The sequence below is a fragment of the Acipenser ruthenus genome, chromosome 41, assembly GCF_902713425.1.
Source record: "Acipenser ruthenus chromosome 41, fAciRut3.2 maternal haplotype, whole genome shotgun sequence".
Taxonomy (NCBI): domain Eukaryota; kingdom Metazoa; phylum Chordata; class Actinopteri; order Acipenseriformes; family Acipenseridae; genus Acipenser; species Acipenser ruthenus.
Window position 1 is genome coordinate 3,080,436 of NC_081229.1, and position 143,714 is coordinate 3,224,149.

General features: G+C 38.9%; 8 protein-coding genes across 13 annotated transcripts in view; 2 read left to right on the top strand and 6 right to left on the bottom strand.

Annotated features, from left to right (window-relative positions):
* The first annotated feature begins 4,182 nt into the window (after positions 1–4,182).
* On the top strand, positions 4,183–45,539 carry LOC117433590 (rho GTPase-activating protein 33-like). 5 transcript variants are annotated; one of them, XM_059010725.1, is made up of 24 exons: positions 4,200–4,257; positions 14,935–15,003; positions 17,675–17,709; positions 18,022–18,113; positions 22,437–22,521; positions 24,913–24,999; positions 25,439–25,576; positions 25,768–25,854; positions 26,509–26,631; positions 27,052–27,129; positions 27,627–27,708; positions 28,535–28,600; positions 29,450–29,599; positions 30,122–30,224; positions 31,080–31,224; positions 31,572–31,654; positions 32,180–32,287; positions 32,786–32,931; positions 37,727–37,922; positions 38,801–38,940; positions 39,434–39,508; positions 40,112–40,930; positions 41,125–41,465; positions 41,693–45,539. In XM_059010725.1, exons 1-24 carry the CDS (start codon positions 4,239–4,241, stop codon positions 44,114–44,116), a joined length of 5,691 nt encoding a protein of 1,896 aa, XP_058866708.1. In that variant the 5' UTR covers positions 4,200–4,238; the 3' UTR covers positions 44,117–45,539. The 5 variants fall into 5 exon arrangements, with proteins under 5 accessions (XP_058866712.1, XP_058866708.1, XP_058866711.1 ...); XM_059010728.1 differs by lacking the exon at positions 17,675–17,709 and having other exon boundaries at positions 4,240–4,257; XM_059010729.1 differs by lacking the exons at positions 14,935–15,003; positions 17,675–17,709 and having other exon boundaries at positions 4,183–4,257.
* Positions 45,540–52,012: 6,473 nt separating this feature from the next.
* On the bottom strand, positions 52,013–61,738 carry LOC131709058 (uroplakin-1a-like). The gene is made up of 8 exons (XM_059010731.1): positions 61,654–61,738; positions 58,334–58,434; positions 57,105–57,305; positions 56,247–56,321; positions 55,920–56,027; positions 54,827–55,006; positions 53,962–54,045; positions 52,013–53,012 (listed from the first exon to the last, which is right to left on the bottom strand). Exons 2-8 carry the CDS (start codon positions 58,397–58,399, stop codon positions 52,965–52,967), a joined length of 762 nt encoding a protein of 253 aa, XP_058866714.1. The 5' UTR covers positions 58,400–58,434; positions 61,654–61,738; the 3' UTR covers positions 52,013–52,964.
* Positions 61,739–64,089: 2,351 nt separating this feature from the next.
* On the bottom strand, positions 64,090–76,293 carry LOC117433587 (sialic acid-binding Ig-like lectin 5). Of its 2 annotated transcripts, none has more exons than XM_034917404.2 (9): positions 76,035–76,293; positions 70,845–70,901; positions 69,025–69,408; positions 68,292–68,573; positions 67,722–67,985; positions 67,093–67,359; positions 65,577–65,670; positions 65,002–65,278; positions 64,090–64,420 (listed from the first exon to the last, which is right to left on the bottom strand). In XM_034917404.2, exons 2-9 carry the CDS (start codon positions 70,888–70,890, stop codon positions 64,376–64,378), a joined length of 1,659 nt encoding a protein of 552 aa, XP_034773295.2. In that variant the 5' UTR covers positions 70,891–70,901; positions 76,035–76,293; the 3' UTR covers positions 64,090–64,375. The 2 variants fall into 2 exon arrangements, with proteins under 2 accessions (XP_034773295.2, XP_034773293.2); XM_034917402.2 differs by having other exon boundaries at positions 67,042–67,359; positions 76,035–76,290.
* Positions 76,294–76,592: 299 nt separating this feature from the next.
* On the bottom strand, positions 76,593–84,765 carry LOC117433551 (NLR family CARD domain-containing protein 3-like). The gene is made up of 7 exons (XM_059010618.1): positions 84,393–84,765; positions 83,547–83,633; positions 82,102–82,137; positions 79,737–81,501; positions 78,982–79,068; positions 77,745–77,912; positions 76,593–77,486 (listed from the first exon to the last, which is right to left on the bottom strand). The coding sequence occupies exons 1-7, from the start codon at positions 84,763–84,765 to the stop codon at positions 77,168–77,170; spliced, it is 2,835 nt and encodes a 944-aa protein (XP_058866601.1). The 3' UTR covers positions 76,593–77,167.
* A 2,445-nt stretch (positions 84,766–87,210) lies between these two features.
* Positions 87,211–90,294, top strand: LOC131709059 (sialoadhesin-like). Its single transcript, XM_059010732.1, has 3 exons — positions 87,211–87,326; positions 88,431–88,805; positions 89,751–90,294. Exons 1-3 carry the CDS (start codon positions 87,281–87,283, stop codon positions 90,044–90,046), a joined length of 717 nt encoding a protein of 238 aa, XP_058866715.1. The 5' UTR covers positions 87,211–87,280; the 3' UTR covers positions 90,047–90,294.
* Positions 90,295–95,001: 4,707 nt separating this feature from the next.
* Positions 95,002–118,239, bottom strand: LOC117969539 (sialoadhesin-like). The gene is made up of 27 exons (XM_059010619.1): positions 117,592–118,239; positions 116,497–116,799; positions 115,158–115,430; positions 114,401–114,673; positions 113,346–113,618; positions 112,607–112,879; positions 111,716–111,988; positions 111,037–111,309; positions 110,151–110,423; positions 109,469–109,741; positions 107,827–108,099; positions 107,061–107,412; positions 106,824–106,945; positions 105,991–106,263; positions 105,237–105,509; positions 104,164–104,436; positions 103,478–103,750; positions 102,572–102,844; positions 101,895–102,167; positions 100,755–101,027; positions 100,076–100,348; positions 98,997–99,269; positions 98,311–98,583; positions 97,485–97,760; positions 96,611–96,719; positions 95,720–95,807; positions 95,002–95,464 (listed from the first exon to the last, which is right to left on the bottom strand). Exons 1-26 carry the CDS (start codon positions 118,061–118,063, stop codon positions 95,738–95,740), a joined length of 6,891 nt encoding a protein of 2,296 aa, XP_058866602.1. The 5' UTR covers positions 118,064–118,239; the 3' UTR covers positions 95,002–95,464; positions 95,720–95,737.
* Positions 118,240–119,390: 1,151 nt separating this feature from the next.
* LOC117964778 (alpha-tubulin N-acetyltransferase 1-like) lies at positions 119,391–132,672 on the bottom strand. Its single transcript, XM_034909463.2, has 12 exons — positions 132,282–132,672; positions 130,759–130,819; positions 130,281–130,372; positions 129,573–129,630; positions 129,102–129,215; positions 128,840–128,941; positions 128,174–128,219; positions 126,809–126,880; positions 125,800–126,013; positions 122,743–122,846; positions 121,476–121,641; positions 119,391–120,299 (listed from the first exon to the last, which is right to left on the bottom strand). Exons 1-12 carry the CDS (start codon positions 132,371–132,373, stop codon positions 119,972–119,974), a joined length of 1,449 nt encoding a protein of 482 aa, XP_034765354.2. The 5' UTR covers positions 132,374–132,672; the 3' UTR covers positions 119,391–119,971.
* Positions 132,673–134,416: 1,744 nt separating this feature from the next.
* LOC117433583 (serine/threonine-protein phosphatase 1 regulatory subunit 10-like) overlaps positions 134,417–143,714 on the bottom strand; it is a 19,776-nt gene continuing 10,478 nt past the window's right edge. Inside the window, exons 5-18 of the mRNA XM_059011288.1 lie at positions 143,599–143,647; positions 143,174–143,269; positions 142,654–142,818; positions 142,455–142,560; positions 142,144–142,250; positions 141,873–141,973; positions 141,416–141,569; positions 141,000–141,164; positions 140,356–140,602; positions 140,162–140,237; positions 139,389–139,589; positions 138,800–139,007; positions 137,953–138,306; positions 134,417–137,563 (exon numbers count right to left, since the gene is read on the bottom strand). Coding sequence (XP_058867271.1) covers positions 137,454–137,563; positions 137,953–138,306; positions 138,800–139,007; positions 139,389–139,589; positions 140,162–140,237; positions 140,356–140,602; positions 141,000–141,164; positions 141,416–141,569; positions 141,873–141,973; positions 142,144–142,250; positions 142,455–142,560; positions 142,654–142,818; positions 143,174–143,269; positions 143,599–143,647 — 2,139 coding nt within the window. The 3' untranslated portion in view covers positions 134,417–137,453. The remainder of the gene's footprint in view (positions 137,564–137,952; positions 138,307–138,799; positions 139,008–139,388; positions 139,590–140,161; positions 140,238–140,355; positions 140,603–140,999; positions 141,165–141,415; positions 141,570–141,872; positions 141,974–142,143; positions 142,251–142,454; positions 142,561–142,653; positions 142,819–143,173; positions 143,270–143,598; positions 143,648–143,714) is intronic.

The following is a 143,714-nucleotide window of genomic DNA, read 5'->3' on the forward strand; positions in this document are numbered from 1 at the left end:
CACAGAAATGAGCGGGAAAACTTCTCTTCCTTCTCGTATAGCTACAAAGGTCAATGTCCTGTGCGCAAACTAACTGAGTTTCCCTGTTTCACATTCCAGTGTAGCAGGAGAACTGTGTAGCAGTTGAAAACACGGTAAAGCATGGGTAAAGAATATAAAAAGAATATGTGAAAACCCAAACCGGTATGCTGAAATGACAAAACACAGTGCAAAATGACAGTAACAAGTGCCACTGCCCGTCACCCTTCACCGGCACTAAGATTTAAAAAAAAATCGTGAGAAGCAACATAGAAACCGTAAACTGACTTCAGATGTGTTCTTATTAAAACAGAAGTCCAAATGCTTACTAAACTCACTAAAGTATAATGTACAAAACTCACCATAGCCACAATCAAAAAAAAAAAAAAAAAGTGAGATGTATTAATGATCCTTTCTTACCATTGAACTCTCTAGAAAGTTCCTCCACTTTTGTCTTAGACGAACAGATAAGCCAGTGAAACAACACTGTCTGAGTAAAGACACAGTTTTCTGCTGTACAGAAATTCTTGTCACATTGAGAGGAAACACTTTAGTCCCAGAGTACAAGGCAATTTAAGTGCATCATGTGATTCTAACTTTCACTTTCACGTTCATTCTTACAGTAAAAGACTGAAGTGAAGTTCTCTTAGTCTGAGGTACTGTGTGTGTACGTGCGGGTGAAAAGGAAATCAGTTTGTTCTGAAGTGTAAGCTCTACCGCCTACATTCTTCTGCCTCCTCTGTTGTCTAAGTAGTTAATTTTTTAGGGGAATACAATTGACAAGCTTACAAAGGTGAAGCTACAGGTAGTGGACAAAAAAATGGAAACACCTGGGTAAATGAGGGACACCAAGTTTATTGAAAGCAAGGACTTCCACACAGGTGTGGCTCATGCGTTAATTAAGCAAATAACATCCCAGCATGCTTAGGGTTGTGTATAAAAATGCTGGACAGGCCTGGTTGCCTATAATTATGGCTAGCATGGCTGCAAGGGGAGACCTCAGTGACTTTGAAAGAGGGGTGATTTTTGGGGCGCGTTTGGCAGGTGACCAAGGCAGCTCAACTTGTTGATGTTTCACGAGCAACGGTGTCTAAGGTGATGTCGGCGTGGAACTCCGAGGGGAAGACATCATCAGCAAAGGGCAACAGTGGGCGGAAGCGCTTACTCCAGCATCATGATATCCGTGCATGAATTCGAAGTGCAAGGCAAAACAGGCAAGCAACTGCAGATCAAGTGACTGCAAATTTCAACCTGGGGTGCAAGCAGCCAGTTTCATCAAAAACGGTCCGCCCAGAACTCCACAGAGTGGGATACCATAGTTGCCTCAACGCCTTATTAAGTGACTTTACATTGGGGTTTCCTGTACATGTGCATATGTCGTGATGCCAGTAGATGGCAGTAACATTACAATGTTATTCAGGGAGTGACAGTTCTTTTCTTTGAGCGGCGTGTGCCTTGTCTCTTACCTGTCAAGTTTCAGTGTACAGTAGGTCATAAAAATAAGAAGCAAGATCAGGCTTTAGTTCTGAGAATAATGAGAATCGAAATGTGTCAATGTTGAGAGTTTTGAACATGACCCTGGAAATACCCTTGCATTTTGAATGTAAGTCTTGTGACTAAATACACCATCTGTAAGTATCAGTTCTGCACTAAGAATGATTGTAGTGGATTTTGAAAAAAAAACTCTTGTTCCTTATTGTTTGAGCTTTTATAAAAACTCAAAACAAGAACAATGTACAGCTATGACCAAAAGTTTTGCATCACCTACAATTTTAGGACTGAGACATTATTAAAACAAAACTAAACTAAACATTCTGCACATAATTTAGATCTTTTATTTAACATCATGTAATCAAAGAAACTGAACATTATATTGCAAAAGTCTATTGGAAGACATGATAGTAGTGCAGTATTTCATGTTAGATTTCGAAATGTCACATTATAAGTATAAGGAAAACTACAAAGTTGTTAAGTGTGTTAACGCAACATCATTTTGCAGGTTTCATTGGACTTTATGAAGTGAGTTCATTCTATGGAGTAATTAGGAACAAAAACACACTTATAGACAAAAGAGAAAGCGATCTAGGGAATTTAAACCATTTTGGTCACACAGATAAACTAGGCCACTTGCAGTGGTGAGAAACCGCTGACCTTTTAGGTCATGGAATACAAGGCCAGCCCTCTGTTTTTTATGTTCTCGTGATAGAGTAGAACCAATATTTAAAAAAGCCCTTATAGACAGATAGAAGTAGTTTGAATCAGGCCCATATGACCACAGTTCTCAAAGTAGGAGTAGCCAATGATCAGGGTTAGGTACAAACTTGGATCCTGTGAATTTTGAAGGAAATAGAAGTTGTTACATGGGTAATGCAACCCATTTCCCACACGGCAGTTACTATGAGGATTGTACTGAGTGACTCTCCCAGCATGGTGAGGATAGAGATGCCCATGTAGAGCCATAACTAGAGCTGGCATTCTACCGAGGTCAAACTGAGGTTTCAAGCTCTAGCTGGCAGTATTTATATGACTGTTTGGTATTTACTATTCAACTTCCAAATCTATGTTACACGGCAAACCAACAAAATGAAGGAGTCTTTACCAGAATTTTTACATGAGCATCAGCATTGATAATGCAATAAAACAACTGAGGGCACGACCTCTGTGTCCTCATAGCTAGTTAGGGCCATGCCCCCATGCCATGCTCCCAACAGCGATAGTCAGCTTTCTTCTTATTATTTATTTCTTAGCAGACGCCCTTATCCAGGGCGACTTACAATTGTTACAAGATATCACATTATTTTTACATACAATTACCCATTTATACAGTTGGGTTTTTACTGGAGCAATCTAGGTAAAGTACCTTGCTCAAGGGTACAGCAGCAGTGTCCCCCACCTAGGATTGAACCCACAACCCATCGGGTTACTAGTACTGAACCCCTGCCCTGTGTAAAATGGAACCCATTTTCCACAAGGCAGTTACTATGAGGATGTTTGTTTCAGATTTAAGATTTAATTCGATGGTGCAGCAGGATAATTGGAAGTGGAAACATCGCATCTGTGGCAGTGTGTCTTACTGCAGCCAGAACCATTGTCCCGCGCTGCTAGAAATGTATAAAAAGATTTGTTGCATTCCACTTCTATTGAATTTCTTAGTCATGCCAGCTGCTTCAAGAATGCTTCCCTAGTCCTGTTGCTTTCTGAATACCGGCCAGTTTTGACAGCTGGACATTTTTGATTGTTAACGTACACGTTCTTAACATGCCTTGGTTCACTTGTAGCTCCATTTCAGACGAGACCAAGAAACGAATGTCTTGCCATATAAACTGAACTGATGTTTAATACTTTCAGTCATGCAGCATTAGTTGTGCTATTAACATACAGCTATGGACAAAAGTTGCATCACCTAGAATTTTAGGATTGAGACATGAATTAAAAAATATATATATATATATACATAGAACATAATTTAATAACATGTAATCAAAGAAACTACAAAATGATGTCTCAAAAGTCTACCGGAAGCCATAATAGTAGTACGGTATTTCATGTTAGATTTGAAAAATGTCACATTTTTTAAATTTTGTTGACGTAACATTATTCAGCAGGTGTCATTCGACTTTATGAAGCAAAGTTAGTTAATTCTTTAGGACAGTTCAAAAAGTTTGGCCGCAGCTGTAGACAGTGTTGAGTTGTGTGCAGCACGTTGCAGTGGTATGTAAGAAAGCATGACTGCTTAGTAGCTGCACATTCCTCTACATGGAATGAAGCCATCGCTGTAAGACCTTGTTTAATTAAAGGAAAGGAAACTTACATTTAGACTACAAAGCGATTTTCACATAAAACAGGAACCTCTGAAAGGAGGCTCAATCCAAGGCTAACCAGAGCAAACCTGCTTCTCATATCTAACAGAATCTTGTCCCACGGTAGTTATACCAAACCCCTGCCTTCATGAAACAGGTCGAATGTACAATTATACACTTCACTTACTTGCACCACACCATTGTATGTTGGCCTTTGAATACCTTGCATGACTTTGTCTGCGGTTTAATGTTGCCTGCCTCTTTAAAAAAAGGGCCACGTGTGACACCACAGTATGGTACTGCACTTCCTATTTTCAAGCAGCAATATAGTTCAAGCCAATCATCTATCAAGACAGAAAGGGAAGTTTGATTAAGGCCACCAGGAAACAAGCATAACGAGTTGCTGATCATATAACAGCCATGCAAAGAAGAGGCTCAGGTAAGCAGCTGGATTCATTTGAAACATATTATTCGAATGTCTGCTATCAGTAATGTATGTTTTATGCATGCACTTCTTACAAGACAGGTGCTGATAACAGCAGTAGCTTTATACCTGTATCTATCCCACTGCATAGTCACTGTAGTCAAATACTTTGTAGTCATTCTTAAAGTTGGCCACAGAGACTGTGCTGGTAACTGCAGTGAAAATCCAATTCTTTTTAAGGGTGGGCAGAGTGTGGTACACACTTGTTGGCTTAAGATATCCAGATTCTGTGAAAGCACAAGCAGACACAGGGTTTTGAGTTTCTGGGACCAATATTCCCCATGCTTCATACAGCGTTCGGTACCACCAAATAAAGGGGCTTGTTTTTTCAGAAGTGTGAATTATCTGACGTCCTCAAGGTCACTTTAGGTTATTTACCTGATTTTTTTGTCTTGGTTTTGTCTGGTGAAAAAGAAATATGTAAATGTTATTGGTCTTCAGTTTAGGGGAAGTATATGGGGGTAGTTGCATTGAGAATTAGTGTCACACTGAGCCTTTTTTTATGCAATGGGGGTCAAGTGTCCATAGCTCCTGGACTGAGAAAACTGATAACTGGACTGGTCAGATCAGTCAGTGAAACAAGAATGTGTACGACGTTTGGGTGAATTTTGAGTGCTAAATATCGGTCTGAAATTATTAAACATGTATACAGTCGTGTGCAAATGTATTAGAACACCTCAAGATTTGTCATTTATATCCTTTATATACCTGTCTGCATGAAAACCTCTGGGTGTGAGAATTTCAATTTCCGGTCAGTAATTGGTGATAGAGAAACAACAGTGCGAAAATGTTAGGACACTTTGGGTTTTAATTAGGCATCTTAAACAACTTCTAAAAAGTCTCATGCATTTTACCATTTGTTGCTATTTTAAATTAATTGCCTGTGTGGCCTATTAAAGTCATCAATTAAATTAGACAAGCACTAATTTGCCCATTCTGACGATTGTCCAAGATTTTCCGTTGCAGTGGTTTGATTTCATCTGCACAACAAATCACAACAACAGAAGCAATGGGATAAACTAATGCATGTGTACACTACTGTATTTCAAAGTCATCTAACAGAACTTAGTCAGTTTTCATGTGAAATTGAAATATATACGATAGTGACTGGGTTGGAAGAACCCAATGCAGGTCAGACTCTCAGTATCAGGGTCATAAATGTCATAAAGTGAACAAACTTTAAATCTTTTTATAGGTCATAAAAGTTATTCTACCTTTAAGGTACACATTAAAAATGAAACCACAGTCTCAAAATAAAATTCGCTTACAGCTGAACAGGTCTCTTACTTGGTAAGGAAACGAGACTTGTGATCAGTTCTCTAAATAAGCTCCTTTTGCAGGGACTTGATAGAAAACTGTCCAGTTCTGGTTACTGATATAGAAAAAAAAAGATCTCATGTCCGTAGATTTAGAGAAAGCTGATCACAGGTTTAAAAAGTATAAGCTGTGATGGCATGTGTATCAGATCTGTGGTTTCCAGAGGAGTCACTAAAAGGCTGCAAAAATAGGACCAAAATGTGGCTCTTAATTTAGATGAATTTGGAATAACCAGGACACCCTTGCATTTTCTAATTTCAATTTCATAATAAGCATCTTATAACGCGAAAAGAAACTTTCAGATGATATGCAAAACCGAGGTCCTGTTATAAGTGACTCTGCAGCAGCAGTTGTTGATGCATAGTTCACCCCCTAGTCTCTGTAAGTCGCTTTGGATAAAAGCGTCTGCTAATTGACTCATTAGTAATACATGAAATAGGGACTGCATTTGAGGGTGCATTGTTTTCCTTAGAAATGCTGGAGAGCACTGGTGCAGACTCAGCACTGGAGATGTGTTGCTGATAGCTTGTAATGCAACATAAAAAAGAAATACGTTCAGAGGAAGACCACAGGAGGAAGTGTGAAAAACTGTCTTGCTCTCTTGCTAAATCTGTAAGTGAACTTCCGGAAAGAACATGATATCACCCTATCTGAATAGATAAGACACTTTTCAGCAGAAATGCATCACAAGAGCACTATAAATACAACTGTTGCCAATTAACTGTAAACCGTGATAAATTAACTGTTTTAGAAAGCATTTCCTACACGTGTAGCTTCTCTCTCTCATTTTACAAGGAGGTCCTGGCAAGAGAAGGCAGCAAGAAACGACATTATAAAATCAATGGCAAAAAGAGACCAGTCATTCAAACAGGACAAAAACAGATACAACAATCATAAAAAACACTAATACAAAATAAAAGCATAGAAAAGTAAACACGTGTACAAATCCTAATAAAGTGGCCAGTATGCGTACAGTATGGCAACAACTTTTAGGGTTATACACTTACACACCACTAGAGGGCGTTAGGCACAGAGGCCTACAAATGACCATTTATTTTGAATATTTTACAACAAATACAATATTAGGTATGTGGCCCGTGTATTTTTTTTCAGATTGTTTATATTTTTATCTTTCTTTTCTTTTCTTTTTTTTTGATCCATACTTTAATATACAGGGTGTTTAATTATAAAGTCACCTGGGGCCCAAATATAACAAGTGGAGAAAATTCATCGGTGAGAATTAGCATGTTGTGCATCACAGATCCTGACCCATAGAGGGCGCTGTCTTCCATGATTCCAAGGCTTCAATCCATATGCTGTTCAATCCCATGTGCTAAAACTGACCGTTTTTCTAATACTGTCAGGATTGTTCCCCGAGCCGGTTCTGCAGAGTTGAAGCCAGCGCGAGGCAGGGTTTTTGTGGAGCAGGCTAGTCTCAATCAAAGATCCCTCTTCCTTAAAATCTCACAGTTTAAACAGCTCTCTATGTTAGTGGTATACACCCTTGTGGACTTTTCAGCCCATTCCAAGCCAGGACCTTCTTTCAACTAACTTCTTAATTAATCATTTGGGCCCCTAGGTTCAACTGAACTATTAAATACCTGATAATATGACCCTGGGCTGCTCAATACAATAAGGACATCATTGGAAAGCAAGCAATCATGAAGCATAATGCAAGATGGTTTTTTTTTTGTTTTTTTTTTAAGGTCAGTTGTTTTACCTGCTCCTGACCACGCATATAAAAGAAATATTAAACTGTCCAAAAACGGTTTCTTGCATACTATACACTATATAACAAGCTTCTGCTCACAAAAGCCAACTTTTCGTTATGTTTTAGATACCTTTGTCAAAGGGAAAGTGTGTTTGAAAACAAAAAGTGGAGGTACTTATAGGCTTTTGATGCCAAGATAACTACAGGCACACTTATTTCTATTTAAATCTATTCGTGTGTTTGTGATGTCATTTATTAGATAGTAAATGGTGTAACAATCTACTATGCCTTTCTATTTAAATCTTCAGGCATTCCGGTATTGAGTCTATTTATCTTTCATTTTTTTAGGTTTGACTATATATATATATATATATGTGTGTGTGTGTGTGTGTGTGTGTGTGTGTGTGTGTGTGTGTGTGTGTGTATGTATATTGTCATATGCATATAATGCACTCTCATTAACACATGGTAGGCTTTTTCATTGGTGCTGTTCTTTTTTTGAGGTTCTTAAAGGTTTGGTACCTCCTTATCTGGATGTCATGGTGGAGAGGATTAACACTGGCTATAGTTTACACTCTCGGGATTCTGTTAGCTTGGCAGTCCCGAGGATCCGCACACGTTTGGGAGAACTATCTTTCACCTCTCGGATCCCCAAAAAAACATGGCACTCGTTTACTTATAGTATGAAGATGGAATTTGACAATCTCTCCTTCTCTGGCTGTAACGATCGCATTTGGGAATTGATTAGAGCCTCTTGCTGCTGTGGTTTTTTCTTTAGTCCACATTAACGTATAGATGTGTCTTTTTTTTTTTTTTTTTGATGTAGGCTGCTGACTAAGTTTGAACCACACCTGTATTTATTGTGTTGCTTGTATTGAAACAGGGTAAATATTTTATATAAATCAATTAATGAATTATATATATATATATATATATATATATATATATATATATATATATATATATATATATATATCGTCCTACCATATCCATAGGGGGCCGGGGTAGAGGTATATAAAATATTTTAATAAAATAAAATAGATAACCAAAAAAAAAAAATCCATTATGATCCCAACTCAAAAGCGGGTGAAACACTTAGCCCGTAGATTATCAATCTTTCTGAGAAAGATGTCCGGTCAGTGCAAGACGCCATAAAGCACAGTCACTGATTCGAGACAGTGTGCATTTGTGCTCGCAGTCAGCTGTTGGAATATCAGGCTGCTTGAGCCTGTCTCCCTGCCTCCCAATGCACAATACCTTTTGTCTAGGGGCACCTCAATGGAACGTTCCATTCTGGTGTTAAGGGGGGGGGGCGGCGGAGATGAGAAATCAAAGACTGATGCTCCAGGGGTGGGTATTTCAATACTTCCCACGTAGTAGGCTTCTCAGTTATTTTGGTTAGCAAATGAAAAATCAACCGAGACCATCCGTGGAAGTCTTAAATCATAGAGACGTTTTTTTTTAAGACAATCTCCCCTTCGAGTAGTTTGGTAGGGTCGAAATGATTCACAAGACGCTTATCTTGTTTGCATGAGGAGACCCGAATACATTGTTCGGAGGTAGTTAGGCACATGGACCGAGGGGATTAGAAGAAGCGTGCTTTTAAAATGGATCGTAAATCGTACTTAAAATTTGCAGTAACAATCGTGTTACCCGTGCTGGTTTGAAAGGAGAGGCTTTGAAGGTGAACTGAACGCGTATGCCATAAATGCAACCCAGGGGTTACAACATAGCTCCGTTTTTTATTCTTTTTTAAAAAAAATTATATTTCTGGAAAGGAGCCGTCGCTGTGTTAGAAAAATGTAAGGCAATGGATTGACCGTGTGGATTCAAAGATCAAATCTGGATCCGGAATGGTGGTGAGTAGTCAGGAGTATTAGCTACAGAAGTATTGATGCTAAGTTCTCAACTCTTTGTCTATTATGAGGGATGGGTGTGCAGTAAAGCGCGAGACGACAGTACTGATGTTGAGTAGTTACGTCGTTAATCTGATTACAATTTGCATGCGTTTAAACTTGATTGATTAAGGAACAACATCTGGTTAGTCCGGTTTATTTTGGGTGTGTTTGTTTTTTTATAATTCTAAAGCCATCGACCCGCCTCAATTTGAAAGGACAGAAATAATATGTGTCAACTCAGGCGGCTCTAACACAGACCAGCAGCTGTACTGTGTCATGTGGAAACTAAGAAGGACCACTGGTAAAATGAATATGTTGTACTATGCGATTTCAAAACCAGTGGAATCGGTGAAGGGTAGGTGGACGTAATTGCAACGGAATATATGGACATATATTGTAATTGTAATTAGAATTGATGAAAAGACGATTTATTTCATTGCAACAAATTATTTTACCCATGGAAAATAGGACTCCACTAATGTTGCATTTTGTCTAGGCTAGGATTCGACAAATCTGGGTCGACGGAACGCGGATGTCTTGCGTAATGTTAAATAGTTCGTGTATACGATAAGTAGCGGTATCATAGATCTGCTAGGAGCAATTATACAACCCGTTTTCAGTCATTCCAACAAGCCTTTATTTGTGTTGACATTTGAGAAAACGTGACGAGTTTCCGATGCGTTACCCTGTCTAACGAAAGAAAAGAAACGGATAATTTTTTTTTGTAAAAAAAAACCCCGTAATACTACAAATCAGATCTAATGGCACCAAAATGGTGGCTGTATAAAAAACTCTTGCATTAAAAAGAATACTGTCAGAATTCTCCAAATGCATCAAAACATGAACATTGCTCGTAGTTCTGGGTCAACGTATCCTGAATTTGTTGCATTCTGAATTCTAAACCTATGGGGATATACTGAACGTTTGAAAATTGTGCAATTCATGATCAGACTGTGGCCATTGGATAGCTTTCATTTCTCCCGGGTATGTTTGGTATTCAAGCTATTTAGAAGCATCCTCCTCATTATGTATGCCCTGTTTATATAAATCCTAACTTTCATCTTGACCTTATTTTGGCACACAGGAGATCCAGTTGGGTTAATCTGAGTGTAAAACTGGTACTAAAACAGGGGGAAAGGCCGTAAGAAAATCTTCATATTCCATAGTCAAATAAGAACAATAGTTTCCTTTTTATTATATTACACAGCTTTTGTTTGTTTGTTTGTTATTGTAGTATGGGGATTCATTCATAAATCTAGAGAGCTGCTTATCGGATTGAGATGAAACTGGTGATCTTTTAGTACAAAATCATAAAATTTTGGGGGTGGGGGATATGAAGAAAGTCTGTGTCTATCGCACTTAAATATTTGTTGCATCTGGAAGTTTTAATTGTGATTTCAGCTTGCTTGACGTTGTTTAGCACAGTAGACCCTCGGAAGTATATGGAGGCACCTGCTTGTATGTCTATATTGATAAGAACAGGTGTGTAGTGTTTCTGCTGAGACCAGCAGCAAACTAATTTCATGGCTGATTACCAGCATGAGAAACTAATGATTAGCCCCATACCATATATATTGAGAGTCAGAGCTGCTGCCTGTCTCTTTATACAACGTGTTTTAAGTGGTGAGAGGGCTCGTTTAACCAGAATCTGGGGATGTGTAAAAAAAAAAAAAAAAAAATGACACCAATCTGCTTTTTCTCTCTCTAATTTTGTATTTACTGAGGCGTGGGATGCATCTTGCTGATCTGCTTCATTATGCTTCCTTATAGTTTGTCCTCCTGCCTCATTTCCACTATAAGGCAGCTGCCAGAGTACAATAATGCAGGATTGTGCAAGACTCAAACCCGCAGGCGTTCAGTATGCATTCTGCCCTGTCTCTTTTCATACAGCCTGTGAAAGTTACTGGGAAAGCATTCGCTGCTTGTTTCCATGGGGATGCTCCTGGGATGCAGATACGACTGACCTTTGTTTTACATAATCTGACCCAAAACATTTCAGATGCACAAAAAGATCCGAGTTAGAAAAGGAAGAAAAAGAGGGTCAGCTTTTATAACTGTGATGTAATTCAAAAAGAGCCCAGTGAAAAAAAAAAAAAAAAGAACCGTTTGGGGCTAATTTGCACCTCCCTTCCCCAACCCCAAATAAATGGCCAAGTTCATAATATGAGGGCCCCTCATTTTAGGTAGAAAAGGTCAAGTTTCGGTTTGTGAATGGGCAGGCACCAGGGTGGTTCAGCCCCAGTTGTGCCTTGTTTAACGTGGTTATGTAAACCACATCTGTATTGGAATCGCAAGTAGTCATCCTCTTTCTCTAACAGTGTCTTGCAGCTGTGTGAGTTGACAGGCTCTTAGTAAATGTCTTACATTCTCAAAACAGCGTCCGTGAGAGATATGTCATTACAATGTTTTTGTTGCTGCTGCAGTGTTTCATCTCGTGGTGTATTTTAATTTGGTCTAAGTATTTTAAATGACTGATGAGGGGGGTTAGAGGGTAAATGTCTTTAACACGACATATCTCAGCCCTCAAACCTTGAACTTGCTGTCTAATACGGCAGAGCAGACAGGCGCGTCTGTCTGTTACTCAATTCTGTTACACGAGAGACTTGCTTAAACTGCACTGGCCTACGTATTTATCTGGAAAGTGGAGCAGCAGTGTAGCTTTACTAAACCACATGACCAGAATGAGAGGGCGACACTTGCTTGTAATGAAATATTATACAAGAAACTCCCTGCTTCTAAATAAGACCATTGCCAAACAAGACCCCATTAAAACCATTCTCCGTCAGTCCCTTTCAAATTTGGATACAATTCTCTCTCTATCAGAACCACTATTAGGAGCCTGTTTTACTCTATGCTTCTAGGATTCCATTGTCCTGGATTTAGCACACAAGATATTGAAAGGTTTGTTTCAATGTGCATTTGAAATCAACAGCGCCATATCAAAACTCCACCCTTCAGAACTGATCAGGACTTGTTCTTTTCTGAACTATACAGTGTCTGTCTCCCTGGTGATCTATAGAGGCAGACAGCGCTGAACTGCAGACCCTGGTGAAAAGACCTCCCCAGAACAGAGTGCGCTGCTTGGCTGTGACACGCTGCTGTGGTGCCCTGGAGATGCCTCCTATTCTCACTTACTCCAGATAAAAGAACAATGGCCCTTCATTCAAGGGGTAGTCTGAGTGTCGATTCTGGGGGTCAGAGCCCGGGCACCTGCTGTGTACATGTCCTGAGTTTGGGGTAGGGGGATGGGAGGGTAGGATTGGGAGGCTTTGAGATTTATGCAGTGTCTTGGACCGTTGCCGTAGCAACCGGCCTAGCTACAAGAAAATGTCTTCTGTGAACTTGCTAGGGAATTTTAAATGGGGGTCTTGGGAGAATATGACGGCCTTGTTGTGACCCAGTTTCCTCCCAGATGAGTGTGTTTGCAGTAATGGGTGTTTGGTTCTCATGAGAGTTTGTTTATTTTGATAGTACGTTGTAAGAGTTGATAGTTTTATTAGATGAACAGTGCTTTACAAACACTAGCTTTCACCTCAAAAAAGTGTCTCTTCAGGTGAAAGTGGAGGTTTAAGGAGACAGGTTATATAGTATATACTGTATATGCTTACAGAATGACTTGGAAATATTCTGTATTCTGATTGGCTGCTGACATTTCAAAGCCATGTGGTTCAAACAGTCCAACCAATGGTTCAGACCTAATTTAATGACGTGCATTACAACTAAAGTGCATCTGAGTCAATAGCTTTTTAAAGTTGAAATTCACCGCCATTATAACTGCTGGATAGCACTAGCAGGCTACTTGGAGAGCTTACAGGCCACTTCAATATTTTTGCTTTTTTTCCCATAAGTATTCATTAATCTAAACATGTCAAAGTAAAGGGAATCGTACAAATTTACAAAGTCAGCCTCCTTTGTGTGTCTTTGAAATGTAAAGGTACAGAGCATGGGTATTGTAGGGGAATAGTAATTTCAAGCATCAAGTTTACATCCAAATGTGTATGAAATATGCAAGTAGGCAGTTTTTTTTATATAGAAAATTAATCTCTTCAAACCGCAGTGAATTAAACGTTTCTTGTGTGTTACTGCTTACAGAGCAGAAGTAGTTCATACATATATTTTGTGAGTTCAGATTACTGACTGAATAAAGCGAAATTGATAAGAAACCTCTGTGTTACGTTTTGTAATTCCGGGTAAGATCAAAGAAAAGTAGACATTTTGACAAATGCTATTTAAAAACAGTTCAAATGACTGCGAATGCGAGTTTCAAACTGAAGACATCTCAGGTTTGAAAACAACATACACGTTGTTTTGTTTTTAATGTGATTGTCATTGAGCCAGCTATCTATTCAGGTGAATACAATCTGTCTGGGCGATGTGTGAAAGCATTCCTTCTGCCAGAGCTGACCGGGCAGCCTTTAAATGTGACCATGCAGGTCAATGGATCTTGCCTAATTCATTTAGATCGCTCTACAGTACATACTGTAATTGTACACCCTGTGGGTAAGCCTGCCTCCCTCACATTGCTGTTTTACAAAGGAAAAAAAATCACAAAATTAACAATTCAATTGTTGAGTATCCTACAAGCGATGGGTAAAACATACCGAGGTTAGTCTCCAGGGTGTCTCTTGAATCGTGCTGCCTGCATGCTTTAATCTATATTCAGAGATAATACTGTAGGCCCAAACTTAATCCTGTACACTGTTTATTTGTGTTTGTTGTTACTTGGACAGTTATTTGAGTTCTGTTTTGCTTAGTAAATCGAGAGCTCTCTTTGAGCGCTGTGGAGTAGGGGTAGCCCCGAATAGTTGACTAACAAAGTGATAGTCGCCCTCAGAAACTGGTATTTGACTAATCACGGCCTTCATCTCCAAAGCGGTGGCAGAGCAGCACTTTATTACCAGCAAAATAGTCAAATTTTTGTGTGTTTGAAGCATATAGTAGTAAACTAAAGCTGAGGGAACACAAAGTCACTTTTTCAGGAACAGTATCTTGTGAAACCTGGTTCCAGGAGACCTAGTTTGAGGCATCTTTTTTGCTGTCTCAAACTCCCAAGTCTCCCCTGGTGTGCCGTGCAGCGGGCTGAAACCTAGTCTCCTGAAACCAAGTTCCAAGCCACAAAGTGGCTTTGTGTTCCTTCAGCTTAACGTCGTCAATTTGTGACGCAGGGGTTTATGATTTTCCTGAAATCGAAAGGGAACCATAAGCCGACGTTTTTGTAAAATTCCAAACCGAAAGATACCGGCAACAAAAACGAAAATTTTTGTACAATGAAAAAGTGTGGGCAGTATCAGGCCGGCGGCTTTTTCGGAAGCTCATCTCACACTTTTCTGATTTGAATTGAAGTAAGAGCTTTAATCCTAGGGTCATATGTATTATTTACTTGCATTATATTGCCGTGGGGGAAAAAACCTGAAATGAGGTACCTGTTCAGATCATCTCAAGTTCACATTTGAGACTAGCGTAGTGTTTTTTTTCAATGTCAATTTATGGACTGCTTTTATTGTGACTTACTACAATAAAAATATACAGTTAAAAGACTTTAGGTTCAATTTTTTTTAGAGCCACTGCTGTTTATTTAACTGAAATAGACTCTGTTTATGTAAAGTGGAAAGAAGCTGGTAGTTTAAACCTGGTACTAATGTGAAATGAATGTTTAAAGTCTGGGCTAAGTTTTTATTCAGAACCATTTTCTCTTCTGGTTTCAAGTCTCAATGCCCCAATGGGTTCAGCAGTGCACAAAGGTTATGCGTGCAATGAGTCTGTCTGAAATGGGAGGTAAGTTACATTTTTACTCTCTCTTCTTTTTCTTGTATTGTATTTCAATCAAAGAAACAATGTGCACAAACCGTTTCACCCAGCACGGTTTTCAATAAGCTGATTTCTCAATGAACTAATGTTTCAGCCTCATTAACTAGCCCGCGTTCAAGCACAGTGTTGCACAAGATTTGTAGGCCCCGTATCAATTGATTATTTTTTTGTGAAGGGCCTAAAGCCAGCTATCAGTTTTGAGATATGTATTTCCACCTTTCCAGAGCTTTCCATTTTCACACCCAACATGGGCTAGAAACAAGTATTGTGAGCATGGTTTGTTTATTCAGCTATTTTATTCATTTGGGTCCTACAATGGGTAGCAGAGGTTAAGTAGAGCCGTGGCCGAAAGTTTTGCATCAACTGGAATTTTAGGATTGAGACATTTATTTAAAACAAACTCTAAGAACAGAATTGAGATATTGTATTTAACATCGTGCAATCTAAGAAACTGCAAAATGAGATTGCAAGTGTTGTATATAGCTGCTGTAATAGCAGTACAGTATTTCATGTTTTGAAATGTCACATTTCTTCAATTTGTATACGGAAAACCTACAATGCGTTATTCAATATCTTAACGTAACATTTATTCAACAGCAAACAAAATCAGTTTATTCTATAGGGTGATGCAAAACTTTTGGCCTTAGCTGTAGTTCTAAAAGCCATCTTGCATACAAGCATTCCTAAGGATGTATGACCATGTTTCTTTTTTTTTTTTTTTTTAACCACTTGTTTAATCAGCTGAGAGGCTTTCATTGCAGTTCTCGTTTTTCATTTCCTCTTCCTGTAGCAAAGGGCATACAGTACGTTTTTAGTGTGCAGGTTAGTAAGAAAGCATTGAGGAGAGAATTTCAAACCAAGACCAACTTTAGTTGATTTAACTGTTCATACCAAAAAAAGAGGCAGATTTCTTAAAAAATGGTGGTAAAAACTAAATGATGGAAGAACATGTCCTTCACCAAGATGGCCGCCAGCCATTAACCTCACCCCCACTCCCCACACACACACACCCCCATGTGCAGAGCCTACGCTCTGTCACACATATCCGTAGATATTTTTTTGTAAGCCCTTGCTTTCATCCCAGATAAACAAGTAGAAACCTCTGTCAGTTGTGGATAGAAAGCTGTTCGATGTGCGTTGATTTTGTCTCTACGTCCTTCTGTTTGCTTTTGCTGCTGTGTCTGTGTTTTTATTTATTTACTTTCTTAAACTTCATACGAAATAACAGAACAGTCCGGTTTCCCAAGGCGAAACAATTCCATGTACTGTAGGCTGACCTACTTGCATTGCCCTTTTTATGGAGTTCGGTCAACAATCCTCTACTAAAATATTCATAGCTGATTAACAGTGTGTGGCGTTCTGGTTACCCTGCTATTGTCAGATAGAACAGAAGACTGCGTTGAAGGAAGGCAGCATATGATTGTCAAGCCCAGCTCCGGTGAAGAGCCTGTAATGTTTCCATGGATCCCATTACATGAACCTTTTATTGGAGACCAGCGAGTGATTTGAATAGGAGATGGGTCAGGTGTATGATTACAGTCTTGGTTTCTGTTTGTAGATATCAACGTGCTCGCTTGCTTCCCTGCTTTGCATTTCTCCTGCTAGTGAATTTTATGAGGTACAAAGGAAAGTATTATCATGTTTTTAAACCAAGCGACCTACTGCTATTAAGTATAGTTTTTTTTTGTGTGTGTGTTTATTTTTGCAATTCACTGAAGCCTTATGTTTTTTTTTAATATTACAATATTTATTTAAAGAGTAATTAAGTCTTATAAACATCAGATAAATATTGATTTTATATTCATATTTCAAATATACCGTAAAAAACAGTGTATAAGTCGCACCAGTGTGTAAGTGCCCCCCCCCCCCCCCCCTTTTTTTTGAGACAACAATTTTAGGAAAAAGCCTATAGGTCACACTGGTGTATAAGTCGCTCCCCCCTTTTTAGGACCTCCTACAAATACCTAGAAAATAGACTTATACAAAGGTTTTTACAGTATTTGATACGATTTCTAAATAATTATTTCAAATAATGTTGTTGTGAATGTTTGTTTATAAATATTTTGATTTCTGTTTCAAATATATTTATAAATGTGTTTACAATGACGTTTTGATATCTGTTTTAGTTTTATAAAATATTTTCTAATAAATATTTGACTGCGGACAAAATCTTGAAATATTTGATATTTATAAATTTAAATCTCAAATATAAATGTATTTGTCCCAGGCCTGATAAACATACAAACCTTCCCATAAGCCCCATTGCTATGGTTATTTTTGTTATGGTTGTAAATCTGTGTTTAATGAGTTAATCCCATTAGGATAACATAAATTGATAAAAAATGAGATCAAATTGTATGCCAGGCTAAAATTTGATAACCATAAATGAAAAATGATGAACCCGGTTATTTAATAAAAAAAAAAAAAATTACTTGGGGTTATTGGATCTTATTCAGTTTAACTTATGAGTTATTAAAATAATATTAAGTTATATTTAATTCTTAAAAACAGACAAGCAAAAAATATTTTTAAATTCATTTGTGAATCTATCCCATAATGAATGATGTACGTTGAACTTTCTTGTAAAAAAAACATCCCTTTTATGTTCCAACACTACTCCTTTTGAAAATTTTTAAAGGTAATTTGCCGTATTCAGTAAAACGGAAATTATGGGTAAGTATATTCTTTTTTTTTTTTTGCACACCGCTAATAATCCCAATCAAATAAACCGAAATTAGAAGATTTTTCCTGCCTGGATCTCAAATCTTTATTGTGAAAAAAAAAAAAAAGTGTATGCCAAATGCACTTAAAAAAAATATATGTAATGTATATTTTTTTTGCCCCGTGACTTAACCGTGTCCTGCTCTGTGTGTAAGAGATTATCGTCACACGTCTTCGCTGATCACTAACTCTGCTGCTCTTCTGTCTCTCTCTGCCTGTCTTTTTTTAAAGAATGTGTTTTTTTCTTCTTCTTCTGTATTTCAGGCAAGGAGTTCAGATAATCTTTCCAGCACGGGGGACCCCCTGTCTCAATCCGTGGGGACAATCGCCACCCTTAAAGGGAAAATGAGCAAAAGGTGAGGATCTTCCAAGTCTATTACTGTTGATGCATTGTGTGCAATTAGTGTCTTGCACTCACAACTTCATCATAGCTTCTGTCTGTGTAAAAGAAGACGGGCAGTTTCTATCTCTTATTAGGTACCACTGTCCCCTTACTGTGTTTTATAAAATGTTGTCTCTATTTCATGAATTCATTAACATGATAAGCAATGGTATATATCAATACATGATAATGCTACTTAGCTCTCCTTTCTGCAGTAAGTAGTGACATACTATTACTACAGTACACCCTCGCTATGAGGCCCTTCGGCTATAACGAACCTGGCCCCAGGACCCCAAATAAAGAAACAAAGATACTATTGTAACGTGCGTGGGGTATGTAGCGCAGGAACGCTTGGAGTAGGATCGGTCAAACAGCCTATGGGCGACAGGCACGGACCACAGGAGCTGCTGGTGATTGGCCGTGGAGCGGGACGAGGCGGGACTAACTGGGGCTAAATACCAGTGACAGGAGTTGTGTTATTGTGAAGCAGAGAGAATCGAATGAACAGAGACAGAATAGTTCCACCCTGAGATTCCTTAAAAAAATGAATTAGTTTTATCGGCGTAGGTAGTTTCCCACAGCGACCTGTTAATTGTTAGTTAACAATTGGTGGTTTGTGTTTGATCATTTATTAGTGTAATAAGATTGAGCTTGGCTCTGAATCGACTGAAGGGTCATTCATAATATGGCGTTAAGGTTTTTTGTTATAATATACACATACTGTCAACATCCCGGTCTGTATGCACGGGATGCCACCTCACAGTGAAGTCAATAAGAAATAAGAAACACGTACTGTGTAACTTCCTCAAAAACGAAAGTCATTTTATGTTGCAACAAAACTGCAAACTATATTGATTGTTTGAAAAAAGGAGTAACGAATTGGATAAAGCAAAGGCAGAATACTGCATACATGAAACGAACAGGTGCATGTAATTCGACTTGTATTCATCTGATTAATTTACTCCAACAGATTATCCTTCATTTTTATTATCATTTCGCTATAACGAACCCCTCTATATAACGAACAAAAGGCGAGGGTGTACATTATTATTATTATTATTATTATTATTATTATTATTATTATTATTATTATTATTATTATTCTTTATTCTAAGACAGTCCAATAGTTATATATTTTTTATGTTTTAGGTTGTTTTTTAATATTTTTTTATTGACATTGGGGAGCTTCTGCAGGCCCTGTTTGATGGTCAGATATATTACCTACTTTTCACATATTTTGTAAATACTGTACTGTACTGTACACCCCTAAATGGAATGTCTTTCAATGCAGTGTTGACCACAGAAGCGTATTGTTTTACTGCTTTGGGCTCTGCCAGCTGTTACTGGTTGGCTGAGATGTGGATTATCATAACACTTTCTTGGCTTGGCGAAAGTGACTACAGAATTTGGAAACAGCTGTTTGTGTCAGCTACTATCATGTACAGCTGTGGCCAAAATCGCCTAGAGTTTTAGTATTAAAACATCATAAAAAAAACATATGAACATAATTTAGATCATTTATTGAACATCATGCAATCAAATAAACTACAAGATGATACCGTAAAAAGTCTGCCGGAAGCCATAATAGTAGTACAGTATTTCATGTTGGATTTCGAATTTGAAATGCCATTAAGAAATAAGACAAACATGTCAGTAACACACCCGCCCCGTTGCCACGGCTGCAAATTCAATATCAGAGCTATCGCTGTGATGAAAAAGTAGATGACGTGATATATATTAACATAATAATTGCCAAGCTTCGTGACAATTTAATAAGCGATTCTTTTGATATATGCAAAAATGTGTGCCAGTGGAGAAGGGGTATATTTTCACTATCAAATCTGTAAACTCCCCACTTTATCATCAAGCAGGACTCTTAAGAAACAGCAAAACCACATATGCCTGCATGCAAGATTGCAGCCACGGTTATGCAAATCACAATATCGGAGCAACAGAACTTGGGATCACTTGGAAAAAAAAATGTGAAGGAGGGTTGTTTAAAACTGTGCTCTTCTTATGCACTAGGCTGCAATTGCAGACTGACGTTTTATTTTGTGACATTTCTTCTCTTTCGTGTCCTGATTTCAACGATACTGAATCACTTCACTTGGGGCAGCAGTGTGGAGTAGTGGTTAGGGGTTAGGGCTCTGGACTCTTGACCGGAGGGTCGTGGGTTCAATCCCAGGTGGGGGACACTGCTGCCGTACCCTTGAGCAAGGTACTTTACCTAGATTGCTCCAGTAAAAAAACCCAACTGTATGGGTAATTGTATGTAAAAATAATGTGATATCTTGTAACAATTGTAAGTCGCCCTGGATAAGGGCTTCTGCTAAGAAATTAATAATAATAATAATAATAATAATAATAATAATAATAATAATAATAATAACAACAACATTCATTTGCTTTAGTTGTATTTGTGTCATTGTGATTTTTTACTATCCTAAGCAATACGGATCATGGAGGAGTGTCTACATATCCCACACTTACATTTTTAGGCGCATGTATTTTGAGACTCGCTCGAGAATTGTGATGAAAATTGATATAGACTTTATTTCTCACAGGGCCATGAGGGGTTTATAATGTAGGTCATGCTAACCTTTAAATGCATGAGTTACTGTATGGCATTGGTGGGGCTGTCTGGACTCGCATGTTAGAGAGCTGTTATAGTGCTGTACATTCAGAGATTTAAACAATGCATTTTCACCTGCTGGGGATGCATTTCCCTGACAGGTGAGGCGGCCGTACCTACTTGGGTATGGTACGTCTTCCTAGAGAACTGCTTCTCCAATTGTCGTGAAGCTGGCTTGGGATATTCTTTTGGGCAAGTTATTGGGAGTATCTCAATCTGGTAGTACTGTATATAGAGGCAGTAAAGGGCCATGACCTATGTGATCATAAAAAGCAAGCCAGAATTAGAAACCACATGACACACAGAGCAATTCATAGTTGTAAACCCTAGCAATTTTCCCTTTTTAAGATAGCATTGCCCTGTTCAAAGCCTTTTTCCGCCCACGAATGACCTCCCATTTCTCCTTTGAATATATGCAAATGTTTTTTTAGCAGAAGAGAAACCTGTAAGGTACACAGCTTAAGCTTTATAAAGAGCATTCAGCAAAGGCAGTTTAGTTACTCCCCCTTGGGTATTAAGACCCATGTAGGTAATAATTGGCACGTACACCAGTTAGCACTGTAAAACCAGTCCTCTGAACAGCGATTTGGGGTTTTCTGTCAGAAGATGTATTGTACTGCACAGCACAAAATGCAAAGCGATTTTTAAACATTCTAATGTGGCTTGAGGCAGAAACAGGTTTTATTAATCTAGTTATAGTGGAAGCGCAAGGAAAGGCACCACAAGGATTCAGCAGGGACTCAAACTTAATATTGTAATCCCAGTTTTATTTATAGTGGGCTTGAACCATTTTTGTGCCACGTGGTAAGCTAATTTACAAAGGCAAAACAAAATAATGTTAGAGTACACAGCTATATGTGGGAAATGATAATGATCTAGTTAAATGTCATGCTTCCATCTGCCCAAAGTCGCATGCAAGTAAAACTCTATTCAGTTCCATCAGCACTCTATTATTATTATTATTATTATTATTATTATTATTATTATTATTATTATTTATTTCTTAGCAGACGCCCTTATCCAGGGCGACTTACAATTGTTACAAGATATCACATACAATTACCTTTTTATACAGTTGGGCTTTTACTGGAGCAATCTAGGTAAAGTACCTTGCTCAAGGGTACAGCAGCAGTGTCCCCCACCTGGGATTGAACCCACGACCCTCCGGTCAAGAGTCCAGAGCCCTAACCACTACTCCACACTACTCTACAATCCATTCTGAAACTAGATGTTATCCAGGGATCAAAAATACCCTATTCTAACGGATCATGTTGAATTCATTCCTGTTTGTGAACTCATCAATGTTTAATTGATGCTAAAATTAACTGATAACTAATGTTTTAAAATCGAACCTCCTTTTAATTGTTATGAAGTAACTTCCTCCATCGGATCTAGTTTGGTTTCTGCCAGGCCAAATCCTAACTGGTGTCAATTCAAAAGCGGTTTATTGATCCTGGTGTTTTGATGAGTGAAAGCAGTACTGAATGCCTGGTCTTTACCACAGGCTGCAAATTCAGGTTTCACCCTTAATGTTCAAAGAGGAAACGGTGATACTTTTGAAAACAAAGTTGTAGATTATGAACTTTTTTTTGCAACAACAACAAAACTGTACTGTTCATAATAAAGATTCAAATGACTAACCCTCTGGTGTTTGTTCCTTTTCAGACTATCCATTGTGAAAGGACACTTCCCCAAACTGATAGACTGTGCTCACTTCCACTATGAGAATGTGGATTTCGGGCCTATCCAGGTAGGCGATCCTCCTTGATTTTGTAAACATCTTTTCCTTCATGTTTGTGGTTTTCTCTTGTAAGCGTTAAAGGTATTGTAACCAGCCCTTTGAACATTTTCCCCACAACTTATCTGCAAAGGAACCGTCTTGCAAGTCCTTAGTGTTTTTATGTTCACTATTAATTTTGTTTTCTGTACTTTTTTATTTTGGACGAGGTCCGTTTGCTCTGCAGTGGTGTTTGACGGACAAATGGAATGCTCTCAGCTTGCTCAGGAATGTGGACTAAGGCATTTAAAGAAGTGACATTTACAGTCAAATAAGATTTAAAAATCAAAGCACCTTTGCACTTGTATTCAGAGCTTGAAAACTGACCTTAATATCAGTGAAATCTGCAAAAAAAATCAAAATGTGTTTTTTAGACGTCCAAGTCAGTCATTACTAGTAGGGTTCATAAATTCATCAGAAATTATTATTTATTTCTTAGCAGGCGCCCTGGGCGACTTACAATTGCTACAAGATATCACATTATTTCACATTCTACAGATCTCACTTTATTTTTTACATACAATTACCCATTTATACAGTTGGGTTTTTACTGGAGCAATCTAGGTAAAGTACCTTGCTCAAGGGTACAGCAGTGTCTCCCACCGGGGATTGAACCCACAACCCTCCGGTCAAGAGTCCAGAGCCCTAACCACTACTCCACATTGCTGCCCCATGTTAACTTTAATTTCCCCAGTTTGTCAAACACTTCCCTTTTTAAATATGAGGATTTATAATTATTGTATTGGGTTTTGATGCTGTCCAATACTATGTACACAGGTATAGTCCTAAGTCTTACAGGTTCTTTGGAATAATAAAGGGTTGGTATACTGGTACTGTATGTGTATCATCTTCATGCATCAGTAAATGTGATATTTCTATAATGTGTGGAAGAGAGCATTGATGAGACACTGGCATTCTTAACTGTAGTGGGGTTATAGTACAGCGGGATAATAATGCAGAACTGAGAATGAAGTGTTTAGTTTTGGGCAACAGCGTAAGTAGCTGGGAGTTAATTGTTTTACTGAAGTAAATTACAGTGGTGTCAGATAAAGACAATGAAGTTTGTATTGATGTAGCAAGCCCCTGTTTTAAATGCATGTTAATGAGCTTTAACCAGTGGTTTCCAACCCTGGTCCTGGGGGACCCCCTGTGTCTGCTGGTTTTCATGCCAACTGAGCTCTCAATTACTTAACTAAACCTTCAAGTTATAACTTTTATAGTTGAAATCTCCAACTGTTTAACAGCAAGAAACAATTAAAAAGGCCTAATTAAGCGTTTTGAGAGGTTGAATTTTACCACTTAGTTGTTTTGGTTCTGGTGTTGTAAAAAGAACAGGTGTTTTTACTTTGTGAAAAACAAATAGGAGTTTTTGAAGGACTGGAGTAAATGCTTTGAAAATTTGGCTCATGATACGTTCTGGTCATGATATGAAGAAAATGAACACTAGGCCAGTTTTGACCAGTAGTAGCACTGGTCTGTTCATGTTACGTTTGAAATATGCCTGCTTTTGATATAAAGCTATAGATGAGGGTTAATGGAACCTCTTCCAAAATCTGGCGACAGAGAACAAGGTCTCACTCTACCAGCATATCTTCAGAACTATTCAAAGAAGACACGTCTTCTCTTTCAAACTAAAACAGCCTCATTCAGATTGAGTAAGGGCTCTTTTCCACTGTGCTTTCTGGGGTCTTTTTCTGAACAAGAAACATTCCCCACAATTCCTTGTTTCGGAGACTGATTCTAGCAATTGTAGCCAAGTGTACTGTTTTGTAGATATCTGCTCTTAGAAATGGACATTTGGTTTGACTGATGCTTGTTTGAGGCCACTGGAACAGTGAAACGGATGGACACAGAATAATTTCTTCCAAAATAATCTGAGCTATATGAGAAAGGCCATCAAGACTACAAGAGCATTTATCAAGTTTGTTTTTGAACTAGGAATTGTTGTTGATTTGAGTATTTAAAATGATGGATTACAAGAGACAAAATATTCAGAAACATGTGACTTCTTAAGTGCTGAAAGCCACACATGCATGAAGTCAACTGGTATTTTTATCTTGTGTATTTCTGTTCATGAAGAGAAAGAGAAAGGCCAGGACACTACTCATTTGCTGTCTACTGCCACCTACTGATGGTTCAAGAGCATAGCGCCGCTCTCCACAAAACTGAATGTTATGTTAAAAGTCTTGCTGTGTAACTAAAATGAAATGCAATACAGATACTTTTTACCTGCAAAATATTTGGCCGGTATTTAAAAGGTGCGTCATTGGGGAGAATTGAATAGCAAATGAAAGCAAAACAATCTGGCCAGGCATCAGGGTTTTCATTTTAAAAAGGTTTTGTGTTATTTTATTTTTTTCCCAGTTGCAGTTTGCGAACGATCCAAGCAATGACTGTTGGACGTTGTCTCCTGCCAAGGATGCTGTCTTTCTGGTGCAGGTCTCATGCCAGGTAAATGGGTTCTATTACTAACATTTAAGTCATAAGCTGCAACACGCTAGCATTACAACCGCGGGTATCTACAATGACATCGTGATATTGCATCAGCTGATCAACATCGCAGTGTACCCAGGGAGACAGAAAACCAGCATTGTTGCAGGAGGGAGCGTGATCTGGATGCACTTGTGATCCTTGGACTCTTTTTTTTCTCTCGAGGAGGAATGCATTGACCTGTTGCGTGTTTAGAGCCAGCAGCGTGTTTAAAATTATAACGCTGCGAGACGGACAACGCAGAACACAGCAAAGGCAACCTAAGGAGTTTCTTGTAAACTTTGCAGGGTGATCTTTGACCCCATGTTTCATGTGGAAGGCTGTGCATAGGCTTTACGTACTCATCACCCCACCTGTTTTTTTTTTCCCCTTCTCTTTCACTGTCTTGGCTCCTGCCCAGGGTAAGACCTGGCTGGTCAGGAGAACCTACGAGGAGTTCCGAACGTTGGACAGCCACCTCCACCAGTGTATCTACGATCGCAGATACTCCCAGCTGGACCAACTGCCTCCCATTGAAGACATTGATGAAACAGTGGATGTAAGTATTGCTGGATTCATAGAACCCCCTCACACCCTTTCTTGAAAAAAATCAGTTAAGTAAAGGAGGGGATGGGGAGGAGTGGGGAGGGGCACAGATCTCGATAGTGGGACCAGTAGTTGCTAAAGAGAATTTAAGGAATAACTGTTTTTTTTGTTTTCATTACTACTGTATTTGTTGTGTATTTCTAGATTCCACGGCTTTCTGAGTATCTTGGACGTCTCTCCATGATTGTGGACAATAAACTAAATTGTGGACCCGTGCTTACATGGATGGAGGTAGTATTTCCTTGCTGGTTTTATTTTGTGAATTTAGTGTTCATGGAGCGAAAATAGCTGTGTGCCAACAAGCCCTACTAAAGTATGTACAGATAGGACTTGGGTTAGTTTTTTTTTAAAGCAAGCTTTTGTACATAGTGTTCTAACTGTAAACTCAAAGGCTCTGGCTTTTTTTTTTTGTTTGTTTTATTCTTTTAAAAAAATTACAAAAATAAAACAGGAAAAAAAATCATTGAGTCTGCAGGATCTCTCTTGGAAGCTGTTAAGACAGTTAATTGAAAAATGATTCGAAAAATTGTGTTTCCTTTGCATTTTATATCAAAATATAAAATGCAAAGGAGATTAAAAAAAATATGAAACATGTTAATGTTACAAAATGAAAAAGAAGGACTTGAAATCTAGAACACAGTTGTTTTGGTTCTATCGCTTTCCCTCTTTCAAAACATAAGAGCTCATTAAAGACTGGAGTACAGTAATCCCTTTGTAAATATGACCCATCATATTTAAAAATGAAAATAGGTTTGCTACAGCATTTCTGCACATTTTAGACTCATTTTAAACATTTCTGGAAACCATTTTGTGCGCTACAATCACTTTTTAAAACCTAAAATAAGAAACCTAGGTGTAAATCTGAGTTTTTTTTTAATTCCCCAGATTGACAACAGAGGGAACCAATTCCTGCTGAAAGAAGAGGCTTCCCTCAACGTCCCTGCCATTGGAGCTGCACACGTCACCAAGAGATACACAGCTCAAGCGAATGATGAGATCTCCATTGAGGTAGACCCGTTGCACAGGCGTGCTGTCCTTTTGAGATCCAAGCCCACTGATCGTACACGCACACACTCCTATTGCATTCAAACCTCGCTGGCAAACGTCTCACCCTTTTCCGGGAGTAGTTTGTGCAGTTGTGTTACACATCGTCAAGACTGGGTGGAAGCGAGTTGTGAGATTTAATAGCGGAGGTTGTGTTTTATACAATATATTGTTTGACTTGATCCCTTGATTGTGAATTGAGCGGCACCAATATGTGTCTGCATGTAAACAATTATTTTACTGCAGGTTACTAATATATGTTAGCATGGAAACCCTGCAAGAAACTCAACTTCGTTTCAATGAATGCCTTTTGTTGTTTTCTGATTGACGATTCGAATTGGATATTCTTTATCAGTGACTGACCCGTTTTGTACACCGTTACAGGTTGGCGATATCTTATCTGTGATTGACATGCCACCGAAGGAGGAAACTAGCTGGTGGAGAGGGAAACACGGCTTCCAGGTACCTGCTTGTTTGCAGGACGCTCTGCCTTGGTATCCTGTCCCAATGGCAGAGATGGGAGTCCGCTGCCTAGGATTCATTCAGTACTGGGAAAATATACCCCTTTCCCACTGGCACGTCACAGATCTCTCCTCCTGGCTAGAACAGCTTTTATCCATCATGAAACTGTGTATTGACATTATTTAGCATGATATGGGGATGAGGGGGTGTCTGTCCATTTATCCATCTGCCTGTTACATTTTTGCAGATGAAACTTGTTAAGTTAGTAGGTGTCATGGTCATCACATTTTGTCATCGTACCAGTATCTCCCGATATTGAATTTACAGGCATGGTGGGGGTTGTGTGTCACTGACATACTTTGTTTTATTTCTTAATGGCTTTAATAATATAATGCCATTAATAATAATGCAGTGGCCGTTTTGTTATCGGATGCTTTTACTAGGTGGGGGGGGGATATGTGTTCTTGACGTGACTTTTCATTCTTTTTCTATTGCAGGTTGGGTTCTTCCCAAGTGAGTGTGTGGAGCTGATCAATGAGAGACTGTCCCAATCTGTCTCTGCACCAGTCCCTAAACAAGGTACAGTATTTTTTCTCTCTCTCTCTCTCTCTCTCTCTGTGTCTCATTTACATACACAGCTGTGGCCAGAAGTTTTGCATCACCCTATAGAATTAACTAATTTTGCTTCATGAAGTTGAATGAAACCTGCTGAATGTCACTTTAACATATTGAATTACATACCGCTTTGTAGTTTTCCACATACTTAACAAAAAACTGACAAATTGAAAAATGTGACGCTTTAAAATCTAACATGAAATACTGTACTACTATTATGGCTTCCGGTTGACCTTTTGAAATGTAATAAAAAAAAAAAAAACTATAAAATTATATGATCTAAATTATGTTCATATAATTTTTTTTGTTTTAATTCCCTTAATCGTAAAATTCTAGGTGATGCAAAACTGTTGGCCACAGCTGTATACATACGTACATATAAAATCATACATGATTCATACATACGGCACACTTTTCCTATTGATCTTAACAGCTAAACCAGTTGTGATTAAACGTAATATTGATATTTCTTTGCACAAGTTCCTGAGGTTATCACATTGGCAAATCACGTTACGTTAAGTTCAGTGCCATGGGATGGTGATCAAGCTCATGAAAGCCTAAAAGCCTCAGATTTAAAATGTATCTTAAATCCAAAATTCATATACATTTTGCTTTAGTTGTTATCTCAGAATTCCTGTTCTGTTTTCTGATACAATGTAACAACAGTGTGTTCTGCTGTCCAGTTCCTGTAACTGGACAGGTAGGTTATGCCAAGCAGCAAATTCACGAGAACCTCTACTGGGAGCATCTCAATGAATGCGTCTCTCTTTCTTTGTGTTCCTGTTTTCAGATTCTGACAACTGCAGCTCAAAGGCAGGAATTGTTAGTGTCCCTGGACCAAACTCCCCTTCTTCAGGTACTAATGCAATTCACACTCCTAGAAGCCCAGGAGCTTGTGGAGGACCTGTGGAGCCTGTGCTGGTCAGATCTTAGCTGCGTCTGTGACGTGGAAGAGAACAGGATTTGAGTTTTTATATATATATATATATATATAGGTTAAAGCCCATTTACTGTGAATTTTACTCATAAATATACTTGCTAGAACACTACTGAAAGCCAGTGTGTCCTTTTCACAATTGTTACTGGTTACCAGTTCAGCAACTGGAAATTTTAATTTTCATTAGGGTTCTCCTTCCAGATCATATCGAACCACATTATAAATAATGCATGTATTGATTGTGTGCTTCGCTCTTGTTGTTTAAATTCAATACATAATGTGTCTCTGAAAGCTGATACAGCAACTGATGGTAGGTGAACACTAAGAGACCCACTATGTATGCTGCACCAAGTCCTTTTCATTGCCCACGAGTTTACATTATTGACCTTTGCTTATGTGTATATACGCATGTAATGCGATACTAATATACAGTACTGTTGCTGGCTTTTTAAAATCAAACTTGAAACTGTAACGCTTTACAAAGTGCTAATACCTGTCTAATATTCATGCCTATGATTATGTCTTCGCTTGTGCCCACTGAAACTAAGAGTAGTCACCCTTTGTTAGCTTTTACCAACTGAGAGAGAGCACAGGATGGAAGCAGTGTGATAGCGTCCGGTCCCTGAGGGGTGCAGTGCGATGGTGGGGGGTGTGGTGACAGCACGGTGGGGTTGTGCAGGGTGACATTGGGAAGCGATCCTAGCCTCGCAACATTGCTCCTCATGGTGTGCCTTGTCCCCTAAGACATTGTCCCCTCCTCCTCTTCAGTTTCTAAGAAGCACGGGAAGCTGTTGGGGTTCCTTAGAACATTCATGAAGTCGCGGCCTAGTAAACAGAAGCTGAAGCAGAGAGGGATTCTGAAGGAGAGGGTGTTTGGCTGTGACTTGGGAGAGCACTTGCTAAACTCTGGCTACGAAGGTAATTTCTCCTCTCTCTCTCTCTCTCTCTCTCTCTCTCTCTCTCTCTCTCTCTCTCTCTCTCTCTCTCTCGTTGGTTGTCGCATTATTTTTTAACCCGTGCCACACATAAATAGGTATATCATTTTTAGTGTCTTTTTAGAACTTCCAATTGGGGTGAAATTTGGTGTGGACACTCCTTAGCCCAATTTGGTTTAGACGTTCATGAAGATGAAGCGCATACTGTGAAAAACATCTCTTCAAATGAATCAAGTGCCCATTTAATCCGTTTAACCCAAATCAAACCCCTTGCCTACCAAATATCTCGCTATGCCTTTCAAAATGAAAAAAAGGTTTTAATAAGCAAATGTTTCTTCCAAAGCAGAACTACTGGGTGGGGTATTAGTGCTTCATTAAGTGGCTGAAGCAATCCCAGGATTCTTTTTTTTTCTTGCAATGTAATCCATTGCAAACCTTGCGGTTTTCTTAGTTTTTTGCAGAGATTACCCCCTTTCGTTACCTCACTCGTGGTTCTCGCTTTTAGTCCCACAGGTTCTGAGTTGCTGTTCAGAGTTTATCGAGAAACACGGGGTCGTGGACGGGATTTATAGACACTCTGGAGTCTCCTCAAATATTCAGAAGTTACGGTGAGCTCCTTGCATTTTCAATGTTCCAACGTGTGAAAATGTTTTGTTTGTAGAATAGTCCATAGAAATCTGTAGGAAGGTTCCGATTATTCTGCAAGCATGCATATATTTTTCTTTTTAAAAATGTGTAGGAATGTCTATCATGGTACATAAATCTATATTATTATTATTTATTGTTATTTATTTCTTAGCAGACGCCCTTATCCAGGGCGACTTACAATTGTTACAAGATATCACATTATACATTATTTTACATTATACAGATATCACATTATTTTACATACAATTACCCATTTATACAGTTGGGTTTTTACTGGAGCAATCTTGGTAAAGAACCTTGCTCAAGGGTACAACAGCAGCGTCCCCTACCAGGGATTGAACCCACGACCTTCTAGTCAAGAGTCCAGAGCCCTAACCACTACTCCACACTGCTGCCCTCTATAGACTATAGACCCGTCTGTACAAATCTGTGGATTATTCATTAGAAAATGACAGAACTATTTAAAAGAATGGACACCATGCATAGTGCTATCATCCACCACGGCAGGATATAGTGAAGGTGTGCATGGGTATGTATGTCACAGAACTGGATAAGGGTGTGTATGTCACAGCCCTGGATAAGGGTGTCTGCTAAGAAAATAATAATATTAACTTGCCAAGGAACTTTTTGGCAGTTAAATAAAATGTTGTTATTTCTGGGTATATAGAACCTGTCCATCTGCCAATCATGTGTGCCATTCTTCAGCTTCGCATGCGTCAGCTGTGGTGAAACTTACAAAGAAAGCGTCACGTTTGCATACATTGTTTTCCCCCATTTTAAAACTGTCCGACCTAAAACTTCTCTGCTCTCTTCAGCCACGAGTTTGACAGTGAAATCATCCCTGAGCTGACTGGTGAACTCTACATGCAGGATATCCACTGTGTGGGATCCCTGTGCAAGCTCTACTTCCGGGAGCTCCCTAACCCCTTGCTCACCTACCAGCTCTATGACAAATTTGCAGTGAGTGCCAATCTTAAAGCTGTACAGATTCATAGAATATAGAATGAGGGATTCTACAGCTAATAGGTGACTACATGGACAGTGTTCTAGATTGGAACTCATGGTTCTATTTTAGAACAGGAAAATGATTGGTGGTTTTACAGATTTGGGATTATGACTAGGGCTGTATTTGTTTCGCTGTAAATAAAAATTGCTTGTTTCACGGTAGGGCATGTGCCAGATTACATTTTGGGAACACAGAAGCAGGTATGGGGAATACTAGGGAGTTATTTCATTCCTGTGATGCATATTAACAACCTCCTGTGTTATAATGTGATTGGAATAAGTGCTTTGTCTTTGTTTTCTAGGACTGCATGACTGTTATGAGTGAAGAGGAGAGACTGGTTAAAGTCCATGATGTTATTCAGCAGCTACCACCACCACACTATCGGTATGTGTGTGTGTGTGTGTGTGTATATATATAATATATATATATATATATATAATATAATATCACTTTCCCAAATGGACACTGTGGCCTTAGTGTCCAACAAAGAGCAGTGAACAGTGGTCACCTTTATCCATTGTACAAATCTGAAGTACAAGACTACTGACCGGCCTTGAGGGAAGCTCGTGGCTTTTGGAAACTGGGGAACAAAGTTTTTAAATTCTGGTTACTGTTGCCCTTTTTACTGTTGGTATTGGGGGGGGGGGGTGTGTGTGTGAGGACCACAACTTTACTTGTATAAGGACCCTTTTATAAAGCATGGTAATGCATAGGCAAGCATTGTAAAACCCAGAGAGATACGGTACAGCATAATAAAAAATAATAACATGGTAAACTATGGTAAATGCATTGTATAATCATGGGGGAAAACTGCAGAAATACTGTGCAATTTTACCGCGGTAAACTTTTTATAAGGGGGACGCCAAAGAACTGAATTGATTTGACTCCCTTTTTTTTAATTCCCCACAGGACTCTTGAGTTCCTGATGAGGCACTTGTCCCAACTGGCAACACGAAGCAAAGAAACCAACATGCACATTAAGAACCTTGCCATCGTCTGGGCACCAAACCTGCTCCGGTAAGGAGAGAACTGCAACCCGCGGCGCTGTGCAGGAGAGCTTCACTGGTTTCTCTCGTTCACAAAAACACTGAGGTCTAGTTTCACATTGTCCTGGTAGGGAAGTTACTAAAACTAAATGCATGTCTTATTCTGTTGAGACATTGGGAATATTCACCCTGTATTAGTATAAGAGAGAAAGTATTAAATAGAAACAGATCATATGCTGTTCATCCTTACCCTGCCACTTCTGTCACCCTTGTTTCATTTCTGTTACAACCTCCCCTTTCATCACCTCTCAGCTGCCTTTGTCTTGCTTTTGGCTTTGGGCAGGTGTACTACCATCTCCTAGAGTTGATACCTTTTGGGCTATAAGCATTCATACCTGTGTTGTAAAGTAAACCGCATGCACATTTTTTTTTTTAAACAGAAAGAAACAGTGGTTTGTTGCTAGTTGCATTCTGAATAGTAACATCTAAAAGTTTTTTCCCCTCTAATTGTCCTTTTTGAATTTTTTAGTTGCAAGGAGATTGAGTGTGTGGGGCTGAGTGGGACAGATGCTTTCAAGGAGGTACGCATTCAGTCCGTGGTGGTTGAGTTTCTTCTGAATCACGTGGATATTCTCTTCAGCGATTCCTTTACCTCAGTAGGAAAATCCTGTGCAGGTAAGTGCACAGAAAACATCCTCCTTTTGACCAGCTCAAGATCTATATTAGGATCAACTCTCTGTTAACCCTTTGAGTCCTGGATTATATATATTATTTTTTACATACAATTACCCATTTATACAGTTGGGTTTTTACTGGAGCAATCTAGGTAAAGTACCTTGCTCAAGGGTACAGCAGCAGTGTCCCCCCCCCCCCACCTGGGATTGAACCCACGACCCTCCGGTCAAGAGTCCAGAGCCCTAACCACTACTCCACACTGCTGCCTTTATTGAGTATACATGAGAACAGGGTGCAATTATTATATATTTTTTTACATATATTTATACACTTCCTCAGACACGGAACTACAATAGGAGTCCCGTGAGGTTCCAATGTGATAACATACGGCACTAAGGGATAAGTCCTAATCAAAGATTTAGCTGTACGGTTTGTTTAAATAACTTTTGAAAATCAGTATTCTACCTAGCACTTTGTCATCTTTCTACCTGTTTCAAAACACAATATTAGCTTTAAAATGGTATTGTTTTGCAGTAATCCTCTCTACAAGTGACTATAAATGTAAGTTTATTTTTTGGAATTGGCAGACAGCTACCTAGAAGTGGTTTGTTAAACAAGCCTTGAAATATAATGTTATTAAAGAAGAGGCCTTTAAAAACGAATCTAAATCAAACTGGAATTCACTGGCAGTTGCAGTATATGTAAAAAGGAAGGTCTACAGGACAGTGACTTGCTGTTACCAGCTGCGTTGAATTGATCATGAAACAAAGTGGGAGAAATGCCAGTTCACATGCTAGCGTTTTAAAACCTGCCTGTATTTTTCACTTTCCTCCTCCGAGCTGCTGTTGGGAGTGTCTGATTTTTATAGTCTCATCCACTTCATATATCTGCCATTTCGGGTTTCATTTTACCTGTTCGTTCATTCATTCATAGTATCTTAAACGGCTGAACATGTTTGACCTTGTGTTTTTTCCGTCTGTGTGTCACGAGGATGCTGCTTGATTGACGCAGAAAAAAAAAGACTGCGAAAAGCCAAGGGTTTAGGGATTGGGCTCAGACAGCAGTATGCACGTTCACGCAAACTCAGTGTAAAAGTTGCGTGAGAGTTTAATTCTTTATATGTGTATCAATTGAAGCCATTTGAGGAGGTTGTGTCCTCAAAGTATAACGTGGCAGAGTTGACCTAAAACAGCAGTATTTGATACCTACCAGTACAGAGCAAAAAAAAAAGTGAACTTATTACAGTTATTATAACAGTTGCAAACTGTTGTGTTTAAAAAAGTGGGACACAGTGTTTTTTGGTAATTTGCTAGTAAATTTGCTGAATTTGACACATGCTGTTTTTTGAAGCACCTAAATAGGATGTTGGATGCCTCAAAACTCAACCACATGTTAATCCCATATTGAACCCTCCCTGCCATTCAGTCTGTGTGCGTGCGTGCGTGCGTGCGTGCGTGCATGCGTGTGTGTTTTTAGATGGTTAACTGTAATGTTTGATTTAACTGTGGATGTAGAAATTCAGATAGATCTTTATTTCTTTAGCTGTGGAGCCAGGTTTGAGAAAGATCTCTCGCCCGTCTGAAAAACGCAAGCTGCTGAGCCTGGCTGAGGCTATGAATAAGAGCCAGCAGCCTCAAGATGAAGGGCTGGATAGCAGGTGGTTTAAACGGGAACACAGCATCAGTGAAGCAGAGGAAAACTGAACGGAAGTTAACTGGAACACACGGGCCGGGGCGAATGTATAAAAAAATACTGCCTCCTAAAGGCTTCTGTTAAAATTGCCAGCTGCTGCCACATGTAAATGCTTGCTCATAAGTTCACTTTGTTTTTAATAATGATAATGAATGAATGATCACGTTTTTGTTGTTATAAGAGCCTATTCTACTTTTGTATGGAGGAAGAGGTGTTTTAATAAACCTTTTGTTTTAGATGATGTGTAGATTATTTTAGAGTTGGCATATTTTAGCACATTTGGGAAAGGGAAGTGGGTGGGGTGGGGTGGGGTGGGTAGGGGATCTGTCCTCGGGACACAGAAAGATCCAGGCTCTGTAGTAGCCAAGGCAGGCTGTATAATGTATTCAATGTACTGGTAATCGGCTAGTTCCATAAAAAACTTTCCATGCCAAGACACAAAATGCCATTGGCATGAAGCAGTGCTTGTGCTTTCTTTTGTCTAGTCCTGTATCTATAGCTGTTAGTACAGGACTAGACAAAGCTGTACCAACAAGCTATCATGGTAACTATGGTTTTAGATGTTAAATAGAATAGCACCTCCTACTTGAGAAATATCTCAATGGTGTAGAATAATGAACTTAATATCTTAACATTAATAACCAGGCAGGTATAGTCACTGTCTGTCCACCAGGGGGCACTGTTGTTATATGTTATGGGGCTGGGGGGGGGAAGAACTGAAGGGCTGGAAAGAAGACTCTTATTGCACAATGGTTTCACCCATTCCAGGTTTTACTTCAAGCTTGATTAGCCACAGTGTACAGGTGTGTCTTATTAAACTCCAGGAATGGATCAAACTGCGATGCAATGGGAGTCTTATTTCCATCCTTGAAGTGCACCAAAAATATTCAGAAAGTAAAATGTAAAATTCGTAGCTCTATGTGTTGTAGTTGAATTGTGTGTAGGAAACAAAGTTGCCAGTGAAGCTTAGAACCATTCACCAAAAATACGACCCATATTGAAGAATAAAAATAAGGAACACTGTAAAACACCCTGTAAACTGGCATCAAAGAACACCTACATCTCAGTCAAAAATATGTCTAGCTGTTCATGAGGCAAGTTTCTTTACTGTAGCAACGAGGTAAGAGATTGTAGCAGCAGCACGATTTTCAAGTAGAATATAAAACAGACTTTAATATTTAGGTTGTATACAGGAATATGACATGGCAGGACAAAGCAAGTAAGGTCAGTTCTGCCATAGGCCACAGACCGTTTCAGTATACTTCAATATACACACGGCTGATACAGTTCATGTCTTAGCCTCTTGACCAGTTAAAGGAAGAAGCTTAAAATTGATCTTTTAATAACTCTGCCGAGAGTCATCAAGATGGACTGTTTGTTTGTTTGTTTGTTTTTCCCCCTCAGAGATGGAAGTTAGTCAGTGACATCAAGCAGGTAATGTTTTGGTCCAGCTGTCTCCTAACGTCTCTCGTTTCTCGTTGTCCTTTCTGAAGCAACAGCTGCAGATTCTGTCTGTGTAACATTTGTTGTATAATCTCCACGTGCTTCGTAATAGGTCTGTAAAAAGACTTAAATGCAGTGTTTACTGAATACTCGCTGTATTGCCTGACAATGCCAAAGCTTTGCAGTACCGTTGCGCTTGCTGTGTTAATGAGTGAAGATTATTGCAAGGACCTTTTTATGTAAGACGTTGAAAAGCTACCTATCTGAAGTCTTGTATATTGTTGATCAAATGTTTTGTTTATGGGCTTATAATAGACGAGGGGCAGTGGCACTGGTTACAGTCAAGCCCAGTATCAACAGGCACCAGTGTTTGCAGATTTTACTTTTGTTATCTGGAAGGTAATGAATGGTGCAATGTTGGTGGCAGTGTGTCTGTAGTCCGGTTTAGCAAAACCAAGGTTTCTAGTACGTGTGGCAACTTAGTGTCACAGAACTTCCTGCAAAGTTTACAAGAAACGCATCTCGTTACCTTTGCTGTGTCCCGTGCTGTCCGTCCTGCAGCATTTGTGTGTTTTAAACGTATTTCAAATTCTTGATTTCTGTTCATCGCACATCATGCCTCACAAATCAGCTGTGCAGTCAAAAATTGCTGTGATGTGCACAACAGCGGAAGCAACAAAGGTAAAATCAGGGATAATAAGACTCCCATTGCATAGCAGTTTGATCCATTCCTGGTTTCACTACACATTTAATAAGACACACCTGAACTTGTTACCTCTGCACTGGGGCTAATCAAGAACATAATAAAACCTGGAATGGGTGAAACTGCTATGCAATAGGAGTCTTATTTCCATCCCTGTAATGTGTCTTGTAAACGCTGCAGGGGATTCTGTGACACTTAAGTGTAAAATAAGAGATTATGAACTTGAAGCTGCCTCAAGCGCCTTGTGATTTTAGGACCTCTTTGGTCATACTGTAATGTGCTGTGCTGCTTTTATTACCAGTTTAAAGTTAAATGGCTTCATTTTGTATTTTCATGTTTAAACCTTTTCCCTTCTCTTTTCAAGAGCATTCTGTAGTGGTTTTGACTTATCTGGACAATTTTTCAGCTTTTGTAAAAAAAAAAAAAAAAGTCGACGGTCTGGTTTTCAAATAACAACAAATCTAGAGATCTAGATACAGCTCTCTCCCATTGGAGATAATTCATTTCCCGCTGGCGTGATTGGTGCTGCTTGGAGTTTGCTTCTGCAAATTAACTTTAGTGCTTGTGTCTGAACCCAATCCTAAGTCTGCGGCGCTGTATTTCTGTGTTTGCGAATTGTATTGATTTACTTTATATTAACCCCTTCATGCATGAAATATTAAAAAAAAAAAAGTAATTTTGGATACATAATGAATATGTTTTTCATTTAAAATACCATTGCTTTTTATATGGGAAGAGAAAAGATGGCACCTATGAGGTCATCATGCATTTGTATCTTCCATATAAAGACTAGAAGAGAGTGTATAAGGTCGGCGTGCATGAAAGGGTTAAACAAATAAAGCTGTACAGTGTTCTTTTCAGATGCGTACAATATGTGGTCTGCACACAATGCCACCTGGGAGTCCTGCTTGGTTAGCAACGGCACAGATTCCAAACATGTTTTTTTTGTTGTTGCAGGACTCTGTTCGTTGACTAGGCCCAAGTCCTTTGTGGTCTCCTCTCTGTCCTCTCGACTGCTGTCTCTGGAAGAGGCTCAAGCCAGGACCCAGGCCCACCTCCTCTGCTCTGCACAGGCCGGCCTTCTCACACTGCAGGCAGATCCGATGACTTTCCAAGGGAAATACCACACAGTTATTGACATACCTGCAGAAAGGTTGTTGTTATTGTTATTATTATTATTATTATTATTATTATTAATGTAGTCATTTAGCGACTTACAGAGACATACAGAGTGGGGGTGAAGTATGCATCACAACTGCTGCTGCAGAGTCACTTGCAATAGGACCTCGGTTTTGCGTCTCATCCGAAGGACGGAGCACAAGGAGGTTAAGTGACTTGCTCAGGGTCACACACAGCAAGTCATTGGCTGAGCTGGGATTGAACCGGGAAGTTTGCTATACATGAAGATTGATATAACAACGAGTAGCCGGGCAGACATTGTCTGCATTAATCACACAAGGTGCTGGTTTCTTTTAAAGACAAAAACTTTTATTAAACTTCCACAGTTGTTTGAACTTTTATCACCCTGTGATAAACACTTGCAGATGTATAAAAAATTAAAATAAAACATAATTAACAGGTTGCTCACCAGAACTAGAACATTGCACATTTTTTATATGGTTAAAATACTAAATAATATAGCGGCTGAGCCAGGATTTGAACCGGGAACCTCCTGGTATCAAGCCCTTTTCTTTAACCACCGGACCACCGTTTTGCATTCAGCGTTGTTTTCATTTTGACACCACTAAAGCTTATGCCACGGCTTTAACCAAGAAACAGGAAGTTAACGGGGTACGTACTTCCTGTGGTGGTGTGGCAGGATAGGTGGGCTCAATATTTGTGGGGGAAATAAGGATCCACAACAATTACTACTGATAAAGTTGTTCCTATCTCTTCATTAGCATAACTTTTTTAGAACTATGAATACACCTTTTTATTCTTATCTGAGCCGTTTAGGATTAAATACTGTTGACAGTGTGATGCCAGCGCAGGATCAGTCGGTGTAATGCGATTCTGTCCTTCGTTTTGAAGGAGGAAGAGCGGTATGAAGGTGAGGAAATCGGCAGGTGGAAGCTGGAGAGCCTTCTTTGCCATCGGTAAAACGCCAGGATCCCAGCGGAGAAAATCTGCACGAGTTGGATCGCTGTTCCAGGCTTCACAGGCTGAAATGGGTAAGAGCATCAGGGAACAAAAAGGTACCAGATCTTATAAAGAGGGATAGCATTTTTTGTTTTTAGACCTAATATACTGCCCATGATTTTACAGTACCTCCCGTATATGTTTCATGTTCTCGTCTGTTTGTGGATCAGGGTTTATTATTGTTGGTGTCAGTAGCATACCAAGCATTGTTTTAGCATAATCTTCAGGTTTGAACAATACCAGTGGCGGGACGACTAATCTGATGAATATGAAAAACGACGCTAGTTTTTTGGTGTTTTGCCGTTTGGGGTGTAAAATAAAAATCTAATAATATTCTTACTCCTAGACGTCGCATACTAAAACATACTGTTGCTGTACACTTTTGTCGTTCAATTATATGGTACAGGAAACCTTCTTTTATTGTACATATTATGTACAAGAGTTGTTTTTTTTTTACAGTAAACAAAAGACAAAGTTACTCCAGTTCAGGTTTGTATGAATTTCAAATCTCCTGTTTTGTTGCAGGAACGCGGATTGAAACCGTGACACTCCGGTCAGCTAAGAGTGAAGAATCTCTTTGTTCTCAACACAGTGGGGCTGGTAAGGAAAAGACCAATTCTGGTCTTTCTTTCTGTCTTTTTTCTTTTCTTTTCTTTCTTTCTTTCTTTGCAGAACTTTTAGTATATCTGATCAAAACCGGTTTTTTTTGTTATATTTCTAAATTGGCCTTGCCTGTTTGGGGCTTTTTATCCCCTTCGATCATGATTTTTGGTATTTTAATTTTTAGAAATTTAAAACCGTTCGTGTGTACTCTATTTAAGAGGTTGCCCTGCCAAAACATACATGCATTATAAAATAGATCTATAGATAGGAAACTTTAATATAGTACAATTATACACACAGTGACTGAAGAGGATGTGGATGTCTGTAGCTAGCAAATCATTTTAAAGGGATTATAAAATTTCATAAATCTTACCTCTGTTTGCTATTTAGGCACATGTTACACCCAACACTTATTTACATTGTATATAATTAAATCTAGTATAATAAAGGGAGGTGTAGCTGTTTAATTACAGTGATTTCTCTGTGACTGGCTACTTGCCCTAATGACTGACAGCCTTTGTACACAGATGGAGAGACAAACCAAACAGTAATCTGTTGCTTTCTTCGTGCCCTCTCATATTTTCTCTTCATTGTCTGAAGGCCTCTCCAAGCATCAGCGTCTGCGTCGACCTCGGTCCAGTAGTGATGCCCTCTCCGTTACTATGGAAACAGAACTTCTGTCCACCCTGAAGCACTGCCGCTCCTACGACAGTGTTCAGGCTGAGGACCCCGAGGGTGTTTACATGCTGCCTGACTTTTCCCACGAGGCCTCACTGTGGCTGGCAGAGGACGAGATGGACTTCAGCCCTACTTATTTAGATGAGGCTGGCCTGGAATTGGAACCCCTGACCTTCCGTTGCGGCCCACAGCGGCTTATCACTGAAGACCCCGACTCCCTGATGAACCAGTCAGAAGTTGCTGTAAGGAAAAGCTTTATTAATCAGCCTCCTCAGCGAGTTCAGTCATGCTGCCAGCAGCACAAGACTTCAGCCGTAATGAACCCCTTGACCCAGACTTCAGAGATCACCAGCCCTGCCCCTGAGAAGCTCAGCAAATCAACCTCTTTTACCAGGAAGATGGTTCACGCCCTTTCCCCTAAAGGCAACAAGTCCCCACCGATGGATATCTCTGAGCCAATCTCCATCACAGTGCCTGCTAAAGTTCTGGAGATGATTGGTGGAAGGGCTGGAGAGTTCCAAAGTGCAAGTGGAGCTCAGAACTTGGCTACTGCTGCTGCCCAACCCCCTCAGATGATCTCTATGCTGTTGAGGTCATGTGATATTCAGCTCACCGAGAGCTGCCAACAGGAAATCAGGAGTAAGCTGTCCTTCACAGAGTCAAAGGTCAAGGGCCACTCTGTCCCCAGTTTCCAGTTATCGGAACACTCTAGTGTGATGGACCATTCACAGCTTCAAGCAGGTAAGAGCTTACTTGTTATCATTTTTGTATTCTTCTATATAATTTTGTATAATGAAGCTATCTAAACAAGTACATTGCACTTCATCTTGTCTTGTTGGCTAGTTGCTTCAAAGGTAGGCATGTACTGAAGTTTTCTGTATTTACGCTTCGACGAAAAATTAATTTGATCGCCTGTTTTATTTTCTTTCTCCCAGGCTTTTTGATGGCAGCCGCCCCACTGCCTTCCCAGGTGCCTCCGCCACCTCCTCCGAAAAACCCTGCCCGGCTGATGGCCCTAGCCCTGGCAGAGAGCGCCAACAAGGCTATGAAGCAGAGCCAGCGAGAGCCCCGCCCACAGGGAGGGGGAGGGGCTTCCTTAGAGGCGCGATTCATGAGGTCTCTGTCGGTGGACTCCAACGAATGCGTCTCTTCGGTGGCCAACCCTTTGTACTCCACCGTACAGTCTTTGTCTGTGTGGAAGCCTGAGCGAGGGCCCCAGCTACAGAGCGAGAAAGGAGACTCCGACGGGCAGAAGCACATCCGGAGCCAGCCGCAGGTAAGGAAAATATTCATGGTTTTTTGAGTTCATACCGTGCTGTTTTAAAATATAATTTTGTCTATCGTTTTTATTGTATTTTATTATCGTTGTAAGTTAATGGCATACCTGTTTTTTCGATTTTGACATTTTTAAAAAAGAACCAGTTCTATAAATGTTCTGTAAGGGTGTGTTTTTTTTACCTGTTTTTTTTTTTCTAAAAGTTTTGTTTTTGTTTTTCCATCTAGGAATCTGGTACCTTTTCATCCCAGACCTCTCTCTCCGAGTCTGGAGCATCCACAGGTAGTTCCTCTGCCGAAACGGATTCACCCTACAAACCTCCTCAGCCCAAGGTTCCTTCAGCTACGGCTTGCCAGCCACAAGACAAGCCCCCAAGCTCTTCTAATCAAGCTGCTACTACTTCTTCTTCTGTACCAGAGTTGAACGTTGAAAACCAGCTTCCCAGCAAGAAGCCACCAGCCTATTCCAGACAGTTTTCTGCCCCCCATCTTCAACATAAGCACCCTGCCCCTCCCGCCAAGCACACTAACCACCACCACCATCCACAATTCCATCACTCGAAATGCAAGAGCTCTCCTATCATTCACAGCTCCTCTCACCTAAGAGCCTTCCAGCCAGCCAGGCCAAAAGTGCCCCCGAAGCCACCAGAACTGAACGCTGGGTTTCCACTGCATCGTAATGAGAGCTATTCCAGGCGATCTCAAGACCAGGCAAGACCCAGAATGCTTCTCTCATCACAGTCCACGCCTCCGTTTTCCAGGAATGATTCGGAAGGAGTTTGCTATGTGGATCCAAAAACCCACAGTCATTTGGATCAATCCAGGGGGTTTGCCGCTTCCTCGGTTCAGGTCTACCACAATAGAGCTAGCAGTAACCCCCAGATATTCGCTGGGAGGTCAGAGGACCAAGTCAAGCACGAAAACTTTTACTATGAGATTGCGCCAGAGCCCTCCTTTGTACAGATCCCTAGATACAATTATCAGAATGTTGGAAACCAGATGGCGCTTGAAGGAGTTCCCTACCGCCTTCCCAGGCCTGGGTTCGAACATGCCATTGCGGACAGGCATTTGAGGAGCCATGACATTTCAGTTAGACCTCATCTTTGGACTGGTATCTCGCAGAACCTGAACCCTACCGTGGATCGATCCTTAGCCATGCAGGGCAATGCTGGTTACACACAAATAGCTGGTGTTCCCTACTCCACAGTGCCCCAGGAAAGCCCTGCACATCAGCCCTCTGCATCCTTTAGAATGGTTCCTGTCTCTCGGACTGAGGGGGCTCCTAATCAGGGGACCTCTACCTACCAGAGAAATCTCTACAGGACCCAGCGGTCCCCTTCTGCAGATCTCTCAGCCTCACAGCTACACCCCTACTTTGAAAATGGGAAAGTCTGTTACAGGTACCTTGAAGAAGGGGCCGCCCATGAAGGTGAGACCAGGGTCCTTCAAGATTACCGGCCTCAGGCTGCTGTGTCTGCCCCAAAGCCTCCCAGACTTCAAGAGCAACCAGAGCCAATATATGTCAATTTTCCTTTCAACCCAGGCAAAGCCTGGACAACAACCAACTTAGATGGAGACCAACATTCAGAGCCACCCCCATCTGGGAGCTCCAATGATAGATCTGGTACAGAGCCTCCTTTAGTCTTTGAAGAGAATATCGCAAGTCAGGAATCTTCATCTGACCCCTGGCAGAGGGCTGGCAGTTCAGTGGTATCTCAGTACGATAACTTTTCTCCATCTCTGGATGAGAAACCACAAGGTTCAGATGCAATCCACTTCAGGAGCAAGTCGGATCCTGGAAACGGCGGTATTGAAGGTCCTGGAGAGTTGCAAAATCTAGAGGAAAAAGATCACGTGAACCACCCGACTGAAACGCCTGCGTCTGAATCTGGAAGCGATGGAGCTTCAAGGTGTCTTGCGACGCTGTGCGAGATGCCCTCTCATCCCCAACAACAGCAACATCAGCACCTACAGCAGCAACAGCAAAGAGCTGGCTTCAATGTCTATGCCGCAGGTCCAGTGAAGCCCCAGTGGGATGGCAATCCTTTTGCACCAAGAGGCACCCACACTCTGCGGGAGGAGCCTCTAAGGAGGTCCTCTTCTTCAGCCGGGCACTACAGCCAAGCATTTGATGTCATGCCTTCCGGGGATCAGGTTCTTAAGTTCTACAGGGCAGCGCAGGTCGCTATGAACCACCCTCACCCAAGGAGCTGTGTTTCCTTCACCCCGAATCCAGCTCGTGCTAAATCAAGCCCGTCTTGCAGCACCAGGCAACCGGAGCCAAACTTCAGACCTACCTATTCCAATCAAGTTTCCATGGTAACGGAGGAATCTGCTGTTCGAACTCCTTTTACCAGCATGGCGCAGCTTTCTCTGACAACGACCACATCTCCAAGAGGGCCCCAACCCCAGCTTGGCTTCAACCCTGGAATCCTCCGCACTCAGCAATATAACGCTTGCCAGTTTAATTCCAGTGCTGTACCAGGACTCCCTCAGTATGGGAATGTACCCAGGAGAGAGGGGCTGGTCTCCACACTGGATCCGTCTTTCCGTCCAGTCCTCCGGACACCAGCAGGTGTAGTCCGACAGGGCAGTTTACCAGCCCCAAACTGGACTGTCCATTCAGAAGGACAGACACGGAGCTACTGCTGACTGACTTGTAGAAACTAAACCATTTACTTCTTCGACACTAACTGTTTGGGAGATGCGTTGTATATACTAATTCACCCATGGGAGCTGGGACTTTTTTTTTTATATAATATAATTCTGGCCCAATATTGCAATAATCCCCCTCCCACAAGATAGCCCTTGAGTAAATTCACTACCAAGGTGTAATATGACCAAGACTTAACTCTTTAAAAACTGCAGACCAGTATACAGACCTAGGAAAGATAACACCACTCAAAATTGCAGAATGCAATAGTATTGAATAAATATAACTCCACTCAAAACAGCACAGTACACTAATTACAATATACCAGTATGTATTTTTCATGGCCATTTTTTATTATTATTTTTAAGTAGAAGACAGTAAAACTGTTTGATCCCAGGGTATCGTTTCTAGAGTCACTTTGTGCCGGAAGAGACTTCTTACCACCTATCATGAGCACGCCATTGCTCGCAGAAGTCCCTTCTGCTTTTTCTATTGAACTTGGCTCGGATGAAACTAGTTTTCCTGTAACACCCTTATAGGTCACTCACTGCTGTTACATGTAATAGGAACCCTCCTGCGCTGTACACTGCCGCTCAGACTGCATGTGGTGAGGGTGGTCCTATTACCGGTAACTCAGGAAATTAACATTTGGAGAGTACTTATGTATTATGGCCAAACAAGGACTTTACTGGAGTTGAAGAGAAAATAAAGTCAAAGAATAACATCAAATTAAAAACGTTTTTTTTATTGAAAATAAAACCTTTTGAAAAAATTAAACATTTGCAGACGAGGGTTTGCTGTAAAGTGTTTTGGAACTACATATAAACCATTCCAATTAATATATGATAACATTTCTGCACACCTTTTAGACTTGCTCACACAGAACATGTAAGAATATGAAAAGGTACTCGGTTTACCTGCATTGCACATATTCTATGCAGACTACAGCCTTGTTTTTGTTTCAGGAATATATATATATATATATATATTGGGACTCAAGGCCAATTTCCCCAGCTCCTGCTTTTCTTCTTCTATTGTTTTTTTCACAGTAAATGTAACTATCCATTTTAATAGTATTGTAATTATGTATGTAACAAGGAAAAGCACATTTTGAAACTGTAATGGAAGTTCATCATTTTCGACCTGCTTGATATCCTGCAGCCCTAATAGAATCCATAATGGATTCTACCTTTTTAGTAGAATGTCTGTTTTAGCCTAACATTCAATAAAGCTGCTGTGTATTTTATACATGGTTTTAATATGGCCATTTAAGTGCAATGGGTTATGGGAAATGTAGTCCGTTTTTAATCAGCCCCATGTAATGGCCGCCTTAACATTCCACTCTGTCAGTACCTCTTACTCTGAACATCTCTCTGTATTAGGATGAGCTCTTTTAATAAAAATGTTTGGTTTTTTTTTCAACTCTGTTCCTTTTGGTGACCTGTAAAAAAAAAAAAAAAAGGGGGGGAAGCTAAATGAAGCATTTAGCTTCATTTGAAGCCTCATTCAAATGCTTTTGTTCAGCTTTGGTTTTGGAAATGTATGCATTTAATTTTGTTATTGGAGAAAACAGTTAACTCTTTCAACACTACATGTCTGCCCAGGAGGTCCAGGAAACATTCAAGACAATGGACAACCAGCAGTTTAGGGAACATGACTGTAAGAAACGGACCAGTTAACCGACTAAGGTACTTCGTGCAGAGAGAGTTAGGAATTGAGTCAATGTTTTTACTGCAATACAATACGGACAAAGCTGTAACATAGTTGTCAACGCCTCTGTGTTCGTTTTATACAGTAGTTTATGGATTTTCTAAACAGTTTATTTGCATAAGGTTAATCGGTGTTACAGGAAACCGTAGAGGACGGTGCTTGTCATTTATGGTTGACATTCACACACAATTATAGAAGGGAAAACCCTTCCCAATGCATACAAAATATCACCAAACCACTGTTGAACTCACACACTGACTGAATGGTATTCAGAATTGTCTAGTTTTACATCACTGGGGTCTATTGATATTAACAGCAGCAGAACTGTCGAACAATAATAGAAAGGATATGGTAAATGTACAAAAGTTAATCTAGCCCAGAGCGTTGGCTTGGACTGAAGGCTAGGCACTCCATTTCCACACATACCAAGTTGTGAAGGGCTGCTGGAGGCCTTTAATTCATTTTAATATCCGGGGAAGGATTGGGAGTAAATAAAAAGATGTGTACAAAACCACGAAACATACCTGCTGCGTTTGACACACTTCATTCTAGCATATAGATGAAACTGGCAACAGACACCGTTTCACAATTGAACAAGATGAGTTTTACAGACTTGTTTTCAAGGTGTAGATAGAAACGAGGCATTAGTCTCCGTGGAAATGCTTCGAAGGCATACATATTTAATTCCCATCCATACCCCTGCAATTGAATCCATTGCTGCTTTGTGTACTGTGTATTCCCACAGCACAGTTATGAACTACCTAAATCACATTTGCTCAGTACTTGTTGCTAGTACTTGCAATACATATCACTGAATTATTTTAGGGGAGAAAGGTTTGCAATGTATAAGGTGTGCAAACCTAGAGGAACTGGGATAAATGACAAAAAAGGTGACTTTTTAAAAAAATAAATAAAAAAAGGAGGAGGGGATGGGGTGCGAAATAGCATTGCACATTGGATACTGGTTTAAAAACATAATTGAGGTTTTAATGTATTGCAGGGAGGGGTTGGTGATTGTACCTATGCAGTATATAATAAACATGTTTCAGTGATGCTACCTACAGTATGTGTAAGACGTTAGACCCAGTGTTCACTGCGTGTCTTTTGCAAACCCTTATCAACTATGCAACAGCATAGATCCTTGGAGTGTGTGCGTGTGTGTGTGTGTGTTTTTCTTACCGTTTTCAAAGACCACCACGCTCCAGGTCTCTAGTGCATTCCATTGAATTAGTGAGTGCCTGTGTTATCCCCCTCTGTCTGAGAGGGTAGGTCACACTGCCTTGTGCAGTTTGAAGAACATGATGCTAGCAAACCAATTGCAGTAAATCTTCCCTAATATACATTGCCATCATTTCGTAGGTCTCACGTTTTCCTATATGGAAAATGCACAAATTATGGTAAATACATTTTTTTTAACAGTAATTTATTTGAATCTGTTAAAGATTTTTTTTATCAAACACCCCTTGCAGATACTTCGGTGTTGTACTTATGGAAAAAAAATCAGATTATATACAAAGTGAAAGTAATATACAGTATATTAGTAAGCTTTACTGGAATTATTTTGTTAACTATATGGACTTTAATTGGTTGCTGAGCCTGTTGTTCACAGCCTGTCTTCTCATTTTTATATGATGGTTACATTCATTTGAAAGTTTAGGTTTTTTTTTGTAAGAAAGAAGATAGATTGCATGACACTGTATTGTGAAATGTATGTGAAAATTACAAAAAAAAAAAAAAAAGTGTTTATAAGATCTAATTTATCATTTTAACAATAAATTGACCCGTTCAATTGAGAATTCTGGTGTCTTATGTATGTTGCATTTATCATTGGTTCTGTGTCCAAGGTCTGATCATACAAGATTCATCCAAGTTTCTAGTAATTATTATTATTATTTAGTCATTTAGCAGACACGTTTATTCAAAGCGATGAAGAGATTAGGGGGTGAACTGTGAATCATCATCAACTGCTACTGCAGTCACTTGCAATAGGACCTCACTATTAGGATGAGACGTATTGCTGACTCCTGATCTTCATTAACAAATTGCATATTATGTACAGTACATTTAAATCAAGTTTTCCTCAGAAGCAGACTCTGAAACTGTTAAAGGGACGAGGGGGACCAGAGTGTCTTTGGCTCACCGCGCACCAGCGACCCCTGTAGTCTGGCCGGGCGCCTGCGGGCTTGCCTGTAAGCTGCCCAGAGCTGCGTTGTCCTCCAACACTGTAGCTCTGAGGTGGCTGCAGGTGAGCCTGCAGTGTGAAAAGAAGCAGGCGGCTAACAGGGGTGGCAGCGGTGAGCTGAGTCTAAAAATAATTGGACATTCTAAATTGGGAGAAAATAATAAAAATAATTGGCAACAAAATTTAAAAAAAAAAAAAAATCCAACATGCTGTGAATGTAGCTATTATCCATTACAATGAGACAGTAATTTACCTTTCCATTTTACTGTCGTCAAGATGCAAATCCAGTATACTCTCTCTTGCTCCTTTTGACACCCTGTGATGTTTCATAAAGCCTCTTCAGTCTCCCAGGAATGTGTTTCCGATGCGCAGGACTCTTTCGTAGCCCCAGTAGTATGTCAGGTATTTCTTTTACCCTCACCTCAACATGAAAACCTGTTCTGCTGCTCACACCCCTGTTTCGGCTGGCCGTTGCTAAACCAGTTTGGCGTCATTTTACCCAGACAAGCTACCTCTGCTCGGGAGGGGGAGAAAGAGGAGCTGACTGATCACAGGACTGTATTTATTTTCTCCTTGTGGCTCAGTTGTTCTGTTAATGTTTACCTGCATGAAACCTTTTCAATGGCTGATGCCTCTCGCAACGTTAGGACCTCACTGATAAAAACAGGGATGTACAGCTACAGCCAAAGGTTTTGCATCACCCTTATAGAGTGAACTAATTTTGATCCTATAAAGTCGAATTAAACCTGCTGAGTAATGTTACGTTAGCATATTGAATTACACACCGTTTTGTTGTTTTCCATATACTTACTGAAAAATTAGTGTTACATTTCAAAATCTAACATGAAATCCTGTACTACAATTATGGCTTCCGGTATGTATAAAGAAACTGCTAGGCTGTGTGGTCCAGTGGTTAAAGAAAAGGGCTTATAACCAGGAAGTCCCTGGTTCAAATCCCACCTCAGCCACTGACTCATTGTGTGACCCTGAGCAAGTCACTTAACCTCCTTGGGCTCCATCTTTCGGGTGAGACGTAATTGTAAGTGATTCTGCAGCTAATGCATAGTTCACACACCCTAGTCTGTGTAAGTCACCTTGGATAAAGGTGTCTGCTAAATAAACTAATAATATATATATATATATATATATATATATATATATATATATGTTTTTATATATATATATATATATATATATATATATAAACAAATGATGTCTCAATCCTAAAATGTTTTGAACTTAAAAACCAGGACTGAAAATATAAGTGCTGAGTTTATGAAAAACTGTGAGTTCTAAGTGTGAGAAGAAACAGATGCTGAGTAAAACACAATACAAAATAGTACCTGCTACAATCTAGTGTAAGAGTTGAATAGTCTGAATGCCCGTGTCAAGACAGGAATGCAGCAGAGTAGCTTAGCCTGGAAGAGCTGTAGGAACGTGGGCTCTGGAAGAAAAGAGCATGTCTCAGCAAGAATGTTGTTCAGTCTGCTGCTCAGTTGGTCTGTGACTTTTGCCAGCTCAGTAAGGCTTGGGGCCCAGCAAGGATTTGCTTCTCTTTCTTTGCCTCCCTGACGGTAAAAGAAACTGTGAAATAGACAATGGACTGCGTTTACTGGTTCAATAAGACATGTACATGTTTGTTAAAATAGTATTAGTCATATGTTACAGTTGAAGAAATATACAGACTGTTGTCCTAAATGCTTAAATTAACTGTGGTCGCTCCCAATAGACATTAGTCACCACCACAAAAAATCTGTCCAACCTGTTTTCTGTACCACATCACACCATCCTGTCTTACTAATTAGATGAACCCTAAAACAAAAAGAATATTTTACTGACTGGAATAATAATAATAATAATATATTTTATATTGCACCTTTCATAGTGGACCACCATCACAAAGCGCTTTACAGAGGTAGGCTGTGAACTGTGCTTTATATGCAGAGTCACTTCCAATAGGACATTGATATAACATCTCATCTGCAGGATGGAGCACAAGGAGTTTAAGTGACTTGCTCAGGGTCACACAGTGAGTCAGTCAGTAGCAGAGGTGGGATTTGAACTGGTGACCTTCTGGTTACAAGCGCTGGACTTTAACCAGTGGACTACAATGCCTCCTGAGCTAAGCAAGACAGATAAAGAATCCCAATTGTTTTCATTACAAAAACCCACCCAGTTATTTGTTTTGAAGGCAAAGGTCCTAGGCTTTCAAATTAAGACATTCTTGTTTTGCATTTCGTCTCCTTTTTTTTTTGGTTAACAGAGAAGACGAAAACGAAGTAACAAACACAACAGGTTGGATAGGATTCCAGAACTGAAGAAACAGGGATTGGTAGTTTCAGAGCAAGACATAGCGAGAAACACAGAACAGTAGAACAGTCAAACCTCTTGTTCCTGGAGCCAAAGATTCATGATAAGAAAAGCATTCTTGTGTGTGTTCATGGTCAACAATACCAGAGCCAACCCAGGAACTGCCACAGAGTTTGTTCGGATTTTCTGAAAAAAGTTGTTTGAAATCTGGCAGGGACGGAGTTAAAATACTGTGTGGAATGCGGTCAAGTTCTAATTGATTAATTGATTGACAATAAGGTTTTGATCACATGTGTTAAAGAACCAGCTCCTTTCTTCTAATCCAGGTTAAGCAGACTGTGAATGGGGCGATGGGCGATGGTTAATGGGTGATGGGTGATGATCGGAGCCCTTTACCCAGAGGAAAGCTGGTAAAGTTAAATATTTCATCCAGTTTTGCATGTGTATATCTGCAAACTGGAACTTAAGGTTACTTCCCGGAGCGGGGCCTTCCTTTGTATGGAGAGTAGCGCATGACCAAACTAGGCCAGCTTTTGTTTTGTAGCTGTGTTTTTGTACAGTGTTTTATATCGTATGTTTTCCCGAAGAAGCAACACCGGCCAGAGTAATACCATTGTAGGTAGCTCAGCGGTGGTGCACGGTATTGTGGTAATGACTAAAACCTTTGCACCTGTGTTGGTGTCTGCAACCACAACCCCACCCACCACCCCCCCGTCTTAGCAAAATCCAGAAAAAGCGTCAAATGTTTTTGATTGTTTATTATGGGATGGTCACAGCAGCTGGAACATGTGAGCGCTTGTCATGACAGAATGTATGTTCTGCAAGAGAAAGAGATCCTGTTTTACGGGTCTGTCTGCATTGCCCAGTGTTGAGCTTCACCAGCTGCACCTCTCCTCTCCATTTCTTTCCTGGATACGCCTGCAGGTTCAGTTCATTTTACATTCTTTTGCATCAAACAAGATGTTTGTTCATAGTGCGATAAATTCCCATTCAATAGTTTAATAAAATTTGCTGTCAAATAAACTTAAAACTATGGCCAAAAGTTTTGCATCACCCTATAGAATTAACAAATTTTGTTTCATAAAGTCGAATGAAACCTGCTGATTAATAAATAATGCTGCATATGTAGTATACCCACAGGACGTGTGCATATTTAAGCAAAATTCCTGAAACTTGGAAAATAAACATCACATGAATTGCAAGCAAGGTGGAATAAAGGAGCCCCATCCAGGCTTTTTGGGCATAAGAAAGAGTCCTTCATTATTGTGAAATTCCATCCGGTGTTGTGCCAAATAGTGTCTCCGGGCAGGATTCCCTGCTAACTAATGTCTCCTAGCAGTATCTGGCACTCTAGGTGCCAAATACTGTCTCCAGCACAACTGATGCTGTATAACAGACCTGACATTAGGATATATGAAAGTTAAGATACTCAGCAACAGATTCTTATACAAGAAATAAAGATGCACTGTATAGGTTTGGAGCAAAGCCATTGAAATGACACTTTTTGGCAGACGAGATATAAATAGGCATGTGCAAATGAATTGCATGCGAGCGGACTACAGATGAGACCCCCACCCCCCCAGATAACACTGGGGTACCGCAAGATGACAGGTATAATGTGGTAGTGCTGTCTATTCTGTGTTTTAGTAAATATTGCAGGAGTTTCCTGACTGAACAAAACGAGTAGGAGCAGTTATGTCTCAATCACTTTTATTAGTGTATTACAGCATGTAATTACAATATAGAAACAAACAAAAGTAGTACAGTAGTTTTGGTTTGCATGAATTCAGAGAGCACGATGCCACACGCAAAGTTACAACATTGGATTTCACTGAATAAACAAATATTACTCTCCGTCTCGTGATGTTGTGAAGTGTCGAATTAACATTAAGCACATTTTGCAGTGTTAGGATTAGACAGCACAATATTTTCACCAAAACTGGTTACGTGATTTGATGTGCTTTCACAAAAGAAAAAAAAAGGCAACAGCCTAATCTCTTCTGTAGCTCTGATTATGTAAATTCAGTTTGTAAAGCATACTTTAAAACTGCAGATTTAAAAACTGCTTGTTTCACAGACCCCGATTAGTGCTAGTCTTGGACTAGCATACCTAAATTAACATCAGTGCAAGAGTTAAACCAGGGTTTGTGAAACCAGCAGCTAGTGAAAGGGGGCTAAATTGCACCAAGATTCAATTCAATTGGTGATCTTTTAAAACCTGTACAGTAAGAAAACACTAAGTCATGGTGTATAAACTTTGCAACATTTAAAATTAGACACCCCTTTGGTCTTTAATCTCATATCTGCAATCCAAAAATTAATGCATAATCCAACATTTTGTGTCTTGCCTGACAGCAGTTTGTAACTGTTATTCTGCATGGTGAGGGGTTTGTGTGTGAATACTTATACAGACTTGCTTTTAAACACAAGAAGAAAACAAAAATGGTGGAAATGAGGAAGGGGGAAGATGTCAGCCTTGCAGTAACTTCCAGAAATGGCACTAAATTATTATCTTAATGTTTGAGGGAATACATTCCTGGATAACATAATCTGGATCCTTCGAGTAATTAAAAATCATGCAAAAAAAAGGCTGTTCTTGCTGTTTATTTACAAAATCTTGGACTGGAATGGAAAGGTGGAGATCATTATCTGAGCTTGACATAGTACACCATAGCCAACAGCATCACCAGAGCCTAAAAAAAAAAGCAAAATACAGTTTAACGAAAAACAAACATGGCAAATACTGGCACATTTAGCATAGGGGTGCACATCCTGGGCAATGCTTGTCGGGTTGGGTCCGTTTAAATATTGCTTGTTTCATCTGGCTACATAACTATCCTTTCTTGCCTTTTGTCAATCAACCTCCTTCAACAGGGGGAGGTGGCTTAGCCATGGCAGCCCATGTCCTTTGCTAAATCATTCTATATTTTTAGCATCGGCAGCCTTTGTCCTGCCAGTCCCAACTACAAATGTCAATTCCTCCGAAGAACAAGGCTGAGGCTAATGAAGTCCTCGGTCCTTAATATTGTCATGTGTCTGCATCACCAAATAAAGCATTGAAATCTATCACGTCAGTGTTTATTTCTGAAAATAAGTGCCTAAGAAAATGTCATTATTGGTCTGTTTCTGTAAGTTTAGATGAATCCCTTTCATGTGATCTGTTTTTGTAAGAGACTAGCAAATTATATAGTAGCATGAACAGCCATGGCCAAAAGTTTTGCAGCACCTAGCATTTTAGGATTGAGACATAATAAAAAAATAAACTATATGAATATAATTTAGATCTTTTATTTAACATCATGTAATCAAAGAAACTACAAAGTGATTTTTTTTTTGTCAGTATAAATATGGAAGCAGTATGTAACTCAATATGTTAACGTAACATTATTCAGCAGGTTTCATTCGACTTTATGAAGCAAAAATAGTTAATTCTATAGGGTGATGATGCTAAAGTTTTGGCCATAGTTTTACAACCCATTGGTCAATAGTATAAGAAATAAAAAAATGTCTTGCTCTGGAAAATAAAACAACGTTTCAACAGTGCTCTTGGCAGATGTCCTGCATATTTAAGCTCTACTTGTTTACAGAGCAGAGTAACCATTACCATTATCACAAAACAAAAAAAAACACACATTTGCTTACCGTAAACATGAGGATAGCAAATCCAAACCAGGAAACAGCCCAGGCATACCTAGAAAAGACTGATTCGATGTGGGAAAAGCAACCCTGCAAAACAAATAATAAACTCGGTCACCTTGTTGTTTATCGTTTGGTTTTGTTTAATACAGCGCTTTCTCCTCGTTTCACGATCTGACTTTCGGAAATATTTAAAACTGTGAATTGGTTATTCAGTAAAATATAATGGATGTATTTGCTTACGATTGTAAGTCGCCCTGGATAAGGGCGTCTGCTAAGAAATAAATAATAATAATAAATAATAACAATGCAATTTCAAATCAACCTGGTCCAACCGTCCTTGAATCTTGAAATAACGAAAGAGAACTGTACGGAGTTATTCAGAATTTGTGCAAACGCAATACAAGTCTGCAAAAGCAATAGCTTATTAGACATTCCTTTAGGGTTACAGTAAAAGTGTAAAGACTCAGAAAAGCAGCAGTGTTATTATGCATAGTTACAATGTACTTGACAAGTCAATCATTTTGCAGGACATATGCAAATACAAGAGCTAGGGATAGGATTAGGGTTATAGCATGCAAAACAAAATGCACATTAAGTTCACGGTAACTATGCGTAATAACATTGCAGTTGTGCATAAGTACACATGTATGTAATAAGTAACTACAGTAAATACACACACAGTCATTAGTGATGCTTACTGTAAACTGTTGCCCAAAATTGATATAAGCTCTTTGCATATCAGCTGATTCACTATCAAATCGTCACAGCATTGGTCCAAGACCCCGAGTAAAGTTCAGAGAGACTAACTACCGTGTAAATGCACAGTAAATAGAGACGATTAATGGAAAGGGTCACTACAGGCTCTTACGTTTCCATTCATAAAGTCCAGGTTTCCAATCTTGCAGGCATCCAGGTTGACCACTTCATAATTTGCCTTGCGTTTACAGCAGTTCAGAGGCCAGGGGTAGTCCTCCACTGGGAATTGGTTCCTGAAGGTTGAGGTATAATCAACCCAGTCAAGAGCACTATCCGTACCACAGCAATTAAGCTGAAAATAAAGAAAAATGATTATTTAATTCAGTACACATATCCCCCCCCCCCCCCTTACTCTAACTGAATTACACAGAACTCCCTGTGCTGTCAGAAGCATTCGCAGTAACAAAAACATTTGTTTCAAAACAGACCTAAAACAAATGTATTCATATGGAGGTAGTTCAATTTGTTTATGGCAAGGAGGTGCAACACGTTGGACCTCCTTGCCATAGGAGGCTGTGTGGTCCAGTGGTTAAAGAAACCGGCTTGTAACCAGAAGGTCCCCGGTTCAAATCCCACCTCAGCCACTGACTCATTGTGTGACCCTGAGCAAGTCACTTAACCTCCTTGTGCTCCGTCTTTCGGGTGAGATGTAATTGTAAGTGACTCTGCAACTGATGCATAGTTCACACACCCTAGTCTCTGTAAGTCACCTTGGATAAAGGCGTCTGCTAAATAAACAAATAATAACACGTTGTATCTGATTCAATCATTATTTTTCATGGTGCTTCAAAATGGAAAGAATACACCACACCAGCATACAGATTAAAACACATTTTGCAAATTTCCTGGGCTTCTAACAATGACAATCTTAGAATATCAATCAATATTATATATGTTTATGATTCTAACACGCAAACAAGGTCTACAATATTGTATGCTTATCTCTATTACTTTAACACACTTATTATAAACTACATTGTATTTAATATTAAGCTTGCAATGTAACCCTTTACTGCCCTGTAACACCTGCAAACAGCCTTGGATAAAGGCGTCTGCCAAATAAATAAATGTATATATTTTTAAATAAAACATTCATGGGCGTTGAACCTGAAGTTACCTGTCTGATGCACAACCCCAATCACTGCTATCAGACAAAGCAGCGCAAAAGCTTGCAATACTTCAAATCGTAAAAAAGGATTCCTTACATCAAGCATGACTCGATTCCACACAGTGGTGATTCGACGGCCAGGTTCGCTGTTATCCGCGTAATACTGCAGCATTTGCTTCTTAACGAAGTCGCTGTTGGCGACCAGCTGAAAAGAAACAAATTGTTCAGTTTCTAGACTTCAATCAAGTCCCCTCTTTCCCTTCTTTTTATATTTCCTAGGCTAAAGAGATTTAGTATGTTAAATCATTGCTGTGCCTGTACCCTGCAGATACTATTGATAATGGTTGCCAGGGGATAATAAAACTTAGAGGAGATTCAATCTGGTATCCCCATCAGCCAAGAAAATGAGTTTGCCAGCGCTTACATAATCTCTGTGGGTGTACGAAGTGATAGCAGAGGCACTCTCGAAGATGTAGATGATCACCATCAATATCAGATACTAAAATGAACAAAGAACAGAGCATTAGGAAGAATGATTCATACTCACACAATCTCAAATTATATCAATCAATCAATCAATCAATCCTTTATTTTATATAGCGCCTTTCATAGTGGACCACCATAACAGCAGTGTGGAGTAGTGGTTAGGGCTCTGGACTCTTGACCGGAGGGTCGTGGGTTCAATCCTAGGTGGGGGACACTGCTGCTGTACCCTTGAGCAAGGTACTTTACCTAGATTGCTCCAGTAAAAACCCAATTGTATAAATGGGTAATTTTATGTAAAAATAATGTGTAAAACAAAAAAAATCTAATAGTATGTAAAAATAATGCGATATCTTGTAACAATTTCGCCCTGGATAAGGGTGTCTGCTAAGAAATAAATTATATATGTATATATATATATATTAGCTCAAAGAGCCAGCTGCCCTATATATATATATATATATATATATATATTTGGCCTATCTATCTCCATATATAGACACACAGGGAGAAGTTTGTTTTATGGCTTGGTCGCAAATAACAAATAATATATCTCAGGTAACAGAATCGATGGGAGTCAGCTATTGATAATGGGCAAGAATATCCCAAAGAAATGTACACACCCCATATTGGGACAAATTAATTGAAGCAGGGAGTGACGCTATTGGGTCTGTGTTACAAGCCATTTAGCAGTCTTGCCTGTTCATCGCAGAAACTCATGAACAAAAAGGTCCACAAGCCTTGAAATGAAATGTTACATCACAGTGGATGCATCCAGTAGAAATATCTCTGTACTGACCAGTAACATCATGCTGCGGCTTTCCTTAAGGACAGCAAAAATCCCATAGATTGCTGTGCAGAAGAAGGCAAATCCAGTGAAAATGGCAATCCAAGCTCCAGCGAAGACGTCATCCTTTCCGGATACAGCCATGATAGGATACAGCTCGTATCCATCGGCGGTTACCCATATCGTTACAGCAAACAGTGTTATGCCACAAAGCTGTGGAAGACAGAGATCATATTTCCAATAAATAAATAAGAAGATATAGAGATATAACCTTAGCTGGAAATGAAGTGGAGATAGATTTAGGACAGAGGGTAGGAGACATTTCTAACAGTTGTGAGGGTATGGAATGGGTCACCTAGTCATGCTGTTGAGGCAGAATCACCGGGATCCTTTAAAACCCAACTTGACAAAAGTTCTGAGATCAATCAGCTACCGGAGACAGATCGGCCAAATGGAATCGTTCATAAATGTATTAAACTGCCTTTTAATATCAACATCGATGCCTTGCTGTTTACAATTTGTTTTGCATGTAGAGTAACAACCTACAGTCTCATTACATTTTAAAAAAGGCAATACAGAGTTCTTAAAATGATACTTAGGAGAAGAGTTTCCTGGTTTGTACGCAGGTGACTTGAAGCAACTTTTATGGCACAGATGGGTGGTAGTCATGCTTTCAGTGAACAGCTTACGATAACAAAAGGTTTCACATCCACTAATACAGGGGAGGACATTCTGGAACAGCAGCACAGGAAATGACACGTCTCCTAAAGCAGCTGTTTATGTATCGATTAAAACTGCTGCATTGACTACCTGAATCTACTTACCAGATACTATCATCTATCTTTGTGATACAAAGCCAGCCACAAAGTAAGGGCAAGGCCCTTTGGTGACTGTTTCTCTTAGTCCTGCCGAGCAACATTTTTTAAAATCCCGTAAAAAACAAAATCACTCAACGTTGGAGGCATGAAGTTTCACTGAAACCCTAATTCTAGCAGACATGTCAGATAAAGGGGAAGTTTGATAATTGAAATAAAATCTCCCATTAGGCAATACGTTAGGGATGTAAAACCAGACCCAAAACACCAAATATTGAACCATTTGTCCTTGTAGTTTAAAGAGAGTTTTACTTTAGATTAACACTTGCACAGACTCTGTTACAAGTCAGTTGAATCTGCTACCATTCACATCCTGGGTTCCAGGTTTCAACCCAGCCTTGATCCTACAGTTTCCCTGGAACTTACCGCAATAATCACATTTCCAAAAATCAAAATGCCCATGAGAGCCGGGCTTCCCTTTCCAGCTGCCATAACTGCCTCCAATTTGGTTTTTCCAGCAGCTTAACCTAGACGGACAATAAAATAAATACAAATGAATTAAGAAGAGGACGAACCGTTACCTCAAGCTAAGCAGACATGGACACTGGCAAAAAGCTACGATTTATTCAAGATAGTTAAAAATGTTGCCCAGTGATTAGTTACACAATGGATTGTGCTATACGGGATCTCTTTGGTCTTGATTATTTTGGGGGTTTTTTCAGCCTGACCGTTATCATAAATGTATTTGTGAAACCAAAGCATTATTAGCACCAGATAGTTGAACCCCAAGAGAAAGCATTGTGAATTGTTATTATTAAAAGGAATAACTATGCATAATAAGGCTGTAATTCTATCTGGAGGGGGAGGGGGAGGGGAGGGGGGGGGGGGGGGGGGACTACATTTATTGTTACCAAGAATCTGAGTAGAATATTTGCTTGGCTTCTTTTTGAGGGTGGAGTTGGATGGTGAGCCTCTTCTTTCTGAGGGCCGTCAGTTTAAACTGCCTAACGTCCCGCGGAGGGCATGTGGCTGAGGCAATTTCCTGCTAAATTTATGTTGCTTATTTTTTTTTCTAAGAGTACTTGCGTTATTCTGCTCTTCCACAAAGGTATCCCTGTCTGCTGTTGATGAAACATTAAATCTGCAGGCCTTGTTGTTTCTTTGGTATTGGCTGTGTTTTGTTGTGTTCATGTACTGGTGGCAAAGTTTGTTTAGCAGGTTTATCATCAAACTAATTATTATGCAGGGGTCTCACACCACCACCATGTATAATAATAATAATAATAATAATAATAATGGTGACCCTCACCAATGTTTTGTGGGAAACGTGGTATTTACATAGTTCTATTTGTGTGGTGCATTAAACAACTAGCAGTGTACGAAGTTAACATTCACCTAAACTGTCACAAAACTAATTTATAAAAATAATAAAATTGCCCATGTCAAAACATTCCAGAAAGTTAACAGGCACAGTTCTTCATAGCCTTACAATGCCTCAGTTGAAATTCAATGTTCAGTACGTGGAATCTCTGCAATGTATTTGGCAGACGCCTTTATCCGAAAGACTAGGGTGTGTGAACTATGCATCAGCTGCAGTGTCACTTACAACAACGTCTCACCTGAAAGACGGAGCACAAGGAAGTTAAGTGACTTGCTCAGGGTCACACAATGAGTCAGTGGCTGAGCCGAGATTTGGACCAGTGACCTCCTGGTTACAAGCCCTTTTCTTTAACCACACAGCCTCCCATAAGGAGAGTATCATAGAATGCAGCTGTACACCCTTAGAAAAAGTACTACAGCAGTACTAATGTGCTGTGTATCACTGTAGCTTATAGTAGAGCTGTACTGTCTAATAGTACTATTTCAAAATACCATGAAATGCCATACCTTTAGGTTTTACTGTATATAGTACTACTATAAAACATTATAGCACTGTTATGATGTCCTATAGTATTACTACAAAATACAGCAAAAAAAGTACTGTTGTACACTATAGTACTGTTTTGTAAGGACATCACATTTGAAGAAAATATCTGAAAGCATTTGGTCTGTATGACCTTAAACCTAAAAGCGACGGTCATTTATTTAATGAACCATACCCATGGCCAAAACTTATTCTAATGAATTACAACTTTGTACCTAACCATTCGAAGCCAGCATCTTAAAACTCATAGACGACCATCTTAGAAACAAGCATGTCATGTGACCGCAATTATGGAGACGTGTTATGTTGAAAGTCAAGAGCAACACATGTAGGTACAGACAGACAGACAGACAGGACACCTCCACAGATCTCCAAATTCTTTACTCTACTGTGCTATAGAAGGTCCTCGCCAGGTTTTATTGAAATTGGAAAGGGATTTTTTTTTTTTTTTTTTTTTTTAAACATCTGTCAAAGTGTAGATGTAATACACACATACACAGATTTAAACATTAAAACTACCAGCAAGGAAACCAAAATTTTGTTTAGAAGAAATACAATCAGCTTAGTGATACATTTAACAGGAACAACCTGCCTAACCAGTTCAAGAGGCAAGAACTATGTGAACTGTCTTGCAGCTAAAATAGCCCATACACCCCCGTGTAAGTATACTGGTGGTTTAATGATAAAATGATGAAGAATATGAGAAAACGCAAGAGAGCTAGCTTCCAGTAACAGCAAGAGATGTTTATTTTTATTATGGAACATATAAGATATTACTTTGCATAACCCTTTAAAAAAATTATGTTTAAAAATCCATAACGTTAAAAACACGCAGTCCTGCGAATCCATTGCTTCTAAAAGTATTTATACTGTTAGTCAAATGTTATCAAATAACACTGACACTAATTTTAAAACGAAATGTATTTGTATCATTAAAAATATATATATATATATATATTTTAAATTTAAGTGTCAAATTCAACATTTCGCGCAGTGAAAAAAAAGAGGGGGGGGGGGGGGGGGGGAGTATTATTAAAGTGAATATATTTCATTAAAACTTCAATTGTTTCCTTAAGGAAATGTACGAGTATTGGGTGGGTTATACAAAACACACACACACATTGTAATTAGTATTATTATCTGGTGGAGAATCTTATCATGCCATTCTCAGACACGCCCTGGAATGGCATTACACCCCGAATCCACTCGGCAGGAGGCTGTCTTGAGACCCCGATGGTAACAATAGTTCCAATAGTATTTAACCTTGCACTTATACACAGAATAGTCCATTTATGTTCTACTGTAAACGTATTATCTAGTTGCAATCCCAAAACGGTTCACACATAGTACACCACGTATCTTCAAATCGTTTTTATTATATGACATTAAAACAACTAGAAACATCCATCAAATCTAATTATATTCCACTACTATTTATTTATTTATTTATTTATTTTTGCTTGAGGTTTAGTGATTCAGGAACAACATACATACTAAGAGAGTAACTATTTTACAACCACGGAGTGAGAGATGGGAAAGCCAAACTTAAAACAATAATAATCAATTAAAAATATATTAGCTCAAAGAGCCAGCTGCCCCAACGTTTCGATGTGTTGTACAGATCTTTCTCAAGGGAACTTATATATATATATATATATATATATATATATATATATATATATATAGTTAAGAAACGGTGACAACAAATGTATCAGACAACACCACGATGCAATTCTGACTTTAAAAAGAATCGTAAAAAATCATATTATCACGTTATATAACTCCAAAGTAGCCAGCGCCTATTGATTGAAAAGATTCTCACCTGTTCGATACAGCTCCGAGAGGGATTCTGATAGCTCACACCTGCTGCAGGTATATTACAATCTACCCGTATGATGTCACAGGAAGAAAGGGAAAATGTGGGTAGGCGGTACAGAGGGGATCTGGAGCCAAACACGATGATATGAGCAGCGTTGAAATTATTTGTTATTGACGCTATTGATTGTATTTCCGCACTACGTTTACCAATTTTTTTAAAAGTTGGGTCACCAAATACACAAATTGTCGCGTGTTCGTAGCAGGGTCGTGTATCTTAAATATACACACTCCATGGAGTTTGACACTCCCGGAAGATGAATACAAGCGTACAGTTCTTGAATAAGTTATCTTCAAACTCGTATTTTTTATGTATTTAATGTTTTAGTGAAATACAGACATTATAGATAAACGCTTAAAAACACCAACTAGCGGGTTTTTTTTTTGTTTTTTTGTTTGTTTTTTTGTTTGTTTTTTTTAATATATGCTGTATATTTCCTTCCGGTCCTGTTTCTGTGTTAAGTATATAAAATTTCACTTACAAAAAATGTTTAAAAGTAACTTAAAATCAGAGTTTCGTTGCCTATTGTGCCCCCTGCTGGTGAAAACACATATCATTCTTTTTGTGTGTGTTATTTATTTATTAAAAATCAAATGATGTCATGAAAAACGGAAACAAAACAACAATTGCAAAGCAAATACGATCAATGCTCTGCAGGTGAGAGAATCGTGTAATGTGTACACAGTATCTATTCTGCTTTTAGAAATTTAGAAATGATAGGTGTCTGTGATCTCTCTAGCATTAATGTGCATGTAACAAGGGTAATGTAGAGAAACAATTTCAGCAAATAAATTATTATTATTATTATTATTATTATTATTATTATTATTATTATTATTAATAATAATAATAATAATAATAATAATAATAATGTACACCCAACTGTGTATAATAAGGCTATCATTCTATCAAGGGTTTCTGGTGACATATAAACCACGAGAGCACTACCTTGAGTCCTTAATCATTGTCACTAGAAACCCCGTGGTAGATTTACAGCCTTATATGTGCAGTTTTGGTGTATATTATTTGTTAAAATACAAGCTGACGTAACCCAGTGTTTATTTTAACAATGGCAGAACTGTTGTGAATAACATTTGAAAACAGACTTTTTTTGTTTCGGATGGAGTTAGTTGCTTGATTTCCTGGTCACTCAAGAGCCTCTGCTTTCTGAGGGCCATCAGTCTACATTGTCTAAACCCCCCCCCCCCCCCATTATAAACATGTGTTAAAACACTCAACTGAGCTCCTTTATTTCAGTGAGATACATCATTGCCTGCATGTGGATGACTACACTAAGACATGGGGTGACAATAGTAGGGTGATCCTTTTAAGTAGTACTCTAATTAACACCATTAAGCCCTTTATCACGTGCATTTCATTAGCAATTTTTATTTTTGTCTTGTTTTTCAAGGAAACGGTAGACAGAATTTGCATACATTATTCCAATCTTACAGAACAAGGCACTGTTTTGTGTTTTGTAGTTTGAGTAATTTAGCATGGAGCAAAGTTAAAGTCTGTCTACTTCAATACATTCATTTAGATAAACTTTGTCAAGCAATACGTTTTAGACATCACCTTGTAACAATTGTAAGTCGCCCTGGATAAGGGCGTCTGCTAAGAAATAAATAATAATAATAATAATACAGGAGACAGCGTCTGCATTCTCAGACAGTAATGTACACTGACACAGTGTTACAATGCTAGATTTTATTATTTTACTAATTTTCATTGCAATACAAATGAACGCTATTAAATTATTATAAATGTATCCTATTTCTAAAATTAGTTTGAAATCTTGAAAACAACAAATTGCCATTAATCGTATATTAAAACCCATGAAAGTATGTACAAAAATTAAAATATAATCCTGATAAAACACAAACAAAAAAAAACAAGTTGTGACAATTATTTGAAGTCTTGGTTATTTTGGGATTATCCCTGGTGAGAATGAGATTGGATACTCCTAGAGTCTATCACCATATATACCACTGCTTTTAATAAATTAAGAAGGGTCAGTCGCAGTGTGGCGTAGTGGTTAGGGCTCTGGACTTTTGCCCGGAGGGTCGTGGGTTCAATCCCAGGTGGGGGACACTGCTGCTGTACCTTTTGAGCAAGGTACTTTACCTAGATTGCTCTAATAAAAACCCAAGTGTATAAATGGGTAATTGTATGTAAAAAATAATGTGATATCTTATCGCAATTGTAAGTCGCCCTGGATAAGGGCGTCTGCTAAGTAAATAATAACGAGCATACACACAGCTAATTTATATATTACACTGAAAAACTCACACACACATGTAACATCTCTTTATATATTGTGGATCATATATAATGGTGGATCCCATTGTTCCCTAATTAATCCCCCCCCCCCCCCCCCCCCAAAAAAAATGAATTGGTTTCCATTCTGATTTACAATAAAATAAACGTAATTGTTTAATTTATCATTGTTTGTTTCCCGCCGTTTCCTTTTCATCTCAGTTAGTTTGCATGGCGTGGTCATCTTCATCCTGTCTGGGGTTCTTTTGGGAGTAAATGAGTGATACAATTCAGGTACAGTGAACCCCAGCAAGGATTCCAATCTGGTAAATAAAACCCTCTCTTGTCAAGATCGACAACATCGTGGCTTCTTCAATCAGAGATGTAGGATACCCCTCTTTGAAAGCGCAGCTCACATATTTGTGTAGATTGCCTCGTCTGGGGAGTTTTGAATTTCCTGTGCCAATAAATAAGCAATAAGTTAATATATAAATGCACCGCCTATCTATCTATCTATCTATCTATCTATCTATCTATCTATCTATCTATCTATCTATCTGTCTGTCTATCTATCTATTTAAAGATACTTTTAAAACGTACAGTTACAAACTGTAAACATTTCAAGCTACAAATACAGTAGTTAATTAAAAAACGCGTTAATAAGGTAAAAACAAAATGCTTACGTTATATATATATATATATATATATATATATATATATATATATATATATATATATATATATATATATATAGATATATCCGATGTTATTATAAACACTTATTACATTAAAATAAACAAACAAACAAATAAATAAATAAATAAATAAACACGGCTAGTTTTGCATTTCCTAGGGTTGCCATTTTCTCAAAACCAGCAATGCCAGCAAAGCGATATTTATGAGTCAGGTAACCGTGACTTAACGAGGTCTAACTTTGGTCCTGGTTAAGTTGCCTGACATTATATATATGCTTTGTTTTTGTATTATTTGTTAGTGACGCAGTAAATGTAATTGCAGCGTTATCCAATAAGTGCGCACCTCTTCCATTAGTGGAAACTGGCAGTTATTTTCATAAATCGCTTCATCCGTTGCGTCCTCCCTCGAGTCCGGAAGCATATAATCGTCCTGCCAGTTTTCTTCGTTTTTCTTCGTTTGTTCTGCTTGATGGCGTTGCTGACCAGCTGGCCTGCACTCATACGCTGTGTTCTTGCGCGTATTCTGTTCGACATATAAAGCGGCATCTTGCTGCGCTAAACTTTCTTTCTTATATTCCGATAAACCCAGGGTTTGGTGAGCCGGGCTGTTCGTGTCTTGTCTAGAAGGTAAATATAAAATTAGCGTCAGAAAACGTTCCTAGTGTTCTCTCTTTCTTACAGCATGTATTTCTTTGCTTTATTGTAGTTAGGTAGTTGGTTTTTTTTACACACTGTATAGATAATTGTATAAAGGTTTGTTTTGCTAAACACTGCCATTGCTGTAAGTGAAATTTAATTCCGGGCTTCATTTGCAATGAGACCTACACAGCTCAAGGGTTTATTAGGTGAAGGGGTCACGTTCTTCAGTAATTGAAGAATGCTTATTTGGAAATTTTAACCATGCTTAACGATACTTACTTTTGCTGTCGCTTCTTGAATATGATAACTGCAATTATTATGATCATAACCAAAATACCAATAGCTGCAGCAGATCCATACACTTTGATATTATCTGGAATAAACAATAATAATACAAAAATTATATATATATATACACACACTACTACTAATAATAATAATAATAATAATAATAATAATAATAATAATGGTAAATATATATATATATATATATATATATATATATATATATATATATATATATATATATCGTCCTGTCAGATCAAATGGTTTGTAAATAAAATAGAACATTTTAAAAATGTGAAAATCACTTTAATAATTAGGCACTCTAAATTTTTTTTAAAAAAATCTAATTAAAAATATTCACTTTACATCACCTGTATAACTTTATTGAGAGAATCATACAATACAATTGTTCGCTGACTATAAAACCCTATGTTAAAGCATGTGGTCTGTGCATTTGGTATACGAGCACAGTTTAAAGCAGTGAGGCTGTGAAAGGAATCATTTCTAACGGACAACACTGGTAAATACACTGCAATCTGCTGCCAGTTACAAGATGGTCAATGCTGGATAAAGAAGGTCTATCTTAGTTTCTATATACTGTAATAAAGTACTGTGGTCAAGTTGCTTTACCGAGTTACAACATTTTCAGAAAACCTCTAGGGGGAGCGTGTGAGTCATATTATTAATGCTGCAAGTAGAAAAGATGCATTCGTTTTTATATCTCGCTTTCATGATAATGAAAAAAAGTGACATAAAAAAATAAATCCATAAATAAATAAATAAATAAATGTCGTTACAGTTTAAATAATGACAGACAATGTTTTATTGATTATCCTTTGAAAAACAATTAATGCTTGCCGCAGTTCAAAAACGTAACCACCAGAGGGCGATACTTTACTCTGCGTGAAGAAGTATTTCCTTCGCTCTGTCCTAAAGGTCTATCTACGTTCAATTTCCAGCTGTGTCCTCGGATCCTAGTTTCTGTGCTGCGCTTAAAGTATTAGTTCAGGTTAACTATGTCAATTCCATTTACGATTTTAAAGACTTCAATAACTGTCATATACATGTTTTACGTGATGTAAGGAGTCTAAATTATCATCAAACACAGCAAGAGTACATCTTAAAAGTTTTTCACGAGTTTCAAGTATATTTTATTACTTTCATGAGAGGGCTAGAAAAATACTGTATTCCTGCCATATATTCTGATTTCGCAATTAAACTTAGTATTGGATAACCTGCATTTTTCTTTTGTAGCTTTTTTTTTTTGCATGAAAGGTTCTATCGACTTTTTGGAGACGTCACACTGCTATTTCTACGGAATCTCAGTCCAATTTTTTAATTATTATTCTATTTATTTATTAGAATGTGCTTCTGCATGCTGGGGAAATGCAATAAGCCAGTCCAACCGAATAACACAGTATTTTTAGAAGGGGGTTGGGCATCTATGTTCTACACTTGCCTTGGATGATAGACAGTGATGCATTCCTTGTATAGATAAAAGTGTCATTGCCTGTGACGAAGGGTAGATGGTAGGATGTATCCCCATGTATGTTAGCAGCAGAGCAGGAGATGTTAACCTGAGATGCCAGACTCCCTGTCAGAACGCCAGTAACCACATTTCCATTGACTGTACTGGAACTGTTCAAAGTCTCTCTGCTTGAAGTTCCATGAATGTTCCAGCTGATGGAAGCTGGAGGTTTGGCGACAGCACGGCAGTTGCACGTGACTGCTCCTCCTCGGAGAGTGCAGTGGGAGTCAGCGTCAATTTCTGGAGCATCTGTAAGACACACACAGAGGAGAACAGGAGGAGGTTAGCTGTGTAACTTCACTGGATTGGCAGCAAAGAACGTGTTTTATTAGCATGCACACACATCAAGCTCCCTCGTCTACCAAACTTATAGCTGGAGTTATCCTTTTTAGTCTTACGTGGTTGTCAAAGACGTCTGTGATTTGAGTGAAAAAAGTAATTGAGTAATTGTGTGTGCATATATATATATATATATATATATATATATATATATATATATATATATATATATATATATATATATATAATGTTCTAACTGCCTCACTCTGTTCTGCTGTCAGAATTGTTTGACACACACATCAGCATGCTCCTGAGGATACTCATGTACTTACACTCGACAGGAAGAGTCACAGGCTCTGACTTCTTGTTCCCAAGCCCATTGTGTGCCGTGCAGCTGTAGACACTGTCTCGTCTTACATTTGAAATTTCTAAAAGCTGTGTATCATTGTTTAAGTCAATGGTCTTCCTCCCTCGGGTTTGAAACCACTGGTAGTGTCGGGGCTCTGGGTTTCCATCACTTACACACTTTAAGATAACAGCAGTTCCTTCTTTTATGGCTCTGTTAGCCAAGAAAACAGTAACATCCTTGGGAGCATCTGTATTAAAAAAAAAAAGAAATAATAGTGGTAGTTATTATCATTTCTCAGACATTTTTATCCAAAGTGATTTACAGAGACTTGGGGGTGAACTACACATCACACCTGCTGCTGCAGTGTCACTTACAATAGGACCTGGGTTTTACATCTCACCCAAAGGATGGAGCATCAGGAGGTTATGTGATTTGCTGAGGTTCACATACAGCGAGTCAGTGGCTGAGTTGGGATTTGAACCGGGAACCACCTGGTAACAAGCCCCTTTCTTTAACCACTGGACCACCAAGACTCCTGTCATCCAGTACTCACATAATGTGATGCTGCTTGCGGTCTTCCCTCCTGGGTGTGCAACTTTACAAGTCATCTCTCTGACGTCGTCATTGCGTGACGTCGTCAATGTCAAAACTGAAGTGGATTTCCAGCGACCATTGGATTGATGTTCATGATGGGAAGAGACTGAATCACCAGCGTAGCTCCAGATGAAATTAGGTGGGGAGGCTGGGCAAGTGTGGACAGTGCTACAGGTGACCCTAACAGAACTGCCATTGACCGCTGTGCCAAGCACTGAAATCTCAGGGGAATCTGCATAGTCTGAATGAGATGAATTGTCAGAGAAAGTAAGCAAGTATTCGTGCTCTTTATAATAATGTTCTATACAGCTATGGAGACAAAAGTTTTGCATCACCTTATAGAAATAACTAATTTTGCTTCTTAAAGTCGAATGAAACCTGCTGAATAATGTTACGGTAACATATTGAACTACATAGTTTTCCATATACTGAACGAAAAACCGACAAAAATGGAAAAATGTGACCTTTTGAAATCTAACATGAAATACTGTGTTACTGTAATGGCTTCGGGCGGACTTTGAACAATATAATTTGGTAGTTTCTTTGATTACATGATGTTAAATAAAAGATCGAAATTATGTTCATATAGTTGGTTTTTTTTCAATCCGAAAATTCTAGGTGATGCAAAACCTTGGGCCCCATCTGTACGTTACCTTAATATACGTTTTAAAATAATGGGTACAGAAACCTACCTGTAACAGCGAGCTCCACAGTTTTATCATAAAATGTGTAAATTCTGTAAGAAATATGATCTGGATCAATCCATGGATACAGTTTTTCTCCGTTGTCATTCCTGGTTATATTGTTGATTTTCAGACTACAATCCCTGCCACTCACATCACCAACCAAATCCGTACGTCCTCTGAACTTGTCAATGACACCGCTGGGATTCCTGCCATCATAAACCACTGGGTAGCCCCTGCTTGCATACTGGTACCAAACTGCTATGAAAGACTGGGGTGGATTAGAAGAATAAGAGAAACTGCATGGAATGATCACACAGGAGTCTTGCAATGCTGAGATCTTCTTTGGAACTTCCACAGTCCAGGCATCACAAACTACACTTAGAACAATACCTGCAAGGCACGACAGAACACATTGTTATGTCTACTGACTATTTTTGATATAAATTCACTTATAATCCACTATTCACTGCTTCAAGGCCAGTCTTAAAGCAGTGAAATGAGTTTCGTGTAAGATGGGTTTGCAAAGACGAATTTATGTAGTAAATGATTTTTTTTTTTTTTTTTTTGGTCTGCAAAGCTCAGTAAATGACTAATCTTGAGGTGCTCTATAAATGTGCATACTACTGTAAGAACATTTGCAAACAAGAGGAGACCATTTGGCCCATCTAAGATAGTCCGGTTCCTAGTAGATGATTGATCTCAGAACTTTGTCAAGTCGGGTCTTAAAGATTCCAAATGATTTAGCATCAACAACATGACTAGGTAACCCATTCCAGTTAATTTAGATTTTTTTCTAAGCACATGCATTGCACCTATTGATATCTGGGCTACCTAGTCATCTTAAATATGTGTTTTTCATGCTTTGAAAGCATTAATAAAAAAATTAAAAAATTGCAGTTTACCAGGCGATAGGAATGTTTGGACTGTAAAATATTTACTGTAGCTAGACTGAACCATGCATTACAATTGGGACTTCTGATTTATGGTGCTTTACTCTGACTTTTACACTCTCCTTTAAAACATAAATTGATACCCGTTAAGCCATTTGTGTATCTCAATATGCGTTAATAGTAAAATCGATTTAATTTACGTCATTTTTTTTCTGTGAAACAACTAAGTGGTCTTTTAAATCGTAAGTTTTACTTTTTCATTTCAAAGCAGAAGCTACTCCTCTTTATTAATATAAATTCAGTTGCACATAACGATTGAAATCAATTGTGTCCAGCATAAAATACTTTATTTTTCATGATAGCTTGAGTAAAGATCAGTCACTTATTGTATGTCGTGCTTGTAAATGAAAAATGAAGGCTTGGCCGATGAGTTTTTTCACAGAAGAAAAAAAAAACCCTGTAAATTAAATCAATTTTTCTATTAACACATTTCTCAGTTGTGATTGAGATACACACAATGCTTAACAGGGATCAATTGAATTCTTAAAGGAGAGGTAAAACACCAAAAATCAGAAGCCCTACTTACAATTTTCTCTCTCCACTCACTCAAAGTGCCACCACATCTATAATGTTGTACCTGTTCTCCTGTCGCCACGCTGTGTTTTGCTTTGTTATTTCATTTATTAAAAACAGAGAGCACATGGCTTAGATGGGAGAAAAACACACAAACAGATATCCTGATGACCAAGCTTTATAATCCTCAATCCTACACTTAAAACATCCCCTCAAAAAAATAACATGTCTACTTAATTCAAAATTGGCATTTTTGAGTATCATTGAAACTGTGTATGGTACCTGCATTGTATGGGTCCCACGCCGGTAATGGTGTGTGGAAAATTCTCTTAACACTAAGAAAATATATTTGTTAAGAATTACCTTGTAAAAGACAGCAGGAGAGACGGTATCTCCTGGTTGAGTCCATGATACGAGCTCCTGAACAAACGAGGGAAAGATTACAGAAACAGAGCAATAAATTAGGTGATGTTTTCTTCTCAAAGACTCAAAAATATGGTCAGTGAATCTGTTTTTTTCTTTATACAGAGATCAAGAATATAAACTCGAGTATACGGGAATAGGGGAGGTGTGCAGTATGGGTAATTCTATATTTGTTGTGCAGGCCACTGAATCTAAAGTTCTGTCTCACTTGGTTAAACAAAATAAAAGGTGTTGCTTTACAATCCTCTCTAACTCTCCAGTATTGAGAGAATACGTGCAGAATGACTTGCAATGGCAACATTGTTGCATAGTTTACATCACTTCTACTTCTAGATAGCAGATGACAGTGCATTTGAATGCCCAAAAATGACTTCCAAGAAAAGAAGAAATGATTTGAGCATGCATTTTTTAAAAGGGGATTTCCTAGTTTTTAAAAAGGACCAACTAATTTTTTTAAAAAAAAAACAGTTGTTTGGTTGTAGTTTTATAAAATTATCAGGTGTTATTTTATGATTTTGCAGGATAGTATGTAGTTGAACAATGCTAAAAACCTGATTGCAATTTAGATAAATGCTTCAAATAAAAGTATGTATCAATGTGTTTGTTAGCTCTACGCTGGAAATGGGGAGAAACTATGGGGTCTATTTTTCAGACGTCAGTTCACTGTATTTTTATAGTATACTGTATTGCTAAAGATGGGTCCGTAAATCGTCCCTGGACATTGTGAAGGGTGCCCCATTATAAACTAGAATTTCTCCTAAAGACAATTAACAACATGAATCAATTTCCAACTGTTATTTATTATTATTTGTTTATTTAGCAGACACCTTTATCCAAGGTGACTTACAGAGACGTGGGTGTGTGAACTATGCATCAGCTGCAGAGTCACTTACAATTACGTCTCACCTGAAAGATGGAGCACAAGGAGGTTAAGTGACTTGCTCAGGGTCACACAATGAGTCAGTAGCTGAGATGGGATGTGAACCGGGGACCTCCTGGTTATAAACAATTTTCTTTAAGCACTGGACCACACAGCCTCCTCCTCTGGTCCTGGTTTTTAGGCTTAATAGATTCAGTTATTTCAGCGTCTCTTCAAAAAACAGTCAAGCCAGGTGAATAGTCTGGTTGCTCATCTTTGGACTCTCCAGGGCCACAATGTCCCTTTATGGTGACCAGGATGGAGAATGTGACACTGGTGAAGGGCTGGGGTTTGTACAGCCTATCTGCACTGCAACAAGCTAGTATTATAGCAGATATCATTAGGCTCTTACCATATTCTACATACTGAAAACAAAACTATGTTGTCAAAAATATAAAGTATATTGTCAAAAACATGCTTTGGGCATAAGCATCTTATTACTTTGAACAATGCACGACATGTCAAATTGCTACGTGCAATATACCTTTCCCATATTGTAATATTAATTGGGTTATTTGATTTCTGAGTGAGTTTCTCTCTGTAAAAGAAAAGTAGAAATACATGCAAACCCAAATTGCCACCAACTATAAACGAAGCTATATTTAAATGTTCATTAGCTTGTCTCAACGTAGTTATTTTAGATGATAGAGCAGTTAATTATGTGAGATGGACATAGAATGTGAGGTTGAAACACCCTCTGAACTGCCTTGTGCTTCACCACAGTTTCCTGCATTGTACTTCCAATATGACGTGCTAGTTCAACAGAAACTAAGTACACTACTTCAGAACATATCAAGTGCTTTTTGGTGTCTTGTTTACTACTGATACACATTTCGAAAATCCATAAACTATCAATGAACATTGAGCAGCTGCATGTGATCCATACTGACTCAATACCGGTCCAGTGCGTTGTTAAACTGTTTGTCTTGTGTCACGCAGGCATGTATTTTTTTTTACCTTCTTTTTTGTTATGAAATGGAATACAGTAATTGGTTTATCTTATTGTGTTCAGTATATATTTGGTCTACTGTGTTGCAATTGGTGTTAATGGGTTCTTCTATTAAATAGGTAGGCTTGGTGAACCAGTGGTTAAAAAAAGGGCTTGTTACCAGGAGATTCCAGGTTCAAATCCCAGCTCAGCCACTGACTCACCTTGTGTGATCCTGAGCAAGTCACTTAAGATCCTTGTGCTCCGTCCTTCGGATGAGATGTAAAAAAAGATACCCTATTGTAAGTGACTCTGCAGCAGCAGCAGTTCATGCATAGTTCATCCACAAGTCTCTCTAAGTCACTTTGGATATAAGTGTCTGCTAAATGACTAAGTAATAATAATAATAATAATAATCATAATAATAATAATAATAATAATAATAAATGCATACATTGTAAGGTACCCAGTTATCTATGAAACTACCCCAAACCACAAGTATTTATTTATAACAGTGGTTTGGTGTACAACAGTGAAAAGAGAAATAACAGTGAAAGAGGAAGAGGTCAACAGCTTGGATGTGGAGATGCAAAAAAAAAAAAGACCAATGTGTTATTATTCGATGCAGCTGTTCTTAAATAAGTTTCGGATTAATCGTGGAATAAATAATTGATTACTTTATTTATTAAAATGATCAGCTCTTAAAATGTAAGCAGTGGGGTTCTGAAATATATAGCGTTACACGTCCCCACGTTTTAATAGCAACACGTGGGGTCGTATGACGCTATGTGTTATTGGAACCCCACTACTTACTCTTTAAATAACCCTTAGAAGTGCAAAAGGTGTTGGTCCGACACTGAGCCGTGCTGATGTGAAAAAACAAAACAATATTTACCCTGGAGGAAAAAAACTGAAAGTGGTGGCCCCAAATTATAGGCAGCAAAATGGTAAAACTGCCACTACTGGTCATAAATGCCCCAGTGTGGCTTATTGTCAACCCCCCCCCCCATTAAGGAAAAGGAAAGGAGTTTTCAGACAGACTCGCTAACCATTCTAATCAGGCTTACTAATACATAGCCAGGCTGTTCCTTCATTTCTTTGGGGAAGCAATCAAAATGACAAATGGAATGCTTGGATATACAGCCAAAAGCAACATTTTTCAGCTATAAACGAAAATAATATTTTTTAGAATGCAGTTTTATTTCGACCAAACATCTCACGAAGTAAAACTGCTAAATAAATAACCAGATTACAAAATGAAACCCTAGCATAATAATTAATTTTGTCCAAAAACAAAACAAAAAAAAAAAACAAGATATCACATTATACAGTGATCACATTATTTTTACATACAATTACCCATTTATACAGTTGGGTTTTTACTGGAGCAATCTAGGTAAAGTACCATCCTCAACGGTACAGCAGCAGTGTCCCCCACCTGGGATTGAACCCACGACCCTCCGGTCAAGAGTCCAGAGCCTTAACCATTAATCCACACTGCATATATGTATAGAACTAGTTGGTTTTGGACTGGTAATAATAATTAGTAGCAATTATATTTTACATTTTGCAGAGAGTAAAATGTCAGTGACAAAAAACCAAGGGAAATATTCAAAGGTCTTCCGAATTTTCTCATGTTTGCATTATTTGAGCTTGAGAAGGCATAGCCCCAGGACTTCTTCAGCTATGAAAGTTAAAAAATGTCATTAAATGTTTTGCTCTCAGATGCGTTTTCTTACCATTCTCAACACAGTTTTATCCATTAGCTAAACAGAGACCGTCCACTGCCAGGGACATTTGATTACTTTACCATTTACGCCATAACGATGACACTGGCTGCGAAAGAAGGACTGCGACTCTATTGTCGTTTTTTATACACGAATGAAATGAGCTTACTTGATTTGAAAAACGCCTTGAACGATACAAGCAAATTCATACGCTGCTTGGTTTGATTGAATGAATCATGCAGTACACAAGAAGCTTCAATATGAAAGCTGAACATTAATTTCAATAAACACCACGTTTTTTAATGAAAACAAATATTGTAGCCTACTTCACTTAAATAAACATTAGAGGCTGCGTGGTCCAATGGTTAAAGAAAAGGGCTTGAAACCAGCACCTCCCCGGTTTAAATCCCACCTCAGCCACTGACTAACTGTGTGTGACCCGGAGCAAGTCACTTAACCTCCTTGTGCGCCGTCTTTCGGGTGAGATGTAATTGTAAGTGACTCTGCAGCTGATGCATAGTTCACACACCCTAGTCTCTGTAAGTCGCCTTGGATAAAGGCGTCTGCTAAATAAACAAATAATAATAATTTAATTTCACAAATCCTGACTGATTTAATTACCGTTTGACTGACGCAGGACTGCCGGTGGTGGCTAATCTTCTGGAGGTTCGGGGGAGGAGGGACTTGTTCACACAGTTGCATTAGCTACATTGCATAACTACAGTACCTTAAAAAAATGAACGAACAGCTGATCCAACCAAAAAATTGACAGCAAATCCAGCCACTCATTTTTATGGTATCACACTGTAGGGTGCGTGTATCATTTTGTTTGTTTGTTTGTTTGTTTGTTTGTTTGTTTTATCAATGTCGGCCTTCTTGTGTCATCTGAATGCCTTTACACTTTTTATTTCATTTTAAACCGTTTAAATGCCAAAGCATAGCAAAACATTGAATAATAGCGCAATACACAGAGCAAAATAAGTGGACGGGCAAAAGAGGCGGTGGCACTGCCCCATCTGGCCTACGGGTTACGTGCCTTTTTCTGCAGATACTACGGCTTTGCAAATATGATGTTGAATACGTGATTATAAAATCTAACACTAGTACGTACAATACTCTTTCAAATAAACTTGTTATGATTTTGAATGTGCGCTTTTTAACAACGGTCTTATTGTCATTGCTTGCGCCCTGGCACCTCTTTTTTTTTTTTTTTTTTTTTGGTAATTAGTGTTGTTTTGGCTACTTTATTTATTTATTTATTTATTTATTTATTTATTTATTTAGGTTATTTCGATTTAAGTTTATAAGGCGACTACCTCTAAACAGTTCATTTGAATTTGCGCTCTTTGTATCAGACACAACAAAGATTGCGCTAGATATATACTCTCAACATGGATAGAAACAGCCCTCTGTGAGACACTTACAAACATAATGCCTAACTCGAGACACATGACAGCTCAGTGACAATCCTGATATCAGAAACAACAAGCCAACAAGTCTTAAAACAATAATAGTGTTTAATATTAATAATAAATAAACACCAAGTATTTTCTTACCTGCAGGATTATTACTTGTGCCTTGGATTTACTCAGCAATCAGTCAGGCTGCTAGTTTCAGGCTCACTGTCTCACCAGAACGGAGAAGTGCAACTATTTTGTAAGAAGTTTCCTGTGCATTGTTTCCTCAGATCAGCTTCCCGTTTGGGTCAAATTTGCACTCACGAATCTTTTATACTTTCCATATCTAAATCATCTCAAATATTTTCAAACGACTTGATAATAACGGCAGTTCAATATTCAAAAGCCTTTCTTAAGTGCTGTTGTTACAAAACAAATTATAATTGGTTTCATTTGCACTTGGCAATGCCAGGTTTAATGTTGTACACGTTTGCAAGCTCTGGGTCTTTCCTCAAAGTATACTCAAATAAACCCAGGAAAAGCCCAGTAGATCTATCTGTGACGCGATCTATACGATCCTTACATTACTACCCCGTACAGGGGATCCTATACAGGGGATTGCTAATTAACCCCGAAAAAAATACAGACCCTTATAAGATTTTAACTTGTGCAGAAACCGATGCATACTTTATTTATAGCCATATTTAAATATTTTACATTTACTTAAACCCCCTCTATTAGCACTGGCCCTGACCTTTCATGATTACAATTAACAACCTTCATTTTCCTTATAATAGTTTTCTTTAACTATTGTATTTTAACGCCCCTAATATCTTCCAAAGACCAAACAGTTTTACATGCTCAGCCAGTGCACTGCACAGTATGCAGTCATCATGAAACTGGTGGCCTCCCAGCACTCATCAAGGTAGAGAAAAAGTGGAAATAAAAGAATGGCAAATAAAAGCCTGGCTAAAATATTGTGGCACTTGGACTACAACAAATGTGGACTGCAGTGCAAACAAACCAAGTTCAAAATTTGGTACATTAAGTGTCTCTAATTACTGTGTATTTACCTAGCAGTTACAGAGTATGTACATGTGTGCTTATACATAATTACAATGTTAGTATGCGTAGTTACAATGCACCTAATGTGTAAATCTTTTTGCATGATATATGTACATAATTATATCAGAAAAGTGTTAGGGTTAGGATTAGGGTTAGGTTTAGAGTTAGGGTTAGGGTTAGGGATTAGGGTTATATCATGCGATACAAGTGCTGGTACTGGTAGTTGCTTATGATCTCAATGCTACAAACTGAGGAGAGTTAAGCAGTTCTGTGATCTTCTCCTTTAGCTCTTTGGCTTTTTCTCTGGCTTCTGGTGACCCCTGTGCTGGGAAACTCAGCTCATTGAGTACAGACTGGAGTGCGTTGACATTCTTCACAGACTCCATCTGGTCCCGATCCTCCTTCATCTCTTCCACCCAGGCCAGGTAGGCTTCAAGGAGACCCAGGTCCTCCACAAAGTTCCCAATGATCTTCAGAGACAATCTGCGTTTGCTCAGCTCCTGAAGTCTTTTCTTCCCTATGTCCCCAAGGTCATTCCCTACAATACTGGGAAAGCAGCATTGACGTGTTACTCTACAATAGTAATGTGATACCTCTCAAGCAGAAAATGACAATGCTGTATTGGTTTTGTGATGCAACTAGGCTTAATGACATGAACTACGAAGACAGGGTAAAATAAATCTCTGTAGCCTAGAAAAAAGAAGGGAAAGAGGAGGCTTGATTGAAGTCTTTAAAATCGTAAATGGTCTAGATAAAGACACTACCTCAGCACAGAGAGAAAACAGTGTTAGTAAAGGTACTGACATCAGCGTCTTCAGTGTGGTGTTTTTGTTCAGGCAGGGGATGATGGTTTCTGTGCCCTCCTCTGTGATGCCTGTGATGTCCAGGTAGAGCTCTTCCAAAGTCTGGTTCGTCTCCAGCGCTGTCCACAGCTGCAGCACACCCTCAGATCCAATGTTGTTACCGCACATGCTGTGGGATTGGAAGCAATGTTAACATGCATTTTATATCGCACACTGAAGCGGGACTCAAGACTCATTCATTACCTCATCTATTCTGTCAATGTATTAATGTATCCAGGAGTTGTTTGCAAGCTGGCATAAGATGACAGGTTTATGTACCAGAGGGTTGCGCTACATAGGGTGTGATAACAGAGGGCAAGCACATATCTTTTTGTGATTTCTGGTATTGCGATTTGACTGTGAGTTCAGGTGCTGCTGTTTTGTTCCAGTTTCCTGCCACAGACAGAGTTATGTAGGCAAAATCAGCCAAAGTGTCTATATTGTACACACCAGCGCCATCTAGTGCTCATTATTGTATTGCCAGCAAAACAAAAGGAAACTTAATTCAAATTGTCAGAGCACTACTGGTTTTTACTTCTACAAAGACATTTGGGCTTTTTATTGCATAGCAGGCAACTGGAAGGAAAAAGCTACTGAAGCAAAATTAAAGCACCTTATCGAAGACATATGAACCCCCCAAAAATCTGCATTTCAGTCATTGTAAATGGAACCACTTAGAACAACTGCTGCATTATGCAAAATACAAAAGAAGAGAGTAAAGTAAAAGAAGCTGTCATTCTTTCTGAATGTATTACGTTTTGGTCCCCATTCTTATACCCCTGAGCTGTGGGGTCTGCACACCCTGGTGTGAACCAAACCTATGGAAGTCTATCTTATATATTATTATACACACAAAAGGGGTTGCATTAGCTTTTTTCTTTTATTTTTGTATGTTTTTAAAATGTAGGTGGTTTGCAACATGCATTTCCTTGTGATATAAGAACAGTTATATGACATTTTGTTAAATACATAAAAACAAATATTAGACTGCTAGATCATACGCAGCCAGTCCGGTTTGCATTCCTAATATAAAGCCAGGTTACGCTAAATAAACCAATATTTCACACACACACACTCTCGTCAATCTCTCTCTCTCTCTCTCTCTCTCTCTCTCTCTCTCTCTCTCTCTCTCTCTCTCTCTCTCTCTCTCTCTATGTGGTTTATGGCTTATAATGATAACACATTTAAAAGGGACGTACAACAGTTTCTTCACTTGACAATCTGGGGATTTTAAAACTTCTGACTCCAAAATGGCAGCTTCTTTGTCAAGGCAACTGTAGCGAAGACTAAAGTTAAAAAAAAAAATAAATAAAATAAATTAGGGTCTGCAGCTGAAAATTGTATTAATACATATCTTAGGTGAATTTAACAGTTGTAATAACATGTATGGAATCATGGAAGTCAGTACTAAACAACTATAACATTTGAATTAGAACAAATAGTTAATAAGACAGTAACCATAGTTAATAAGACAGTAACCCCAACCCTAACCCTGGCCCTAACCCATTTTCTGTTCTCTGAACCAACTGTACATATAAGTCTCTGGGGTAACTTTATGCAGATTCATACAGGCAGAAACTTTAACTCCTGCATGGTCCATGCTTTTCTATGCCCTCAGGTTTTTTGTTAATCACAAATAATTCACATTTGCAATACAATATATGTTTGTTAGTAGCCAAATAAAGGCAACTGCAATGCATGTCTATTAAGTTTTTGTTCCGAGACATAATGTATAATTATGTCTCAGTCTTAAAATTTTAAGAGATGCAAAACTTTTGGTTGTAGCTGCGGGTGAGTCTGTGACAGTCATCATGTGATGACTCTACTCCAAATAACTTTACTCCACCATTTCAGTTTTGTCTCCAAATCAACACTTACGACCACCTGTAGCGTCTAACATACAGATAACATGCAATATTGGACCCATAGTTTGAATAACCAAATAAATACTTACAAGAGAGTTTCGCATTTGTGAAGAATGGTTTCTAATCTTTTCAGCCCTTGGTTGCCTATGTTAGAGTAACCCAGGTTGAGCTCTTCCAGATTGTGGTTTGAATACTGAAGAACATAATGGAGGGCGACACAGTCAACAAGGTTGAGGGTCATTTTGAACAGTTTGACAGTCTTGATTTCTTGGGCCACCTCTTTTACTACACTGTCCTGTTGAAGTTCCATTAGACAGTGGAGGAGATTTAGCACCTGCTGGTTGGAAAGGTTCTTCTGAAACTGTGTCTTGAACCATTGGCAGAGTCCCACCAAAATGCTCTCATCCATGGCTTTGTCCAAGCCATTGAGTTTGCCTTCTAATCCAGCGGTGACAAGTCCCATGAAGAACCTAGTAAACATCTGCATGTTTTCCAGCTTGCACTTCTCCATCAGATTTGTGGAAGTGCTTAGGAATGCACTGATTGTAGGCTCTGCCGGGGGTGTGCCAAAACACCAGAGATCAAGGCTTTTGAGAAAGTCTTCATTTGAGGTTTTCACAACACAGTAGAGAGCTGCTAGGTGCTCCTGAATGGTCATGTGGAAGAATGCAAACATCTCGACTTCTTTCTCTTTTACCCGAACCAAAATCTGACTCAGGAACGTATTATGGAAACTCTTTTCTGCAAAACCAAAGTTCTCCAGATCGTTTTTATCAAAAAGAATCTTGTTGCTCAGAAGGTTGTGATAGGCCAGTCTCCCAAGCTGCATCAACTCATTTTTAACAGAAGAGAAAACATTGCTTTTGGAAACGCTAGTATTGATGGTGTGGTGCCTGAGGACAGTGTAAAGATAGCAGTAATAAACTTCTCCCACAGTCTTGGGTGGGCTGAGTTCAAATGGTTTTTCAGAACTGCTGGTGAAAAACTCGTTGAGTGCTGTGCAGATGATGTAGCAATACAGTGGGATAAAGGTCAGGCCAAAGAGGCTGTCATTTTCCGAAATATACTCATAGACTCTCCTGGAAACCTTGGAATCTTTGTAGAACTTTAGGCAGTACTCTTCAACCTGCTGTTCCTCAAAGCCAAGGATGATAGAACTTCGGTGGCAGAATCTAGTTGGGATGTCTGAGGAGGGTCGTGTAGTGGTGATCACAGAGGCTTCGGGTAATAGGCTTCCCTTGAGAAGAGACACCACCAACTCTTGCACAGGGACTTCAGTAGTGACATCTACAAACTTCTCCTGCCCTTCAAAATCAAGCTGGTACCTGAACTCATCAAGACCATCAAGCAGGAACAGAAGGTATTTGGGTTTTTTTAGGAGGTCAGGCAGTATCCTCTCCAAGTAGTTAAACTTTCTGCTTATGAGATTCACCAGGCTATGATTGCCCTCCAGCAAGTTCAACTCCCGGAAGGTGAAGTCAAAAATGCAGGTGAAGTTTCTCATGGTGATGCCCATTGCCCACTCATGCATCACCCTTTGCATAGCTATGCTTTTCCCGATACCTGCTATACCTTTCACCTTTGCCCTTCTTGGGGACCTGTCTATCCCTGGCAGCGGAGACAGAAGGTCTCTGGGTTTGATCCTCTGATATTTGTGGTGATTGTAGATCCTCGCACGCCGGTTTGCCAGAGAGAAGTACTCGTGCTGGCTGGTATCCAAGCTGGAGTCATCATCTGTCACGAAGAGATCTGTGTAGCGGATCTCTATGTGGGTTCGCAATTTGGAGTCCTCAACATTGTCAGTGATGTTCTCAGTCTTTCTGATGATACTTCTCTTGTGTATGTTCAATTCAACTGTTGAATCCAGAAAAGAGTAATACTTTATTTTATATTTCAAGCAACAATTGAAGCCACCAGTTTTATGTCATAATGTGCTCTTCAATCTGCCTTGGTTACGTGAAAGAACATGCATTTACTCATCAAATAACATTAGCAATAAATGCTACTGTGCATTTGTATTTATTAAAAATAGGCAGGTCTGTCTAGTGAGTGAAAAACTGAATCAAGAAAGTGCCACTTTAGATGCATTATAATCAAAATATTTGTTTCTATCGATTACATAAGTTTCCATGGTTTTACAAAAGTTCTAAGTTAAAGTTATAGCCAATTTTCACCCACAATTTGGCCACGCAAGGATATGCAAATATTGATTTACACCAAGGTAATTCATGACTTCACATTCGGTAGAAGCATTGATATAATTAAAAAATATCCAGTTTTAGTATAATGTGGGTCTGTTTGTTTAACATACTGAACATAATGACTGTTACAGCATTACGTGTTAAACTATTCATGATTAAATGTAGTGCTAAACAGAAAGGAGGAACGTAATTATTTATTTGGAGTGAAACGTGGGACAGAACATTGTACTGCAGAAAAGATTGCAATCCTTACCCCTCCAGTGTGGATTTTTGAAACTTCCTCCTTCACCTAAACAGCAAAAGCAATCAGACAATTTTAGAATTTAATTTGCTGCAATTCAACTTACAAATTATAATTATTATTATCAAAGGATGTATGGAAAGAAATTGCCTCTGTATAATGGAGATTCATAAACCTTAAATTTGCTGAATTGTATGAATCAATAAAAACATTGAAATACACAGACCTTGTTATTAAAAGTAATTATATTCGCAAACGCTTTCATTGTGAACATATTATTCTAGCGTTGGATCTGCATATACAGAAATCTAACACCAAGGGAAAAAGTGCATATTAATTATTAAATTCATAGAAACCGATAATTTTCAAACCAACACATGTTTGTCAAGCATCTCATAACCCATATACATTATTATTATTATTTATTTCTTAGCAGACACCCTTATCCAGGGTGACAAAAGTTTTGCAGCACCAAGAATTTTAGGATTGTTAAGTATGAGGAAAAATACAAAGCGGTATGTAATTCAATATGTTAACGTAAATAATAATTCTATAGGGCGATGCACAACCTTTGTCCTTAGCGTTACCTTGAGCTAGTGTTTACTTTTTGATAAGACCTGCTCAGAGGGAGTTCATTTGGTAGAAAACAAGTAGAAGTTGTGAGGAATGTGTTCCTGCCACTTGAACAATCTGTTTGCGAGAGCATTGTGGGAATATTGTGCTTGTTATTAAATAACCCATTTACAAAAGCATTTCCAAGTTTGGTTATCTTCAGAGGGCAAAGACTGCAGTCTGTTGCCATGGCCATATACTGAACCTAAGGTTAATATTTAATAACTGCTGATTTAAAGTGATAAGATTTATAAATTATTGGCAAGATAACAATGCACCAGTATCTCTGAGGTGTACAGTACGTCTTAAACAGTTTACTGTCTTAACAAACAGTACCTTTGAAAAGCATACGTTACATAAGAACATAAGAAAGTTTACAAACAAGAGGAGGCCATTCAGCCCATCTTGCTCGTTTGGTTGTTAGTAGCTTATTGATCCCAGAATCTCATCCAGCAGCTTCTTGAAGGATCCCAGGGTGTCAGCTTCAACAACATTACTGGGGAGTTGGTTCCAGACCCTCAGTTCATTACAAATGAACTTCAATTTGTGTCAGGCTTTTGTTTAAGGATATGGAAAACTACAAAGTAGTATATAATTCAATATGTTAATGTAACATTATTCAGCAGATTTCATTCGACTTTATGAAGCAAAATTAATGAATTCTATAGGGTGATGCAAAACTTGTGGCCATATAGCTGTACTTAAAAGCTGCTGAACGAGACCAGAGGTGAGATGTATAGCTATGGGCTCAGATTTTCTAATTAAATCAACAGTTTTTCCCACGTTACAGTGTGAAAAAACTGGTGACATTGAAATTATGAAGAAAAAAAAGCCCTGTACAGTACCTTCTGGCTGCTGAAGATTGTGTTCAACATTGTATGACTGTGTCTTCTTTGACCGAAATAAAGAAAAGCTTTTCTTCTTTTTTGGTTCTGAAAGGGAAATTAGTTTCAATATTAGTCTATAAAAGTATATTGTATGCAAAACATATTGAAGTAAAATAATGTGTATGCTACATTAACATGACTAAGAGCGAACGAGAAAATAAATCCTAAGACTACACAGGTTATTCGTTTTATTATTTAAACTAAATCAATGGTAAATAGAGGAAAATCTGTAATGAACAATAATTCATGATTTAAGGGAAATAAATGCGCTAACGGTAGTGCTGTAAGAAACCCTGGGTCTAGTGAAAAAAACATTTCCAAAAATATCAAAATATCAGCTGCACCTTAAAGTACATGGTGCTAACAAAATCTTAAACACCTCAATTCTGTACTTCAGCTATACAGCTACAGCCAAAGGATTTGCATCACCCTATAGCATTAACACATTTTGCTTAATGAAGTCGAATGAAACCTGCTGAATAATGTTACGTTAGCATATTGCATACCGCTTTGTAGTTTCCCATTTCGAAATCTAACATGAAATACTACTGTACTACTATTCCGGTAGACTTTTGAAATATAAATTTGTAGTTTCTTTGATTACATGATGATAAATAAAAGATCAAAATGATGTTCATATTTTATTTAATTTTCTTTAAAAATCACGTCTCCTAAAATTCTAGGTGATGCAAAACTTTTTGGCCATAGCTGTGTACTTTTGGTGAACTTCCTAAAGCAGCCCTGCTTTTGACCATATCAGGTGTATCTAATCCATAGTTCAGTCCCTGTAGATACAGATCCTACCGTCTGGAATGGCAGGAGGATCTCTGGTCTTGATCTCCTTGTAGTGTTGATGAAGCCAGCTCTCCAGCTCAATGCAATAATAATCCTGAACCTCTCGCAGGATCTGCAGGAAGGTTTCACAGATATTCTGGTTCTTATAGAGCTTGATGAATTCCTGGTCCTTGCAGACACACTGGTCCTGAAAGATGAGGTCCAGCAATGATCTGACACAGTTATTGGGAGTCTTCTCCAGTAGGCTGTAGTACTGGAACTGGGTGAGGATGGATCGGTCATAGAGCCAGCGCAATAGAGGGGCCGGGTTCTCACTGATCCACTTTGTCAGTGTTTCCTTGTCCTTCTCGATCAGTTTCCTATAGTCCATAGGAGCGGTCATCTTTTGTCACCTGAAAATAACAAAGGGTCGATTTCAGCAGGCTTGTTTTCAAAGCTAGTTTTGTTCCAGTAAAAAATACTGTAGCAACATGATTTGAAATTACACTTAAAAATATATTGTAACACCCTGCAAACATTCTGCACTCTTGCCATCCTAGGAATCGTTGCAATTAAGCACTTTTCAAAATCTATTTCCAACAACAGAATATAGAATGGGATTATCTTCTTGTCAGAGTAATTGCATGTTGCATGATTCTTATACCACAAACACCATCTACTTTTTATATAGTTTTTTTTTTTTTGTTATTATTATTAGATGGATTTTTCAAATACAAAACAGCATGAATGTTGGCACACATTGGCTTTTAAAATTTGTTAGGAAAAAAGTGCTGCTGAGGACTCCTGAGAATGTATAGGTTGCTAATGAATGCATATTCATATAGACTGCCGCTTGTAAAATGTCCACGAGAAACAAACATGTTTTAGGTGAGATAATGTTTCACAGTCAGTCAGGTCTCACGGTTTAGTATTAAAAATAAAAAGCACCTGATTTCCTTAAAAACTGATACAAGAAATCAAACCTGTGCCTACCTTGAGACCTGCATGAGATGGTTTTTAACACCTTCGCCTTCCCCTTGTGTATTCCCAGGTTCTAGTGCACACACTGTGAATGTACTGCTTCTGTTGAGCTGTGCTGTTTGCACAAGACTGTTGAAAGGTGTGGCACTGCAGTTAGAAATCTGAAAGTAAAAGCACGTAGTGACAGAAAGGATCGTCAGGTGTATACACAGGGACGTGCCGAGGACCAAGCGTACACTATCAAGTATTTACCGAGCTTCAAATCAGCATTGCGCAGTTTGACTCGTCAGCATTCTTTCTTTCAAAACGAAGTGGCATTCCAAATAACATGTTAACATTTTCTCAACACTGGGACAGCAATATTGCATGCTTTGTTGTCCTGAAAGTTATTTCATTTTATTATTAAAAGTCATTTTACCCTGTTGATAGATTTCATTATAGGTGCAGAAAAGCGGTCCAATATAAAACTGTGCCACATTCTTTAAGTTGCAGTTAGGGTTAGGCTGAGTGTGCATATATTAACCAATTACTAAAATACAATATCATTTATACACTAGGTATCAAGTTACAGCATCTTATAAGACGCTAACAGCCCAAGCATGTTGTGTCCCATTGTTTATTTCTTAGCACACTTATTGTTTCAGACAACATTGTTAATTGAGGTTAGGGTTAGAGTTATGTCATGCAAAATGATTAACACATTACGTACATATAAATATGCGTAATAACATTGTAATTATGTGTAAGATACACATGCATTTACTAAGTAGCTGCTATGTAAATACACAGTAATTAGAGGCACTTAAAGTGTTAACAACATCTGTGAAGACTCTACTAAACCCAATATAAATGGGACTAGCCTTGAATCTATGAACTGAACTTTAAACAGAAAAATTCCCACATGCAGCTATTTATAAACTAGCTTGTTGCTTAATCAGAAGAGCAGCTTGTGAGTCTGCACTGTGAACATATTATGAGATCTGTTTCTCCAAGCTTTACAAAACCAATCCACTCTGCTGATAGACAGAGAAAAAGAGGAAACCGACATCAACGTGCCAGTGACTCATGGGGTTCTTGTCTCACTATATATATATATATATATATATATATATATATATATATATATATATATATATATATATATACCAAAACATGGCTTAGAACAAGTTAACCACAATGATTTAAACAAAACATAGATACATTTATGAATTTCCCTCATCCAGTCCACGTGACATTCCCATACTGGAGAATGGGGTATGAATTGTTTCCAGCATCATACAAGTTTAACAAGAATCTTTCGCCGAGTCTGAATACTTTTGTAAAATGCAAGAAACAATTATATTTAATACCATCCCGTCTGACAAATCGTTTCATGTTTTACAAGAGGTGATGAAACTGTGGCACTGGATTTGCCTGACCGAAGCCTCAGCTGATGCACTATCCTTTCACTATTGCACTACAATTAGGTCATTATAGATACAAATTGTCACTCCTCATGTATTCTAGTAGTATTTGCACTTACTGTAAACTACATTGTATTTTTATATTGTTCTTGCACTGTAACCGTGTACTGCCCTATAACACCTGTAAGTTGCCTTGGATAAAGATGTCTGTCAAATAAGCTAATAATAATAATAATAATAATAATAATAATAATAATAATAATAATAATAATAATAATAATAATAAAACAGAATCAAGATTTTGATAGGGGATTTTGGAAAGGAGCCCACCCTCCTCCACATGTTTCCTGTAGCTTGACTGAAACATGTGGGCAGTGGGAAATGAGGAACTTTATGTGTCGAAATTGCTTCAAATCAAGTGAATCATCCAACACTTTCTTCACTCTGCCACTGTTTCTATAGGACAGACAATCTATGTTCTTGAAAACACCCCCCCTCGCCCAGAGCTTTTGGTTTTAAGAAGCAACGAAGATCATGAAGCTTGTCTTAGCCGCTTTCCTGCAATGGGTTTTGTTTGAAGGTAATTCATCTTTACTTGGTCTGTAACTGACATGTGCAGTGAACATAAAGCATGCTGCCTGTCATACCGCTGTCATTAGGGCAGCCATTCTCAAAGGGTAGGGATCAGTTTTCAGAGGGGTTGCGAAATGATTGTTACACAAGCAGATTTGAGATGTACAACAATAATCAACAGCAGGTCTTCTGTAAAAAGTCTGTATTGTCTTTTTTTGTATTATAACTGTCTTGTTTATAGCCTACTATTTAAAAAAAAGGTTATTTTTGCACAGGGGGTCACAGCAGTCAATTTGCAAGGTTTTTAAATTGTCCTGGGGGAAAATGATCTTTTGGAAAATCATAAGTCAAGTAGACATCCTTTATAATTTCATGATCCTGTTTTTTTTTAATTCTGTAAATTTGTGAATATATGGAAGAACCTATCAACCAAAAGGCTGAATATAACAAGATGTACTGACTTGGATACCTGCTGATTTGGGCTTAAAAAATATCTTCTAAGGATCGCAGTATATCCAAATCATGCTCCCTCCTGTAACAATACTGGTTGTCTATATAAATAGCAAAACTCGGAAACAGGTTGAAAGAAAAAAGCTGCAATATGGAAAACATGGGATACAGCAAAGGAAAAGTCATGTGTTTCCTGTAAGCACTGCAGGGAGTTCTGCATGGGGCTCCCATGTGACTCCATGTTCACTGGGACACTTTGGGACAGTTCAGGCTTTTCAACTTACCTGTCTCAGGTACCTTTCACAGCAGGACTACACTTACCAGAATGCATTGGGTTGTGAGATGAAAAGCCTGAACTGTCCCAAAGTGTCCCAGTGAACATGGAGTTATACAGGACACATTTCAACTCATGACGAAGGCAAATTCAAACACAAAGGGTTGGATTCCTGAAGTTTTGTTTTTTTAACTCGATTTGAAAATAGCAGTATACTTTTATAATGGAAAAAAAAAATGACAATTAAGTTTTTAAAGCAGAAATACCAAACGCTGACATTTAATGGAAGTACTTATTGGTGTTCCTCAGTTGTTTCTTTTATTTTTTAAAACTGAAAAAAAATAGCTTTTCAAAAACCCATGTCACTGTGTTTTATGTTATTTCTAGGACTCCTGAGGGAGAGTGTTTGCACTGAGTGGACGGCACAGCTACCAGAGACCATATCCGCAGTAGAAGGATCTTGCGTGGTTATCCCCTGCGCATTTACATACCCCAAAGGTGTGGAAGCATCCATCACAGCGGTCTGGTACACGAGTAGAAGCATATTTCAGAGCCTCGTAGTGTACAATGGCGAGGATCCGCTGAAGGTAGATGCTCGATTCCTTGGGCGAGCGTTTCTGATTGGGAACCTGACGTCTGGCGATTGCGCTCTGAAGATTGATAAAGTGAAGACGACTGATGGGCAACGTTATTACGTCTCATTTCATGCGAAAGGACAGAAGTTCAGGTTCCAGGATCAAAAGGTCACACTTAGTGTTTCAAGTAAGTTATCTGGGTCACAGTGGAGTGGAGTGTGTGAAGCCAGTCGTGAAGGTTGTTTATCTATTGCTGATCAGATGAGGTTCTTTCATCAGTAGTCTGTAAACTGTTTTGTGGTGTTGATGTTATACATGGGAATATGCATTTATCATCTCCCTGTGAAATGTGGGTTTGTATCCATTGTTGGGGGGCATGTAGTGTTGTGTAGAAATGGAACAAAGAAAAATGCAGGACCGTTTGTACTGCACTGAGGAAGTCCAGTGGCCACAACGCGTCTACATGAGCATGAATTCTCTTGTTCTACAGTTTCTATAAAAAGGATGTTTTAATAATAAAGATACTTGATAGCTGACATTTGGTGAGTGCTTGGCGTTTGATTATTTAATTTTGAACTTTTATTTGTGCCTTTATCACCCCGTGAATACAGAACACTGCTGCACATGCTTTTTTCAGCATGCTCCTATTTCTTTAATTATTTTGGTGCAGTAACCTAATACCTATTGTGCATGATTAATGAAAATCTTACATCCATGTATTTAGATAGAGGGATTTAGGATGGGGTTTTTATTATAAGGTCTTTTTGTTTTTAAAGGGAGAATTTACAAAGTGTGTATAATCTTCCTTCAATAGAATGATAACCCTGACCTGAACACTCGCTGCAATTCATTCCTGGATCAAAACCGTGCCGAAGTATGCTTGAGACTGCCAAGCTCATTCCATTTGAATATTTAAAAGAAGCATTAGCAACTTCATTTAAATCCTTTTTTTTATTTTCGGACTCACCTCTTGAATTCCTCTTTTCTTCTTCGTTTGTTTTCTGCAATTTTTGGGGAGTTTCACCAGCAGTTTGTTATTTTTCAAATTTGAAACAGGTGAAAGACCTCTGTGCCCACTGTAAAGTTTCTTTAGTATTTCCAAACCCACTCCATGTCTGTTTGTTGTCTGCAGAGACCCCGGAGAAACCCCGTATAACTAACCCTGGCCTCTTAACAGAAGGACAGCCTGTCACTGTGAACTGCACGACTGAGTACACCTGCCCTTCGAACCCTCCTACTGTAGACTGGGGCGGAGTCAATGGAACAGTCATCCTCCAATACACAGCCAAACAGCAGGTTGCATGGGCGGTGACCTCCTCAATCACGTTCACACCCTCCTACCGGGACAGTCAGATACAATGCCAGGTGAAGTATCCTGGAAGGAACAATGTGACGGAGCACAGACCAATACACGTCAAGTGTAAGTGATAATGCACCCTCCTTCTTAAAGCAAGTGTGTTACAGGTTACCTTTGAGGGTGGAATAAACAACACCAGGTCTCTGGTCTGTGTTTTAGAGGGGTAGATATCAGGTGCGTTAAGTAACTGAGCCGCTCAGAGCGATAATTATTCCACTCACTCGAATCACCTACGAAATCTGCTTTGCAGCGCTCTGAGCTGCCGTTAAGTCTCTTTCACTGAGCTGCTCTGAGCGGCTCACTTACTTAACGTGCCCATTTACAGTGGTGTAGGAGGGATGCATAAAATGAATCAATAACTAATGATGTCACACAAAACTAAATGTTACTAGGCAGGCTAGATAGGAGGCTGTGTGGTCCAGTGGTTAAAGAAACGGGCTTGTAACCAGGAGGTCCCCGGTTCAAATCCCACCTCAGCCACTGACTCATTGTGTGACCCTGAGCAAGTCACTTAACCTCCTTGTGCTCTGTCTTTCGGGTGAGACGTAGTTGTAAGTGACTCTGCAGCTGATGCATAGCTCACACACCCTTGTATCTGTAAGTCGCCTTGGATAAAGGCGTCTGCTAAATAAACAAATAATAATAATAGGCAACCTAATAAACAGGTGTCAATTTCCCTCTGTTGTTACAATATCTAACAAGTGCTTTATGCGTATTCATGCAGACGCTCCTAAAGACACAGAGATTCTTGTCTGGACTCACAATATTAAAGAAGGCTCCTCAGTCTCAATGTCCTGCAGCAGTAAAGGAGACCCTCCCATTTCCAGATACAGCTGGTTCTTGGTCCAGGGAGGTCAGGAGGTCGACCTGGAGCAACACACAGAGAAGGTTCGAGTCCCCAACGTGACACGTGGAGTACAGTTCTACTGCAGAGCTGAGAACAAAATCGGGCAAACCCAATCTCCTAGGAAATCCCTAAACGTAGAATGTAAGTGCCGGTCCCCCCGCCAAGAGCCTTGTCCACTTAGAGCAGGTTTTCTGGGTACCTTTAAATTAAGCAAAGTCGTGGTTCAGACAGGGAACTCACTTTGACCTTAGATCAAATCACGTCAACATCAAGCGCATTTTAGGTTCTTCCAATACCAGAAGCACTCGTCCATCGAATAGCTAGCATCTTATTTGTGCTATTATTTTTCAACAGCAGCCTGTAATTTGGATTTTGCTGGGTTAAAGAACCATTTTAACTGCTTGCTGTACTAGATGGCTAAGCATCACATTATGTTCTTGCAAACCAAACACTGATTTGCACAATATATGGGGGCATTGACATCCTATCGTTTATATATCATTTAGAATCCCGATGAAAGTGTAGGGCAGTGATTTCATTTGTCACCAAATATAAAAAATAGCTCACCACCGGCTGAGATGATCCAAGAGGTTTATACAATACTCTTTGCATTGTAGACAAACCAGATATCATAGGGGAATCAAAGTGCACCTTCAGCCCTGGAGAGATGGTCTGTCACTGCCTGGTGAACTCGAACCCTCCAGCTCAGATCCAGTGGATTGTGAACAGCAGTGCCCAGGACTTCAATCTCAGTACCTGGAGCAGCGGCGAGTGGGTGACCAGTGTCCTGACCGGGGCACTGCAGGTCCAGACTAACGTTTCCTGCACTGCATTTAACAAGCACGGAGAAACTGTGTACGTGCTTCCCTTCCACGTCAAAGGTGAGTTCATTCAGACAAGCCACAGTCATTTTTTTTTTCAATCATGGGTGCATGAGTTCCTGCACCATGGTCTTTCAGTTCACCAAATAACACCTTTTTAGATTTTTAACATTAGCCATTTGAATTAGAAACTGTAACACTTTACGTTTGGTGTCTTTAACAACTGTGTATTTGCATTGTAGTTAGTAAATACACGTGTACATAATTACAATGATATCAGGCATATTTACAGTGTACTTAATGTGTAAATGGTTTTGCAGTATATATGTAGGTACAGAATTGTATCAGAAAAGGGTTAGGGTTAGGGGTATATCGTGCAAAAAAGATTTACACATTAAGCACATTGCAACTATGCATAACATTGTCATTATATTTGTTTTTTTTTAATTATGTCTCAATCCTAAAATCCTAAGTGACCTGTTTTTCTTGGTTCCCAGAGAGCCTGCTATGGATGATTGTTCCTGCAGTTGGAGGGCTAGCCTGCCTGCTCTTTATTCTCCTCATAGCAATAACCGTGTTCTGCTGTAGGAAGAGAAGGGGCAGGTAAGTGATCCTGTTACATCTTTGGTGTGTGCGTTGCAGTAATACAATGCAAGTTAAGGTGGTACAAAAGAACAAACTAGGCAGATTGTGTGAGGTTGTGGGTGTGGAGGAGAGGATGTCTGACCTCGAACTACTTCCCCGACCCTGTTGCACACCCTAAGCTGAGACTCATGTGGATTGCAATACAGGTACAGCTAAGTTTTTACTGGTGCACTTTAGTAGTAAAAACAGTATTGCACATTTTCTGTTTTATGATGTTAATGAGTGCATTTTTGTTGAAAGAAAAAAAGCTGTTATTTTAAATAAAATGACGCACTCTCTCTCTCTCTCTCTCTCTCTCTCCTAGGCACTTTATACATCAACCAAGAATGTACAGTCTTTGTGACACAAGCATATACCAAGAAAGCAGCCCTCTGTACATGAACTGCACAGAGGCCAACCCCATTTATACCAACGGGAGCTACCAAATCCTCTATGAAAACTGCACACCTAGTTTCGTACGCACACAGCAGGTACAGATGAATTGATTTGCAAATAAAACTTAAGAAACGTTTGAGTCCAGCTGAGAAACGGGGTGACGTTCTTCCTCTTTGGGTGTAGTGTTTGCATATTTCCATGAGGCCTTTTATATGTGGTCTAACTTGGATAAATTTGAGACATTTTGGTAGTTTCCACAATTTAATAGGAGCATTTTGTTTTTCTTTCTGTAATCACTAAAGCTGTTGGCGCTCACAATGTGCTGTTGCTTGATTTCTATTCTCAAAAAAAAACATTGCAGATGGGATATCCATGGGGCACTGCCACCTTTCTATGGAGCCGTACTGATGAACAATGTCTTTTTTTGTTTTATTCAAACAGCACAGAGCTGCCTGGAGACGCAGAGAGGTGAGGGAAGACAACGGGAGTGCCACGGAGTGCCCTGTGTATCTGGAAGTGCTCTAAATCACCAAAAAGTACCTTCTTAACAAAGGAAGAACCGTCAACTCCCCATGTACATGCCAACTGGTTGGACGTCTGTATTTTAGACTGGCAGGCTGATCAACATGACAATCCGGGACACAAGCCCTGTGGAAATGCTGTCTTTTTTTCTAATTTCCAAGAAATGTTTCAATTGTATGAATCTGAGGGAAACAGTCCATATTTACACCAAATGTACCCAAATAAATACAATGTTTTAGCTTGAAATTCAACACCTTGACATCAAGGTCAGGTTAGAAAAAACCTGACTTCAACCTCAGGGCCTGGTACTTGGACCTGTAAGGTTTGAGGCCTCTGCTTTCAGTTGCGTATCTAGTAAGGAGCCTCTATTTGAATGGTGTGAATGAAAATCTGAGTGTATTAAAAAGCCGTTGTTGATCACTGGCATGTAAATAGTTTCACCTTTTCTGTGTTCCACTGCTACGTCCTTATGCTACCTAATAATAGTATTTTCAGAATCTGAGCGTCTGTGTTGTGTCATGTACACCAGTGTTTCTCAACCCTGGTCCTGGAGGCCCACTGTGTCTGCTGGTTTTCATTCCAACTGAGCTCTCAGTTACTCAACTAAACCCTTAATTGAACTGATAATTTGCTTAATTAGACTGTTTTAATTGTTTTCAGCTGTTAAACAGTTGGAGAGTTCAAGTTACTTATAAAATGTTATAGCGAACTTGAAATCTGAAACTGTTAAGAGCTGAAAACAATTAAAAAGGTCTAATTAAGCAAATTATCATTTCAATTAAGGGTCTAGTGAAGAAATTGAGAACTCAGTTGAAATGAAAACCAGCAGCCACAGGGGGTCCCCAGGACCAGGGTTGAGAAACACTGATGTTGACTGCATTGGCAGGTCTGTAGTTTTAACAAATATTTTATTTCTGTTTTTCTAAAAGTGCTTTAAAATCAAGCTTGCAACTGTTTTAGAGAGTTGGAAGTCTTAATCATAGTCAAAGATGTACATTTTATACTAACAGTGAACAGCACCAACATTTTAATAAAGTATAATCAATATACCAAATATGTTTCATGTAATTACTTACCGTAAAAAAAAAGTGTATAAGTCGCACTGGTGTATAAGTGCCCCCCCCCCCCCCCCCTTTTTTTGAGACAACAATTTCAGGAAAAAGCCTATAGGTCACACCGGTGTATAAGTTGCTCCCCCATTTTTAGGACCCCCTAAAAATACCTAGAAAATAGACTTATACAAAAGGTTTTTACAGTATATACTGGCTAGACTGCAAACCCCTTCAACTAATGCAGCGGCAAATCAGGAGGCTGCAAACCTGCACACTTCCTTAAAGACATCATGGCATATTTCATTACTTTAAAAAGGGTCCATCTTCAGACCCATACAAGTAAGGACAAAACAGGTCATTAGAAAAATTGAAGAAACACATCAGGTCATACAATCAAGCAGACCACTAGAAATCCATCAGACGTCTCTCCTGTAGTCAGACAAAGAGGCAGTTTGTCACTTGGGAACCTGGAAGTGGAGACTAGGTTCATTGGAGGTTGTATTTCACGAGTGAAATGGAGCATATCGATGATGCAATACATGGAGCATATTGATGATGCAATACATGGAGCATATTGATGATGCAATACATGGAGCATATTGATGATGCAATACATGGAGCATATTGATGATGCAATACATGGAGCATATCAATGATGCAATACATGGAGCATATTGATGATGCAATACATAATTGCCACATGTATTATTTAGAACAAAGCAAAATCAAAGTTATTAAATATAAGGCATTTGTTAGAAACCATGGTTAGTCATAATCTTTCTAAGCTTTATTAAATACTCATCAAAATGTCCAATAATACATATTGTGCGAATATTAGATCTGGACACGAATGCAACTTGCTTGAACTAGAGGAAGTTTGCTTTCGTAGTAAATCATACAAGGAATGTACACAGAATTTCCTAGCATCACACGGGACAGATCAATGTTATTAGCAACATTTTATTTAATAACTTTATTTGAATCAGATGGCAGAACTGCGCACATGTTTATATACCACATGCATAAAAGATAAGGTTTAGGACAGTGTTTTTTATCCTGACCATCACCGACATGCTTTACTGCAGTTAAAGAAAAAAACACACACAAAGAAATACTCATAAATGCACTGTTTAGGATTATTAACAGAAAATAATTACAACGATGGTAAATAAAATATAAAGTTTGCCAAATATCTTCTTTTCTCCAGTAGGGGGTTATTGTCTGGCTCTGAAAAATAGAAAAGAAAAAAACAATATTTGATTTGAGGTACTGTACATAGTGCCGGAACAGTCATGCAAATATCTTTACAATAAAACATGCCAGTGTCTGCCAGAAATTACACATGCCTTGCATCAATTTACCACCTTGCCAGAATTTGCGTGAGTTTCTAAATTAGCAAGAGGAAAAACAGCTCCATCTGTGTCGGATTTCAATAGCCAAGCCAAATGACTGAAGACTGAAATAACCAAAAACAGCACCTACCTGCTATTCCTGGAGCTTCTACATGTTTTTCAGAATCATATGATCAACACTGACTGTGGTATCATTGTCTTCATTTTCTTCATTTACCCTGATAAAAATAATAATAATAATTATATATATATATATATATATATATATATATATATATATATATATATATACACATCTTAGCAGATGCCCTTATCCAGGGCAACTTACAATTGTTACCAGATATCACATTATTTTTTACACATTATGTTTACATACAATTACCCATTTATACAGTTGGGTTTTTACTGGAGCAATCTAGGTAAAGTTCTGTTACCTATGTACAGAACTGTTCCATATTTGATAGTAAAATGCAACAATGGGTATGTTTCATATTTTGCCAGACAGTGTTCTTTACTCCAGTGCTGTGAGCACCAGTCTGAGCAGGGCTACCACTGTCAGTCACACTTCTGGGGGAAGGAAGGAGCAAGACGGTCTCTAGTTATCTTTTCAAAACATGCACGTTTCTTGTCATATAAATGAACTGCATGTGTGGCCTATTAAAGTCATCAGTTAAATTAGACAATTGTTAATTTGCCAAGATTTTCAGTTCCAGTGGTTTGATTTCATATGCACAACAAAAAATCGAGACTACAGAAGCAATGGGGTTTTTTTATTACATTTGTACACTTCTGTATATTATGTAGGGAGAATGGACAGGTTCCTCCGTACATCCTCATCTAGAACCGATATGTTAAAACTCCAAGTTCCACTGTTATGTTTGCATATTGGCGTTATCATGAAGTTCTGCTTAAAATACTGTAGCTCTACCAACCCTCTTCAATAGAAAATACAAAAAGCAAACTTTTATTTTGTATCTTCTCCCTTTTAAAAAAGTAACCCCAAAATAAAACAGGTACTCACACGAAAAGAGTCTTTCTTGTTTTACGACGGTAAATCACTGCAATAACTAGGATGACAACCACTCCAAAGAGAACAGCAGGGATAATTATCAACACATTTGTGTGGGGATCTGTCAAAAGAATTATAACAAACAGTAAGTGTTATTTTTCAAAAGGGAATGTCACATCTCATAAAGTCCTACAGCAGAACTTCATATAAAATCAACCAACAATGGCTCATTGAGGACGTGCAGCTATGGCCAAAACTGTTGCATCACCTAGAATTTTAGGATTGAGACATACATACATTTAGTTTATTTAACAACATGTAATCAAAGTAATCAAAGCTAAAAACCCAGCACAAGCATGTTTAGTGGCGCAGTGACAGCGCCCAGCCAATCAATGCTGAGTAGGTGGAGGGGGATCTGCTATCCAATCAAGGCCAGGCAACAATTCCTTTAAGAGACAGAATGCGCTTGCGTCACCGCAAGGCTCCGATTCTGAATGTAGACGTGGCGATCATGCCGAGCGGCACAGAGCAAGACAAACCAGCACAAGTCAGAACAGCAAGTGATAGGTCACTCGCCGAGAGAATACATTTATAATGTAATTCAGCCCAGTATGTTAACGCAACATTATCCAGCAGGTTTCAATCCACTTCACAAAGCAAAATTAGTTCATTCTATAAGGTGATGCAAAACTTTTGGCCATAGCTGTACAGTAGGTAAAAGTGTATTTAATTGAACTATAAAAGCATTATTTTAAAGAACATTGTACAATTATTGTAGGAACTTCATCTGGAAAGAAATACATATTTAAATGACCCTGAATGGAGTGGGGATGATTTCCCACCTCCCCAGGTGAAATGATCATGAAAGCTTGAATCAATTTCTTACCAGGCTTTTGCAATGAAAAGTTACGGTAGCCACTGCCAAGTTTGTTAGTGGCCAGACAAGAGATTTCTCCATGGGTAACTGTGACTCCCTGCAGAGTACTGGTAACTCGATGACCTCGGACGAGTGAGGACGGCTGAGGATTTTGAGCGATTTGGTCGTCATTATCTGGACTCTCCCATGTTATAGTAGCTGGAGGGTTTGACTCTGCAATGCAGTGGCAAGTCACCCCTTCAGAACCAAGCACACAGGAAGACTGTAGCAAGATTGCAGGCTTGTCTACAGGAGAAAATACACATTTCTTTAATATTACCACACCACATGAATGACTGGGTTAGAGGCATTTCGCAAATCATCTTAGTATCTCTGAAAAGATATAGTCCACTTGTCTCTGAGTAGTTAGGAATACAAGAAATGGATCCACTGTACAGCCACAGTGTGTACAGCTTTGGCAAAGAGTTTTGCATCACCTAGAATTGTAGGAACAAGACATCATTGTTTCTATTTTTTCAATTTGTCAGTTTTTCGTTTAAGTATATGGAAAACTACAAAGCAGTATGTAATTCAATGTGTTAACGTAACATTATTCAGCAGGTTTCATGCAAAAGGCCTTCAGCTTGACGATAGTAATATGTGAAAACCACCGACTGTTACCTAGCAAAGAAACATGTTATTACCACATTGTTACACAGTAATTACATGGTTTTCCATGTCCTGTAATCTAAACTATCAAACTAAACGGTGACTGCTTTTCTGTTTAGAAGGGATATGACAGTGTTCTTTGTTTTTTCCCCATAAAGCAAACACAGAAAAGACAATTCACACTCACATTGTATAGCCAAGTGGATGGGTTTAGATGTTCCAATTCCCACATCATTCTGTGCAGAGCAGTAATACTCGCTCTCCTCTCTAGTCACATTCTCCACTGTAATATCCATGGTTTCTGCCAGTAACCGTATATTGTCCTTGTTTATAACTCTGTACCAATTGTATGTGAAAGCTGGAGGGAGGCTGTCACTGACACAGCTCAGAGAAACATGATCTCCTTCCTTTATCCCACCAGCAGACCCTCTGACAAGAACAGAAAGATGTCTGGGGGCATCTGATAAAAAAAAAAAAATACATGTTAAATAGTAAGATATCATGTTCACGTTGACACCAAACATCACATTCGAAGGGTTAATTTCCCATGAATCAGCAACAATTAATCCAATAACACTTCTGTATGTCCAGAACAGCAAAATCTGTTGTATTGACCATTGTTGTATTTGTTATCGCTGTGTCCCTGGGATTATTTGCTGTATTGACATGAAACTTGGAAGGAATAGCAACAACCCATGAAGACCTTGGTGAGACATTTACTTAAATGAACAACTTAAGGTTCTCCCAACATCAGGAAATTGCTTTCAAGTAAACACTTAGACAATTGCTAAGCTTAATGACACTTTGTGTTTAGAATGGATATGTGCAGGGCTCTTTGTTGTGTCTATAAAGCAGAGACACATTGACACTTACACTGAACCACCAAGTGTAGTCTTTTAGAGGTTCCAATTCCCACATCATTATGTGCAGAGCAGTAATACTGGGTTCCTTCACTAGTCACGTTCTCCACTGTAATGTCCATGGCTTCTGCATGTAACCGTATAGTTTCATTGCTCGTAACTCTGTACCAGCTGTATGTCAAAACTGGAGGGTTGCTGTCACTGACACAGCTCAGAGAAACAGTATCTCCTTCCTTTATACCACCAGAAGACCCTCTGACAAGAACGGAAACATTTTTGGGGGCATCTGATTAAAAAGAAATATATATATAAGAATCCAAAATATTTCACTGCAAAACCAAACATTGCATATGCAAGGTTATATTACAATGGATGAACTAATTAATTAATTAACGTCAATTATGAACAGATAGTGTTTGACATCTTTATATTAAAATTGTACTACAGTGAAATTTTCACTAGCTGATTTGTGACTGTAAATTAATCAAGTCATGATGGTTCAAAGCTAATGGGATTGAAGGAGTCAGTGTCACTCAATAAATCACCGCTACAGAAAATACTCCCATAGATACAATTTAGTACAGAATTATTGATTCACCCACAGATATTCAAGGACACTCAGCACCACAGGAGCAAATCAGCATATAACTATACAAGGCATTTATCAATACACAGTATTGCAATGAGTTACTATACATGACAATGGGATGTTGCGGCGCAAATTATTATAATAATAATGATACAGTGAAATAGGTACAGCACTGCCAAGCCACCTTACCATCAGCCAACAGTGCCCTTACCAAGAAGGCTGACATCAGGGGCTGGAAGTGAGGATGAACCTGAATTGTCCCTCGCAAAGATGGCTGCTGGTAAAGCAGGGTTCCTCTTCTCTGCCATGCTTTTAAGGGTCAAACTCAGCTGTTGTTCATATCTTCTATTGTCAAGAGTACAGAGCTTTACCATGGCAGCGTTCATTTACCCTGCCACACGTGGTATAAGAACTGCTTTTTGTTTACAATAGATATGTGCAAGTCTCTTTATGGACAAAAGAACCCTGGCACAACAAACACGGAAAAGACAATTCACACTCACATTGTATAGACAAGTGGATGGGTTTAGATGTTCCAATTCCCACATCATTTTTTGCAGAGCAGTAATACTCGCTCTCCTCTCTAGTCACATTCTCCACTGTAATATCCATGGTTTCTGCCAGTAACCGTATATTGTCCTTGTTTATAACTCTGTACCAATTGTATGTGAAAGCTGGAGGGAGGCTGTCACTGACACAGCTCAGAGAAACATGATCTCCTTCCTTTATCCCACCAGCAGACCCTCTGACAAGAACAGAAAGATGTCTGGGGGCATCTGATAAAATAAATACATGTTAAATAGTAAGATATCATGTTCACGTTGACACCAAACGTCACAATCGAAGGGTTATTTTCCCATGAATCAGCAACAACTAATCCAATAACTGTTTTGTATCTCCAGAACAGCAATCAGTTATAGTGATGATTGTTGTATTTGTTATAGTTGTGTCCCTGGGATTATTTGCTGTATTGACGTGAAACTTGGAAGGAATAGCAACAACCCATGAAGACCTTGGTGAGACATTTACTTAAAGAAACAGCTTAAGGTTCTCCCAACATTAGGAAATTGTCTAAGTGTTTACTTAAAAGCAATCGCTAAGCTTAATGACACTTTGTGTTCAGAATGGATATGTGCAGGGCTCTTTGTTGTGTCTATAAAGCACAGACACATTGACACTTACACTGAACCACCAAGTGCAGTGGTTTAGAGGTTCCAATTCCCACATCATTACGTGCAGAGCAGTAATACTGGGTTCCTTCACTAGTCACGTTCTCCACTGTAATGTCCATGGCTTCTGCATGTAACCGTATAGTTTCATTGCTCATAACTCTGTACCAGCTGTACCTCAAAACTGGAGGGTTGCTGTCACTGACACAGCTCAGAGAAACAGTATCTCCTTCCTTTATACCACCAGAAGACCCTCTGACAAGAACTGAAACGTTTTTTGGGGCATCTAATTAAATAAAAAAATAAAATAAAATAAATAAATAAATAAATAAATAGATAATTTATCTAGCTATCTATATATCTATATGTATATATAAATAATCTAAAATATTATTTCATTTCAAAACCAAACATTGCATATGCAAGGTTACATTACAATGGATTAACTAATTAATTAACGTGAATTATGAACAGATATAGTTTGGCTTCTTTAAATTAACATTGTACTACAGTGAAACTTTCATTAGTTTATTTGAGAGTGTAAATGAATCGTCACGATTGTTCAAAGGCAGCCTTATGGGATTGAAGGAGTCAATGTCACTCAATAAATCACTGCTACAGTGAATACTCCCATAGATACAATTTAGTACAGAATTATTGATCCGCCCACAGATATTCAAGGACAGCACCACAGGAGCAAATCAGCAAATAACTCTACAAGGCATTTATCAATACACAGTATTGCAATGAACTACTATACATGATAATGGGATGTTGCTGCACACATTGTTATAATAAAAATGATACAGTGAAATAGGTACAGCACTGCCAAGCCACTTTACCATCAGCCTGCAGTGCCCTTACCAATATGGCTGACATCAGGGACTGGAAATGAGGATGAACCTGAATTGTCCCTCGCAAAGATGGCTGCTGGTAAAGCAGGGTTCCTCTTCTCTGCCATTCTTTTAAGGGTCATACTCAGTTGTTCATATCTTCTATTGTCAAGAGTACAGAGCTTTACCACGGCAGCGTTCATTTACCCTGCCACACGTGGTATAAGAACTGCTTTTTGTTTACAATAGATATGTGCAAGTCTCTTTATGGACAAAAGAACCCTGGCACAACAAACACGGAAAAGACAATTCATACTCACATTGTATATACAAGTGGATGGTTTTAGATGTTCCAATTCCCACATCATTCTGTGCAGAGCAGTAATACTCGCTCTCCTCTCTAGTCACATTCTCCACTGTAATATCCATGGTTTCTGCCAGTAACCGTATATTGTCCTTGTTTATAACTCTGTACCAATTGTATGTGAAAGCTGAGGGGAGGCTGTCACTGACACAGCTCAGAGAAACATGATCTCCTTCCTTTATCCCACCAGCAGACCCTCTGACAAGAACAGAAAGATGTCTGGGGGCATCTGATAAAAAAAATACATGTTAGATAGTAAGATATCATGTTCACGTTGACACCAAACATCACATTTGAAGGGTTAATTTCCCACAAATCAGCAACAACTAATCGAATAACTGTTTTGTGTCTCCAGAACAGCAATCTGTTATAGTGATGACTGTTGTATTTGTTATCGCTGTGTCCCTGGGATTATTTGCTGTATTGACATGAAACTTGGAAGGAAAAGCAACAACCCATGAAGACCTTGGTGAGACATTTACTTAAAGGAACAACTTAAGGTTCTCGATACATTAGGAAATTGCTTTTAAGTAAACACTTAGACAATCGCTAAGCTTAATGATACTTTGTGTTCAGAATGGATATGTGCAGGGCTTTGTTGTGTTTATAAAACACAGACACATTGACACTTACACTGAACCACCAAGTGCAGTGGTTTAGAGGTTCCAATTCCCACATCATTATGTGCAGAGCAGTAATACTGGGTTCCTTCACTAGTCACGTTCTCCACTGTAATGTCCATGGCTTCTGCATGTAACCGTATAGTTTCATTGCTCGTAACTCTGTACCAGCTGTATGTCAAAGCTGGAGGGTTGCTGTCACTGACACAGCTCAGAGAAACAGTATCTCCTTCCTTTATACCACCAGAAGACCCTCTGACAAGAACTGAAACGTTTTTTGGGGCATCTAATTAAATAAAAAAATAAAATAAAATAAATAAATAAATAAATAAATAGATAATTTATCTAGCTATCTATATATCTATATGTATATATAAATAATCTAAAATATTATTTCATTTCAAAACCAAACATTGCATATGCAAGGTTACATTACAATGGATTAACTAATTAATTAACGTGAATTATGAACAGATATAGTTTGGCTTCTTTAAATTAACATTGTACTACAGTGAAACTTTCATTAGTTTATTTGAGAGTGTAAATGAATCGTCACGATTGTTCAAAGGCAGCCTTATGGGATTGAAGGAGTCAATGTCACTCAATAAATCACCGCTACAGAAAATACTCCCATAGATACAATTTAGTAAAGAATTATTGATTCACCCACAGATATTCAAGGACACTCAGCACCACAGGAGCAAATCAGCATATAACTCTACAAGGCATTTATCAATACACAGTATTGTTGTTCATATTTTCTATTGTCAAGAGTACAGAGCTTTACCACGGCAGCGTTCATTTACCCTGCTACACGTGGTATGAGAACTGCTTTTTGTTTACAATAGATATGTGCAAGTCTCTTTATGGACAAAAGAACCCTGGCACAACAAACACGGAAAAGACAATTCACACTCACATTGTATAGCCAAGTGGATGGGTTTAGATGTTCCAATTCCCACATCATTCTGTGCAGAGCAGTAATACTCGCTCTCCTCTCTAGTCACATTCTCCACTGTAATATCCATGGTTTCTGCCAGTAACCGTATATTGTCCTTGTTTATAACTCTGTACCAACTGTATGTGAAAGCTGGAGGGAGGCTGTCACTGACACAGCTCAGAGAAACATGATCTCCTTCCTTTATATCACCAGCAGACCCTCTGACAAGAACAGAAAGATGTCTGGGGGCATCTGATAAAAAATAAAATAAATACATGTTAGATAGTAAGATATCATGTTCACGTTGACACCAAACATCACATTCGAAGGGTTAATTTCCCACAAATCAGCAACAACTAATCGAATAACTGTTTTGTATGCGCAGAACAGCAATCTGTTATAGTGATGATTGTTGTATTTGTTATCGCTGTGTCCCTGGGATTATTTGCTGTATTGACATGAAACTTGGAAGGAATAGAAACAACCCATGAAGACCTTGGTGAGACATTTACTTAAAGGAACAATTTAGGATTCTCCCAACATTAGGAAATTGCTTTTAAGTAAACACTTAGACAATCGCTAAGCTTAATGATACTTTGTGTTCAGAATGGATATGTGCAGGGCTCTTTGTTGGGTCTATAAAACACAGACACATTGACACTTACACTGAACCAACAAGTGTAGTCTTTTAGAGGTTCCAATTCCCACATCATTATGTGCAGAGCAGCAATACTGGGTTCCTTCACTAGTCACGTTCTCCACTGTAATGTCCATAGCTTCTGCATGTAACCGTATAGTTTCATTGCTCATAACTCTGTACCAGCTGTATCTCAAAACTGGAGGGTTGCTGTCACTGACACAGCTCAGAGAAACAGTATCTCCTTCCTTTATACCACCAGAAGACCCTCGGACAAGAACAGAAACGTTTCTTGGGGCATCTAATTAAAAAAATATATATACATAAGAATCCAAAATATTTCATTGCAAAACCAAACATTGCATATGCAAGGTTATATTACAATGGATGAACTAATTAATTAATTAACGTCAATTATGAACAGATAGTGTTTGACATCTTTAAATTAACATTGTACTACAGTGACATTTTCACTAGCTGATTTGAGCCTGTAAATGAATCAAGTCATGATGGTTCAAAGCCAATGGGATTGAAGGAGTCAGTGTCACTCAATAAATCACCGCTACAGAAAATACTCCCATAGATACAATTTATTACGGAATTATTGATTCACCCACAGATATTCAAGGACACTCAGCACCACAGGAGCAAATCAGCACATAACTCTACAAGGCATTTATCAATACACAGTATTGCAATGAGTTACTATACATGACAATGGGATGTTGCGGCACAAATTGTTATAATAATAATGATACAGTGAAATAGGTACAGCACTGCCAAGCCACCTTACCATCAGCCTGCAGTGCCCTTACCAAGATGGCTGACATCAGGGACTGGGAATGAGGAATTGAACCTGAATTGTCCCTCGCAAAGATGGCTGCTGGTAAAGCAGGGTTCCTCTTCTCTGCCATGCTTTTAAGGGTCAAACTCAGCTGTTGTTCATATCTTCTATTGTCAAGAGTACAAAGCTTTACCATGGCAGCGTTCATTTACCCTGCCACACGTGGTATAAGACCTGCTTTTTGTTAGCAAGTCTCTTTGCTTTATGGGTAAAAGAACCCTGGCACAACAAACAGAGAAAAGGCAAATCACACTCACATTGTATAGCCAAATGGATGGGTTTAGACGTTCCAATTCCTACATCATTTTGTGCAGAGCAGTAATACTCGCTCTCCTCTCTAGTCACATTCTCCACTGTAATATCCATGGTTTCTGCCAGTAACCGTATATTGTCCTTGTTTATAACTCTGTACCAATTGTATGTGAAAGCTGGAGGGTTGCTGTCACTGACACAGCTCAGAGAAACATGATCTCCTTCCTTTATCCCACCAGCAGACCCTCTGACAAGAACAGAAAGATGTCTGGGGGCATCTGATAAAAAAAAAAAATACATGTTAAATAGTAAGATATCATGTTCACGTTGACACCAAACATCACATTCGAAGGGTTAATTTCTGATGAATCGCAAAAACTAATCCAATAACTTTTTTGAATCTCCAGAACAGCAATCTGTTATAGTGATGATGGGAGGATTTGTTATCGCTGTGTCCCTGGGATTATTTGCTGTATTGACATGAAACTTGGAAGGAATAGAAACAACCCATGAAGACCTTGGTGAGACATTTACTTAAAGAAACAACTTAAGGTTCTCCCAACATTAGGAAATCGGGTTTAAGTAAACACTTGGACAATCACTTAGCTTAAAGGCACTTTTTTGTTCTTTGTTTATGCAATTTTTTCACAGTGATTTATAAAAACATTGCATAGGATAAATGTTTGAAGTTTGTGTTTAGAATGGATATGTGCAGGGCTCCTTGTTGTGTCTATAAAGCAGAGACACATTGACACTTACACTGAACCACCAAGTGTAGTGGTTTAGAGGTTCCAATTCCCACATCATTATGTGCAGAGCAGTAATACTGGGTTCCTTCACTAGTCACGTTCTCCACTGTAATGTCCATGGCTTCTGCATGTAACCGTATAGTTTCATTGCTCGTAACTCTGTACCAGCTGTATCTCAGAACTGGAGGGTTGCTGTCACTGACACAGCTCAGAGAAACAGTATCTCCTTCCTTTATACCACCAGAAGACCCTCTGACAAGAACTGAAACGTTTTTTGGGGCATCTAATTAAATAAAAAAATAAAATAAAATAAATAAATAAATAAATAAATAGATAATTTATCTAGCTATCTATATATCTATATCTCTATATAAATAATCTAAAATATTATTTCATTTCAAAACCAAACATTGCATATGCAAGGTTACATTACAATGGATTAACTAATTAATTAACGTGAATTATGAACAGATATAGTTTGGCATCTTTAAATTAACATTGTACTACAGTGAAACTTTCATTAGTTTATTTGAGAGTGTAAATGAATCGTCACGATTGTTCAAAGGCAGTCTTATGGGATTGAAGGCGTCAATGTCACTCAATAAATCACTGCTACAGTGAATACTCCCATAGATACAATTTAGTACAGAATTATTGATCCGCCCACAGATATTCAAGGACACTCAGCACCACAGGAGCAAATCAGCAAATAACTCTACAAGGCATTTATCAATACACAGTACTGCAATAAGCTGCTATACATTACAATGGGACGTTGTTGCAAACATTGTTATAATAAAAATGATACAGTGAAATAGGTACAGCACTGCCAAGCCACCTTACCATCAGCCTGCAGTGCCCTTACCAAGATGGCTGACATCAGGGACTGGGAATGAGGAATTGAACCTGAATTGTCCATCGCAATGATGACTGCTGGTAAAGCAGGGTTCCTCTTCTCTGCCATGCTTTTAAGGGTCAAACTCAGCTGTTGTTCATATCTTCTATTGTCAAGAGTACAGAGCTTTACCATGGCAGCGTTCATTTACCCTGCCACACGTGGTATAAGAACTGCTTTTTGTTTACAATAGATATGTGCAAGTCTCTTTATGGACAAAAGAACCCTGGCACAACAAACACGGAAAAGACAATTCACACTCACATTGTATAGACAAGTGGATGGGTTTAGATGTTCCAATTCCCACATCATTCTGTGCAGAGCAGTAATACTCGCTCTCCTCTCTAGTTACATTCTCCACTGTAATATCCATGGTTTCTGCCAGTAACCGTATATTGTCCTTGTTTATAACTCTGTACCAATTGTATGTGAAAGCTGGAGGGAGGCTGTCACTGACACAGCTCAGAGAAACATGATCTCCTTCCTTTATATCACCAGCAGACCCTCTGATAAGAACAGAAAGATGTCTGGGGGCATCTGATAAAAAAAAAAAAAAAATACATGTTAGATAGTAAGATATCATGTTCACGTTGACACCAAACGTCAAATTTGAAGGGTTAATTTCCCATGCATCAGCAACAACTAATCGAATAACTGTTTTGTATGTGCAGAACAGCAATCTGTTATAGTGATGATTGTTGTATTTGTTATCGCTGTGTCCCTGGGATTATTTGCTGTATTGACATGAAACTTGGAAGGAATAGAATCAACCCATGAAGACCTTGGTGAGACATTTACTTAAAGAAACAACTTAAGGTTCTCCCAACATTAGGAAATTGCTTTTAAGTAAACACTTAGACAATCGCTAAGCTTAATGATACTTTGTGTTCAGAATGGATATGTGCAGGGCTCTTTGTTGTGTCTATAAAACACAGACACATTGACACTTACACTGAACCACCAAGTGTAGTCTTTTAGAGGTTCCAAGTCCTACATCATTATGTGCAGAGCAGTAATACTGGGTTCCTTCACTAGTCACGTTCTCCACTGTAATGTCCATGGCTTCTGCATTTAACTGTATAGTTTCATTGCTCGTAACTCTGTACCAGCTGTATCTCAAAACTGGAGGGTTGCTGTCACTGACACAGCTCAGAGAAACAGTATCTCCTTCCTTTATACCACCAGAAGACCCTCTGACAAGAACGGAAACGTTTTTTGGGGCATCTAATTAAAAAAAAATATATACATAAGAATCCAAAATATTTCATTGCAAAACCAAACATTGCATATGCAAGGTTATATTACAATGGATGAACTAATTAATTAATTAACGTCAATTATGAACAGACAATGTTTGACATCTTTAAATTAACATTGTACTACAGTGACATTTTCACTAGCTGATTTGAGACTGTAAATTAATCAAGTCATGATGGTTCAAAGCCAATGGGATTGAAGGAGTCAATGTCACTCATTAAATCACAGATACAGAAAATACTCTCATAGATACAATTTAGTAAAGAATTATTGATCCGCCCACAGATATTCAAGGACCCTCAGCAACACAGGAGCAAATCAGCACATAACTCTACAAGACATTTTTCAATACACAGTATTGCAAAGAGCTACTATACACCAACTATGCTACCCAGCCCCTGGTCCAGGCCCTGGTACTCTCCCGCCTAGACTACTGCAACTCCCTCCTGGCTGGCCTCCCTGCTCCGCAGCGGTGGAATGACCTTCCTACAGATGTCAGGACTGCCCAGTCCCTGACCACATTCCGGTGCCTCCTTAAGACTCACCTCTTCAAACAGCACCTGTAGAACTCCTCTGTTTGTATCCTGGGACACTATCACCCTTCATGTAAATGTGCTTTATTTTGCTCTTATCTGCCCCCTATTTTACTGCATTTAATCCTGTACTTCAGAATACTGTAATCTGCCAAGTGTTTAACCTGTAGTACTTTGTATTTAATCACATCCTGATGTAACTATCACTATTTAATCATATCCTGATGTAACTATCACTATCTGCTGTATTATTGAATTCTGGTTTGTCACACTTGTACTTTGCTTGAACAAAAGTTATTGTATTTCTTGCTCTTATTGTATTACTTGTATTGTAACACTTGAAATGTATTTGCTTACGATTGTAAGTCGCCCTGGATAAGGGCGTCTGCTAAGAAATAAATAATAATGACAAAGTGATGTTGCGGCACACATTATTATAATAATAATGATATAGTGAAATAGGTACAGCACTGTCAAGCCACTTTACCATCAGTCTGCAGTGCCCTTACCAAGATGGCTGACATCAGGGACTGGGAATGAGGAATTGAACCTGAATTGTCCCTCGCAAAGATGGCTGCTGGTAAAGCAGGGTTCCTCTTCTCTGCCATTTTTTTAAGGGTCAAACTCAGCTGTTGTTCATATCTTCTATTGTCAAGAGTACAGAGCTTTACCATGGCAGCGTTCATTTACCCTGCCACACGTGGTATAAGAACTGCTTTTTGTTTACAATAGATATGTGCAAGTCTCTTTATGGACAAAAGAACCCTGGCACAACAAACACGGAAAAGACAATTCACACTCACATTGTATAGCCAAGTGGATGGGTTTAGATGTTCCAATTCCTATATCATTTTGTGCAGAGCAGTAATACTCGCTCTCCTCTGTAGTCACATTCTCCACTGTAATATCCATGGTTTCTGCCAGTAACCGTATATTGTCCTTGTTTATAACTCTGTACCAATTGTATGTGAAAGCTGGAGGGAGGCTGTCACTGACACAGCTCAGAGAAACATGATCTCCTTCCTTTATCCCACCAGCAGACCCTCTGACAAGAACAGAAAGATGTCTGGGGGCATCTGATAAAAAAAAAAAATAAATACATGTTAGATAGTAAGATATCATGTTCACGTTGACACCAAACATCACAATCGAAGGGTTATTTTCCCATGAATCAGCAACAACTAATCGAATAACTGTTTTGTATCTCCAGAACAGCAATCTGTTATAGTGATGATTGTTGTATTTGTTATCGCTGTGTCCCTGGGATTATTTGCTGTATTGACATGAAACTTGGAAGGAATAGCAACAACCCATGAAGACCTTGGTGAGACATTTACTTAAAGAACAACTTAGGATTCTCCAAACATTAGGAAATTGCTTTTAAGTAAACAGACAATCGCTAAGCTTAATGACACTTTGTGTTCAGAATGGATATTTGCAGGGCTCTTTGTTGCGTCTATAAAGCAGAGACACATTGACACTTACACTGAACCACCAAGTGCAGTGGTTTAGAGGTTCCAATTCCCACATCATTATGTGCAGAGCAGTAATACAGGGTTCCTTCACTAGTCACGTTCTCCACTGTAATGTCCATGGCTTCTGCATGTAACCGTATAGTTTCATTGCTCATAACTCTGTACCAGCTGTATCTCAAAACTGGAGGGTTGCTGTCACTGACACAGCTCAGAGAAACATGATCTCCTTCCTTTATACCACCAGCAGACCCTCTGACAAGAACGGAAACGTTTTTTGGGGCATCTAATTAAAAAAAATATATACAAAAGAATCCAAAATATTTCATTGCAAAACCAAACTCAATAAATCACCGCTACAGAAAATACTCCCATAGATACAATTTATTACAGAATTATTGATTCACCCACAGATATTCAAGGACACTCAGCACCACAGGAGCAAATCAGCACATAACTCTACAAGGCATTTATCAATACACAGTATTGCAATGAACTACTATACATGATAATGGGACGTTGCTGCACACATTGTTATAATAAAATTGATACAGTGAAATAGGTACAGCACTGCCAAGCCACCTTACCATCAGCCTGCAGTGCCCTTACCAAGATGGCTGACATCAGGGACTGGAATGATGAATTGAACCTGAATTGTCCCTCGCAAAGATGGCTGCTGGTAAAGCAGGGTTCCTCTTCTCTGCCATGCTTTTAAGGGTCATACTCAGTTGTTCATATCTTCTATTGTCAAGAGTACAGAGCTTTACCACGGCAGCGTTCATTTACCCTGCCACACGTGGTATAAGAACTGCTTTTTGTTTACAATAGATATGAGCAAGTCTCTTTATGGACAAAAGAACCCTGGCACAACAAACACGGAAAAGACAATTCACACTCACATTGTATAGCCAAGTGGATGGGTTTAGATGTTCCAATTCCCACATCATTTTGTGCAGAGCAGTAATACTCGCTCTCCTCTGTAGTCACATTCTCCACTGTAATATCCATGGTTTCTGCCAGTAACCGTATATTGTCCTTGTTTATAACTCTGTACCAATTGTATGTGAAAGCTGGAGGGAGGCTGTCACTGACACAGCTCAGAGAAACATGATCTCCTTCCTTTATCCCACCAGCAGACCCTCTGACAAGAACAGAAAGATGTCTGGGGGCATCTGATAAAATAAATACATCTTAGATAGTAAGATATCATGTTCATGTTGACAGCAAACATCACATTCGAAGGGTTATTTTCCCATGAATCAGCAACAACTAATCGAATAACTGTTTTGTATGCGCAGAACAGCAATCTGTTATAGTGATGATTGTTGTATTTGTTATCACTGTGTCCCTGGGATTATTTGCTGTACTGACATGAAACTTGGAAGGAATAGAAACAACCCATGAAGACCTTGGTGAGACATTTACTTAAAGAAACAACTTAAGGTTCTCCCAACATTAGGAAATTGCTTTTAAGTAAACACTTAGACAATCGCTAAGCTTAATGACACTTTGTGTTCAGAATGGATATGTGCAGGGCTCCTTGTTGTGTCTATAAAGCAGAGACACATTGACACTTACACTGAACCACCAAGTGTAGTGGTTTAGAGGTTCCAATTCCCACATCATTATGTGCAGAGCAGTAATACTGGGTTCCTTCACTAGTCACGTTCTCCACTATAATGTCCATGGCTTCTGCATGTAACCGTATAGTTTCATTGCTCATAACTCTGTACCAGCTGTATGTCAAAACTGGAGGGTTGCTGTCACTGACACAGCTCAGAGAAACTGTATCTCCTTCCTTTATACCACCAGAAGACCCTCGGACAAGAACGGAAACGTTTTTTGGGGCATCTAATTAAAAAAATATATATACATAAGAATCCAAAATATTTCATTGCAAAACCAAACTCAATAAATTACCGCTACAGAAAATACTCCCATAGATACAATTTATTACAGAATTATTGATTCACCCACAGATATTCAAGGACACTCAGCACCACAGGAGCAAATCAGCAAATAACTATACAAGGAATTTATCAATACACAGTATTGCAATGATCTACTATACATGATAATGGGACGTTGCTGCACACATTATTATAATAATAATGATACAGTGAAATAGGTACAGCACTGCCAAGCCACCTTACCATCAGCCTGCAGTGCCCTTACCAAGATGGTTGACATCAGGGGCTGGAAGTGAGGAACTGAACCTGAATTGTCCCTCGCAAAGATGGCTGCTGGTAAAGCAGGGTTCCTCTTCTCTGCCATGCTTTTAAGGGTCAAACTCAGCTGTTGTTCATATCTTCTATTGTCAAGAGTACAGAGCTTTACCATGGCAGCGTTCATTTACCCTGCCACACGTGGTATAAGAACTGCTTTTTGTTTACAATAGATATGTGCAAGTCTCTTTATGGACAAAAGAACCCTGGCACAACAAACACAGAAAAGACAATTCACACTCACATTGTATAGCCAAGTGGATGGGTTTAGACGTTCCAATTCCTACATCATTTTGTGCAGAGCAGTGATACTCGCTCTCCTCTCTAGTCACATTCTCCACTGTAATATCCATGGTTTCTGCCAGTAACCGTATATTGTCCTTGTTTATAACTCTGTACCAACTGTATGTGAAAGCTGGGGGGAGGCTGTCACTGACACAGCTCAGAGAAACATGATCTCCTTCCTTTATCTCACCAGCAGACCCTCTGACAAGAACAGAAAGATGTCTGGGGGCATCTGATAAAAAAAAAAAATACATGTTAGATATTAAGATATCATGTTCATGTTGACACCAAACATCACATTTGAAGGGTTAATTTCCCATGAATCAGCAAAAATTAACCCAATAAGTTTTTTGTACGTCCAGAACAGCAATCTGTTGTATTTGTTATCCATGTGTCCACAGAATTATTTGTTGAATTGACATGAAACTTGGCAGGAATAGCAAAAACCCATGAAGACCTTGGTGAGACATTTACAACGAAAAAACTTAAGGTTCTCCAAACATTAAGAAATAGATTTTAAGTAAACACTTAGACAATCACTTAGCTTAATGGCACTTTTTTTTTTTTTTGTTCATGCAGTTTTTTCACATCAAATTATAAAATCATTGCATAGGATAAACATTTGAAGTTTGTGTTTAGAATGGATATGTGCAGGGCTCTTTGCTGTGTCTGTAAAGCAGAGACACATTGACACTTACACTGAACCACCAAGTGCAGTTGTTTAGAGGTTCCAATTCCCACATCATTATGTGCAGAGCAGTAATACTGGGTTTCTTCACTAGTCACGTTCTCCACTGTAATGTCCATGGCTTCTGCATGTAACCGTACAGTTTCATTGCTCGTAACTCTGTACCAGCTGTATGTCAAAACTGGAGGGTTGCTGTCACTGACACAGCTCAGAGAAACAGTATCTCCTTCCTTTATACCACCAGAAGACCCTCTGACAAGAACTGAAACATTTTTTGGGGCATCTAATTAAAAAAAGAAAAAATATATAAGAATCTAAAATATTATTGCATTGGAAAACCAAACATTGCATATGCAAGGTTACATTACAATGGATGAACTAATTAATTAATGTGAATTATGAAGAAATACAGTTTGACATCTTTAAATTAACATTGTACAACAGTGAAACTTTCATTAGTTTATTTGAGACTGTAAATCAATCAAGTCACGATGGTTCACAGGATTTAAGGAGTCAATGTCACTCAATAAATCACAGCTACAGAAAATACTCCCATAGATACAATTTAGTACAGAATTAGTGATTCACCAACAGATATTAAAGGAGACTCAACACATAACTCTAAACGGCATTTATCAATACACAGTATTACAATGAGCTACTATACATTACAATGGGATGTTGCTGCACACATTGTTATAATAATAATGATACAGTGAAATAGGTACAGCACTGCCAAGCCACCTTACCATCAGCCAACAGTGCCCTTACCAAGATGGCTGACATCAGGGACTGGGAATGAGGAACTGAACCTGAATTGTCCCTCGCAAAGATGGCTGCTGGTAAAGCAGGGTTCCTCTTCTCTGCCATTCTTTTAAGGGTCAAACTCAGCTGTTGTTCATATCTTCTATTGTCAAGAGTACAGAGCTTTACCACGGCAGCGTTTATTTACCCTGCCACACGTGGTATAAGACCTGCTTTTTGTTTACAATAGATATGTGCAAGTCTCTTTATAGACAAAAGAACCCTGGCACAACAAACACGGAAAAGACAATTCACACTCACATTGTATAGCCAAGTGGATGGGTTTAGATGTTCCAATTCCCACATCATTTTGAGCAGAGCAGTAATACTCGCTCTCCTCTCTAGTCACATTCTCCACTGTAATATCCATGGTTTCTGCCAGTAACCGTATATTGTCGTTGTTTATAACTCTGTACCAATTGTATGTGAAAGCTGGAGGGAGGCTGTCACTGACACAGCTCAGAGAAACATGATCTCCTTCCTTTATTCCACCAGCAGACCCTCTGACAAGAACAGAAAGATGTCTGGGGGCATCTGATAAAATAAATACATGTTAAATAGTAAGATATCATGTTCACGTTGACACCAAACGTCACATTCGAAGGGTTAATTTCTGATGAATCAGCAACAACTAATCCAATAACTGTTTTGTATGTGCAGAACAGCAATCTGTTATAGTGATGATTGTTGTATTTGTTATCGCTGTGTCCCTGGGATTATTTGCTGTATTGACATGAAACTTGGAAGGAATAGCAACAACCCACTAAGACCTTGGTGAGAAATTTACTTGAAGGAAACTAAAGGTTCTCCCAACATTAAGAAATCGGTTTTAAGTAAACATTTAGACAATCACTTAGCTTAATGGCAATTGTTTTTTTTTCTTTCTTTCTTCATGCAGTTTTTTCACATCAAATTTTAAAAAATATTGCATAGCATAAATGTTTGAAGTTTGTGTTCAGAATGGATATGTGCAGGCCTCTTTGTTGTGTCTATAAAGCAGAGACACATTGACACTTACACTGAACCACCAAGTGCAGTGGTTTAGAGGTTCCAATTCCCACATCATTTTGTGCAGAGCAGTAATACTGGGTTCCTTCACTAGTCACGTTCTCCACTGTAATGTCCATGGCTTCTGCATGTAACCGTATAGTTGCATGGCTCATAACTCTGTACCAGCTGTATGTCAAAACTGGAGGGTTGCTGTGACTGACACAGCTCAGAGAAACAGTATCTCCTTCCTTTATACCACCAGAAGACCCTCGGACAAGAACGGAAACGTTTTTTGGGGCATCTGATTGAAAAACATAAAAAGATATAGAATCTAAAATATTATTTCACCGACATATGCAAGGTTACATTACAATGGATGCATTATGTACAGATATAGTCTAACATCGTTAAATTGACATTGTACAGGATGAAACCTCATGGGCAGCAGTGTGGAGTAGTGGTTAGGGTTCTGGACTCTTGACCGGAGGGTCGTGGGTTCAATTCCAGGTGGGGGACACTGCTGCTGTACCCTTGAGCAAGTATTTTACCTAGATTGCTCCAGTAAAAACCCAACTGTATAAATGGGTAATTGTATGCAAAAATAATGTGATATCTTGTAAGTCGCCCTGGATAAGGGCGTCTGCTAAGAAATTAATAATAATAATAATAATAATAAAATAATAATAATAATAATACAGTGAAACCTTCATTAGTTGATTTGAGACTGTACATGAATCAAGTTATGATGGTTCAAAAGGCAGCCATATGGGATTGAAGGAGTCAATGTCACTCAACAAATCACCGCTACGACATAGTCCCACAGATACAATTATGAAGCGTAAAGCTGATAAAATTCGCAAAACAAAAACAGGAACTAATGGTAGAAACGCAGGGTTTGCAGATAGATGTTTTGTAATGACTGAGTGCATTACAGTACATTAAAAAGTTGAATGATTCAGTTTTGCTAGAATAAAAAGTGCCCAACACAGCAAGAAGTTTTGCAGGTGGCCAAAATGTCAGTGTTCTTAACTTCCTCCCAGAACTAACGTCCAGGTAGCTTGTCCCACTCGTGCTCTGCCTGTCTTACACACACTTACTGCCTGTCTTACATGAACTTTGTGAACTCCGTTTCCACTATGTTTTTCCTCCCAATCTCTAAACACCGAGTGCGAGCTATGAAGTCCAGACACAGAAGCAAGTTCAAATGCACCCAGTTCCTTGTTCCTGCGTCAGGGTTGGTTGAGCTAAACTACTGCGTTCTGTGTGAAGCTGAACTTTGTTTAGCCTTCGCTGACCCCTAAGCTTACAGCTGCTGCTCTGTTTGGACTCTGGTTTACTATAGTTAAACCGCGTTAGGAATCACTTACATTGCACATGAAGCTTGCAGCTGGGTCCTGGCGATATTAAATCATTGATATCCGAGTAGAGCGCTCGACACTGAAGAGCCTGGGAGTGATCCTTGGAAGCAGGAATGAAGGTGAGGACCGATTTCACTTCCCACACACCACCCTGCTCGGGCTCGTGTATGGCGTTGATGGAGCCCTTGCTGTAACTCCACATTAGTTGAGGGGGGGTTTTGACGCAGGTGTATTTTATGGTACACACTACAGGTACACTAACACCTTCAGTTAGGGTCCCCGGACAATTCATTTGAGGTTTCTCTGGAGTCCCTGAAAAACAGAATAAAAAAAAGCAGTTGAGTCAACAAGCATACGTTGTTAAGCAACTTTTGGTATCGCTTCAATAGGTGCTAGGATCATTCCTAAAGAGATTTTATTTAGTGAGCCTTTTGTGAGTTTAATGCCTTAATGTGACAATTTTTTTGCTTTGCTTTTGTCTTTTTTTTATGACTTTGTTTTTAGTGTCGCTTTCTGTCAGTTTTAGCGTAAGTCTGTGCCTCTTTGGGCAGCTGAAGAGTGAATTTTTGAGGTCTCTTATACATTCATATTTTTAATTTCACCAAATAAATGAGTGCAGTATTTCCATTCAGTATTATTATTCCTATGCAACCTACAGGATATGCTATACAACAATGTGTGCCTGAAATCTGTTGGAATTTTCAATCAAATATTGCAAACGTTATCCAAGCAGTATAATTTTATTAATATTTTTTTTTTTTTTTACTAAAGTAAAAAACAGAGGCATGTTGCCAGTATTTTTGAAACATTATAAAACAAAAGAAAAAACAAAAGATGTTACATTTTTTCCCCTTTAGTAATAGAAATGTAGAATACATGTTTAGAATTGGTCTGATATTAACCTTTTCCCTTTTCAACTACATATGCTCTGGAGATCAAAACAGTTGAGCACACACTTCATAGAAGGAGAGCTCTACAGTATAAATATATATATATATATATATATATATATATATATATATATATATATATATATAATGATGAACTAAGGTGAATACCAAGAAAAAGGTCGCTGAACCATGTAAGCTGTTTCAAATCACTTACCTGAAACTATCAACTGAGAAGTCACCTGTGTGTAAGTGTACTTCTCAGTGCCCTTAATCTCTACTCGGAACATGTATGTGAGCGAGTCTTCAGGAGTTAGGTTAATGATTTGGAGGGAGCAGTTATTGCTCTCAAGAGAGCCGGTCAGTTTTGTGCGATGCCTGAACTTGGCATTGACCAGACTGATGTCTTTGCTGTTGTAAACCATGGCGGTGAAGTAACCATGGTACCAGATTCCAACAAAATCCCTTGCTGGGTGCCTGGGGCCGGGGTAGTTAAAGTGACAGGGGATATTCACGCATGACCCCTTCACTGCACTGATTTTTCTGGGTATTTCTGCCGTCCAGGAGTTACAGTCAGTGGTCCTGTAAAACACTGGAGAAACAATATACACACATTCTGTATCTTTTTCATTTTGGTTTGCTTTTGGTGAGGTTTCATTACCGTAAATGGTAATATAATACAAGTACATAAGAACATCAGCGATCGTCTGGTTCCTACTACAACTTGATCGGTTTAAAAACCTTTGTCAGGTCTTAAAGGATCCCAATGATTCCGCATCCACAATGAGGCTAGGTAGCCTATTCCTTACCCTTACCACTCTCTGTGTAAAGAAGCGTGTCCTACCCCTAAAGTTTCTACTTCATTTCCAACAGCGGTCCGCTGCTTAAAGACTTGAATTACGTTGCCCAACTTGTTCTTTTCTCTAGGCTAAATACATTCAATTTCCTCATGCGTCTTCATAACCCATTCTTTTAAGCTCTGGGATGAATCTTGTTGCTCTCCTTCCTTTTAGGGTGATGTGCATACCAGACTTGGACACAATATTATAAGTGTGAACGTAATAACATACATCACACATTAAACCCACTCAGCACATCAAAGTGGTTTTATTTTGCCATCTTTCATTAGGCACACTAGTCTATGTGGCACGGTTAGGCAGCTGGAACAAAGTACCTAATGTTTAAAAAAAAACACACACACAACAGGTAACCATTTTGGGCGATTACCTAGTACCTATAATAATATAAAATACAAAAAAATGTACATTACCTTGAAAATAAGCAGAAAGAACGAGAAGTTTAAAATCCATCTTTTCTTGCTTCTCACCGTATCTTATATAAAAAAGCAAGTAAAACAACGGTAATCTGTTATAACGTCTACTTACACAATATGGATATGTCCTGCCAACACCATGAAATAAAAACAAATGTAATTAACAGAACTAGTTTACATCGTCTCTACACACTGCAGATTTAAAAGAGTGTACTTACTGGGAGAGGAAGCAGAACAGAGACTGATAAGCCTGGAGAGAAACCTGTAGAAAAGACCTGGGGTAGACGTCTACCTCATCCTCGAATGAAAAAGGGAACACTGAAAAAAGTCAAATCGAAACCCGGTGATGAACTGGGGGTCAAGCGCTTTAGCTCTCTGTTTCTTCAAGTCTTATTCCTCAAAATTTCTGATTTTGTAATACAGCTGGTTTTGCTCAGGGATAGAACGACTTAGACAAACAGTATAATAAGCATACACGGTCAACGAACCAGACGAACGCGTGAACACTTTTCTTGATATGGCACAGTAGTCACCCCCAGTACTTTTTAGTTGTTCTTTATACCAGTTAAGGATAAACTGAGAGTTGATCATTTTGGTTGTTTTGGATTTCCACCACACATTCTCAAGTCCTTGAGAACTGAATTGTCCCGATTGAGCCCGAGTTCTCTCAGTGAATTTGTAGTTCTTATAAAATCGACTTATGCAAAACCCAGAACTGGAAAAAATAACACACACTTAATTCACAACATGCCTCACGGTGATTTATGATTTATTATTTCAGAAATGTACAAGATATTGTCTTCCATCACTTTGCCAGTAGTTTTACCCAGGCATACAATGAGTACCTTAAACATCTTTTACTTTGACCACTGGCAGCTATACAATCGGAAAGAAACCAGCAGTGTTCTGGAAAGTAGAGGAGTGGGCTCTGGCAGTAAAAGCCCAGTATGAACTCAGAACAGTGATAGTTGCTCCTTTTGTCCAGCCCTACCTGAGAGAGGAGCAAGTCCTGTAAAAACTCCAAACAGATTCACTGCCCGTTTTCACAGCTCTCTCCTGCTGGAAAGAAATCCAGCACATACAGCAGTAATAAGCCCTGCAGTAATAGAAACTGCTGTTCATTTCTACAGCAGCTCAATTCAATTCCTGGTTGTGCTGCTGAAGGCACTTTTATGAAGACCATCAAGGTTTTGGTCAAACCTGGTGAATAAATAAGAACTTTGAGTTTCTGGGAGTACACAGCTATTTAAAAGAGTTTGCCTATTTCAGATTGATATATCCCAGTAGTGTCCTCTCTCTGAATGCCCTGAGAAAGCCCTGTTCCTCACCAGGGGCGCGTACTCCTCAACTCCTGCTTTCGTCGCACCCACTGTGCAGTATTGGGCAGCCCCAGCACTGTCCAGGAGCTGGGCTCCGTGGGTGGGACCCCAGTGTCGACAGCTGTTGGCTTTCTGTGGTCCAGCCAGGCCTTGCACCTCTCAAGATGATTGTGTGGGAGTTTGGTGACCCGGTCTGTTAGCTCATCATGCTCATTTAGCCTGGGCGCCCCAGGGGTCTGGGGTTCGAGGTAGTTGGCAGGGGACTCGGTCAATCTGTCCTGGTGATTGGTGGCTGGGAGAATCAATGGTGGCACCTTTGCTATACTAGGGGACCTGAAACCAATAGAAAAACATCAGATATTATTTATTTATTTGTCCAAGGTGACTTACAGGTGTTACAGGGCAGTACAGGGTTACAATGCAAGGTCAAAATTTCAATTAATTAGTCACTTAGCAGACACTTTTATCCAAAGCAACTTACTGAGACTAGGGGTGAACTATGCATCAACAACTGCTGCTGCAGAGTCACTTACAATAGGACCTCGGTTTTACGTCTCATTTAAATACAGTATAGTTTACAGTAACTGCAAATTATACTACTAAAGTACAATATGAAATAAAGAGAAATTACCTCCAAGCACATTACTGAGAACAGATACGGAAACCTGCAGATCTCTTGGTATACTGTTTTGAACATTTGTGCTTAGGACATCTGTTGCTTGTCACAATACTTTTGCACACTTCTGTGGGCTCAAAACCCAACTTTATTGATCTATTTTAGATGAAACCATAATATATGCCAAAAGAAACACAATAAAAATACAACCTTGGATTTGACTGGTGAATAAAATAATAAAAATGTTGGAAATTGATTCTTTCAATGCAGCGGGTTTGTGCATTTGAGAAAGGAGAGGAAGACTCATGAAATGAATTGGAGACTGAAGTTGACGAGAAGCAATTACCGTCCGTTGTACGACTTAAAACGGTTTGCTGCTTTTTAACACCTCTGATAAAACGAGGGCGTGGTTGTACAGTATTTGTTAGCCTATTTGTTTTTCTGTGCGTCTCTCGCTGTATCACGGCCCTCGATATATAGTGGATTTATATTGGATCCCGACACCCGTGATCTATCGAGTGGATTGTGTACTGTGCTGCATTGCAATATTGCCACTCTGCAAAAGTCAGCATGTTCTTATATTTTGAAATTTAGCATATTTAAATTGACACAGAGGTCATAAAAACAAGACGAGACACTAAAATGGCTCCACTGGATATAAATCTTGTATTTCTTTAGTTAACTTGCCGTTAGTTTTCCTTTTTTGGCGCCGTGTTAGTGCTCTAAACTGCTCACCAAGCGATATCTCAGTTTACTTTCAATTGTGAAACTTCCTGTTTGGCCACAAACAAAATAAAACCACGCGTAGTTTACTTTCCAAGTAAGTAATTGACGTTTATTTAAGGCTGCAGATTCTAGGCCTAGCTGATGACCTCCTCTCATTTGTAACTCACCCCTGTGTTTTCCTTTCAATCCTTATCTCAGTCTGCTCCTGTCCCGGGATAGCACTCCCTGTCACAGTCTGAGGTTTTCCAGGGTCTGAATTCACTGCTGTTACCTGGGTCTGGCCTGGGTTAACTGGTGTAGTCTGGATCTGTTCTTGATTAGTTTCAACCAAACCTGCAGAAATGAAATCAAATCACTATAAAAAGGCAGTGAAAATGAATTATTAGGACGTCAACGCTAATGGAACTTGAAATAGTAATAGAAAACTAAACAAGAAGTACTTTATACCAGAAACCTAAACAAAAGTCTATTGGCCGTCATGTTCTAACACATTGAGCACACAGTGTTTATATTTCTCTAACCCTGAAGACATAAAGTCAGTACATCAAATGGTTAAACAGATGCAAACGCAAAGTTAAATGAAATTCAGGGGACTGGATTCCTAAGATATAGCTTTCTTTAGCCCAACCAATCAGATGCCAGCACTCAGGGTTATTTAGGCTACTATGGGCTAGATTCCAATGTATAGATAAAAAGTATCATCACAACTGGATGATAAGTTCTTTAAAAGGTAAGTGCAGAGAAACCAACGTGGAAAAAATATATCTTCTTGTTCAGGGGTTCATTTGTGCCAGAGCTGGTACCGTATTGCATGACTCGGGAGAATTATAATTGTTTTGAGCTGCAAAATAACTTTATATACATAACATGCACAATACTAAAAAATAAAAAAATGCTTTCCTAGTCCAGGAACTGATTGACAAGTGTACTGTAACGGTATAATTTTAGGATGTGATGTCTAGGAGTAAGAAAATGACTAGTGTTTTGCAACCCAAACAGCAAAACTAGAGCTCTTACCAACAACAGTGTTATCGCTCCTGTTCATTAGTCGGCCCACCACTGGCACCTGAAGATTATGTTAAAGTGTGGCTAGGCAAAGGTCGGCATGCAGCTACCGACACCAACAATAAGGTAGAGAACTCCAGTCCACAAGCAGATGAAAACATGAAGCATATATGGGAGCTACTGTAAATCAAGGTCAGTATATTCAGTCTAGACACAAAAATGCTCTCCCTCTTCCCTAATTATAAAATCTGGTACCTTTTCTGCTTATAAATTCATTTTTTGGGGGGGGGGGGCTATGGCCCGTTACAATTCTCAATGACCCTGTGACCTGGAAGAATAAACTCCTGCACATCACGACTCAGGATAACAGACACTAGAAATAAATAATGTTACAAAACGCCTAGAGAATGTACTGTAAATAAATGTTACCTGGCAGTCTGGGCATGCTCAAGGGTTTCCGTGGCAATGGTGTGCTGGTTCCACGGCTCATGTAGCGGCTGTAGAGGTTGCTCCTGGCAACCATCCCCTGCTGGCTGGGCGAGGAACAGCAAAGGAAAGGAGAGAAAGGGGGCAGAGGAGTGGAGGGGGAAGGGATAGAGGAACGAGGAGGAAAAATGGGAAGGGACCAACGAAACATGGCAAAAAATAAATTGAGGGGGGGGGGGGGGGAGAATGGTGAAAAAAGAAAATGTATACAATATGTAAACCAAAAATGAAAAATAGATAAATAAATATAATGCAATGAGGTGGGCTATTACAGGCAGGGTATTGGGAAGGGGTTCTGGAAATGCACCGTGGGCCCAGTTCATTAAAGTTTCAATAGGTTGTGAAGTAGCAATGTGGACTAATGTTAACTGGGCTACGTTGACAGCACCAAACTCACTCCGCCAGCAAATTAAAGTTTTAATCTTCAGGCATCAGGAAGTTGCCTGCTTAGTCACATTGTAATATTTGATATATATAAAAAAAAAAACACTCAATCTAAACATTCTAGTGCTCCGTTCTCCATTATACACGGAGGGCAAGGGGAAGAGTTTTATTTTTTTTTTAGCTGTATAGATATTATAACTGGACCTTGACGTCACGACTGCTATACTGTAGGAATCTGGTATGCTGTGTTGCATGTAAAATAAAATTGCTCTATGGTAGAACAAGAAGGACTGCATTCACACTGTGGACGCCTTAAATTGAGACTAAACTAATTATCATTAGTTTTTTTTTTTTAGTGCTTTCATGCCAACCGCTACACCCAATTGATCAAGGCGCTATTTTCACATTTCGATGCTGCAAGACATGAGTTCAAACTTACTCATCTGATCTTGTTTAACCTCTCTCTCGAATTTGGCCAATGGTCGGTTTAGGGTTTTTATATTTACATATTCGAACGCTAAACCATAAACCACACAACAAGTTAATTTCCAGCAGGAATAGAATTTATTCAAGGCAGGGAACAAGGGCTCAGGACTGAAAAGATAAGGGGGTACCAAGATAGAAAAAAACAAAAGCGCATAGCTTAATCAGGGAGCAGAATTTGTGAAGGGTACAGGCAATTGAAAAGGGATTTCCTCTGTAATATATTATTCTAAAACTTTCATTAGGATGCTCCTTTCTCAGAGGAGGTCTGAAATTTAATATTTCATATATTAACATGTCGTGTGTAGGGTGTCTCTTGTGCAAGAGATGTCAACATGTGGTACTTGATCAATGGGACTACAATAACACAAACGGATATTGGGCTCAATAACTGCCATTAAACAACAAAAAGTGTTTTTTTTTTCACAAATTTGTGATGTATGATCTATGCAAGGGATGACATCTGTAGAGTTTAAGATGTACAAAAATGTGACGAATCCTTAACAGCGATTTCTCATTCATATTTTCGTGATCAGAAATATGAATAAAGGTATGAGCAAAATTCTAATGTATTTAAAAAGTATTTACCCTTCACATCAACTTAAATACAGTATCCGCAAGCACATGAGCCAGCAACAGCTGGCAGATCTATATGACTATTATGAAAAATGACTTTCCAGTAGCCAAATCAGAAGATTGAATTCAGTGTCTTATGACTAACGACAATAAGAAATCTTGTTCATCCACCAATCATGCCTGCTTCTTGGGATCTTTCTTTCTGACACTGTCGACTGCCAGACAGTAATGCCCTTCAGTTAGGGATGTATTACTTTGCTAGATATGTTCAGTGACAAACTGACTGCGGAAGTCGAAACAGGCTCATTGGGACGCGAGAAAAGTCAGGTCGACCCTGCTATATCCCCATGCTGTAATTAAGCTGCCATTGAAATAAAAATGTTTAATAGTTTACAAAATCACAACAAGTCCCTGATTATATGGCATTGACATGGCGATAACCTGTTCTGTCCCATCAAATGGCAAAGCGGTCAAGTCTGATTAATTAAAAAAGTGCAGTTTAACAAAGAACCTGTTTTTATAAAATCAACAGTAGATTATCAGATTTAAATATAAAAAAGTAATACAAGAACGAAACACAAATCACAGTGTCCAGTTTTTAAAAAAAAGAAATCAAGAGTTTGTTCCAAAATGTTAAACAGTTAAAAATAAAGATAATCCTGTTCCGTGGAATTTTGTGGGATAACGACAGGTCAAATGTCAGATGAAGTCATTGAAAGGACAGCTGGAAGCGGTTCAGGGAGCTGGGAGAAAGGGGGCAGAGGGGTGAAGGGTAAAAGGTGAAAGTTAACACAAAGGAAAAGAGGGTTAGGCTCTGAAAACAGTACACAGAGAAGAGTGTAAAAGGATCTGCCACTGAACAGATTCTGAGATAAGAGTGGGTTAAAACATTTTTGGATTTTTTTTCATCCCCTTGAATTATATTTGAGAACTGTGATTCTTAAATTAAGAAAACCAGACTGCGCAAGATGTTGCGCAAGGCAGCCACACACAGAACAAGCTCAGTAACCTAGCTGGCAGAAATATAAGCAAAAACATTCAAGTGCAATCAGATGCCTAGAGCTGTGGCCGAAAGGGTTGCATCACCTAGAATTTTAGAATGGAGACATAATTAAAATAAAACATGAACATAATTTAGATCTTTTATTTAACATCATGTAGTCGATGAAACTACAAAATGATATCCCAAAAGTCTACCCAAAGCCAAAACAGTAGTATTTCATGTTAGATTTCAAAAGGTCACATCTTTCAATATTTGTCAAGTTTTTTTTTATTGGAAAACGACAAAGCGGTACGTAATTCAATACATTAATGCAACATTATTCAACAGGTTTCATTCGACTTTATGAAGCTAAATTAGTTCATTCTATAGTGATGCAAAACTTTTGGCCACAGCTGTAGGCACAAATGGAGCCAAATCAGAATAAGATCCATCCAAATTTAGCCCCTGGGGACAGGATCTTTAACCCCATGAATCCTTAAAAAGGAAACAGAGCGAGAACCTTGATTAAGAGGACAGAAGAGGAAGGGAGAGGGAGAAGGAGGGGACGTCTGTACCTGGTGCGTCTCCTCAGTTCTGCAGCAGAGATGCGGTGCTGGTCTCCGTTCAGGAGTCTCGGTCCAGGCTGATCCATTCTTGGTTCCCGCAGGCCCGCGGATGGAGAGGTGTGGGGCGGGTGCCGACTGGGGGAGGAGCCCACACTGTGAGAACGTGTCAGAGAGGGAGACTGGCTGAACGGCCAAGGCAGCCCCTTCTCCTCCTCCTTCAGGACTGGGGGGTAAAGACACAGGTGTCTATTTACCTGAGCTAAAGAAGTGCTGTATCTAAATACTGCAAAGGTTTGGCTATTTAAATTCATTGTAAAGGTTTCCACATAAATATTGTGGAGGTACAGCTATGGCCAAAAGTTTTGCATTACCTAAAATGTTACGATTGAGACATAATAAAAAATAAATCTATATGAACATCATTTAGATCTTTTATTTATGGAAGCCATAATAGTAGTACGGTAGTATTTCACGTTAGATTTCAAAATGTCACATTTTTCAATTTGTTAGTTTTTCATTAAGTATATGGAAAACTACAAAGTAATTCAATATGTTAACATAACACTATTCAACTGGTTTCATTCGCAACATTTGATCATTCTATAGGGTGATGCAAAACTTTTGGCCATTACTGTATTTACATGCTAATTATTTTAGCTATTTTTAGTCTATTTAATCATTAATATATCTATCTGAACTGAGAAATATTCCTTGCACAAATAAAAAACAACCCTTTTATATACAGTCAGAATCGCCGCAAAACTCCTATCTTATCAAACTGTAAAGCAAACGCAATCACGGTTAAAACAATCACTACTAAAAATAAATTAATAAATAAAAACTAAGAAAGTCCCTGAATTCATGCTGAACAGAAGATCATCCCACAGCCTTGGGCACTCTCTGGGTTCTGCAAGAAGATTCTAATTTGAGGATTGAAGAGAACAGTTCTACACAGTATAAATGACAGAGTGTGAGGGTTTAAAACCAGTGAGCGAGGGAGACAGGAGACAGCCCTTACCCTCTCTATCAGTGAGGGAGTAGGGTTTAATCTCCCCATCCTTTCTTTTAGGAGGTAATTTCCTGGCTTCAACTGCAGAGGAAAAAAGAAAACAAGAAAAAAGGAAAAAAATGAGACAGAAGGAGACAATAATACTGCATTATTACTAGTCTGATGATCTTAACTAATGTATTCATCTTGATGAAAATCCCTTTGTATATCATTTTCTATATTGGTGATACAAGCATGTTCTTTGACAGATCTGGCATGGAATTCCCAGATACAAACATATAGACACTGGCCAAAAAGCATGCGCACACACGCACACACACACACACACATCAACAGAGCAAGAAAATCATGTCCCTGGATATCGTTGGTTAATATATTATATATATATATATATATATATATATATGGCATGCATTTCACAACACTATGCATGCATATAAAGGTATGTACTGTACATCATCCCCACAATAATCAATCCCAGAGGAGCACCTTACATCTGGAGAGGTTTTAGGGAGGCGAAAATGTGAAGGACTTGAGTGGGGAACAAATTAATTTATTGGAACAAATAAGGGAGTCTTTTTACATTGCTAGGGAGTAAGGCAATTAAGAGGTCTGGAGGAGAGAGATAAGAATCCTTACTGAAAGCTGCTTATACGTTCGTCCTGCTATGGTGTAGGAGGCCCTGGGTATTATTACTACCCATCTAAAGAGAGCAATACACATTTCAGTCGGAACACACATTTCAAAGTATATGCCACAGGCCTCAGTAATAAATATCCTGCCATGGTTATAACATACTGCAGGTGTAAGTCTCATCCGAAGGACGGAGCACAGGGTCACACACAGGGAGTCAGTGGCTGAGCCGGGATTTGAACCGGGAACCACTGGACTACCAAGCCTACATATCTAATAGTAAAAACATTAATTGCAATACAATGCAGCCAAAAGTATAGGAAATTACCTTAAAGAATCACTGACGAGATAAGCTATGATAAATCAAGTTGCCTTAATCATGAATCTACCACTGGGTTATTAAACCTTTATGATATATGGTATCATTTTAGATAGAAATAAAATCTCCACCTTCCCACCCAAAGAATCTCCATCACTCAACTATTCTGTTTCTATGGAAACAGAACGAAAGGAACAGAAGTCTTGTATGATGGGACAGTAGGCAGTCTCTAAAATCGGTTCCAAAGTAAAAACAAACACTATTGCTAAGGTCTCTAGTCTTCATTTACTGAACGCTAACGGTGGTAAGCAGCATCGTGCTCAACGACAGCTTCTCATTCTCTTACGTCGCAATACAAAATATGCTAAAATGGAAACCTGTTGTTGTTGTTTTGTGTTTTTGACACCAAGGATTAAACTTACCGGATCTTCCTCGGAAAAAGCCATCAAACACCACAAAGTTGTTCACCTAGAACAAAAACAGGACTATTACGAAGAGTAGGGTACAACATTGTGAACACACCAGCAAATACAGAAACAAAGGCTGGCCAACAGCCAGCAACCTTCGTCAAACCATTTTTTATTATTATTATTATTATTTATTTATTTATTTTTTAACAGATACACACATTTGTAAGGTTTTAGACGGCCACAATAAAAGCACGGTACCTTAAAGTATTAAAAACTTATTATGGACGGCTGAGGATCTTTCAGCCAATCAGAGCGCTTCATCTTCTTGGAATTCCACTCGATTGCAAAGTCAATTCAAAGCGGTGACATCACAATCGGCCACCTACCTCAGCCACTTAAACGATATTCTTTCTGCATTGTGGAAGTACTGTGTGCTTAAGATCGTGCTGTGATTGAAATAAAGGCATGTGCTTTTCCGAAAGCTCTGTACTCTGTGCCACACAAACGTATAGCGTGACAGATAAGAGGCAGACACCCTTACCGAACAGATGATCAGACAAGAAGACACACACTAGAAGGGTTAACAGACTGAATGACAGACAGACAGATCGGCAGACACGGCATGGAATCAGATGTCAGCAGACGGACTGGGATTGATTCACAGGCGGATCCAGTTACCTGTGGGACAGAAGCAGCAAGCCCATAGTGCTTCCTGAGGAAGGAGAGGAATTTCTGAGACGGTCGGTCATAGGCCAGCAGCTGGGCCTCCACTCGCTCATTCTGCAAAAGAAAACAACAAGTTTTAATAGGAAGATTGGAGCAAGCTGGGTGTTTTTTATTATCTCTCAATCCTAAAATTCTAGCTGTGCAGTAGTCAGAAGAGTGCTTCACTCTGTTCTTTAACAGGCGGTAGTTTGATGGGGCAGCAGGTTTATTTTACCTCCAGCATGTGATTGAATAGCCTCTTGCCATATCCATGCCTCTGCAAGGACTCGTGTATGTAGAAATCCAACACGCACAGCGGCTCCACTTCATTGTGTGCACCGTCATGATCCTGAGAGACAACAACAGCTACTGGAGCCTGATCAATGCATCTCTCACAAGACTTACAGCTGTACTGGAAAGATAGGTCCTACAATCTATTTTCTATTCATAGCTAACCATTTCAGTGTCACGGCACAAGACAAGATTTGGTTGGAAAATGAACATAATGAAATCTCTGCCTGAGAAAGCAAAGCAGCAATAAATCAAACAATGTTTTTTTATGTTATTATTAATTAGAAATAAAGCAAACAAATACATTTTTTTTCCCCCACAGTAACCCTCTGGGTTAGAAGAATGACGAGAAACAGGTAAGTGCTCTAGCTGAAACAAAAGGGGCTTATCTGTAGGGCAGGACTGCACTACTCACCAGAACAAAAAGTTTCTTGTAGCCAACTTTAAGGAACCCGATCGCAACTCCTCGACCACTAGAGACAAAGAGATCGAGGTATCAGAACTTCATACGTTCTACTCAAAGTGCATTTTTAACAAGGGGACTGATTGGCTTTTTACACCTGGTATTTAGATGTATCTTAAAGAGTAAGTAGCGGGGTTCCCAGAAAATATAGCGTCATACGTTCCCGCGTGTTGCTACCACTGTTTAAATAACGTACCTGTCATTTTTCTTTTCATTGTTAACATCCTGACAACTTTTTACACTTAACGTTAAAGTCTGTTTCAAAGCTCTTTTCAAAATGTCCTAGTGCACTGCGGTTTGAGATCTGTCCTCTAAATCACTGCAGGAAGAGCGATAAAAAAAATACATTAAAAAAAACAAAAAAACATAGTAAGTGCTCTGTATTTTGATAATGTGGGCAATACTCCTTACACTATCAGTGCACAAGAGCTTTGAAACAGGCTATAAAAAGTGTAAAAAGTTGTCAGGATGTTAACAATAAAAATAAAAATTGCAGGTACGTTATTTAAACAGTTGTAGCAACACGTGGGGATGAGGAACGCTATATTTTTCAGAAGCCCGCTACTTTAATTTCTATTGAGGAGAGAATTAATACAAGACAACAGGAAACAGAGTGATCTGGCATCCCTGGCATGTCTGAGAACGGATCGCCTCACTTACTTGTTGGCCTCTCCATCCTTGAGCACATACAAGTGATGCCGACTGGCCTGCATCTTGACCGCACTGGTGATGGGGGCTTGTAACTGCTGGGACTGGAGCAAATATGAAAGGGAATGGACAGATACATCATGCAGGGGTTAAAGATCCCTACTATCCTTCTTGCTGTTTTAACAAAAAAAGTACCAGATTACAAAACAAGCCAACAATATGAAAAAAGAGAATTCATCTTTTGGGCACGGCCTCACAGTTTTTGGTACTTCTTTGAAACTGTTATGAGTATAGCAGCACCATAAATGAAATGAATACATCAGTGTGCCACCTTGGTTACTGCAGTTCTATCAGGTTACTTGGTGTCAAGCATATATGGTTTCAATAGGTGTGTTGGTTTGCGTATTTTCTGGCTGGGTTAGTTTGATTAAAGGAACATCAAAGCACCTAAAAACATGTGTTGCCTAAAAGTAATGGGACACCAAATTACCTTGGCAGAAGCCTTCCCTAGCTCGTCTATAACAGTCGCCATCTGATGCTGAAAATCAGCCCTGCAAGAAGAGCACAACGTGAATTTGTTTAACCTTTTAGCATCATCACAACCAAATACTAAACTAGAAGAAACGAAAATGAAAGATGTTTGTTAAACTTCTTCATAATAAAAAAACAATTGCATAATAAAGACAGCAGGTAAAGACCAGTGTAACGTGTCAGAGCCAACATATGATGTCTTTTTCAAGAAAATGTGAAATGCTGAGAGCATAGAAATATTATGCAACTGGGTGGTATGAGGGAGCACTCCGATTGGCTAGCGACATTCTATTATCACTCTATGAGAAATTGGAGTCTTTTTAGAGGGATTGTCATCGACTGATAATATTGGCTACCACGTCCTTTTCCCATTGTCCATTCTTTGGTTGCTAAATCCCAAGTTCATTTGCGCGTTTGCCAATGGATTTGATTAATAAGGCCTGATGAGTTGTAACGTTAAGAGTTTCTGAATTAATCTTTGTTCCGATGCTGCTGAAGCAGAATAAAACACGGACAGTGACCCAGGGCTGTCAGCCTGAGTTTAACATCAACTGAAGGGTTTTCCCAGACAAAGCCTCTGCTCTATAAAATGTACAAGATTCAATGTACTGCACTGTAAGATTTATAAAAACAGATTAGGTATATGAACTTTAAAAAAGCCTTTACATTTATTTTTAAATAATTTTTTTTAATTCCCTGATTTTTCTTTATTTACGCATCTGAAGTTGGACTTTAGAGGCATTATATTGTATTGTATTGTATTGTAAAATACAGGGGCCGTCTGGTATAGCCTTTTTGTATTATTAATTATTTCTTAGCAGACGCCCTTATCCAGGGTGAAATTGTTACAAGATATCACATTATTTTTACATACAATTGCCCATTTATACAGTTGGGTTTTTACTGGAGCAATCTAGGTAAAGTACCTTGCTCAAGGGTACAGCAGCAGCGTCCCCCACCTGGGATTGAACCCACGACCCTCCAGTCAAGAGTCCAGAGGCTTAACCACTACTCCAAGGTTTATAGGTAAATACCTACCTGTCTAATTTGAAGTGTTGGGTTATTTGCAATCTTGGTCACTACTTTTAATGTGCTCTTTTTGATCCTCATTTAAACTGGAGAGGGTGTGGTAGTCCAATCTCATCTTAATTCACCCTAGCCCTTGTGTGTTCATGTCTATTTACTTGCTTAATCTAAAACCAATGTCACACTGCGCTTATTCATGTAGTGAATGTTCAGACAACACTACTATACCGCAACTAGCATGGCATTTAATATCCTGCAGCTCCTCATTGTTTGCAAATATCTCACTCCGTTATTCATAGCAGTGTTATTAATGTTACTAGGCTTTGTTAAAAATGTACCTTGACAACACACATCGTAACACTGACTGTAAAAATAAAAACGCACCGCCTCTTTCTAGTATTAAATTAACGTACAGTATATTAAATTCTTCCTAATATGTTAGATAAGATAGATTACCTGCCCCAGCATTTACGAGTTGCCGTAAGGTTCTGGTCGAGGACCGAAATCCGATCGCCGAAAAATGAATTGATATCGAAAGGGAACTCCATTGATCAGCACACAGCAGTTAATTGAATCCTTGTTGAATATTTTTTTTTTTTATATTTTTCCCGCAAAAAAATAAAAACCGATGAATGCCTGTCCGTGTATCAGTGAGTTTGTGTTTATATTGAAAATCCTAAGCTCTTTCCTGCAGACGTGTGTGTGTGGATATTTTGCAAAGGATCACTTCTGCTCCATTGTGTTTCCACAGAACAATCGGAACTCTCAGCGTCACCCTGGAGATGCCAAACCCATTTCCGCTGACATTACTTCCCCTTAACAACAGGGTGAGCGTACTCTAAAGGAAGGCGCTTAGCAACCGCTGCTTTCGAGTGATTCCATGGTCAATCAATAATAGAGGGTACAGAACAGGATCTGTTTTAATGGATGGGTCCCTAAATTATTTCTCAGCTCTTTACGATATGTCAATAGGTATACTTTGATGCTCGATGCTGTTTAAATATTATCGCTGAAAAAAAAAAAAAAAAAAAAAAGTCCGGCGGATATATTTTTTTGTGTCAATGCCATTATTATTATTATTATTATTATTATTATTATTATTATTATTATTTATTATTATTATTTATTTCTTAGCAGACGCCCTTATCCAGGGCGACTTACAATCGTAAGCAAATACATTTCAAGTGTTGCAGTACAAGTAATACAATAAGAGCAAGATAAATACAGGATTTGGGAGTGTAAACTAGGTAGAACAAGAACTATTTGTTTATTTGGTTTGTTTTTTTAAAAAAGTGAATGTTTATATTACGTATACAGTGTGAGAGATATATTTGTTTTTTTAAGGTGTTATTTTTGCAGCTTGAGTTCATTTTAATTTGTTGATGGAGTTCAGCTGTTTGGTTAAAAGTACAATACCGAAATTAGATGTGCAAAGACATTCTACAAGCAAAGGAAAACTGAATACAACGGTTTAAAAGCTGTTTTGACTGAATAAAGAATCTGCCATAACAGTAAATATTTTATTACAGAGTTGTGGACGTATGGTTTGGGGGTTTCACATGAAGGATGATTTTTCTAAGTCCACAAAGGACAAACAAAAATAAATAAAATGTCTTAATAAGGTGCCCACCCTCCTAAATTCAGAATGGCCTCGGAGAAGATAAGCTTTATCTTATCTCAGATTGCTGAGATGCCCACAACAGATACATCAGCGGCAGATGTTGAAAACACCGAAACAGACTTTGTTAAAACATGTCTTTGAATTTAATATTTCTGACGATTGAAATTGCGACACAGATGCCTTGGGACACCCACAGCTCAAAGAAGGTGCTTAGCAAGTTTAATCATATTTTAATATCATTGATTGACATACTTCTGAAATTCAAAACAGAAGTTACTGTTAAGAATTAAATAACGCTTTCCTTTTGTTACACTGAACCGGATCTGCACTGATAAGTGGATAGTTAGAAGAATAAAACACTTTTTTGCTTAGTTCAAAACGGAACACATATGAATCTCAATAGATTGATCTAAATGGGACAGTCATATCAGAACCAAATAGTCAAATGATAATGTAATGTGTATGGCATTACTCTAGGGGGTGCTAATGCCACTGATAACTGGTGTTGGCCAGTCTTACCTCAGCCAACCACGTTTTGTTCCTGTTGTTGGTTTACTGGTTTTTGATTAGGTTAGGCATATAAAAAGGGGAATGCATTTAAGTGTCAGACAATAGTTCTGTTGGGAGGTTGTGTCTGTTGCCATGGCGACCTCTGTGAATAAAACTTTGTGATTTATTTTGGAACAGCTAATTTTTTTTTTTTAGTATTTACACATTAAAGTTTAAGATATTTGAAAGTTAAAATAAGATGCAACACATTATGGTTTAAAACTAAATTACATTTGTCACATAATATTTTGATTGATCTAAATGGGACAAAGTAAAACCAGAATTGAATAAAAGTACAGTGATATATTTATATAGCATTAAGTTGAATAAAACTCAGCTAAAAATGAAGAAATTGTGCTGGATTTTGAAAATTAAAAAAAAAAAAGCATGCATCCCCACAGGGATAATAAAACATACAAAGTAAAGTATCTCCACATTTATTAATAAATGTACAAAATATATACAAAACAATACATTTAAAGACAGAACATCTGGAAAAAATGTCCCACAAGAGACAGTAGCAAGTTTTCACAGAAAACACCTCGTAGATCTTCAGCACCTGGTCATAGCCGGAGCCCAGTCGCATGCCTTTTCAGAAAACAGAATTGGGGTTTTACTTTGTTCAAAAGACAGAATAATACAAACAAAAAGTTAGCAGCCTGTTTCAATATTCCTCTTTTTTTCATTTAGAAACAGAAAACATTGCACATTAAATCTGAAAAAATACACAATACTGATCCTGTGTAGAGAATTCTCTTACCATTTTACAGTTAAGTGAAGCCAGATTTTAGAAATGTGTCGGGCACAGAAAATCACCACAAAGATGTTTAAAAAAAACAAAAACAAAAAAAAAATCAAGACTATTTCCTAGTCTGTGCTAGAAACAGAAGGAGAGATAAAGTAGTAATAAAGTAAAAGTGACACCACTTCACTGCAGAACATTTACATTATCATGCGGCACAGTGATTGTAATGCACTTTACATACTGAACCCCCCCAAAAATTAACCCTGGAAAACATTTAAAGGCTTTTAGCTATCAGCCTAAATATAAACAAAAAGTGAAAATACAAGTATTGTCTCGATATAAATCTTTACTTTTATGATTTAAAAAAAACACTATGTACAAATGATTTATTGCTCAGTTAATGCATCAGTAACATAACGTTTCCTTTATGTAAGCTACAGTACACAGGAATTGCTAATTGATTTTAAGATATTAGAGACATTTTCATAAATAATTTTGGTCCTATGATTTTACTTGTTCAAAGCTCAGTCCAGTTTGCTATTTAAATAATGTTCTGATCAAGTCGCAGAGCTAAACTCCTGTCATCTTACGATCTGTACACTTTACTGATGCATTATGAGGGCAATAAATGGTTTGTATACAGCATATTGATTCTAGGAAAACTTTGGGAAACATTATCTTAACAGACTTGGAAGATGCTGGGAGACCAAGTAGGGTTCAACAAAAAGCATAACCAATTATTCACTGCATCCCAGTAATGCTTAATTCTACATTTTCTAGTCAGTCATTTGATATTGGTTCATGGAAAAACAACCATTTGGCTTTGCATAAAAGTTGCAGTTGTTATCTGAAACAAAGAAGTGCTACACAGCATTATTAGTTTTAAACAGATCAAGGATGGGGTTTTGACTTATTTTGACCCTTCAGCAGTTTTGGTTTTATTGCATGCAGTCATAGAATTGAGAGATAGAGTGAAATATAATGCAGGGGTTGAAACCAATTGTTCTGATCCCTATTCCTCCCATTAACACTGTAAACATGAAGCTGTTCTCAGTTGATCCTAGCTGGCGAACTAAAGAATATGAAAAGCCGGTTCCCTGGTCAGTACTTCACAATTACACTTGAATTATTCAATCCCCTCTCACCCAAGCTGTTTATACGCCCCGACATTGACATTGCGTTCGAGCGACCCTGAACACCAGATTCAACTGGCTTAGTGGTTAAGTTTCACTTGAGAAAAAAATAATAATAATAATCTGACTAATTCAATACAATTGTATATACAAACTATTTACAAAACTTCAAAATGTACACCACACAAAGTGGGTTTTCATCAAAAGAAATGCAAGAATACTTTCAATTGTATGCAATACTGTGGGCCACTTTTTAAATAGCTGGATGGGTACTCCCCATTGCGTCACTGCGCTGTGGTTTAGTAATACCCACCAATCAACCTCAAGACTGGACTACAGAGATGAGGAGCATTACATGGAGTATGTTTTCATCCAGACATCACTTTGACAACTGATAATCTATATGTTAAAAATCCAACTGCACCCTTTTTATCTGCTGAAACTTCAAACACTCCATTTTACATCGGAATAAGACTAAAGAAACTTCAGTTCAGTGGGTCGGATGTGATGGGAAGGTTTTTTCTGTTTTTTTTAACCCTGTGATACACTGCCTCCAGGGTACTGGACACTGAATTACAGTCAATGGTCCAGATGACATCAGAACGCACTTTTTAAAAATTGTTCATAAGATGCGTTTAAAACCTTTCAATTTCATCATCTGAATAGGTTTCCTTTTTAAATACATTATGAATCCATGTGGTTTTCCTTTACACTGGACACACCAGTGGGAAATAAAAAAAAAAAAAAATGTTCAATAGATTTTTGAGGTAAGTTTGAACATTTCTGTCACTTTAGTTTCAAAGACATGCAACAAAAGGCTATCTTGAATATCAGGTCTTCAAAACCAAGGTTGAAGAATCCATTCAAACTAGTTTACATGCCTTTATGTGCAAAGTAACATGTATTTTTGTATGCCTAGATTTTAGTGCTTATACCCTCCTCGTAGTTTTCACTTCCCTGTTACATATGAAGTCAACTGTGTAAATACCTTTACATAAGGCCCCATTTAAAACTCAAGAAACACAAGTTTGAAGTTTGAGGGGCTTTTTGACTAAGACTTTGATACCTCAACATGACATTGCAGTAATGGCTTCAACTGTTATTACTAATTCCCCAACACGGCAAAAGTAATTGTCAAAGTGACTTGGACACAGATATCAGTTTTTTCCGAATGCCCCTTCCCTGCAGACTGAGAACTAGGCAGAGAGAGAGAGAGAGATTGTATTGAATGCAGGTGCTCCACAAAGCGCAGATGAGAAGCAAAACAATTCAAAATGATCTCTTTCTCCTATTCGATTATTAGGAAATAATTTGCTTGATTCATGCATTTCATTTTTAAAATGTTTTTTTGTTTTTCCTTCCAGGAGATAAAACCTATTGGAGACACAATAGGTTATCTGCTACAGCCAGCCAACTAACTAACTTGCTCGCAAGAGGTCCAGGGAAACACAAAACTCCAGACCAAAGGTGGTCAATGGTGTGTTTGTGCCCATCAGTCAGTCTGGATGGAATGATGTTGGTGGCTGCGGTCGCTGGGAGTCAGTCTGAAGGTGGTGAGGCCTGCCCACTTCATTGTCTCATTAGGGCAAGGGGGGCCCGTTCACCCCGGGGTGGTAGAAAGCACAGTTGTTCTCGTAGCGACAGCTGCCCTTCATCATGAAGTGCCGACAGACATCACGGTTCGACATGTCTGAGGAGAGACACACACATAATATTATTATTATTATTATTATTATTATTATTATTATTATTATTATTATTATTATTAATAATGAATTAGTCATTTAGCAGATTGAGGATGAACTATGCATCAACATTTGCTGCCACAGAGTCACTTGCAATAGGACATCGGTTTTGCGTCTCATCCGAAAGATGGAGCACAAGCTGGTTAAGTGACTTCTCAGGGTCACACACAGTGAGTCAGTAGCTGAGCTGGGACTTGAACCGGAAACCTCCTGGTATCAAGCCCCTTTCTTTAACCACTGGACCACCAAACCTCCTGATTTGTTTGATAAAATATTAACTGTTTTTCGTTACTCGATACTGTAATTAAATAGCTGAAAAGCAGGAAGCTCTTACCTCCCATGTGTGAGTTGTTGGGGCCACCCCGTCTGGGTGGTCCACTGCTCCCTCGACCAGGCCTGCCTCTGAAGCTTGGGTTTTCCCCTCGCCCCCCCCTTCCCCGGTGGAAGGGCCCCCCTCTCATACCATGGGGTCCTCCCCTCATAGGCTCGCCGGGGGGTTTCCAGTACCCGTCTCCTCCACGCTGCTGAGGGGGAGGGGGCCCCATCATTCGGGGGCCTCCTGGGGGTCCACCTGGCCCATTGTGAGGGGGGAAGTGCCCGCCTGGGCCTCCATGTGGGGGGAAGTGAGGTCCATTCTTGGGTCCTGGTGGGAATCCTCCATTCATCCCTGGACCCATCCCTAGCAAACCTGAACCCACCGAAAACAAGACAACACCAGGCGTTATTTTAATCCACAGCTTAAAATAGAAAATCCTAAAATCAACTTTAGGAAACCAACTAGAGCAGTTCTTGTCTCATGAATAATTTGTTCTATACTAACACTACTTCTAGTTTTAGACAGTTCATCAAATGTGGCTTGTTTTCTCTAAGCATTTTTTTCTTCAGCTCACTTAATACCTAATTTCCAGTGCTGATCTTGGAAGAGGAGGAGATTATTTATTTATTTATTTATTTAAGATTTATTTATCCAAAGTGACTTAGAGACTAGGGGGGTGAACTATGCATCAGCAATTTCTGCTGCAGATTCAGAAGAAGGACGGAGCACAAGGAGGTGAAGTGACTTGCTCAGGGTCACACACAGCGAGTCAGTAGTTGAGCTGGGATTTGTACCGGCAACCTCCTGGTATCAAGCCCTTTAACCACTGGACCACCAAACATAGATGGGGTGTGTATCTGCTTACCTGGAGGAGGTCCTTGGGGCGGGTGTTGGTGCTGAATCTGCTGCTGATGCTGCTGCTGCTGCTGCTGCTGATGCTGAGGCTGCTGCTGATGCTGCTGTGGCTGCTGCTGCTGCTGTTGTTGTTGCAGAGACCCCAACAACTTCTTGATCTTGTCTGAGAAGTCAGGCTGTTTGATTAGGTCCTCTGGCTTTTGGTTCCCCTGAGCTCCCTGGAGAAACAATGAGAGATTTAATACAAAGATACACAACTGCATAGGATATGTTGAAATTCATTTGTGAAAACCCTTATTTCTAGATTCTAGGTTTTAATCATGTACAGCTATGGCCAAAGGTTTTGCATCTCACTCTATAGAATTAACTAATTTTGCTTCATAAAGTCAAATGGTGAAGTTTTTGATTACATGATGTTAAATAAAATACATTATGTTCATATAGCTTTTTAATTAATTGTCGCAATACGAAAATTCTAGGTGATGCAAAACTTTTCAGTGTAGCTTACCAAATTAATGTTTTTGCCTTTCCCTGGAATATACTGGTTTAAATGCCCCCTACCCCCACAAGTGTGCAGTGAGTGGTGCATCAGATCTTACCATGATGGTGGATAGTAGCTCCTGTACATTTACAGGGGGAACCACCCCAGAGCCAGGCTGCTGTGGGCTCCTGCTCGCTCCCATGCTGCCCATCAGGTTGGCCAGGACAGTGGGCAGCTTGGCTCCAGACACGTCTGGAGAGTGCGAGGCAGGGGTCGTGTCCATGGGGTCACTGTAGCCATCTTCCATTGTGGAGGAGTCCTGCAGACACAAGCAGACAACACACAACGTCAAAAATTGTACTCAGCTAAGCAATACAGTTACAATCAGGCATCATGTATTTTCTGCTCATTGATAAAATTAGGCTATATACTTTGGCATTTCTTAAGCTAAAATTGGACAAATGGAGAAAAAAAGGAAGATTTATTACTGCCTCTGCAAGAATACAAAATCTTTTCAAATGTATCTATTTGAGCTATCAATGCTAGTCACTAAAAACGCTTTATAGAAATGTGTGTGACATTTAGTTTTACTTAGATAGTTTTTAAATTATGTAAATTCATAAATCCAAATATATATATAAGAAAAAGGTAATGTAGGTACAAAGAATTGTGAATAATTGATATATATTTTTTTTTATGTACCTACATTACCTTTTTTTTTTTTTTTTTTTTTTTGATTTTGCTCGGTGGTTGTCCTTTGATATGCAACCTCTTCGTTCCCAGGGACATCCTGACATTGTATATATTGTGTGCAAGTATGACATCGGTGTTTTGCACGGAGACACCAGTAACCACAATGGATGTCTGTGGAATACCGCTTTTGAGACTCACCTCGTCCAGGGGGATGAGTTTGGGGGGCAGAGGCTCATAGGACTCAGGGTCGGGCTCGTGGGGGCTGTCTGGCACACTGCAAGATAAACAAACAAGGAGAATCATTTTTCCATACCACTGTATGCAAACTTTTAAACAGCTGAAGTGCGAAACGTTTGTCTGAATGTTTAAGTCAAGCAGCTGTTGAAACATACCTCTCCTTAGACAGGAAGATCTCCTGCAGAATTCCCTTCTCCCTCTCCTGTTGAGTAACTTTCTCCTGGCTGCCGCTGCCCGGCACCACTAGGGTGTGTGGCAAGTCAAGTGGCCACGGGCAGCTCCAGGGAACTTTCTCCTCCATGGCGTCGTGAGAGTGTCTCCGTGCCGACTCGAAGGCCTGCCGGTCCATCATCATCTCTCGCTTCGCAGCCTCGCCAAAGTCCTTGATCTTATTCACGTTCACTGAGGGACAAAAACAGAGAGACAAAGGCACTCAATGTCTTGATCAACCTTCTACCTTCGGCATTCTAACTCATTATTTGTATAACCTGTAAGATGCCCAAACTTTAAACCTTCCACTCCTGCGCATTTTCTCTTTTGAACCATTCCACTTTTACACTAAAACTTGTCAAAAACACCTAATGCAAAGGTAACACAAGACTGCCATCGCATAGCAGTTTCAGATATTTTAAGCTTTAATAGGCGCTTAAGTGAGTGACGCCTAAGCCTCTGGCCCCAAGGATATATTTCATCAACCACAGATGTGTGTTTCAGCCGTTTCAGGCCACTACTATGCAATGAGAACCTTATCTACAAAACCAACACCCTAACCCAACCCACATTCCCAGGGCTCACTCACCCCTCTCTGTCTCATCAAGCTCAAAGAAGAAGTATTCGCGCAGGTGGTTCTCCTCAGCCCATCGCACGTTCTTCTTCTTTTTCCCTTTCTTGGTCAGCTTCACTGTGTCAGCCGCAGCCTTTTCCTCCCCACGTGGCTCAGCCAGCGCATTCGGCTCCTCCGGAGCTGTTGGAAGCACAGAGGGATGAGTCAACAGGGGCCACAAGGCATCTCAGCCATCCACCAGCAAGGAACCATCCACTCGGTTGTGTACAAGTGCGAGCAATGCTGTACTGTACTGTCCCCATCACAGACTACAGGACAACGTTCACAATGGTTTCCATAGCTTTTATTTCATGATTATGCAATGGCAAGTCTTAATGCCAAACTTCCATTTAACGGCAGTGATTTGACCAAAGCTCTTTGCGTTAACTTACCAGTATCCATGTTTTCAGGAACCTCCTCTGCAGGAACTGGGGTGCCCGGCTGCTCCAGTTCCATTGTCTCCACTGAGGCTGTGGGTGAGCTGTCTAGGGACAAGTGCTTCACAGGGCTGGACTCCAGGTTTGGTTTGATATCGAACGGGCAAGACTGAAGAGGAAACAAGACAAGGAATGATGGATGTACGGGTGAGTGCATGGACAGACTGTTCCCTCAATAAACTATTATATGGATCAACTGGGCAGATCCACGTGCCAAAGTCAACCCTCAGTGTCGTAATCCTATAGTAGGTGGCACTGATTATTTTTTTTTGTTATTTATTACTATCGTTGGTTTGGTTAGGGTTTTTTTTTTTTTTAATACATTGCATGTAATACCTTTAGGACAAAGAGATCTCTGACAAATATAGCAAAGAGATCGATCTAAAAGAAATATATCATAAAACTAGCCTACCTTATTGGAAGTTGGAGACACTGCCTTCTTTTTCTTCTTGATCTTGACTCCGGTTACTGGGGCGGAATTCAACGCTTCGAGGAACCCTGGGGATTCGATTGCTGCAAGACAAGAAAGCCAGGAAAGCCATGAGACACCAAATCAGCTTGAGAAGAAGCTGGGATATTCCCCTAGCAAAAGCCCTTCTTTGCTGGAGAGAAATGGGAACGCTGAAGGGTTAAGTGCGCTACTGCTGTGTCAAGTGGGAGTACAGTGGATTAGGTATACTCACGCTGGGCTGGGATGATCTTCACTTTGATCTCCTTGATCATGTTGGGAGTGGTGTTCAGAGGTTTGTACTTCTTCTCTACAGGTTGCATATCAGGTCCCAAACCGGAGCTAGCAACAACAAAACAGCACATTATCTATATTTGACTCTGATTCAGCACCTAAATAACTATATCCACAGAGCTTAAAAAAAAGCTATATCACATATCGTGACTTCTTGGAAGCAAATTCAGCCATTTAAAAAATGTATAATTACATCGAAAAATGTAAATAATCTTGTGACCACAAATGAGCCTGATTGGCTAACAGTCTTACTTTTGTCTCTTGACAGGTGCTGGCTTGATGTTGTATTTGTCGCCTACTTGCATAGGAGGGGGAACCTTTTTAACAGGGACTGGGGTCGGAGTGTCCACTTCCAAACCTGTGAGGCATACACAGAAACAGCACTGTTAGAAAGATTCAGAGCACCCATCCCTCCCGTCACCACAGCCGTTAATAATGCTGCCCTGCTTACCAGTGGACCTGAACTTGGCGTGGCTGGGTGCAGTGGTCCTCTGTACTTTGGGTTTCTCTTTCCTCTTGTCCTCCTCGGCCTTCGCCTCAGCCCCTTTCAGGTCTGGCTTCATCTCTGTTTTTTCTGGAGCTGCTTTCCCCTTCCCTTCCTCTTTCTTCCTCTTGTCTGTTTGTAAAGGAGCCCAATTAAAACACATTAGAATGGTATTGGGGAAGGCGTTTCATTTCAAGTATTTTTTTATTTAATTTTTTTTAAATACTGTTCTATTTTGTAAGAAAAATGAAAGAACCGGCTCAAGTTACAAAGTACAAATTAGCTGTTCAATTCGTGAACAGTCAGTACACACTAAGCAAAGAGCTGTAACAAAATAAGGTTTGCAAATTGTGTGTTCAAAGCAGCACATTATACAGTTCTCTAAGAAAAATAAAGTGGAACGTGATCTATTAACCCTCTTGTAAGGAAAATGTTGTGGCAAGAGGCAAAACAGTGCATGAAGAAATGAAGAAAGAAAAATCCAAACCTGAAGGGGCAGAAGCAGCTGCTGCCGCAGCACCGCTCTGGGTTCGAATGATCGCCATCCAGCCTTCAACCAGCACTGAAGCCTGCTTTCGAAGTTCTGCCATTGAGAGAGAGAGAGAGAGAGAAAAAGAGAGAGTTAATACACAAGGCAAGTGCATACTGGTCTAATGAACAGAGCAGGAAAGAATAGGAGGATTCACCTCTGAAATGTCTCTGCGCTTAGATAAACAAGCCTTCAAGGCTCTAGTGTCACAACAACAAACTAAACACATGCTAGTTGTTTTTTTTTTATATGGAATGTGTGAAAATGTTAAAGAAAAGGCTTAAGTTTGCTTTAATTTAGCTTCATAATTAAACTTCTACATTGCTAAAACAGAAACACCAACAGTAATTCTTGGTTGAAAGCATTCACTTTGCTGGCCTTACCTTCAGGACCTGTCTTGCTTAACTGTTTCACTACTTTGGCTGTGTTGTTCTAGAAAAAAAGGGGAAAGCAAAGTTAGTCAAGTTTGTACTTTTTTTTTTAACTTAGTATCTATCAC

Bases quoted from the DNA above. Each gene is read 5' to 3' on its own strand.
- LOC117433551 (XM_059010618.1), bottom strand. From the start codon at position 84,765: ATGACCGCTCCTATGGACTATAGGAAACTGATCGAGAAGGACAAGGAA. The intron at 82,138-83,546 runs GTACTGTACAGG...TTTGCTGTTTAG, and splicing joins CAATCTTCAGCAGCCAGAAG to GTGAAGGAGGAAGTTTCAAA. The intron at 77,913-78,981 runs GTACGTCCCTTT...CCAATCCCACAG, and splicing joins TGTCAAGTGAAGAAACTGTT to CATGTGCGGTAACAACATTG.
- LOC117433587 (XM_034917402.2), bottom strand. From the start codon at position 70,890: ATGGACTCAACCAGGAGATACCGTCTCTCCTGCTGTCTTTTACAAG. The intron at 67,986-68,291 runs GTGAGTACTGGA...TTTTTAATACAG, and splicing joins CGCAAGCAGCATCACATTAT to ATGCTCCCAAGGATGTTACT. The intron at 65,671-67,041 runs GCAAGTGTAGAA...TGTTTATTCCAG, and splicing joins ATCACTGTCTATCATCCAAG to ATAATATCAAAGTGTATGGA.
- LOC117964778 (XM_034909463.2), bottom strand. From the start codon at position 132,373: ATGGAGTTCCCTTTCGATATCAATTCATTTTTCGGCGATCGGATTTCG. The intron at 126,881-128,173 runs GTAAGTTTAATC...TTTCCTCTGCAG, and splicing joins CTTTTTCCGAGGAAGATCCG to TTGAAGCCAGGAAATTACCT. The intron at 120,300-121,475 runs GTGAGTTACAAA...TATTGGTTTCAG, and splicing joins ATTGAAAGGAAAACACAGGG to GTCCCCTAGTATAGCAAAGG.
- LOC131709058 (XM_059010731.1), bottom strand. From the start codon at position 58,399: ATGGCAGCTGGAAAGGGAAGCCCGGCTCTCATGGGCATTTTGATTTTT. The intron at 56,322-57,104 runs GTCAGTACAGAG...TGTTCATTTTAG, and splicing joins GCCGCAGCATGATGTTACTG to TATCTGATATTGATGGTGAT. The intron at 54,046-54,826 runs GTAAGAGCCTGT...TTTGTTTTGCAG, and splicing joins TGGACTTTATGAATGGAAAC to GGTTGCTTTTCCCACATCGA.
- LOC117433590 (XM_059010725.1), top strand. The intron at 22,522-24,912 runs GTAGGCGATCCT...TTTTTTTCCCAG, and splicing joins TGGATTTCGGGCCTATCCAG to TTGCAGTTTGCGAACGATCC. The intron at 27,130-27,626 runs GTACCTGCTTGT...TTTCTATTGCAG, and splicing joins GAGGGAAACACGGCTTCCAG to GTTGGGTTCTTCCCAAGTGA.
- LOC131709059 (XM_059010732.1), top strand. From the start codon at position 87,281: ATGAAGCTTGTCTTAGCCGCTTTCCTGCAATGGGTTTTGTTTGAAG. The intron at 87,327-88,430 runs GTAATTCATCTT...TGTTATTTCTAG, and splicing joins GCAATGGGTTTTGTTTGAAG to GACTCCTGAGGGAGAGTGTT. The intron at 88,806-89,750 runs GTAAGTTATCTG...TGTTGTCTGCAG, and splicing joins GGTCACACTTAGTGTTTCAA to AGACCCCGGAGAAACCCCGT.
- LOC117969539 (XM_059010619.1), bottom strand. From the start codon at position 118,063: ATGTACTTGTATTATATTACCATTTACGGTAATGAAACCTCACCAAAA. The intron at 113,619-114,400 runs GTGAGTGTGAAT...TTTTTTAATTAG, and splicing joins CATCCACTTGGCTATACAAT to ATGCCCCAAAAAATGTTTCA. The intron at 100,349-100,754 runs GTAAGTGTCAAT...TTATTTTATCAG, and splicing joins ACTGCACTTGGTGGTTCAGT to ATGCCCCCAGACATCTTTCT.